This window comes from Schistocerca nitens, unplaced genomic scaffold (assembly GCF_023898315.1).
Source record: "Schistocerca nitens isolate TAMUIC-IGC-003100 unplaced genomic scaffold, iqSchNite1.1 HiC_scaffold_380, whole genome shotgun sequence".
NCBI classification, from domain to species: domain Eukaryota; kingdom Metazoa; phylum Arthropoda; class Insecta; order Orthoptera; family Acrididae; genus Schistocerca; species Schistocerca nitens.
The window spans coordinates 1022829-1167007 of record NW_026045914.1 but is presented as its reverse complement, the minus strand read 5'-3'; the positions used below and the strand labels follow the sequence as shown (position 1 = coordinate 1167007).

The 144179-nt window shown below is 42.4% G+C and overlaps 1 protein-coding gene across 1 annotated transcript; it reads right to left on the bottom strand.

Moving 5' to 3' along the window:
• Positions 1-66389: 66389 nt before the first annotated feature.
• Positions 66390-133584, bottom strand: LOC126230332 (carbonic anhydrase 1-like). Its single transcript, XM_049942390.1, has 8 exons — positions 133522-133584; positions 120765-120791; positions 107351-107383; positions 93751-93921; positions 92826-92964; positions 85622-85727; positions 76643-76873; positions 66390-68190 (listed from the first exon to the last, which is right to left on the bottom strand). Exons 1-8 carry the CDS (start codon positions 133574-133576, stop codon positions 67942-67944), a joined length of 1011 nt encoding a protein of 336 aa, XP_049798347.1. The 5' UTR covers positions 133577-133584; the 3' UTR covers positions 66390-67941.
• Positions 133585-144179: the final 10595 nt, after the last annotated feature.

Here is a 144179-nt window from a genome sequence, read left to right as displayed (position 1 = left end):
CTAACCTCTTCATTTCAGAGGAGCACTTGCACCCTAAATCCTCAGTTATTTTCTGGGTGGTTTCCACTCTCTGCTTTGCCCTACAGTTTTTTCCCTCTACAGTTCCCTCCAGTACCTTGGAGGTTATTGCCTGATGCCTTAACAGAGATATTGTCGTTCAGTTCGTTCTTCTTGTCCATTTTCCATGTCTTCCTTTCTTCGCCCATTCTGTGGAGCACATCCTGATACGTTATCATATCAGCCCACCAGAGTTTCAACATTGTGCTATAACTCCACATCTCAAACGCTTCGATTGTCTTCTGTTCCTGTTTTCCACAGCCCATGTTTCACTACCACAGAATCCTGTGCTCCAAGCGTACATTCTCAGAAATTACTTCCTCATATTACGGCCTATTTTGACAGCAGTAGACTTCTCTTTGAATACCTTTCTTCCCTGTAGTAGTCCGCATTTAATGCCCGCTTTTCTCGTCCGCCATTGATTATGTTACTTCTAAGGTGGAAGAATTCCTTATCTTCGTTTACTTAGTGACCACCAACATTGACGTTAAGTTCTTCGCTGTTCTCATTTATGCTAGTTCTCAGTACTTTCGTCGTTTTCCGGTATACTCTCAGTCAATATTCTTCATTCCATTCAACAGATCCTATAATTCTTCTTCTCTTTCACAGAGGATAGCAACTTCTTCAGCGAATCATATCACAGATATTCTTTCACCCTGAATTGTCCTATCATTCTGGAAACTTTCTTTTTTCCTTCTTTTATGTGCAGAGTGAACAGTAGTACCGAATGACTACATCCATTATACCCTTTTTGATAGAGAATTCCGTTCTTGGTCTTCCAGTCTTACTATTCCCCCTTGGTTCCTGTACATTTTATGGGCTTTAACACCCGCTTTTGCCTGTAACTTAGTCCTTCCCAGAATTTCTAACATCTTGCACCATTTCACAATGTCGAACGCTTTTTCTAGATAGGCAATACTATGCGCGTGTCTCTGATTTTTGTTCAGTCTTGCTTCCATTATCAAGCGCAAAGTCAGGACAGTATCTCTAGCGCCTTTAATTTTCCTAAAGGCAAACTGATGATCATCTAACACATCCAAAGTTTCCTTTCCATCGTTCTGTGTATTATTCCTATCAGCAGATTGGATGCATGAGATGTTAAGTTGATAGTTCTCTCACCTATCTGTCCTTGCTAACTTCGGAATTAAGTGGATGATATTTTTACGAAAGTGTGATGGTATGTCGCCAGTCTCATAGACTCTACACACCAACTTGAATAGTCATTTGGCTGTCGTTCCCCAAATGATTTCAGAAATTCAGGTGGAATGTTATCTCTCCTTTCTCCTTTATTTGATCGCAAATTTTCCAGAATTCTTTTACATTCTACCTCTCATACAGAATCCTCTAAATCTTCCTCACCGACTCCAGATCATCAGACAAGGTCTCCCTCATATTGCGGCCTTTAGTGTATTGTTTCCACATATAGGTTTTTTTTTTCCCCTGCATTTAACGATGGAGTTGGCATTGCACTCTTAATGTTGCCACACCTGTTTCTAACATTGTCGAAGGTTGTGTTGTATTTTCTGCGGGCGATCATTTCTTTTACGTTCTTTTACGATATCTTCACATTTTTCCACAGCCATTTCGCCTTGGCTTGTTCTTCCTTCTTTTATCTATTGGTTGAAATGTTTCTTCTGTTACCCAGTGTTTCTTCGGAGTTACATTCCTTGCACCTGTGTCTGACGGTCCGACATAGGTGACTGCCCATTTTGGAGATGTCCATTCCTCGTGAACTGAACTGCCTACCGCAATATTAGTCTCACTATTAATCTTCATCATTACTAAATTATGATGAGTCTGTATCTGTCTTGAGTACACATTACTAACCAATATCTTACTTCGGAATTTCTACCTGACAATTATGTAATCCTGAGAGGCACCCACTTGCCTTTCTCATACTGTGGCATCAAGCAGTCAGGCCTGCAAGATGAGTGGTTTGCCAAGCGAGTGGATTCTTCCTTAATTTATCGAGTGACATGAATTCTCGTATCTTACTATTTAGTTACAAATTATCCTCCTGTATGAATACTACGCAACGGAAACGCATATCTGACTATCAGTGAATTACAGAACTCTGACTGTACACTACGCATTGGCAATACCACATTTTCTTTTTGTCTTTTATTTAACGGCTTTTATTAACACGTGGCCACCGCACTGAATGTGAATGGCGCACACATTATAAATTCGGGGCATCATGACAACATGCAATTCAATGGAAAAATCCACCAATCTTTTTCTTTTCACTATATTATTTATTCCAAAACACACAAATTCTATAACCTACACAATATCACGTGAGAAATTCCGCCCAGTGGGCCTGGCTTTACATTAGTGAATCTCTATATTATGGTCTCGTAATTTATTTACCGCAACAGTGCACTTTCTGGATAGGATGGTGGATCTTTCATTATACCTCACACTTCGACTCTCACAATCATCATCACGAAACTTTCCTCCGGATCGAGCGATACAGAAGGAACAAGCATAACCCACAAATCTTTTGAAACTACCTTGCTACTCCCCCATGCAAACCACACGTACCCAAATTACATGACATACACCACACAACAATATGAAATACAAAACACTAAATAGTCACAACATTATCACTTTCAGCTTTCCCACTTCAATCAATATTTATCCCAGTTTCACACGTCACTGCCCCACTTTGTAATTCTACTTTCCTACTGTGAACTCTGGAGATAAATGCACGTCTTCCTGTGCAATGCAAGCCAAGTGGCGTTGCTGGATAGACAGCCGACTCACCTTGGTTCTCTCTCAGAGTTTAAATCTAGCGTCACACGGAATCCTATTACGTAAAGTAGTATTAAGCACGCACGCGAGTCCTCAACTGATACCATGGACGAGTACTTCTCTTTATCCTTTGTCTCATACACAGATTGAGACTCACTCAGTACTCACCACGTGGAAGTACTCGTCTCTAATTTCAAGTCCTGCACACGTAATTTCTTAAATATTTCAGCTTATGATACACACGCTATTTCTTAAATATTTCAACTTATTGTACACACGCTAGTAATTCAGCTTAACTTAAGCACACGGAAGTATCTCAACTTATAGCTACACGTGGTTTCATTGTGACCGTTGGTCACTTCCGAAGATTACTACAATCCCCTTAATATTACCTCCCTGACATTTAATTCTCCTCACAAAAGTTCCTGAGTAAGAGAAATTATTAATTCAAACTACTCTTAAATATTCCACCTCCATACCATGCCTCCACTCTTTGATCTTTACGGAGCACAACAAAAACAGGTCTTAACAACAGAAGATCCAGCGGCAGAGTGCTGAAACATGGCCGTGTTCCGGTTCTCTCGCACCTCTGTCGAAGTGGGAGAAGCACCTTGCTACCCTATTGGTCAGCCACATTTCAGACGCTCAAAGCTCTGGTAACTTCCATCTCTTTGGTCTCACCCAAGGATCGACTCAAAGATGATCATATATTCCCATTCACCATCTGTGGTTAGCAGACGACCATACATTCATTCATTTCACAGATCTCACCAAACTGGATGTAGGGATTTATTTTGAGGGAGTGCACATGTGATCAATTAAATAAATAAATTGTCATTCTTTCCCACACTGGTATCCGGCTTCGCTGTATTAATTGAAATTGAGTTACTTTACAAAAAAAATGTGTTTTTTTGACAAAAATAATGAAATATTTCGTACCTATTTTCAATGTTGGGTGGTACTGTACCCTTTCAATCCAACCGTAGTCTTCTGTGTCTCCTGGTCTTTTCCAAGTATATCTTCTTTTCTTGTGTATTCGTTATTACCACATCAAATTTATTGCAGAATTCATTTAGGCTTGTTCCTCTGTCGTTCCTGCTGGTAAGCCCATATACTTCCATAAACTTCCCTTCTGTTCCTTCCCCTACAACCGCGTTCCGTTCCAATTCCCCATGAATATTAGATTTTCATCTTCCTTTATGTACTGAATCAGAATCCTCATATACTTTCTCTGTATCCTCTGTATCCTCATATATTTTCTCTGGGTGTTCATATTCTGCTTGTGACGTCGGCTCGTATACCTAAACATTGTTGTCGATGTTGGTTTGCTCTCCATTGCGATGAAAACAATCATATCACTGAACTGTTCACCTATTCAAAACGAATCCTAACCCCTTTATATCATTTTTGCTACTGTTGATATTAAATCTAGAATCGTCTAACCAGAAATCCTTGTCTTCTTTCCATTGCACTTCACTGACCGCTCACTATATTTAAAGTGATCCTTAGCATTTCCCTGTTCCGTTTTCTAGTTTTTCTGTTGTATTTAGTCTTTTGACTTTCCACGCCCAGACTCATAGCACGTTACCCTTTCTTTTACTATTCAGTCTTTTTTCTCAGTTCACCTTCCCGTTTGGCTGTCCCCTCTCGGAGCTCCGGACGGGCGACTAGTCGGGAATCTTTTGCCAATGGATAGATCGTGACAGTTTCAATTACAGGCCTGTGGATCTATATGATGTGTTTTCAGTGCAGTCGATTTCATTGCCTTTTGCATCCTCATGCTGTTGATCATTGCTGATTCTTTCTCCTGTTTGCGGCAGTTTCCCACCCTTAAGGGCAAGAAAGTTCCCTGAGTCTCTGTCCCGTACTCCAGCCTCTTTGACAATCTCGTTGGCAGATCGAGGGTGGCCTCTTATGCCGTAAGTTTTCGGTCGCCATTGCTGATGATTTTTATTCAAAATTTGCTGTATTCGATCGCGGTAACCATGACGTTTGGATTAGTAATTAAAGGCGCTAAGGGCAAAGAACAGATTTCATATTCTTTTTCAGTAGCCTCTCGAGAGTTAATTTATGAATAGCCTTCGTAGACAGTAGGATGACCATAGGTTTACAAAGTCAGCATCAGTGTTTTAGTCGCTAATCGTTTTGGAGAATAGTAGCAATCTTCTGCTGCCATGACCACATTGAAGCTGTGATGTGTACTAAGTCTGCAGGGGACTGCCCCATACCAACAGATCTATTCGATTCCAGTAAAGTACTTTCTTAGTTCGTATACCAAAAATTCGCTTGAGAGTAGGAGCTCAGTTAATGAGAAAAAAATGGCACGGTAGTATCCTTGCAATGCGAGGGTAGTTCCGAAAATTTTTTTAAGAAAACTGTATCAAAACAAACGTAGCAATTCATCAAAATAACCAGGAGGAGACCTTAGCCCCTGGTGACCTCAAATTGACGACCAAATGTTGTTACTTTACCAAATTGACAGGTGTTGCATTATTGTACTCTCCACAATCTGGAGTAACGTACACATACAAATTTACAACAATCCAAATGACAAATACAACATTACATCATACAAATAAAAAAAATAATGTTGAGATAAAATTTGCTTAGTTACTGGGATCTCCGTTATTTTTAGGAGTAATCCAAACTTCAATAATTCTAAAAGAAATGAAAAATACTAATTGTAGTCATGAAATTTTAAATACCTCACCGTCCAAACACAGAACAAGTAATCTGACATTCATAAATTGCGGGGTAAAAACCTTTACACAGCAAAGTCTAAATACAAAACAAAATCAACACAAGAAAAAAATTTCGTGCACTAGTTACACGTAGAATGTCAAGCTCCATACCATTACTCTAAAATATACCTCAAACCTACAGAGAAATAAAACTGAGAAGGAAAACAATGAAATATACCACAAGTTACATACTGGTTACGTAATATAGTTCGTCTAAGACATCATGTCATACCTCATTAACTATCATCACCTAAGCAATTGCCACAACTACTCGACAGTGAGTTTAACCTTATCCTTATCCATCAGTACAAATACCTGCTGCTGAGCTAGTCAGTCCATCAACTTTGATCAATACACGCAATAAATAGTTAGCAATAAGTGCTTGAATCTACCAGTAGCTCTCTTATCTTACTCTACTGTTCATTTCTCTGTCGTCACACATATAGACGACAAGAACTTGCATTTCGACTAGCCTTTGTTACACTTTAATGTGAAATGTCACCACTGTGATAATAAAAATAAGTGGCTTCAGTCAAAACACCAACAAGATTATTACTATGCACGACATCAAAAAGCATCAGTTAATTCCGATATTTGTTGTGCAATGCAAACCCTTGTCCCCTGTGACAACCTTACTGATCAATGCTACAAGAGCCGCTACGTTAGTATTATGCCACTGGCTAATAATTAAAGCATCATTGTACCAAATATTCTAATAAACATGTTACGTGAACTTGATAACCCAGAACAAACAAAAAACAAACACTAACTATTTTAAACACAAATGTTAATGAAATACAATTACACTTGCTGTCCCTTCAGGAATGAAACATATAAAAAAAACATTTACACAATTACAAATACATTATTCCCTATCTTGCGAGTCACACGGAAACATTTCATTCTGTGATTTTCTTGGGGTCAAAAAGTTGCTGATAGTTTTCCTAGAACCACTGTCTTGGTGTCAAAGCTCTCCCATGGTTACCCGGACGAAAGTCTTTGAGTCACTCAAATCGGCATTGTGAACACGCACTGAACAGTAAACTGTATCTCACATTAAACACAAATGTCATAGTCACTCTCAGAGTACCATCCACACGAATCTGTTCGTCCAAAAAATGGCCCTACAACTACTATTACCCACGGTTCTGTCCTTTCAGTTCATGGTGTAATTAAAAGTCGTAAGTTCCAACAAACAGCACTTATTCCCGCGCCAATTCAAGAAATGTCTCCTACTACAGATGCAAATGTCAATGTTCCACTCTAGTTCCTTACGTTCATACAATAATTAGTCACCAAACGACAACTGTCCTCTTTAAGAATACCAAGCGTCCCACATGCAATTCACAAAGCACACTTAACAAGTCACTGCCAAAAGTTTATGGATCCCACCATTCAGTGGTCAAGACAAAACAAAACAATCGTCCTGTCTGCTAAGGACAACATCTTTTCCACCACTCACAACGTGGAAACACCAGTCCCTCACTTTCCACCTTATGGAGACATACGAGCAGTCATCTTGTTTCACGGCTCCACAGTCCAGTACTAGTTAATAGTTGCTGGTAACAAATGCCCGCTGGGCTCTGCCGCGCCTCGTCCATTCTGCAGTAGCGCCGCTGCGCGCGCCGTTGAGCAGAAGAAACCACCCGCTGTTGCCTCCACGGGATACTTTCCCCAGTCGTAAGGGTGGCAGAACTCATGAATGGCCAGTGGTACGTGCGTGTCGCCCCAGGCCGTTGACCTGCTGTAGCGGGCGCGTGGAGTGTACCTCGACCGGCAGTGGAGTGGGGAGTGCCGCGGCTCTGTCGCCTGTCGCCATGGCGACGTCAGCTCGGCCCGTTAGCGTTATGGGCGTTACGACACCCAATTAGCCAGACCTTCCGTGCATCTCGCAACATTACAGACAAAAGGATATTCTTACATTATTTAAATACTCATTGATTACATGTGTGACCTATTAGATACATTGGTAATAAAAGAATCTTTGTTCTAAAAAACATAAAATTATACACCCTAGTTTTCTACCCATACAACATCAACACTTATCCGTTTTCTATACACAGCCCACACTTGTGCTATTCATTGTACCTGTCGTCCCTCATCCAAAACATGAAGTATAAAAAAAAAAAAACAAAAGGAATAATAAACAATCTATACAGCTCATAATTACAATATCAAATAGTAGGCTACTCTATCATCCTGTCACAGTGAAAATATTAGAAACTGTTGATTCTAAAACTACAATCTACAATGAACTTTTGTGCTTGTGACAGACTGAAATTAATACCCCTTTAAAGTGTTCTAACAAAAAAATAAGAAATAATCTACACAGCTCTCAATTACCTACCACATGTTATTAAATAGTAAACTACTTTAACATCGTAACACAATAAACATTTTAGAAACTCGTGACTCTAAATCTACAACATACAATGCACCTTTGTGCTCGTGAAAGACTAAAATTAGTATATCTTTACACATTTTACATTTTACTATATATAACAACATTTCTAGGGCATGTATGAACCATCCACATGATGTCAGATCCTGACCTGCCATCGAGGTTCATCCAAATCAAACAATACACAATAATGTTTTAGTTACAGATCGTTAGCATCCCCTTTACAGGAGTGCGCGCATTGACCACACTACTCTCCGACTCTCACTCACCAGACATCACATTTTCCCTCTCATTAAATCCATTGATACTCTAACAGAATAGGTCTAGAAGTCTGCTAACCTTAACACCACCACACTCACGACAACATACCATACCTTTGCTCCCTTATACTCAACCACATAACACATGAAGCTGTTTCGGAGATAACATTCCAGTCTCCGAATTCGTCCTTTCACTCTGGCACCTCTCTCCATCGGCTTACTTCTGCATTCACTTTACTGATCAATGCTCCTGCTAAATATCAACTTAGAATTGCGACATTTCATCTAAGAACAAAAACACACAAATTATTCAACTTGCAAAATAACAGTGCACATTTTTGGTACCGTTTTGATTAGTTATACTGGTACCAGGCTTCAACAACAACAAAAATATTATTTTTGCCAAATCGCATATTTTATGGTAAGAATTAGATTTACACTTATATTACATCTTACGTCAGTATTCCACAACGTTTACCATCTGGGTCTCATACTCCCTTTATGTCCTTTCACATCGTGCAGTTGTCCTCATCTCTTCATTCGTATTTCGGCTCTCCGTCCGTCCATTACTCCATCATTTCCTGGTCTTCCTTCGCCATTGGCATCAATCTCTATTGCAGCATACACAGGCCTCTCTGTAACATACGTCTAAGACATCTCCACATTATTCAATTCTACCCACCTTTATTTACCACTGTTTCATCACGTCGAATCTCTCTTTATTAATCACACTGCTTCACGTCGCTTCTTTCCTTACCTATCACCTTTATCCACTACTATTTATCACGTCGCTTCTCTATCTACCATCTTTATTCACTCATAAATCATCACGTCGTTTCTGCTTGATCCTTATTCATACGACAAAAAATACGTACATACACCACTCTGTCGACTCCTGTTCATGACTCATTCGACCAGTCTATTCCGTCACACTTCCTGACATCCCGCCTGAAAATTCTTATGTTCGATTTGCCCCTGCACAACGTTACACACCACAAATAAATACTCTGACTATCTACCATAAATTTCCTACCTTAGATCTATCCTTAACTTTTCCATAATTTGATGTTAGAAATGTGATGAAGCCCACGAGACTGTTTTCCCTTGATCGTCTCAATCAGTACAGCATTTTCATGGACAATCCGCCTCACTCTGAATGGTCCACTATACACAGTAAAAAATTTGCTAGTTAGGAATCTGTGCTTCTTCGATAATCGATGAGTTTTTATTAGAACCTTGTCTCCTACTGCCAATTCGATCTTACGGATCTTTCCTTTCTGCTTCTCCTGCCTATCCTTAGCTGCTTTCTTAATACGCTCTATCGCAACCTTGACAATTTCTGTGTGCCTCTGCTTTCCTGATCGCGGAAAATCTACCAGCTCCCTGACTCGGTCTGGTGGTGGTTCATTCTTTAGTACCGTAATTGGTGATAAACCAGTTGCTCCATGTGGTAGCTCATTGAGGATGTCCTGAAAATCTTTGAGAAAAATACTCCAACTTCTATGTTGCCTATGGCAATATATCTTACACAATTTTCCCAGTTCTTTTACCACTCTTTCACTGGGGTTACTTGCAGCATGGTATCGGGATATGAACACCGGTTTTATCCTTCTTCTCTTCTGTGTGGTTAGCCATTGTCTGGATCTATATTGCGGTCCATTGTCAGCTATGAACTTTTCTACAGTTCCTACTTCTCGCAAAAAGTTTTTTTAACGGTCGCTGCTGCTACTGTCCTTCCCGTCGCCCGTTTCAGTGCGGTAAAAGTCACATACTTTGACACCAATTCCACTGCTACTAAAACATATCTATATCCCTGCACTGACTTAGGTAGCGGGCCAAACAAATCTGTTGCTCCGAATTCCCTCAATCTACCTGGCACTATCGGAAAAAGCGGTGCTTTGCATGAGATAGTTAACGATTTTGCCTTCTGGCACAATTTGCAACTACCAAGCACGTTCTTGATCCTCCTCTCCATACTAATGAAATAAACGGATTCCCTTAACTTCTTACAGCATTTCCTTGCCCCGTAATGCCCGTAACTTAGGTGCGTGTACCAGATCAACTTGTTGACTATTTCATTTGGTATACACAACACCCAGTCTTGTGTGTTCGGATTTCTACGGTAGAAAAGAACCCCGTTCTGAATTGTATAAAAGCGCGCTATATTGGCATCTAAGTTCGCTCTAACTCTGTCCTTCACCATTCTCCATGACGCGTCTTTATCCTGCTCTTTCGCGATATTTGTGAGTACCGCCCCTATGTACTTCTCGAACGGCACGCCCTGCATATACAATATATCATATCTGTTCTCGTTTATCTCCTCATCAAAGCATTGACCATGACCTACTGGGTTCCTTGACAACGCATCTGCCACTATATTCTGTGGCCCAGGAATATACATGACCGAAAACTGAAACTCCTGTAAATAGAGTGCCCACCTAGCGAGTCGTCTATGGTTAAGTTTGGCCGACATCAGAAACTGTAGTGACTTGTGGTCAGTATAGATTTTAGTATGCCTCCCATACAAATAGTATCTAAACTTACTAAAACCCCATACCACTGCCAAAGCTTCAAGCTCAGTTACCGTGTAATTTCTCTCAGCTTTGCTAAGCACTCGGCTCGCAAATGCAATAGGTTGTTGTATTACTTCTCCTCCTTGCTCTTGCTCTTGGAACAATGTTACCCCAAGTCCACTACGGGAACTGTCCGTGGCCATACAAAACTCTTTCCCTAGGCCTGGATGCCCGAGAAGAGGAGCCGATAGCAGTGCCTTCTTTAACGCCTCATACTCTTCCTGCGCGACAGGGTCCCAATTGCATACCGTTTTCTTTCCAGTCAGCTGACATAGTCTGGGTGTCGCTGCACCCCCAACCTCCTGTAAAAATTGATTAATCCTAAATAACCCCGTAGCTGACGTTTTGTTCTTGGCACCGGAAAATCTCTGATTGCTTCGAGTTTGTCTGGATTTGGTCTTATTCCCTCTGGTGTCACAATGTGACCTAGAAACTCGATTTCTTTTCGTCCAAATTCCGAATTTCCCTAATTCACGGTCACCCCATGTCTCTCCAGTGCACCGAGCAATATGCCTAACGTTCTATTGTGGTCTTCCCAGTTTCTTTCGGCTATCAGGACATCATCCACGTACTGTGTTACCTTGTCTTTTATTTCATTAGGAATGACAGTATTTAGCGCTCTGATAAATGCCGCGGATGATACATTTAACCCAAATGGTAGTTTCCGGAACTGATACGATTTCCCGTAGCACAAGAAAGCAGTGTATTTTCTACACCCCCTGTCTAACTCCACCTGCCAGAAACTCATTCTCAAATCAACTGAGCTGAGAACTCTGATCCCGTGGAACTTTTGTAGCAATTCGTCAAGTGTCAGCGGCCGATCTGTCTCTGGCTCTATTATCTTATTAATCCTTCTTGCGTCCAAAACTAATCTAATTGACCCATCCTTTTTTTTCAACACAAACTAAAGGACTGTTGTACGGACTGGATGCTTGTTCGATAATCCCTTGTTGTAGCATGCTTTCGATCTCAGCTTCCACTCTTTCTTTGTACACAACAGGTATCGGGTACACTTGGGCCCTAAACTGTTTATGTGGCTTGACCTTGAATCTATACACAAAATTTCTTATTGTACCCGCAGCATGTTTAAATACCTTTCTATTCTCGTATAAAATTTTCTGCAATTCCCCGTAGACCGTGGTCCCTCGTAAATGCCAGATTTTCTCCCTGATCTCCTCCTCCAAACATTTATGAATTTCCTTCTTCTCTTGTTCGAACCCCGTATTCTGTGCCTGTTTACCGGACTTTACCGCCAGACATAATGCTAAGTGTGCGTTATCTTTACCATGTAAGCAATCGTCGAATCCTAATGTAATTTCCTCCGAATCTCGTTTCAACTCCATCGAACCATTTCTCATGTTAACGACTGCTTTATATTGGTTCAAAAAATTAACGCGTAATATCCCTTCAACAGTTAGAGATGACACAATCATGAACACTGTACTAAACCTCTTCGCCTGGCACACGAAGTCTACCTGCGCTTGTAACTTCACCTCAATTCCCTTTCCTGTAATTGCCCCTCTCACTGTTGTCCTTTGCAATGGCAACGTTGGCCATGGTTTTGTAAGACTACAACACTTGAACACATCTTCCCTCAAAACACTCATTACACTGCCTGTGTCGATGACACAAGTTACGATTATATTATTTATTTCTACGCTAATTATTGGGTTGACTTCACTCCCCACATCTCCTACCTCCTCTAACAGATTCTCCCTTAGTTTTCCGTAATCGATATACCTAATATTTACATCATTAATAGTCCTGGTTTGTACCCGTCTATTAAGTAGTCACCTTCTTGTCCCTCCGTCATTGTGACAATGATTGTCCTGTCGTGAACCCAATAATTGCCTATCCTCTCATCGCCCATCATTTTCATTTTCCCTTCTTCTTCCATCTCTGTCCCATCTTCTATTTTCCCGGTTTGCTGGTCGATATCCCCATGAATTCTGCCCCCTATTTCCTCGCCATCTTCCATTTCCGTCATTCCTCTGATTCCATGCTCTCCTGTCATTCTGATAGTTTCTACCGTTCCTATCCTCAACTCTGTCTGACCTAAGAGTCATGTCGCCGTTCACAATGTTGCTCTCGTTACCCAGTTCCTGTAAGAAGTGCTGAAATGACGCAGAATCGTTCAAGCCTCTGCCTGCTATCACTATATCTCTGCGCAATCTCACTGGCAACTTCGTTATACAGATCCTAATGAGCTCCCCAGTTTCGTATGGCACATCCAAATACCTGTTTCGTCTCAGCATTTCCTGATAGCACGACACTGGATCTCTTATACCTCCTTCGTTACAATTTGGCATCATCCATATGCTTTGCTTAACGTGGTCCTGCTTACTTTTCGACCAGAATTCATTTAAGAATTTGTCACAAAACATCTTGTAGCTACTACAGTCTTTAATAACTTCCTGCATTTTCGCTCTAGCCTCGTCCCTCAAATGGTTACACACAAACTTCATTTTTAGGAGCGGTCCCCACGATGAAGGTAATGAATCTTGAAATTGAGACAGCCACAGGCATGGATGTTGGTAATTATCAGGATCCAGAAAACAAGTGTACGTTTGTACCGACACAAAGTGTCTCCTACATTCTTCTTCCGCATTTATGTTTTCCGACCTTGGGCTATATCCAGTTGGGTTTGCCACCTGTTTTATCCGACACCACCGTTCTTCTAACTCTCTGAGTTCGTCATCCTCTTTCTGCCTATTTTCGTCTTTTGAATTTATCTCAGTCTCCCTCCGCAGTCTACCTGGTGGTGTTTCACCTTCGCTTCTGCACGCTAATTGCAACTGTGCTAGTTCTTCCCTATGTTTCCTATTTGTTTCTAATTGTGCCTCTTTAAACTGTAATAGTGATTGTATCTCCTCCTGGTCGGCATAAACCTCTCGCTGCGTACTGTCAGAGCCTGTTTCGCCTCTTATACTGATCTTTTCTACATCTGCGCTTATAATATTCATTCTGACCACTACCTCCGCAACTTCATCCCTGTGTTTATTTAGCGCCATTTCCTGCCGTGTGACTTGAGCTTCCACGCTGTCTAATGCCCCTTGTTTATCTGCAAGTAAGTCCTCCACTATCTCTTTGATTCGCTCATCCGGCCACACGCCCCTATGTTCTGTAATATCGCTCTCTATTGCACTTATTCGTACCTCCAAATTATTGGCTTTTTCTTTCACAGCATCACATTCTTGCTGCACCGCATCCAGATTCTTCTCCCCCTCATCTAACCGATTATTAACTGCGGACAGACGCTCATCGATAACTGTGTGTGCTTCCTCATTGCCTCTTTATTTCCCCTATCCATTGCTTCCAATCTCTCCTTAGTCTCCCTATCTCTCTCCTTAGCCTCCCTATCTCTCTCCTTAGCCTCCCTATCTCTCTCCTTATTCTCCCTATCTCTCTCCTTATTATCTCTATTGATTGCTTCTAATCTTTCGTTATTTGCTTCCAATCTTTCGTCCATCCTCTGTAAAAACTGCAGTATCACATCGTTATTTGCTACTGTCGACGCGCTCACCTCGTGCGCCTGAGAAACCGTAGCTTCGCTAAGGGTAGCTTCACTTTCACGGAATACCTGACCTAGTCCCGAGCCCGCGTCGTCGGGAAAAGCCCGCGTTTGTGGACAAAGCCCGCCGCATAAAGGATCCCCTTGCAGCGGCCCACCGAACAATTCAACCCCTCTCGAGTGTTTGTCTTTCTCGCTCGTTAACCCATGGTCAACAGCTACTTCCTGCTGCACTGCTACGTTCGCCCTAGAATCACTATTCTCCATGGTGACTACAGTTTTCGACTGCGACCTAGTTACTACGGACATTACGCAAAAAAAATTATAACGATCTTCCAGCCTTGGACGATATAGCAACTAATTACATCAAAAAAAAAAATAAAAGATCCTCACCAATCCAGAAAGAATTTGCAAACAAAAAAAATTTTACATCTAAGCGCTATCACAATATATTCCATCAAAATAAAAAAAAATTAACAGCAAACCCTAACAACAAAATATCCTAACAAAAATATCCTGGTAACAAAATTATCGCGGCAAAAAAAAACGGTATCCTGGCAAAATATATCCTGGAAAAGGAATCCTGGCAACAAAATATCCTGGCAAAATATATCCTGGCAGGGTCGAAATTATGAGAGGCACCCACTTGCCTTTCTCATACTGTGGCATCAAGCAGTCAGGCCTGCAAGATGAGTGGTTTGCCAAGCGAGTGGATTCTTCCTTAATTTATCGAGTGACATGAATTCTCGTATCTTACTATTTAGTTACAAATTATCCTCCTGTATGAATACTACGCAACGGAAACGCATATCTGACTATCAGTGAATTACAGAACTCTGACTGTACACTACGCATTGGCAATACCACATTTTCTTTTTGTCTTTTATTTAACGGCTTTTATTAACACGTGGCCACCGCACTGAATGTGAATGACGCACACATTATAAATTTGGGGCATCATGACAACATGCAATTCAATGGAAAAATCCACCAATCTTTTTCTTTTCACTATATTATTTATTCCAAAACACACAAATTCTATAACCTACACAATATCACGTGAGAAATTCCGCCCAGTGGGCCTGGCTTTACATTAGTGAATCTCTATATTATGGTCTCGTAATTTATTTACCGCAACAGTGCACTTTCTGGATAGGATGGTGGATCTTTCATTATACCTCACACTTCGACTCTCACAATCATCATCACGAAACTTTCCTCCGGATCGAGCGATACAGAAGGAACAAGCATAACCCACAAATCTTTTGAAACTACCTTGCTACTCCCCCATGCAAACCACACATACCCAAATTACATGACATACACCACACAACAATATGAAATACAAAACACTAAATAGTCACAACATTATCACTTTCAGCTTTCCCACTTCAATCAATATTTATCCCAGTTTCACACGTCACTGCCCCACTTTGTAATTCTACTTTCCTACTGTGAACTCTGGAGATAAATGCACGTCTTCCTGTGCAATGCAAGCCAAGTGGCGTTGCTGGATAGACGGCCGACTCACCTTGGTTCTCTCTCAGAGTTTAAATCTAGCGTCACACGGAATCCTATTACGTAAAGTAGTATTAAGCACACACGCGAGTCCTCAACTGATACCATGGACGAGTACTTCTCTTTATCCTTTGTCTCATACACAGATTGAGACTCACTCAGTACTCACCACGTGGAAGTACTCGTCTCTAATTTCAAGTCCTGCACACGTAATTTCTTAAATATTTCAGCTTATGATACACACACTATTTCTTAAATATTTCAACTTATTGTACACACGCTAGTAATTCAGCTTAACTTAAGCACACGGAAGTATCTCAACTTATAGCTACACGTGGTTTCATTGTGACCGTTGGTCACTTCCGAAGATTACTACAATCCCCTTAATATTACCTCCCTGACATTTAATTCTCCTCACAAAAGTTCCTGAGAAAGAGAAATTATTAATTCAAACTACTCTTAAATATTCCACCTCCATACCATGCCTCCACTCTTTGATCTTTACGGAGCACAACAAAAACAGGTCTTAACAACAGAAGATCCAGCGGCAGAGTGCTGAAACATGGCCGTGTTCCGGTTCTCTCGCACCTCTGTCGAAGTGGGAGAAGCACCTTGCTACCCTATTGGTCAGCCACATTTCAGACGCTCAAAGCTCTGGTAACTTCCATCTCTTTGGTCTCACCCAAGGATCGACTCAAAGATGATCATATATTCCCATTCACCATCTGTGGTTAGCAGACGACCATACATTCATTCATTTCACAGATCTCACCAAACTGGATGTAGGGATTTATTTTGAGGGAGTGCACATGTGATCAATTAAATAAATAAATTGTCATTCTTTCCCACACTGGTATCCGGCTTCGCTGTATTAATTGAAATTGAGTTACTTTCCAAAAAAATGTGTTTTTTTGATAAAAATAATGAAATATTTCGTACCTATTTTCAATGTTGGGCGGTACTGTACCCTTTCAATCCAACCGTAGTCTTCTGTGTCTCCTGGTCTTTTCTAAGTATATCTTCTTTTCTTGTGTATTCGTTATTACCACATCAAATTTATTGCAGAATTCATTTAGGCTTGTTCCTCTGTCGTTCCTGCTGGTAAGCCCATATACTTCCATAAACTTCCCTTCTGTTCCTTCCCCTACAACCGCGTTCCGTTCCAATTCCCCATGAATATTAGATTTTCATCTTCCTTTATGTACTGAATCAGAATCCTCATATACTTTCTCTGTATCCTCTGTATCCTCATATATTTTCTCTGGGTGTTCATATTCTGCTTGTGACGTCGGCTCGTATACCTAAACATTGTTGTCGATGTTGGTTTGCTCTCCATTGCGATGAAAACAATCATATCACTGAACTGTTCACCTATTCAAAACGAATCCTAACCCCTTTATACCATTTTTGCTACTGTTGATATTAAATCTAGAATCGTCTAACCAGAAATCCTTGTCTTCTTTCCATTGCACTTCACTGACCGCTCACTATATTTAAAGTGATCCTTAGCATTTCGCTGTTCCGTTTTCTAGTTTTTCTGTTGTATTTAGTCTTTTGACTTTCCACGCCCAGACTCATAGCACGTTACCCTTTCTTTTACTATTCAGTCTTTTTTCTCAGTTCACCTTCCCGTTTGGCTGTCCCCTCTCGGAGCTCCGGACGGGCGACTAGTCGGGAATCTTTTGCCAATGGATAGATCGTGACAGTTTCAATTACAGGCCTGTGGATCTATATGATGTGTTTTCAGTGCAGTCGATTTCATTGCCTTTTGCATCCTCATGCTGTTGATCATTGCTGATTCTTTCTCCTGTTTGCGGCAGTTTCCCACCCTTAAGGGCAAGAAAGTTCCCTGAGTCTCTGTCCCGTACTCCAGCCTCTTTGACAATCTCGTTGGCAGATCGAGGGTGGCCTCTTATGCCGTAAGTTTTCGGTCGCCATTGCTGATGATTTTTATTCAAAATTTGCTGTATTCGATCGCGGTAACCATGACGTTTGGATTAGTAATTAAAGGCGCTAAGGGCAAAGAACAGATTTCATATTCTTTTTCAGTAGCCTCTCGAGAGTTAATTTATGAATAGCCTTCGTAGACAGTAGGATGACCATAGGTTTACAAAGTCAGCATCAGTGTTTTAGTCGCTAATCGTTTTGGAGAATAGTAGCAATCTTCTGCTGCCATGACCACATTGAAGCTGTGATGTGTACTAAGTCTGCAGGGGACTGCCCCATACCAACAGATCTATTCGATTCCAGTAAAGTACTTTCTTAGTTCGTATACCAAAAATTCGCTTGAGAGTAGGAGCTCAGTAAATGAGAAAAAAATGGCACGGTAGTATCCTTGCAATGCGAGGGTAGTTCCGAAAATTTTTTTAAGAAAACTGTATCAAAACAAACGTAGCAATTCATCAAAATAACCAGGAGGAGACCTTAGCCCCTGGTGACCTCAAATTGACGACCAAATGTTGTTACTTTACCAAATTGACAGGTGTTGCATTATTGTACTCTCCACAATCTGCAGTAACGTACACATACAAATTTACAACAATCCAAATGACAAATACAACATTACATCATACAAATAAAAAAAATAATGTTGAGATAAAATTTGCTTAGTTACTGGGATCTCCGTTATTTTTAGGAGTAATCCAAATTTCAATAATTCTAAAAGAAATGAAAAATACTAATTGTACTCATGAAATTTTAAATACCTCACCGTCCAAACACAGAAAAAGTAATCTGACATTCATAAATTGCGGGGTAAAAACCTTTACACAGCAAAGTCTAAATACAAAACAAAATCAACACAAGAAAAAAATTTCGTACACTAGTTACACGTAGAATGTCAAGCTCCATACCATTACTCTAAAATATACCTCAAACCTACAGAGAAATAAAACTGAGAAGGAAAACAATGAAATATACCACAAGTTACATACTGGTTACGTAATATAGTTCGTCTAAGACATCATGTCATACCTCATTAACTATCATCACCTAAGCAATTGCCACAACTACTCGACAGTGAGTTTAACCTTATCCTTATCCATCAGTACAAATACCTGCTGCTGAGCTAGTCAGTCCATCAACTTTGATCAATACACGCAATAAATAGTTAGCAATAAGTGCTTGAATCTACCAGTAGCTCTCTTATCTTACTCTACTGTTCATTTCTCTGTCGTCACACATATAGACGACAAGAACTTGCATTTCGACTAGCCTTTGTTACACTTTAATGTGAAATGTCACCACTGTGATAATAAAAATAAGTGGCTTCAGTCAAAACACCAACAACATTATTACTATGCACGACATCAAAAAGCATCAGTTAATTCCGATATTTGTTGTGCAATGCAAACCCTTGTCCCCTGTGACAACCTTACTGATCAATGCTACAAGAGCCGCTACGTTAGTATTATGCCACTGGCTAATAATTAAAGCATCATTGTACCAAATATTCTAATAAACATGTTACGTGAACTTGATAACCCAGAACAAACAAAAAACAAACACTAACTATTTTAAACACAAATGTTAATGAAATACAATTACACTTGCTGTCCCTTCAGGAATGAAACATATAAAAAAAACATTTACACAATTACAAATACATTATTCCCTATCTTGCGAGTCACACGGAAGCATTTCATTCTGTGATTTTCTTGGGGTCAAAAAGTTGCTGATAGTTTTCCTAGAACCACTGTCTTGGTGTCAAAGCTCTCCCATGGTTACCCGGACGAAAGTCTTTGAGTCACTCAAATCGGCATTGTGAACACGCACTGAACAGTAAACTGTATCTCACATTAAACACAAATGTCATAGTCACTCTCAGAGTACCATCCACACGAATCTGTTCGTCCAAAAAATGGCCCTACAACTACTATTACCCACGGTTCTGTCCTTTCAGTTCATGGTGTAATTAAAAGTCGTAAGTTCCAACAAACAGCACTTATTCCCGCGCCAATTCAAGAAATGTCTCCTACTACAGATGCAAATGTCAATGTTCCACTCTAGTTCCTTGCGTTCATACAATAATTAGTCACCAAACGACAACTGTCCTCTTTAAGAATACCAAGCGTCCCACATGCAATTCACAAAGCACACTTAACAAGTCACTGCCAAAAGTTTATGGATCCCACCATTCAGTGGTCAAGACAAAACAAAACAATCGTCCTGTCTGCTAAGGACAACATCTTTTCCACCACTCACAACGTGGAAACACCAGTCCCTCACTTTCCACCTTATGGAGACATACGAGCAGTCATCTTGTTTCACGGCTCCACAGTCCAGTACTAGTTAATAGTTGCTGGTAACAAATGCCCGCTGGGCTCTGCCGCGCCTCGTCCATTCTGCAGTAGCGCCGCTGCGCGCGCCGTTGAGCAGAAGAAACCACCCGCTGTTGCCTCCACGGGATACTTTCCCCAGTCGTAAGGGTGGCAGAACTCATGAATGGCCAGTGGTACGTGCGTGTCGCCCCAGGCCGTTGACCTGCTGTAGCGGGCGCGTGGAGTGTACCTCGACCGGCAGTGGAGTGGGGAGTGCCGCGGCTCTGTCGCCTGTCGCCATGGCGACGTCAGCTCGGCCCGTTAGCGTTATGGGCGTTACGACACCCAATTAGCCAGACCTTCCGTGCATCTCGCAACATTACAGACAAAAGGATATTCTTACATTATTTAAATACTCATTGATTACATGTGTGACCTATTAGATACATTGGTAATAAAAGAATCTTTGTTCTAAAAAACATAAAATTATACACCCTAGTTTTCTACCCATACAACATCAACACTTATCCCTTTTCTATACACAGCCCACACTTGTGCTATTCATTGTACCTGTCGTCCCTCATCCAAAACATGAAGTATAAAAAAAAAACAAAAGGAATAATAAACAATCTATACAGCTCATAATTACAATATCAAATAGTAGGCTACTCTATCATCCTGTCACAGTGAAAATATTAGAAACTGTTGATTCTAAAACTACAATCTACAATGAACTTTTGTGCTTGTGACAGACTGAAATTAATACCCCTTTAAAGTGTTCTAACAAAAAAATAAGAAATAATCTACACAGCTCTCAATTACCTACCACATGTTATTAAATAGTAAACTACTTTAACATCGTAACACAATAAACATTTTAGAAACTCGTGACTCTAAATCTACAACATACAATGCACCTTTGTGCTCGTGAAAGACTAAAATTAGTATATCTTTACACATTTTACATTTTACTATATATAACAACATTTCTAGGGCATGTATGAACCATCCACATGATGTCAGATCCTGACCTGCCATCGAGGTTCATCCAAATCAAACAATACACAATAATGTTTTAGTTACAGATCGTTAGCATCCCCTTTACAGGAGTGCGCGCATTGACCACACTACTCTCCGACTCTCACTCACCAGACATCACATTTTCCCTCTCATTAAATCCATTGATACTCTAACAGAATAGGTCTAGAAGTCTGCTAACCTTAACACCACCACACTCACGACAACATACCATACCTTTGCTCCCTTATACTCAACCACATAACACATGAAGCTGTTTCGGAGATAACATTCCAGTCTCCGAATTCGTCCTTTCACTCTGGCACCTCTCTCCATCGGCTTACTTCTGCATTCACTTTACTGATCAATGCTCCTGCTAAATATCAACTTAGAATTGCGACATTTCATCTAAGAACAAAAACACACAAATTATTCAACTTGCAAAATAACAGTGCACATTTTTGGTACCGTTTTGATTAGTTATACTGGTACCAGGCTTCAACAACAACAAAAATATTATTTTTGCCAAATCGCATATTTTATGGTAAGAATTAGATTTACACTTATATTACATCTTACGTCAGTATTCCACAACGTTCACCATCTGGGTCTCATACTCCCTTTATGTCCTTTCACATCGTGCAGTTGTCCTCATCTCTTCATTCGTATTTCGGCTCTCCGTCCGTCCATTACTCCATCATTTCCTGGTCTTCCTTCGCCATTGGCATCAATCTCTATTGCAGCATACACAGGCCTCTCTGTAACATACGTCTAAGACATCTCCACATTATTCAATTCTACCCACCTTTATTTACCACTGTTTCATCACGTCGAATCTCTCTTTATTAATCACACTGCTTCACGTCGCTTCTTTCCTTACCTATCACCTTTATCCACTACTATTTATCACGTCGCTTCTCTATCTACCATCTTTATTCACTCATAAATCATCACGTCGTTTCTGCTTGATCCTTATTCATACGACAAAAAATACGTACATACACCACTCTGTCGACTCCTGTTCATGACTCATTCGACCAGTCTATTCCGTCACACTTCCTGACATCCCGCCTGAAAATTCTTATGTTCGATTTGCCCCTGCACAACGTTACACACCACAAATAAATACTCTGACTATCTACCATAAATTTCCTACCTTAGATCTATCCTTAACTTTTCCATAATTTGATGTTAGAAATGTGATGAAGCCCACGAGACTGTTTTCCCTTGATCGTCTCAATCAGTACAGCATTTTCATGGACAATCCGCCTCACTCTGAATGGTCCACTATACACAGTAAAAAATTTGCTAGTTAGGAATCTGTGCTTCTTCGATAATCGATGAGTTTTTATTAGAACCTTGTCTCCTACTGCCAATTCGATCTTACGGATCTTTCCTTTCTGCTTCTCCTGCCTATCCTTAGCTGCTTTCTTAATACGCTCTATCGCAACCTTGACAATTTCTGTGTGCCTCTGCTTTCCTGATCGCGGAAAATCTACCAGCTCCCTGACTCGGTCTGGTGGTGGTTCATTCTTTAGTACCGTAATTGGTGATAAACCAGTTGCTCCATGTGGTAGCTCATTGAGGATGTCCTGAAAATCTTTGAGAAAAATACTCCAACTTCTATGTTGCCTATGGCAATAGATCTTACACAATTTTCCCAGTTCTTTTACCACTCTATCACTGGGGTTACTTGCAGCATGGTATCGGGATATGAACACCGGTTTTATCCTTCTTCTCTTCTGTGTGGTTAGCCATTGTCTGGATCTATATTGCGGTCCATTGTCAGCTATGAACTTTACTACAGTTCCTACTTCTCGCAAAAAGTTTTTTTAACGGTCGCTGCTGCTACTGTCCTTCCCGTCGCCCGTTTCAGTGCGGTAAAAGTCACATACTTTGACACCAATTCCACTGCTACTAAAACATATCTATATCCCTGCACTGACTTAGGTAGCGGGCCAAACAAATCTGTTGCTCCGAATTCCCTCAATCTACCTGGCACTATCGGAAAAAGCGGTGCTTTGCATGAGATAGTTAACGATTTTGCCTTCTGGCACAATTTGCAACTACCAAGCACGTTCTTGATCCTCCTCTCCATACTAATGAAATAAACGGATTCCCTTAACTTCTTACAGCATTTCCTTGCCCCGTAATGCCCGTAACTTAGGTGCGTGTACCAGATCAACTTGTTGACTATTTCATTTGGTATACACAACACCCAGTCTTGTGTGTTCGGATTTCTACGGTAGAAAAGAACCCCGTTCTGAATTGTATAAAAGCGCGCTATATTGGCATCTAAGTTCGCTCTAACTCTGTCCTTCACCATTCTCCATGACGCGTCTTTATCCTGCTCTTTCGCGATATTTGTGAGTACCGCCCCTATGTACTTCTCGAACGGCACGCCCTGCATATACAATATATCATATCTGTTCTCGTTTATCTCCTCATCAAAGCATTGACCATGACCTACTGGGTTCCTTGACAACGCATCTGCCACTATATTCTGTGGCCCAGGAATATACATGACCGAAAACTGAAACTCCTGTAAATAGAGTGCCCACCTAGCGAGTCGTCTATGGTTAAGTTTGGCCGACATCAGAAACTGTAGTGACTTGTGGTCAGTATAGATTTTAGTATGCCTCCCATACAAATAGTATCTAAACTTACTAAAACCCCATACTATTGCCAAAGCTTCAAGCTCAGTTACCGTGTAATTTCTCTCAGCTTTGCTAAGCACTCGGCTCGCAAATGCAATAGGTTGTTGTATTACTTCTCCTCCTTGCTCTTGCTCTTGGAACAATGTTACCCCAAGTCCACTACGGGAACTGTCCGTGGCCATACAAAACTCTTTCCCTAGGCCTGGATACCCGAGAAGAGGAGCCGATAGCAGTGCCTTCTTTAACGCCTCATACTCTTCCTGCGCGACAGGGTCCCAATTGCATACCGTTTTCTTTCCAGTCAGCTGACATAGTCTGGGTGTCGCTGCACCCCCAATCTTAATGAACCTCCTGTAAAAATTGATTAATCCTAAATAACCCCGTAGCTGACGTTTTGTTCTTGGCACCGGAAAATCTCTGATTGCTTCGAGTTTGTCTGGATTTGGTCTTATTCCCTCTGGTGTCACAATGTGACCTAGAAACTCGATTTCTTTTCGTCCAAATTCTGAATTTCCCTAATTCACGGTCACCCCATGTCTCTCCAGTGCACCGAGCAATATGCCTAACGTTCTATTGTGGTCTTCCCAGTTTCTTTCGGCTATCAGGACATCATCCACGTACTGTGTTACCTTGTCTTTTATTTCATTAGGAATGACAGTATTTAGCGCTCTGATAAATGCCGCGGATGATACATTTAACCCAAATGGTAGTTTCCGGAACTGATACGATTTCCCGTAGCACAAGAAAGCAGTGTATTTTCTACACCCCCTGTCTAACTCCACCTGCCAGAAACTCATTCTCAAATCAACTGAGCTGAGAACTCTGATCCCGTGGAACTTTTGTAGCAATTCGTCAAGTGTCAGCGGCCGATCTGTCTCTGGCTCTATTATCTTATTAATCCTTCTTGCGTCCAAAACTAATCTAATTGACCCATCCTTTTTTTTCAACACAAACTAAAGGACTGTTGTACGGACTGGATGCTTGTTCGATAATCCCTTGTTGTAGCATGCTTTCGATCTCAGCTTCCACTCTTTCTTTGTACACAACAGGTATCGGGTACACTTGGGCCCTAAACTGTTTATGTGACTTGACCATGAATCTATACACAAAATTTCTTATTGTACACGCAGCATGTTTAAATACCTTTCTATTCTCGTATAAAATTTTCTGCAATTCCCCGTAGACCGTGGTCCCTCGTAAATGCCAGATTTTCTCCCTGATCTCCTCCTCCAAACATTTATGAATTTCCTTCTTCTCTTGTTCGAACCCCGTATTCTGTGCCTGTTTACCGGACTTTACCGCCAGACATAATGCTAAGTGTGCGTTATCTTTACCATGTAAGCAATCGTCGAATCCTAATGTAATTTCCTCCGAATCTCGTTTCAACTCCATCGAACCATTTCTCATGTTAACGACTGCTTTATATTGGTTCGAAAAATTAACGCGTAATATCCCTTCAACAGTTAGAGATGACACAATCATGAACACTGTACTAACCTCTTCGCCTGGCACACGAAGTCTACCTGCGCTTGTAACTTCACCTCAATTCCCTTTCCTGTAATTGCCCCTCTCACTGTTGTCCTTTGCAATGGCAACGTTGGGCCATGGTTTTGTAAGACTACAACACTTGAACACATCTTCCCTCAAAACACTCATTACACTGCCTGTGTCGATGACACAAGTTACGATTATATTATTTATTTCTACGCTAATTATTGGGTTGACTTCACTCCCCACATCTCCTACCTCCTCTAACAGATTCTCCCTTAGTTTTCCGTAATCGATAACCTAATATTTACATCATTATAGTCCTGGTTTTGTACCCGTCTATTAAGTAGTCACCTTCTTGTCCCTCCGTCATTGTGACAATGATTGTCCTGTCGTGAACCCAATAATTGCCTATCCTCTCATCGCCCATCATTTTCATTTTCCCTCTTCTTCCATCTCTGTCCCATCTTCTATTTTCCCGGTTTGCTGGTCGATATCCCCATGAATTCTGCCCCCTATTTCCTCGCCATCTTCCATTTCCGTCATTCCTCTGATTCCATGCTCTCCTGTCAATTCTGATAGTTTCATACCGTTCCTATCCTCAACTCTGTCTGACCTAAGAGTCATGTCGCCGTTCACAATGTTGCCTCTCGTTACCCAGTTCCTGTAAGAAGTGCTGAAATGACGCAGAAATCGTTCAAGCCTCTGCCTGCTATCACTATATCTCTGCGCAATCTCACTGGCAACTTCGTTATACAGATCCTAATGAGCTCCCCAGTTTTCGTATGGCACATCCAAATACCTTTTTCGTCTCAGCATTTCCTGATAGCACGACACTGGATCTCTTATACCACCTTTACAATTTGGCATCATCCATATGCTTTGCTTAACGTGGTCCTGCTTACTTTTCGACCAGAATTCATTTAAGAATTTGTCACAAAACATCTTGTAGCTACTACAGTCTTTAATAACTTCCTGCATTTTCGCTCTAGCCTCGTCCCTCAAATGGTTACACACAAACTTCATTTTTAGGAGCGGTCCCCACGATGAAGGTAATGAATCTTGAAATTGAGACAGCCACAGGCATGGATGTTGGTAATTATCAGGATCCAGAAGACAAGTGTACGTTTGTACCGACACAAAGTGTCTCCTACATTCTTCTTCCGCATTTATGTTTTCCGACCTTGGGCTATATCCAGTTGGGTTTGCCACCTGTTTTATCCGACACCACCGTTCTTCTAACTCTCTGAGTTCGTCATCCTCTTTCTGCCTATTTTCGTCTTTTGAATTTATCTCACTCTCCCTCCGCAGTCTACCTGGTGGTGTTTCACCTTCGCTTCTGCACGCTAATTGCAACTGTGCTAGTTCTTCCCTATGTTTCCTATTTGTTTCTAATTGTGCCTCTTTAAACTGTAATAGTGATTGTATCTCCTCCTGGTCGGCATAAACCTCTCGCTGCGTACTGTCAGAGCCTGTTTCGCCTCTTATACTGATCTTTTCTACATCTGCGCTTATAATATTCATTCTGACCACTACCTCCGCAACTTCATCCCTGTGTTTATTTAGCGCCATTTCCTGCCGTGTGACTTGAGCTTCCACGCTGTCTAATGCCCCTTGTTTATCTGCAAGTAAGTCCTCCACTATCTCTTTGATTCGCTCATCCGGCCACACGCCCCTATGTTCTGTAATATCGCTCTCTATTGCACTTATTCGTACCTCCAAATTATTGGCTTTTTCTTTCACAGCATCACATTCTTGCTGCACCGCATCCAGATTCTTCTCCCCCTCATCTAACCGATTATTAACTGCGGACAGACGCTCATCGATAACTGTGTGTGCTTCCTCATTGCCTCTTTATTTCCCCTATCCATTGCTTCCAATCTCTCCTTAGTCTCCCTATCTCTCTCCTTAGCCTCCCTATCTCTCTCCTTAGCCTCCCTATCTCTCTCCTTATTCTCCCTATCTCTCTCCTTATTATCTCTATTGATTGCTTCTAATCTTTCGTTATTTGCTTCCAATCTTTCGTCCATCCTCTGTAAAAACTGCAGTATCACATCGTTATTTGCTACTGTCGACGCGCTCACCTCGTGCGCCTGAGAAACCGTAGCTTCGCTAAGGGTAGCTTCACTTTCACGGAATACCTGACCTAGTCCCGAGCCCGCGTCGTCGGGAAAAGCCCGCGTTTGTGGACAAAGCCCGCCGCATAAAGGATCCCCTTGCAGCGGCCCACCGAACAATTCAACCCCTCTCGAGTGTTTGTCTTTCTCGCTCGTTAACCCATGGTCAACAGCTACTTCCTGCTGCACTGCTACGTTCGCCCTAGAATCACTATTCTCCATGGTGACTACAGTTTTCGACTGCGACCTAGTTACTACGGACATTACGCAAAAAAAATTATAACGATCTTCCAGCCTTGGACGATATAGCAACTAATTGCATCAAAAAAAAAATAAAAGATCCTCACCAATCCAGAAAGAATTTGCAAACAAAAAAAATTTTACATCTAAGCGCTATCACAATATACTCCATCAAAATAAAAAAAAATAAACAGCAAACCCTAACAACAAAATATCCTAACAAAAATATCCTGGTAACAAAATTATCGCGGCAAAAAAAACGGTATCCTGGCAAAATATATCCTGGAAAAGGAATCCTGGCAACAAAATATCCTGGCAAAATATATCCTGGCAGGGTCGAAATTATGAGAGGCACCCACTTGCCTTTCTCATACTGTGGCATCAAGCAGTCAGGCCTGCAAGATGAGTGGTTTGCCAAGCGAGTGGATTCTTCCTTAATTTATCGAGTGACATGAATTCTCGTATCTTACTATTTAGTTACAAATTATCCTCCTGTATGAATACTACGCAACGGAAACGCATATCTGACTATCAGTGAATTACAGAACTCTGACTGTACACTACGCATTGGCAATACCACATTTTCTTTTTGTCTTTTATTTAACGGCTTTTATTAACATGTGGCCACCGCACTGAATGTGAATGGCGCACACATTATAAATTTGGGGCATCATGACAACATGCAATTCAATGGAAAAATCCACCAATCTTTTTCTTTTCACTATATTATTTATTCCAAAACACACAAATTCTATAACCTACACAATATCACGTGAGAAATTCCGCCCAGTGGGCCTGGCTTTACATTAGTGAATCTCTATATTATGGTCTCGTAATTTATTTACCGCAACAGTGCACTTTCTGGATAGGATGGTGGATCTTTCATTATACCTCACACTTCGACTCTCACAATCATCATCACGAAACTTTCCTCCGGATCGAGCGATACAGAAGGAACAAGCATAACCCACAAATCTTTTGAAACTACCTTGCTACTCCCCCATGCAAACCACACATACCCAAATTACATGACATACACCACACAACAATATGAAATACAAAACACTAAATAGTCACAACATTATCACTTTCAGCTTTCCCACTTCAATCAATATTTATCCCAGTTTCACACGTCACTGCCCCACTTTGTAATTCTACTTTCCTACTGTGAACTCTGGAGATAAATGCACGTCTTCCTGTGCAATGCAAGCCAAGTGGCGTTGCTGGATAGACGGCCGACTCACCTTGGTTCTCTCTCAGAGTTTAAATCTAGCGTCACACGGAATCCTATTACGTAAAGTAGTATTAAGCACACACGCGAGTCCTCAACTGATACCATGGACGAGTACTTCTCTTTATCCTTTGTCTCATACACAGATTGAGACTCACTCAGTACTCACCACGTGGAAGTACTCGTCTCTAATTTCAAGTCCTGCACACGTAATTTCTTAAATATTTCAGCTTATGATACACACACTATTTCTTAAATATTTCAACTTATTGTACACACGCTAGTAATTCAGCTTAACTTAAGCACACGGAAGTATCTCAACTTATAGCTACACGTGGTTTCATTGTGACCGTTGGTCACTTCCGAAGATTACTACAATCCCCTTAATATTACCTCCCTGACATTTAATTCTCCTCACAAAAGTTCCTGAGAAAGAGAAATTATTAATTCAAATTACTCTTAAATATTCCACCTCCATACCATGCCTCCACTCTTTCATCTTTACGGAGCACAACAAAAACAGGTCTTAACAACAGAAGATCCAGCGGCAGAGTGCTGAAACATGGCCGTGTTCCGGTTCTCTCGCACCTCTGTCGAAGTGGGAGAAGCACCTTGCTACCCTATTGGTCAGCCACATTTCAGACGCTCAAAGCTCTGGTAACTTCCATCTCTTTGGTCTCACCCAAGGATCGACTCAAAGATGATCATATATTCCCATTCACCATCTGTGGTTAGCAGACGACCATACATTCATTCATTTCACAGATCTCACCAAACTGGATGTAGGGATTTATTTTGAGGGAGTGCACATGTGATCAATTAAATAAATAAATTGTCATTCTTTCCCACACTGGTATCCGGCTTCGCTGTATTAATTGAAATTGAGTTACTTTACAAAAAAAATGTGTTTTTTTGACAAAAATAATGAAATATTTCGTACCTATTTTCAATGTTGGGCGGTACTGTACCCTTTCAATCCAACCGTAGTCTTCTGTGTCTCCTGGTCTTTTCTAAGTATATCTTCTTTTCTTGTGTATTCGTTATTACCACATCAAATTTATTGCAGAATTCATTTAGGCTTGTTCCTCTGTCGTTCCTGCTGGTAAGCCCATATACTTCCATAAACTTCCCTTCTGTTCCTTCCCCTACAACCGCGTTCCGTTCCAATTCCCCATGAATATTAGATTTTCATCTTCCTTTATGTACTGAATCAGAATCCTCATATACTTTCTCTGTATCCTCTGTATCCTCATATATTTTCTCTGGGTGTTCATATTCTGCTTGTGACGTCGGCTCGTATACCTAAACATTGTTGTCGATGTTGGTTTGCTCTCCATTGCGATGAAAACAATCATATCACTGAACTGTTCACCTATTCAAAACGAATCCTAACCCCTTTATACCATTTTTGCTACTGTTGATATTAAATCTAGAATCGTCTAACCAGAAATCCTTGTCTTCTTTCCATTGCACTTCACTGACCGCTCACTATATTTAAAGTGATCCTTAGCATTTCCCTGTTCCGTTTTCTAGTTTTTCTGTTGTATTTAGTCTTTTGACTTTCCACGCCCAGACTCATAGCACGTTACCCTTTCTTTTACTATTCAGTCTTTTTTCTCAGTTCACCTTCCCGTTTGGCTGTCCCCTCTCGGAGCTCCGGACGGGCGACTAGTCGGGAATCTTTTGCCAATGGATAGATCGTGACAGTTTCAATTACAGGCCTGTGGATCTATATGATGTGTTTTCAGTGCAGTCGATTTCATTGCCTTTTGCATCCTCATGCTGTTGATCATTGCTGATTCTTTCTCCTGTTTGCGGCAGTTTCCCACCCTTAAGGGCAAGAAAGTTCCCTGAGTCTCTGTCCCGTACTCCAGCCTCTTTGACAATCTCGTTGGCAGATCGAGGGTGGCCTCTTATGCCGTAAGTTTTCGGTCGCCATTGCTGATGATTTTTATTCAAAATTTGCTGTATTCGATCGCGGTAACCATGACGTTTGGATTAGTAATTAAAGGCGCTAAGGGCAAAGAACAGATTTCATATTCTTTTTCAGCAGCCTCTCGAGAGTTAATTTATGAATAGCTTTCGTAGACAGTAGGATGACCATAGGTTTACAAAGTCAGCATCAGTGTTTTAGTCGCTAATCGTTTTGGAGAATAGTAGCAATCTTCTGCTGCCATGACCACATTGAAGCTGTGATGTGTACTTAGTCTGCAGGGGACTGCCCCATACCAACAGATCTATTCGATTCCAGTAAAGTACTTCCTTAGTTCGTATACCAAAAATTCGCTTGAGAGTAGGAGCTCAGTTAATGAGTGGGAAATCTCTGGGGAGTCGATAGAGAACTTACAAAGTAGCAACAATTTCCGAATATACATAAGGTCAAATTTTTTCCTTTGTTTACATGTTTGCTTCGTTCCTGTCTTTTTGTCTTCAAGTTTCCAGCTTGATTCTACATGTAATCTTTTCGTCAAATAAATGATAATGAATTGAAACCCTCAGCTGTCGACAGGTGTTGTTGATGTACCTCGATGGGAACAGCCGAAAACGTGTGCCCCGGGATCTCCTGCTTGCGTGGCAGATGCTCTATCCATCTGAGCCACCGAGGACACAGATAAATAGCGCGCCTGCAGGGACTTATCCCTTGCACGCTTCCCGTGAGACCCACATTCCCAACTGTCCACAATCTACATACGTAATGATCCTAATAGATATTTGCCCATCCACTCATTACTAGCGCCCACTAAAGTGATGATTCCCGTAAGAGTTCGGGTAACGTGTGCACATTCGCACAGACGAAGGTCAATGGTCGGGTAGACTTTCAACTATATATGAAGATAGTAACTGTGCACAGTAACCTGTGCACAGGTTGCCCGAACTCTTACGGGAATCGTCGCCTTAGTGGGCGCGAGTAATGAGTGGATGGGCAAATACACTCCTGGAAATGGAAAAAAGAACACATTGACACCGGTGTGTCAGACCCACCATACTTTCTCCGGACACTGCGAGAGGGCTGTACAAGCAGTGATCACACGCACGTCACAGCGGACACACCAGGAACCGCGGTGTTGGCCGTCGAATGGCGCTAGCTGCGCAGCATTTGTGCACCGCCGCCGTCAGTGTCAGCCAGTTTGCCGTGGCATACGGAGCTCCATCGCAGTCTTTAACACTGGTAGCATGCCGCGACAGCGTGGACGTGAACCGTATGTGCAGTTGACGGACTTTGAGCGAGGGCGTATAGTGGGCATGCGGGAGGCCGGGTGGACGTACCGCCGAATTGCTCAACACGTGGGGCGTGAGGTCTCCACAGTACATCGATGTTGTCGCCAGTGGTCGGCGGAAGGTGCACTTGCCCGTCGACCTGGGACCGGACCGCAGCGACCCACGGATGCACGCCAAGACCGTAGGATCCTACGCAGTGCCGTAGGGGACCGCACCGCCACTTCCCAGCAAATTAGGGACACTGTTGCTCCTGGGGTATCGGTGAGGACCATTCGCAACCGTCTCCATGAAGCTGGGCTAGGGTCCCGCACACCGTTAGGCCGTCTTCCGCTCACGCCCCAACATCGTGCAGCCCGCCTGCAGTGGTGTCGCGACAGGCGTGAATGGAGGGACGAATGGCGACGTGTCGTCTTCAGCGATGAGAGTCGCTTCTGCCTTGGTGCCAATGATGGTCGTATGAGTGTTTGGCGCCGTGCAGGTGAGCGCCACAAACTGGACTGCATACGACCGAGGCACACAGGGCCAACACCCGGCATCATGGTGTGGGGAGCGATCTCCTACACTGGCCGTACACCACTGGTGATCGTCGAGGGGACACTGAATAGTGCACGGTACATCCAAACCGTCATCGAACCCATCGTTCTACCATTCCTAGACCGGCAAGGGAACTTGCTGTTCCAACAGGACAATGCACGTCCGCATGTATCCCGTGCCACCCAACGTGCTCTAGAAGGTGTAAGTCAACTACCCTGGCCAGCAAGATCTCCGGATCTGTCCCCCATTGAGCATGTTTGGGACTGGATGAAGCGTCGTCTCAAGCGGTCTGCACGTCCAGCACGAACGCTGGTCCAACTGAGGCGCCAGATGGAAATGGCATGGCAAGCCGTTCCACAGGACTACATCCAGCATCTCTACGATCGTCTCCATGGGAGAATAGCAGCCTGCATTGCTGCGAAAGGTGGATATACACTGTAGTAGTGCCGACATTGTGCATGCTCTGTTGCCTGTGTCTATGTGCCTGTGGTTCTGTCAGTGTGATCATGTGATGTATCTGACCCCAGAAATGTGTCAATAAAGTTTCCCCTTCCTGGGACAATGAATTCACGGTGTTCTTATTTCAATTTCCAGGAGTGTATATGTTAAGACTATTACGTATTTAGATTGTGGACAGTTGGGAATGTGGGTCTCATGGGAAGCGTGCAAGGGATAAGTCCCTGCAGTCCCGCTATTCATCTGTGTCTTCGGTGGCCTAGATGGAAGAACTCGGCGAAGTCCATCCTCCACAGTAGTAATTCCGTTGGCACAAGGTTTGTTCCGTGCTGTCGCCTAAGGGTGCAAAGCTTTTTCGTGTTTCTTTCTGTCCTCTTATCCGGTTATGGTTCGCAGCATTCACTGTGTCGTTTTTGCTTCACACCGGCCTATGATTCACAGTGTATCACTTGTTATGGTCTTTATTTAGCTTCCTGATCAAATAATCCTCCTATGGCTGCTCACATTATACCGTTTTTAATCCTGCAGACGGCCCTCTTGAGCTCCATGCCATCGTTTTGTTATACTTTTACATCTCATTTTCTATATGCTACAGGCCTACACTATCACCTCCCTTAATATCAATAGGATCACGTCAGAGTTAAAACTTGCTTTATTAAAACAAATTTTGTTTGACTCTGGTACGGATATTGCCCTCTTACAAGAGGTCGCAACATGGCAAATTAACATTCCCGGCTATGTTGCAATAATCAGTTTCGCTCCCGAATTGAGTGCTGGCACAGCGATTTTAGTCAGGGAAGGAATACCTCTAACCGATGTCAAAAAGTTAGACTCTGGACGGGGGATAGGTGTGAATATGATGGGCGTCAGTGTAATCAATCTGTATGCACCATCTGGAAGTGCATGGCGCACTGACAGATCAAAGTTTTTTAAGGAGGATATCGTTTACTTATTGCGGAGAGACTCTCCGAACTTGATCATTGCAGGCGATTTTAATTATTACACCATAAAGATCAATCCCCCAATTTTAATTACTCCCATGAATTAAACTTTCTTGTCTCCCAAATGAAATTGAGCGACGCGTGGGAAGTTAAGTATCCCACGCTTGTGAAATACATGCACATTTCACATAATTCCAGCAGCAGGATTGATAGAATCTATATGTCGAGTCACATAGTGAGGAAATTGCTACAAGTGGAAATAACTCCAGTCAGCTTTTCTGACCACTGTAGTGTGAGTGCCTGCATAAACTTAGACCGGCAACCAACTCACTGGTTTAGGAATCAGTGGAGCATGAATGTCGGCTTTTTAACAGACGACGAGCTCGAGGCCGAATTAACGACAGCTTGGGAATTTTGCTTGCGCTCTGTACACAACTTTTCGAGTGTTTTGGAGTGGTGGACCCGCAAGGCGAAGCCCAAATTGCGAAAAGTAATTATATATTACAGTATCGAGAGATCTCGGGCAGTTCACCGTAAAATGGAATTTTACTACATGGTTTTACGGGACTTGTATGATCAGGCGATTGTCCGACATCAAGAAAATTAAAGCGACATTATTAAGCTTAAAGAGAAAACAACTGGAGGGTCTTAAAATGAAGTCAAAAGCCAGATCTGTCAGCGAGTACGAAACGGCTGCTTTATATCATCTGATTAAACACCGCAAGAACCGACGACGGATGTTCATGGACGAACTTCGATTAGAAAACGGTACTGTCCTCACTGTGCAAAACGAGATAATCAGAGAAATCCACAGGTATTACAGTGCCCTGTATGTCTCTGAGCACTATGGGACTCAACTGCTGTGGTCATAAGTCCCCTAGAACTTAGAACTACTTAAACCTAACTAACCTAAGGACATCACACAACACCCAGCCATCACGAGGCAGAGAAAATCCCTGACCCCGCCGGGAATCGAACCCGGGAACCCGGGCGTGGGAAGCGAGAACGCTACCGCACGAGCACGAGATGCGAGTGCCCTGTATGAGGCAGAAGCAACGCAAGAGGACAATTCGGATGAGTTATTTGCGTTTACAACTTCCAAAATTACGGGCGACGACAACGACAGCTTATTTTCGGCTTTTAGTCCAGATGACGTCTTTGAAATAATTCGCGGCTCCCCTAAAAGGAAGTCGCCGGGCCCTGATGGCCTTCCGGTCGAATTCTATCAACGATATTTGAGTATCATAGGTGATAAGGACACAAGCCGTTAACGACGTCCTGCGGGGAAAGTTTGTACCACCAGAAATTAAAGAATGTAAAATCGTGTTGATTCCTAAAAATAAGGGATGTAAAAAGATTAACAACTTCGGGCAGGTATTTCTTCTTAGTTCTGATTATAAGATTATTGCGAGAGCTTTAAACAAACGAATGATGCCGTTGACCGCAAAAATAATTGGGCAATAGCAAACTCGTGCTTATAGGCGATCAATATTTCAGACTACAGCACAATATAGAGATATCGTCGCTCTGTCGTTTGCCAGCACCATTAATTTCGGCCTCCTTTTTGTCGATTTTTATAAATCATTTGACCGTGTCAGACATAAATACCTCTTCGAAACGATGCGGAGGATGGGCTTCCGGCAGGACTCCATCGCTGTCGTGCGCAATATGATCACTGGTCTGGCCGCCACGATCTCCGTCAACTGCCAGCTCACAAGACCAATTACCATCACAAGGGGTGTCCTCCAACGAAGCCTCCTTTCCATGTTGCTCTTTGTCATCTCACTAAAACCATTGCTGCGGCTAGTACAAGAGCACATGACGGGTATAACGATCGCCGGGAAGAAAACTGCAGTTGGTGCATATGCTGATGATGTCGGCATTGTCGTGAGGAACAGGGAAGACGTGATTCAACTGGAGGCAGACCTCAGAAGCTATTGTTCCGCTTCTGGCGCAAAAATGAATGAAACTAAAAGCAAATTTCTACATATAAGGGGACTTGACGATGTCGGCCTAGAATGGGCTAACCATGTTACGGAACACAAATCTCTTGGGACGATACTGACGGTCCCCCCACAAAGAATGATAACGGCAAATTGGCGGGATGTCTCACTCAAAGTCAAGGGTGCTTTAATAGATAACGTCCATCGCAGCATGGACCAATTTCAGAGGGTTAAATTTATAAATACATGTATCCTGTCGAGAGCATGTTATGTGGCACAGGTCTTTCCACTCCCCACCATCATAGCCAAACAGATGATGAGCAAGTTGACCAATTTTCTGTGGCGGGGGGAAATATTTCGAGGTGACATGAAGACTGTGACCCTCGACCCTCTGCATGGCGGTATGGGACTAACCGATCTGAAAGCCAAGGCAACGGTTTTGTACACACCTGCCTGCCACGCTCGTCGCACGGCCATTGCAGTGGTTTCAGTACTTATATATAATAAAAAATAAATAAAAAAGAGCAATAATAGGGAAAAAGAAAGAAAAAATTTAAAAAAAAAGAAAAAAGTTGTCAAGGTGGTAGACGACGATGCTCTATTTGTACAAAAAAAGGTGGCTGAGTGGTTAAGGCATAAAAATAAAAAAAAGCTGTCTAAGGCACCAGATTTAAGATCTGGTTCCCGTAAGGGAGCGTGGGTTCGAAAAAAAAGAGAAAAAAATAGAAAAAAAGGGATAGAGCGTCTGTCATGTAAGCAGGAGATCCCGGGTTCGAGTCCGGGTCCGGGCACATATTTAAAAAAAATAGAAAAATAAATAAAAGGTAGAGCACTTGCCCGCGAAAGGCAAAGGTCCCGAGTTCGAGTCATAAAATAAAAGAAAAAGGATGGATAGAGTGTCTGCCATGTGAGCAGGAGATACCGGTTTCAAGTCCCGGTCGGGGCACACATTTTCGTCTGTTCCCATCGAGGTTTATCAACAACACCTGTCGGCAGCTGAAGGTTTCAGTTAATTATCATTTATTCTAGAGAAGCTGCACGGTCATCAATGGTATCTGTTCTTTCGGGAACAGTTACTATCTTCATATATTTTTGTCAAATGTTGTTTTCTGACGACTAAATGTAACACTAAAACGTCTGTCATCAGCTCTAACACATGCCGCAACGCCGCATCACGGGTTGTCTTACTCGCTTCCACGTTCCAAATGTCTGCTGTATCCTCTAAAATCCTTCTTGAGCACAATACCGAAGAATGTCTTGATTACACTATGTCCTTTAAATGTCATCAAAAATATAAATCTAAGAGATCGAGCAGGCTAATATGTTCCTGCCACACGACCTATCCATTTCTTTGGAAAACGCTGGTTTAAAACTCTTCTTGCTTTCAGAGCAATATAATGTGATGCCTCATCGTGCGTGAACCATATGTTCTGAGGCAACTGTAGTTGAACGCCTTTCAGCACATCATTTAAATGTTCCATTAAACATTCACTGTATAATGCTACAGTCAGTATTCCATGGAAATAGAAAGATACGATTAATTTATCTCCAGTTATACCAGTCCATAAGTTAATGTTCAACTGTTGTTGGGATCTTGTTCCCAAAACTGCAAAAGGATTCTCCTCCGACCATACATGAGTGTCACGAAAATTCTGCACTCCATTCCTGGTAAACTTCGCTTTGTCAGCGAATAGTATGGTAGACAGAAAATGTTGATCTAGGGCACACGTCCCCAATAACCAAACTCAAAAAGCTTTTCTCGACTGAAAAATCAGTTTCAGCGAGGCCTTGCACTATGTGAAGACAGTATGGACAGGGGACATGCTCTGGTAACACTTTCCACACTTTTACGAGTCTCATATTCTCAGTTTCTGCTATTTCTCTGGTGCTGCATCCATTATCGTTCTCAAAATGACGAGGTACTCGATTTTGTGCATCAGATTTTCTAATACTGTTTGGTCTTCCATAAGGAAATGGCCTTTTTCCGCAAGAGCTTGTCTCACAAGACGTTCATATGTTCTTTTAAAGCTGTTATTGTTCGGTAAATGTCTTTTACGAAATCTTTCGGCAAACAACCATCTGACTTCAGATGCAATGCAGTTGCAAATAAAAACGTCAGGTGTATGTCCATCATATACTGATTAGAATATGCGCCTACTTTAACTAGAAAAAGTGCAGTACACACTAGTCCAATAAGAATACGGCTGAGCTGGCGTCACACATGTGAGTAGAAGTCGGATACAAGATGTCGCTCTCTAGCTGAGGTCGCTAACAAGGGAACCTCCCCATCGCACCCCCCTCAGATTTAGTTATAAGTTGGCACAGTGGATAGGCCTTGAAAAACTGAACACAGATCAATCGAGAAAACAGGAAGAAGTTGTGTGGAACTGTGAAAAAATAAGCAAAATATACAAACTGAGTAGTCCATGGGCGACATACGCAATATCATGGATACCGTCAGCTCACGAGAGCCGTGGTCCCGTGGTAGCGTGAGCAGCTGCAGAAGGAGAGGTCCATGGTTCAAGTCTTCCCTCGAGTGAAAATTTTACTTTTTTTATTTTTGCATAGTTATTATCTGTCCGTTCGTTCATTGACGTCTCTGTTCACTGTAATAAGTTTAGTGTCTGTGTTTTGCGACCGCATCGCAAAATCGTGCGATTAGTAGACGAAAGGACGTGCCTCTCCAATGGGAACCGAAAACATTTGATCGCAAGGTCATAGGTCAATCGATTCCTCCACAGGAAAACACATCTGATATATTCTATACGACACTGGTGACGGCATGTGCGTCACATGACAGGAATATGTTGTCGACCCACCTAACTTGTACACTTGGCGAATGGGTAAAAATATTCTTCTACCTTGCCCGATTTAGGTTTTCTTGTGAATGTGAAAAACACTCCCAAAAAAGTGATGAAAACATAAGAGTTTGTCACATAAACTGAAAATAAAAAATTAAACTTTTCACTCGATGGAAGATTTGAACCAAGGACCTTTCGTTCCGCAGCTGCTCACGTTACCACGAGACCACGGCGCTCCTGCGTTACCACTCTCCTTGATGTTACCTATCTTCCCATGAACTACTCAGTCTGTATATTTTGCTTATTTTTTCACAGTTCCACACAACTTCTCCCTGTTTTCTCAATTGATGTGTATTCAGTTTTTCAAGGCCTATCCACTGTGCCAACTTATAACTAAATCTGAGGGGGGTGCGATGGGGAGGTTCCCTTGTAAGGCATACTTCTTCGGTGGTGCCCTCTCGGAAACAGCGGGTTCTATTCATGGTGGGTGCAGAATATTATGTACACACTAAACACTAGTCCAATAATTGTATAGTAAGCTTCTACTAATCATTATGTTTTCAATACTAAAAGTATTTTTTTACTTACTAGTACCTTGTGTCTTACACAACCATAACAAATGATGACACTTCCCAAAACAAACATTTAAAAAGGAAAAATACCTTTAGAACCAAGACGGAAATTTGAAACGTAGGACACATGCAAAGAAAAAAAAGTTTCGTAGACTAGGAAAATGAAAGAAATTATCATATGTATGTGGGGAGGGGGAGCTTTTTTGTCTTTTTAACACCGTGTATGTTCTGCCCACCAGTATATCACTTTCGTCAAGGTCGTAATTTTGTCATTCGCTACATTTACTTCTCTGCCTGTGTCAACACTCTTGCATCACTCCCACAGCTGCTGAAGTGTTATCACATTCAAAGTTTTTGTCTCACAGTCATAAGTATCGTATGACAGACTAGCTGTAAAGCTTATGTCAATACATTATACACTGAAGAGCGAAAGAAACTGGTACGTCTGCCTAATATCATGTGGGGCCCCCGCGAGCACGCAGAAGTGCCACAACACGACGTGGCATGGACTCGACTAATGACTGAAGGAGTGCCAGAGGGAACTGATACCACGAACCCTGCAGGAATCCATAAATCCGTAAGAGTACGAGGGGGTGGAGATCTCTTCTGAACAGCACGTTGGAAGGCATCTCAGATATGATCAATAATGTTCATTCCTGGGAAGGTTGATGGCCTGGAGCCTGGAACCTGGAGCCACTCTGTTGCAATTTTGGATTTGTGGGGTGTCGTATTGTCATGCTGGAATTGCCCAAATCGCAGTGCACAATGGGCATGAATGGATGCGGGCGATCATCAGACAGGATGCTTAAGTACGTGTAAACTGCCAGAGTCGTATCTAGACCTATCAGGGGTCCCATATCACTGCAACTACACACGCCCTACACATTACAGAGCCTCCTCCAGATTAAACAGTCCCCTGCTGACACGCAGGATCCAAGGATTCATAAGGTTGTCTCCCTATCCATACACGTCCATTCGCCTGATACAGTTTGAAACGAGACTCGTCCGACCACACAACATATTTCCAGTCATCTACGGTCGAATATCGCTGTCGACGGGTCCAAGTGAGGCGTAAAGCTTTGTGTCGTGCAGTCATCAAAGGTACACGAGTGGGCCTTCGGCTCCGAAAGCCCATATCGATGATGTTTCGTTGAATGCGCCAGACTCTTGTTGTCTTATATAGGCGTTGCCGACCGTAGCGCTGTATTCTGCCTGTTTACGTATATCAGTATTTGAATACGGATGCCTATACCAGTTTCTTTGCCGCTTCATTGTATATACTAATTTAATTATTGATAAAGGTATTCTGATCATCGCAAAATTATCAGATACGCGGGGAAAAATATCCAGTGAAAAGAAGTCATGACCAAAAATCGAATACAGGCGACTAGTTTAGTAGTCTAAGGCCTTCGCCACTCGATCGCCAACCTCACTCTGCTAAGCTGTGCTATTGATGTAGAGCGACGGGTTCCCCATATACAATAGGAAAACAGAAAAACGTTAATAACCCGAAAACTATTAATTTTGAATCCCAATTAGCAAAAAAATGTGTTTTTAGATGATCTTTCGAATTGTATGAGCCGCGTGGCAAGATCGATACCAGGTAACCGGCGAACTTGAGCACCATCTTATTACCTGGGGGAGCTAGCGCTCTCTGCCAGAGAACAGGTGCAGGTGACAGTCGGTCCGAGGCTTTGGCTGAAGTCTTGAGAAGACGGCGCAAGAGGTGGCGACTACAGGGTGACAATTATTAAAGTATACGGAAAAAAACGATAATTAGCTGCAAAATACGGCGTGCACTCACTTCATTGAACATGTAAACGTCAGACATTCGGATTGAGGTTATGACGTGCTCGATATGCCTGCCATCATTGGCGAATATGTGGCACAGACGAATAGCGAAATGCTTCATGAGCCACTGAAGTGTCGGAAAATCGACGCTGTCGATGACCTCCTGAGTGGCTATTTTCAGCTCAACAATGGTTTCGGGGTTACTGCTGTACCCCTTGTCTTCAATATAGCCCTACAAAAAGGAGACGCATATGTTCAGATCCGGAGAATATGGCGGAAAATCGAGGCCTTTGCCAGTGGCCTCTGGGTACCCCAGAGCCAGAATGCGGTCCCCAAAGTGCTCCTTCAGGACATCAAACACACTCCTGCTTTGGTCGAACTTACTGAAATCAAGGTCACTTTGGATGATGGGGATGAAATTGTGCTCCAAAACCTTCACATACTGTTCAGTGATCACCGTGCCATCAAGGAATACCACACCGATTATTCGGTGACTGGGCGTTGTACACTACACAGTACCCACTGTGAAATGTGGACTCACAGTCCCCCAAATGCGTCAGTTTTTCTTCTTGACGAACCCATCCAAATGAAACTGGGGCTCGCCACTAAACCAAACCAAACATGCGCATACCAATCCCCATCACGCACCGCGGCCAACCATGCAATTTGAACGCCCTTACCCAAACCTGTCCACGAGTTATGATGATTTTATTTCATATAGTTCAATAACTGTCACCCTTTATTTGTTTCGGGTCAGCGTGGCTAGCTTTGCCAGTGTGTGCATGTTCCAGCAGCGGGCCCCATGTTTTGGCGCTGACTGTCTAGAGCTCTTCGGCAGTTACTGCAGCGTCCCAGCCATTACTAGTGTGTTACGGCCAAACCGTTTGATGAGTAGTTCGACAGGACGTTTGCCAGATTTGGTTTCCATGTGTGGTAGAAAACAAAGCTTGGGATTTGCCGCTACCTGTTGTAATGGTGAGTGTTCTTTGACACTCTTTCTGGCCGATGGCTCTTGTTTGTGCCGTTCCAGTTTAGTGATTATTGACTACTTGATGCGAACTCTCAGCCTGTTTCTGAACTTTCGTCACGTGTGCTCAACACTATGTAGGCAAACTAATGGACCTATTAAACACTAGCACCTGCTGTGTAAGAGCACAAGAGCACGCAAACACCCTAATTTTCGACACCTTGCGGATTTACTGGATATTTTTCTTTGAACGCTGTTAGACGTAACATAGATGCTGCAGTCTGAAAGATACGGCACTTAAATCTACCGCGCTACTGCTCCTCTAGACTCCATGGAACTTGGCAACAGGGTAGCGAGCACTGCTTCAGTTGTGCACGTTTTAAGGAGCTTTTGAGCATGCACAACTCTCGTGACGTAATTGCCTTATGGGCCAGATGCATAAGATTTGATAAACAACGCGCACGGTTCACCATGTGCACCGCTAGCCCTTACCTCTGAACTAGAAGTTTACGTCAGTGCCACCAGGTGGCAGCACACTGTGGCTGACTCTTATCCCAGTTCGCTCGGTATGAATGCTGCTAGATGCTGGCACGCTTGTCAGATATGCTAATTTACTCTCTAAATACTGTAGTAAAATTATATCGGACGTCAGTGTATGTTAAAAAGGTGTACTGACAGTAAACCTATGTGGTACGTTTCTGAATGAGTTATTGTATATTAACTTAAGAATTTTTTTGTACGGTAATAAACAGCGCGTGGCAGTCGCGTGGTCTTGGGCGCCTTGGCACGGTTCGCCCGGAGGTTCGAGTCCTCCCTTGGGCACTGGCCTGTGTGTTGTCCTTAGCGTAAGTTAGTTTAAGTTAGATTAAGTAGTGTGTACTCCTAGGGACTGATGACTTAAGCAGTTTTGTCTCATAGCAACTTACCACCCCTATAATACAGTAATAATTTTGAGGCGGCGAGAATATAAGTGCCTAAAGCACATCGCCGTCGAGTGCGAGATTGTACCATTTATTCATGCTTCTGAAATCTGTTGATGTTATGGTGAGTCACGTTATCTGTGCGGTAGGCCCACTCTGCATTTATGAAAATTCACGAAAAACTGTATCACTGGACTCGTTGATATTCACTTAAATGTGGGATTAACAGCGGTGTGCTTTAGGTCCTTATGGATCTCAGTGCCTGATTTGTATTCTAGTCAAGTGACCACCTTGGTAGACAATTCAATCATTTACACAAACGGAACTTTGTGTTTGGAGTCGATTGTTTACATTGCTGGTATCGGCTTTCGTGTGCGGTGTAAACACGAACTATGTTGAAGTAGTCTTAAATGCTAACAGAAAAGCTATGTAGCTCAGTCGGTAGAGCACTTGCCTGCGAAAGGCAAAGGTCCCGAGTTCCAGTCTCGGCCAGGCACGCAGCTGTGCTCTGCCGGGAAGTTTCATATCAGCGCACATTCCGCTGCCGAGCGAATATCTCATTCTGGGAACAGAAAAGTTAACCGCAAAGTAACTAGGGCTTCCGAGAACAGATTCTTTGATTGATAGTTTGTGACGAAATCAAATAAGCGTAGCTACAAGCGAACATTTAAGAAGGAAGTGTATAGTAAGCACAAGTTGTTGCGTGGATGCAGCGTAAGAATATCTGATTTTCAGCCCCTAAGTAAATACATGAACTAACACGTCTCTTAGGAATCTTGGACATTTGTCCGAAAACATGGAAAGCGCACGAAAACTACCACTTACACAAAAATGAGAAATGGTGAGTTCCGAAAGCTTACGCGTGATTTCGTTATTGCCCAAACTTGTACATACTTATGTACAAAGCAACAGAATTCCACAAAAACAATACTTTCTTTTGTTAGACAAGTTGTGCATCTTATTATTATTCTTTACTTTCTCAGACGTTAAGTCTGGTTAAGAATGGAAAGTGACGCGGACCTTGATCAAGCGTCACTTCCTTTTAACTGTATGGTATGTGTTATATTGCATTTAGGAACTTTCGGGTAATTGAACATGTATCAATAATTACGGATTTCTGTAGTTGTATATATAAGTTTGGATGTAGCTGTATTGCATTGATGTACTGGTGGATATTGTGTGGTATGACTCCTGTAGTTGATAGTATAATTGGTATGATGTCAACTTTATCCTGATGCCACATGTCCTTGACTTCCTCAGCCAGTTGGATGTATTTTTCAATTTTTTCTCCTGTTTTCTTTTGTATATTTGTTGTATTGGGTATAGATATTTCGATTAGTTGTGTTAATTTCTTCTTTTTATTGGTGAGTATGATGTCAGGTTTGTTATGTGGTGTTGTTTTATCTGTTATAATGGTTCTGTTCCAGTATAATTTGTATTCATCATTCTCCAGTACATTTTGTGGTGCATACTTGTATGTAGGAACTTGTTGTTTTAAAAGTTTATGTTGTAAGGCAAGCTGTTGATGTATTATTTTTGCGACATTGTCATGTCTTCTGGGGTATTCTATATTTGCTAGTATTGTACATCCGCTTGTGATGTGATCTACTGTTTCTATTTGTTGTTTACAAAGTCTGCATTTATCTGTTGTGGTATTGGGATCTTTAATAATATGCTTGCTGTAATACCTGGTGTTTATTGTTTGATCCTGTATTGCAATCATGAATCCTTCTGTCTCACTGTATATATTGCCTTTTCTTAGCCATGTGTTGGATGCGTCTTGATCTATGTGTGGCTGTGTTAGATGATACGGGTGCTTGCCATGAAGTGTTTTCTTTTTCCAATTTACTTTCTTCGTATCTGTTGATGTTATGTGATCTAAAGGGTTGTAGAAGTGGTTATGAAATTGCAGTGGTGTAGCCAATGTATTTATATGAGTGATTGCCTTGTGTATTTTGCTAGTTTCTGCTCGTTCTACAAAGAATTTTCATAAAGTGTCCACCTGTCCATAATGTAGGTTTTTTATGTCGATAAATCCCCTTCCTCCTTCCTTTCTGCTTAATGTGAATCTTTCTGTTGCTGAATGTATGTGATGTGTTCTATATTTGTGGCATTGTGATCGTGTAAGTGTATTTAGTGCTTCTAGGTCTGTGTTACTCCATTTCACTACTCCAAATGAGTTGGTCAATATTGGTATGGCATAAGTATTTATAGATTTGTCTTGTTTCTTGCTGTCAATTCTGTTTTCAGTATTTTTGTTAGTCTTTGTCTATATTTTTCTTTTAGTTCTTCTTTAATATTTGTATTATCTATTCCTATTTTTGTCTGTATTCTAGATATTTATAGGCATCTGTTTTTTCCATCGCTTCTATGCAGTCGCTGTGGTTATCCAATATGTAATCTTCTTGTTTAGTGTGTTTTCCCTTGACTATTCTATTTTTCTTACATTTGTCTGTTCCAAAAGCCATACTTATATCATTGCTGAATACTTCTGTTATCTTTAGTAATTGGTTGAGTTGTTGATTTGTTGCTGCCAGTAGTTTTAGATCATCCATGTATAGCAAATGTGTGATTTTGTGTGGGTATGTTCCAGTAATATTGTATCCATAATTTGTATTATTTAGCATGTTGGATAGTGGGTTCAGAGCAAGGCAGAACCAGAAAGGACTTAATGAGTCTCCTTGGTATATTCCACGCTTAATCTGTATTGGCTGTGATGTGATATTATTTGAATTTGTTTGGATATTAAGTGTGGTTTTCCAGTTTTTCATAACTATGTTTAGGAACTGTATCAATTTAGGATCTACTTTGTATATTTCCAATATCTGTAGTAACCATGAGTGGGGTACACTATCAAAAGCTTTTTGGTAATCAATGTATGCGTAGTGTAGTGACCTTTGTTTAGTTTTAGCATGATATGTCACCTCTGTATCTATTATCAGTTGCTCTTTACATCCTCGTGCCCCTTTGCAGCAGCCTTTTTGTTCTTCATTTATAATTTTGTTCTGTGTTGTATGTGTCATTAATTTCTGTGTAATGACTGAAGTTAATATTTTGTAGATTGTTGGTAGGCATGTTATGGGGCGATACTTAGCTGGGTTTGTTGTGTCAGCTTGATCTTTAGGTTTCAGATAAGTTATTCCATATGTAAGTGTATCAGGGAAAGTGTATGGGTCTGCAATGTAACTGTTAAATAATTTAGTTAGATGTGAATGTGTTGAGGTGAACTTCTTTAGCCAGAAATTTGCTATTTTATCATTTCCAGGGGCTTTCCAATTGTGCGTAGAATTAATTGCTCGGGTGACTTCATGTTGCAAAATTATCACTTCAGGCATTTGTGGTATCATCTTGTATGAGTCTGTTTCTGCTTGTATCCAACGTGCATGCCTGTTATGTTGTACCGGGTTTGACCATATGTTGCTCCAGAAGTGTTCCATGTCTGTTATGTTTGGTGGATTGTCTATTTTTATGTGTGTGTTATCTATTGTCTGGTAAAATTTCTTTTGGTTTGTCTTGAAAGTTTGGTTTTGTTTCCTTCTATTTTCACTTTTTTTGAATCTTCTAAGTCGTTTGGCCAATGCTTGTAACTTCTGCTTCTTTTCATCTAATTGCTCTATTGCTTCTTGTTGTGAGATTTTACCTAACCTTTTTCTTTTTTTGTCTGATATTTCATTTCTTATAAATTGTGTTAGCTGTCTGATGTCTTTTCTCAGTTTTTCTATTCTGATCTGTAGCCTGTGTTGCCGTGCTGGTTTTGTGGGATTCTTCTGTGTGTTGGTTGGTTCTGATCTCTGCCTAGTGTGTATATTTAGTGTAGTGAGTGCTCCTGCATAAACCAGTAGTTGTAACTCTTCCATTGTTGTATTTTCATTTATTTTGTTGTGTATGATTGTGTTGATAGTTGTTATTGTTGTTTCGACTTGTGGGTTATTTGGTGGTCTATGCAAGAATGGTCTAATGTCTGTATTTGTGTCTTTGTATTCTATATATGTCAGCTGAAACTTCTCTTCTATATCTAACATGTGTGTCACTTCGTGTTCTATTTGTGCTTGTTCTGGTGGCTGTCTTAAGATGTCGTTTTCCTCTGATTGTTTAATTGATGTGTGTTGTTCTTTGTTTGTTTGCTCTGGGATGTTTGAGTCCATTACTGTATTTTCTTCTTCTTCTTCTTCCTCTTCTAATTGCACATTATTTTGTTGTAGTATTTGTTGTACTTGTTGTTTGATGTTTTCTAATTCTGACTGGGGTATCCTGTTATTTTTTATTATTACACGAATCTGATCAGCTAGACGTTGTTCTGTTAAAAATTTTAATTCTGGGTATCTGGTAATAAATGTTGTGTATACTTGTGATCTGTATCCAGTTGTGTTGGTTCCTAGGTTTGATGCTTGGTAATAACAGAACATGAGGTGTCGATTAACTTCATCTGACTATCTCATCCTCTGTCTTTGTTTTCCTTCTAGGGTGGTTGCAGGAAGCATATCCTGCAAAACACCTCTATTTGGATTTAAATCATTTTCCAGTTGGCTAGCAGTGTCATTACCATTGTGGGCGGGCATAGGGTTCAAGCGTCGTACCCGACCATGACGGCGCTTGTCCGAGGCTTCTTTAGTTCTGTCCTGAACCAAGTAATCACAGTAAAAGGGGGGTTAGCCCTATTAGTGGTTTGTTCTTTTCGTCGCCTTTTACGACTGGCAGAACATACCGGAGGCCTATTATTTTATTCTATTATTATTATTATTAATGTTGTTATTATTATTGGCAGTGGCTGTAGTTGTAAATTTGTTGATAAACATAACTGTTATACAGCAGATGCTATTAATTTCACATTCTCAGATTTAAATGAATTTAAAAATTTGTGAACACACAGAATGTATATTCAAGAGTCGCTACTGCTATTAAGGCTAATTCCTCTTAATCTAAAAACGCGAATGCCTCAGAGAGATCATTTTAGATTAAGTCTTGTTAGTGTTATTGGTGTTTAATTCCTTTTAAAGGGTCTTGCGACGTGTATGTGTTGTTTTATACTTCCACTGCTCAGCTTTCGTTAGTAAAGAAGGGAGCTCCCCTTCTTAGTAGTAACAAATGTTGTATGGAAGCATTAGTAATTTCTCGTCAAGCTTGAGTTAATAGTTGCCTGAGTAATCCTTCGGACATACTGAAGTGCTTGTTACTTGTTAGCGTGCTTAACTTAAATTTTCTAGCCGAGCGTTTATTCAAAATGGCTCTGAGCACTATGGGACTCAACATCTGTGGTCATAGGTCCCCTAGAACTTAGAACTACTTAAACATAACTAACCTAAGGACATCACACACATCCATGCCCGAGGCAGGATTCGATCCTGCGACCGTAGCAGTCGCGCGGTTCCTGACTGAGCGCCTAGAACCGCTAGACCACCGCGGCCGGCGAGCGTTTATTCGTAACTAGGGTAACCCGTATTGGTGCGTTGCTCCCCCTGAAAAGATACACTGCATTTTTTGACACACTTGATCAACTTTAATATGAAGTGTTTTGATATAAATGCTTGTGTTGTGATGTTGTTAGGTTTCTCGTGTAAGCTCCTGCTCTAGCCTGAATTACAATATCTTTTGAGATGGGCCAATGAACTGTTGTTCTTTCCCCTGATTTATTTAAGAGAGGTTTTTTGTATGTTGTAGTTGAGCTGGTGTTAACTTCACCACTTGTCACCGGGAGTCCGGTGGAAGACGGGTTTGCACCCTGATCTCACACCTGGCCGTTTCCTCATAATTTATTGAGTCTGGTCTCTGAAACCTTGAGTAAATTCTATGTATATCGTGCTTTAATTAAATTTTGTAGTCGAGCGTTTATTCACGACTGAGGCAACCGGTAGCCGGTGCGTTGCACTCTGGAAAGATACATTATACATATTACTGTTTTATGTATATATTACTGCTTTCATATAGCACGAATTCAGATAGGGTACTTTAATTACCCGTCTGCCCTACACGATGATGATGACTGCTGTAGCTGAGGTCTCAAACTGGGGCAGAGCTCTTGCGTACTTAGCACTTCATTTCTTTCACCGATAGCTGAATGGTCAGCGTGGAGGCGCCCGGGTTCGATTCCCGGCTGGGTCGGGGACTTTTTCCTCTCAGCGACTGGGTGTTGTGTTGTCTTCATCATCATTTCATCCCCATCCGGCGCGCAGGTCGCCCAATGTGGCGTCGAATGTAGTAACACCTGCACCAAGGCGGCCGGACCTGCCCCATAAGGAGCCTCCCGGCCAATGACGTCAAACGCTAATTTCCACCGTGGCGCTGCTATACGGAGAAGCACACACGCTCTTCAGAAGCGCCTCCTGTACGTTGTTGCGGATTGCAGGCATCCATCGCTAATGTCTGTGGTACAGATGTGTGATGCTTACTTAGGTGTGGCACCGCAGTATTTAGACGATACCACAAAAATGCCTTAGGGGAGGGTGAGGAGTACTCACAAGGCGCCAATGAAACCACCCTTCTCCTTGGAGCGTTAATCCCCACACAACTCGCGGTCGGAAACACGAGAGTTCCCAGTGCTGTGAGGTACAGGACGATGTTTCTTGACAACCTTCCACACTGCTGACACCACCGGAGTCAAGCCTACTCTAAGGAGATCGTGGGGCAGCAAACCCAATAAATGTGATCTCATCCCTTTGAAGCGCAGTGTGATCCATAATTTTTTCTCCTGTGTAAAGGGTGGAACCACTAGGTACTGTTCAAAACAATTCGACGAAAGCTGAACGTGATCAAAGCAGGAAGGGTGCTTTTGCTTTTTCAGCCCTCCTGTTCTGTGCCCTCTTCTGGCATGATCACAGAGGGGTGTGAATAATGGCTCTAAGCACTGTGGGACGTAACATCAGAGGTCATCAGTCCCCTAGACTTAGAACTACTTAAACCTAACTAACCTAAGGACATCACACACATCCATACCCGAGGCAGGATTCGAACCTGCGACCGTAGCAGCAGCGCGGTTCCGGACTGAAGCGCCTAGAACCGCACGAGCACAGCATCCGGTTGGGGTACGACATTGACAAATGCGTGCATAAAAGGGCAAATGGTCCCTCTAAGACCATCCAGTTCTGCAGCACCGTCGGTGCCCACCTTTGTTGACTGTCTAAAAACGTACAGGTACGGACTAGAGTTCTAGGCACATTCAAGCAGCCGACGCTGCAGCTCTTGCGCCTGCTAGTAGGCCATCCTGATTCGGAAGGGTATCGAAGGGGTTGCCTGCGTGCGCGCACGTAATACTTCGTCACAGAGTGTCTCTATTCAGGCAGATTTTTTGAAGCGCTCAGTAAATGCGAGTGTGCCGACCTGAGTGGCCTTGGAAGGACCATTTGCCGTTTTATTCACGCATGTGTGAACGCTGCACCGCTCCAGGACCACGCCACAGTAAGGCATAAAACGGGAGAGCTGGAAAAGCGTAAGCACCATTTGCAGCTTCCAGTCACGTTCAGTAGGGTTAGGGGCCCACGAAGTCCTTAGAGTAGGTCTGAATCGTCCGAGGGTGTCACCAGTGACGAGGGTTGTGAAGAATGCCTTCCTGTTGCTCATCGCACTGCGAAATGTCGTTTCCAACCGGGATTTGTGTGGGAATCAACGTTGCAATGAAAGGATTGACTTCACTGAGGCCGTTTTTGTTACCACCTAAGGCTTTTTCGTGGTCATTCTGAGCGGTTTGTGCCTAAAAAATTTTCCTTGGCTACCCAAAATTCATAAAATAGATTTATCTTTGAGACCAATAGTTAGTACCATCAATTCTCCCACGTACGAAACAGCGTTTACAACGATATATTCGTAAAACATAAATAAAAGACTCGCGTCATTTTATTGAGAAACTTGAAGGACTAATTCTAGCTCCTGAAGATATTCTTGTAAGTTTTGACATAGTGTCCTTATTCAGTGAGGTTCCAGTTAATGAAGTTATGATTTCCATAACGGATATTTTTCCAGCAGATCTGACTGCTCATTTTAGACATTGCCTTACATCGAGTCAGATCCAGTGGGACGATGAATTTTATGAGCAACTTGACGGTGTAGCAGTGGGTAACACATTAGGTCCTGAGATCGCTGATTTCTATGTTGAGAAATTCGAACAATGGCTTTAGACAAAGTAAATTAGAAACCATCTCGCTGGTATCGGTTTGTAGATGACACATTTGTGGTTTGGTCCCATGGTAGAAAGGCTTTGGACGAATTCTTTGATCACCTAAATAAATTAATACGTAAATCCATTTCACCATGGGAATGGAAAATGATAATAAAATATCTTTATTGCCTTTTTTTTTAGTTATGAGACGATCCGAAGGAAGTTTGGAACATAAATAACATATACCGACAGATATTTGAATAAAAACTCCAATCACAACAATCACAATCCACAACAAAAGAGAGGTGTCATTAAAAGTCTTGTCGATAGAGTCGAGCGGAGATGCACATCGTAACACCTGGACACTGAAATAAAACATTTGAAGCAAGCCTTCGAGAAACATGGCTACTCAGAGATAGAAGTAAAGACAATTTTACGACCAAGGAACAGGAGACCGAAGGACGAGGATGAACCACAACGGCGGAAAAATTCAGTTTCAAAAATGGTTCAAATGGCTCTGAGCACTATGGGACTTAACATCTATGGTCATCAGTCCCCTAGGACTTAGAACTACTTAAACCTAACTAACCTAAGGACATCACACAACACCCAGCCATCACGAGGCAGAGAAAATCCCTGACCCCGCCGGGAATCGAACCCGGGAACCCGGGCGTGGGAAGCGAGAACGCTACCGCACGACCACGAGATGCAATTCAGTTTCTCTCCCTTTTATTAAAAAAAGTATCGGATCAGATCGGTAGGATTTTACAGAAACATTATATCAGACCGGTCCTTAGACCAAGAAAGAAAGTAAGTCCAGTACTCCGATCTGTGAAGGATAAACGCCCTCCTCTGTCGACATGTGGTGTATACAAAATTCCGTGTACGCGTGGTAAAATTTATATTGGAACTACCAAGAAGAGCGTAAATACACGGCTAAAAGAGCACAAAAGTCTTTGCCGACTAGGAAAAATAGAGAAATCACCTGGAGCTCTGGATGCTCTTCAGTCAGGAAACCACGAAGTGAAGTTTTGTGAAACAGAAATTTTATCTACAACGTCAAATTATTATCCACTACTATGTAGAGAAGCCATTGAAATTTGTAAGCATCAGGATAATTTTATTAGAAAAAGAGGAGACAATGACAGTGATATATGAACAGTAGCTCTGCAGAATCGCTAGACAATTTTATTTTTGACAAGACGACAATCGGTAGTTGAGTTTTATCTTTGACAAGAATTATCTCAGCTTATCACGTGTTACTTCGACCACGCCACTTTCCTACAGTATATATGTCGCTCTCGGACGTCCGACCAGTCAGTCGGCAAGACTCAGCGGAGGAGCGCCTCTGAAGATGTCCAGCGCCGTCCCGGACGAAACGTCAGGAACGGAAGAGTTTCTTGGATCACGACCTCACATCCCGCAAGGTTTACCAGTCATCCGGTTATGAAAGCCTTCATGCTATGATACGAGGTTAATCCCAAAAGTAAGGTCTATTTTTTTTTAAGTGTTTATGTCTACAATGGTTTACATCAGTTTACAGCTTCAACATTTAGCTATTTTTCGACATAATCACCATTTCTGTCGATGCATTTTTGTAGACGCTCTGGCGGTTTTTGTATTTACATGTCATACTAGCTCGCCGCCATGGTGTTCAGAAATTTATGAGCCTCTTCTTTCACCTCGTCGTCGGAGCTGAACCGCTTTCCGGCCAAATGTTTTTTTTAACTTAGGGAACAGGTGATAGTCACTGGGCACCAAGTCAGGACTATATGGTGGGTGGGTGCTTATGTTCCACTGAAACTGCTGCAGGAGAGCAACGGTTTGCCGAGCGATGTGTGGGCTAGCGTTGTCATGGAGAATGTGTACGCCTTTGCTCAACGTTCCTTTTCTCTGGTTCTGAATTGCCCGTTTGAGTTTCTTCAGAGTCTCACAGTACCTGTCAGCGTTAATTGTGGTCCCAGTGGGCATACAGTCGACCAACAATACCCCTTTCGATCCCAAAAAACGGTTGTCATGACTTTACCGGCAGACTGTTTTTCTTTTTTTTTTTTTTTAATTTCCGCGGCTTTGGCTAAGAAGGATGCCGCCTCTGGCGTGATTATTGCTTGGTCTCAGGTGTAAAGTGGAATGCCCAGGTTTCGTCACCCGTGACAATTGAGTCCAGGAAGTTGTCCTGTTCGACTGCAAGGCGGTGAAGAAATGCGCGGGAAGCATCAACTCGTTGCCGCATTGGTCCTCAGTCAGCATGCGTGTCACCCATCTTGCGCACACCTTCCGGTAGTTCAATGTTTCCGTTAAAATTCTTTGAGCGGTGCTTCGGGAAACCTCAGGAACCAACGTGCAGAGATCATCCAGGGTGATCCACCGATCTTCACACATGCTTTGCTCAACCTTCACACTGTCTCCTCAGAAATTGACGGTCTCCCGCTTCTTTGTTCGTCGTAAATTTCGGTCCGACCAGCTGCAAACTCTCTGCACCACTTACGAACATTTTTGATATCCGTGCACGACTCACCGTATACTTCCGTCAATTGGCGATGGATGTCAATCGGCGCAGTGCCCTTTGCGTTCAAAAACCGATTAACTGCTCGTAATTCGCATTTGGCAGTAACATCCAACGTGAGCTCCATTCTCAACGGCTGCCAAGCCAAGACTGAGAGCCTCAGCGCGGCGTGCGCATGTTTACACATAGCACGTGATGCGCTCTTCATAACAGTGTGACCAACTGCCACACAAATAGAGTTCTGTACTTATAAAAAATAGGAGACTTTACTTTTGTGATTACCCTCGTACCAAGAAGAAATCCGTATGGTTTCAACGCTGGGCTTCTCTGTTCTGAGCTCCAAAACACAGGCACCAAAAGAACTTCTGACCTTTGTCCTTAGTTCAGTGCGTGTCGACACCCCTGTTGTTTGAAGCGTCGCTGAACTCGAGGGCGACGTGGAAAGGCGCCACGCAGTTCCACCGTAAGAGAGATAGGTTGTAGGCACGTTTGAGCCATATTTGCAAATTCTGTATAGTAATGGGAAACAATAATGGCGTTTCGAAAAGAATGATCCTTTAATTGTGTTGTTCAGTGCAGCTAAAGTCTGCGTCTGCTAAACCAGAGTTAGAGCCGTCAGCGACGAGCACTTCAAGTGAAAGTGAGCTGTGTGTTTCGATTGCAAGTTCTTGGGTTTCATTCTTTGTTACTGGCGTTGGGGTTTTACGCAGTTCGACCGCCACGTGTGCACAAAGGGAAGACGCCAGATGTAGATCGCTTATTAATGATTGGGACAAATAGTTCCATGCAGCATGAACCACAATCCAAATAATATTTTTAAGCTATCGCGGCAGATTAAACTTAGAAAATTTGGTTGGATAGCTATGACTTAAGTCGCTTCGTGTGACTAAATCACGATAGAGGAAATTTTATCCCTTTATGTCACTATGTTGCGTTGTTTGTTAATATTATTCTTGCGTAAGTTCCCAGCTTTTGCGACATTACTTTTTCCATCGCTTGCTCTGGTGTTTCCTTACGGTTATATTTAACCCTGGTTTCTCCAAATGAGAGTCTATATTGATTATACTGTTAATCTGACGTTAGGTCATGTATTCCAGTCAAAGTAATAGATTCACAGTTTTAATCAGAGTTGTCAATCAAATGTCTCTCCTCGCTATGTGTACCACACATCCTCTAAATGTTCCCCCTAAAGCAGCAGCTGAACCGTATGACCAGGGTTTAACAACGACGCTATTTAATATTAGGGTCTTGATAGAGTCTGAAAAGTTTCCAGACTGTCGACATTGCACGCCTGTTGTCTATGAGTGACACTTGAATTACACTTATTACCTGGTTCCTAATTTCGATAAGCCAGGACAAGTAACAAAAGTGCGTGATATACAGCCGCTTGCGTTACTACACACTCATACTAACAGGCAGTCCCCCCAGGTTACTTGCATTATGTAGAGCGACATCAGTTAAGTCTGATTTTCATATATCATGCTGTATTACAGAGCGGCAACCTTGCCCTCTGAGGTTCCTGACAAGTTTTTAACAGAAGACTCTGGGAGGAGTAGTGACCTTGAGGTTTACCTAAATATCTTCGCCACGACACACATCAAATGCGTGAGACAGCAAGTAATTAATAAAACGTAAGTAGGATTTCCCATTTTAAATTAATGTACTAAATTTATGACTAGAATCATTTCCTAGATCGATTGTGACGGAACATGCGTCAGTTCACTTCATCCTTATTTTCCATGAATGAGCAAATCATGGTTTATAAGTGTTGTAAGAAGGTAGCTGCGAAGAAACCATGGGTAACAGAAGAAATACTTCAGTTGATTGATGAAAGGAGGAAGTACAAACATGTTCCGGGAAAATCAGGAATACAGAAATACAAGTCGCTGAGGAATGAAATAAATAGGAAGTGCAGGGAAGCTAAGACGAAATGGCCGCAGGAAAAATGTGAAGACAGGAAAAAGATATGATTGTCGGAAGGACAGACTCAGCATACAGGAAAGTCAAAACAACCTTTGGTGACATTAAAAGGAACGGTGGTAACATTAAAAGTGCAACGGGAATTCCACTGCTAAATGCAGAGGAGAGAGCAGATAGGTGGAAAGAATACATTGAAAGCCTCTATGAGGGTGAAGAGTTGTCTGATGTGATAGAAGAAGAAACAGGAGTCGATTTAGAAGAGATAGGGGATCCAGTATTAGAATCGGAATTTAAAAGAGCTTTGGAGGACTTACGGTCAAATAAGGCAGAAGGGATAGATAACATTCCATCAGAATTTCTAAAATCATTGGGGGAAATGGCAACAAAACGACTATTCACGTTGGTGTGTAGAATATATGAGTCTGGCGACATACCATCTGACTTTCGGAAAAGCATCATCCACACAATTCCGAAGACGGCAAGAGCTGACAAGTGCGAGAATTATCGCACAATCAGCTTAACAGCTCATGCATCGAAGCTGCTTACAAGAATAATATACAGAAGAATGGAAAAGAAAATTGAGAATGCGCTAGGTGACGATCAGTTTGGCTTTCGGAAAAGTAAAGGGACGAGAGAGGCAATTCTGACGTTACGGCTAATAATCGAAGCAAGGCTAAAGAAAAATCAAGACACGTTCATAGGATTTGTCGACCTGGAAAAGGCGTTCGACAATGTAAAATGGTGTAAGCTGTTCGAGATTCTGAAAAAAGTAGGGGTAAGCTATAGGGAGAGACGGGTCATATACAATATGTACAACAACCAAGGGGGAATAATAAGAGTGGACGATCAAGAACGAAGTGCTCGTATTAAGAAGGGTGTAAGACAAGGCTGTAGCCTTTCGCCCCTACTCTTCAATCTGTACATCGAGGAAGCAATGATGGAAATAAAAGAAAGGTTCAGGAGTGGAATTAAAATACAAGGTGAAAGGATATCAATGATGCGATTCGCTGATGACATTGCTATCCTGAGTGAAAGTGAAGAAGAATTAAATGATCTGCTGAATGGTTCAAAATGGTTCAAATGACTCTGAGCACTATGGGACTTAACATCTCTGGTTATCAGTCCCCTAGAACTTAGAACTACTTAAACCTAACTAACCTAAGGACATCACACACATCCATGCCCGAGGCAGGATTCGAACCTGCGACCGTAGCGGTCACGCGGTTCCAGACTGAAGCGCCTAGAACCGCACGGCCACACCGGCCGGCTCTGCCGAATGGAATGAACAGTCTAATGAGTACACAGTATGGTCTGAGAGTAAATCGGAGAAAGACGAAGGTATTGAGAAGTAGTAGAAATGAGAACAGCGAGAAACTTAACATCAGGATTGATGGTCACGAAGTCAATGAAGTTAAGGAATTCTGCTACATAGGCAGTAAAATAACCAATGACGGACGGAGCAAGGAGGACATCAAAAGCAGACTCGCTATGGCAAAAAAGGCATTTCTGGCCAAGAGAAGTCTACTAATATCAAATACCGGCCTTAATTTGAGGAAGAAATTTCTGAGGATGTACGTCTGGAGTACAGCATTGTATGGTAGTGAAACATGGACGGTGGGAAAACCGGAACAGAAGAGAATCGAAGCATTTGAGATGTGGTGCTATAAACGAATGTTGAAAATTAGGTGGACTGATAAGGTAAGGAATGAGGAGTTTCTACGCAGAATCGGAGAGGAAAGGAATATGTGGAAAACACTGATAACGAGAAGGGACAAGATCATAGGACATCTGCTAAGACATGAGGGAATGACTTCCATGGTACTAGAGGGAGTTGTAGAGGGCAAAAACTGTAGAGGAAGACAGAGATTGGAATACGTCAAGCAAATAACTGAGGACGTAGGTTGCAAGTGCTACTCTGAGATGAAGAGGTTAGCACAGGAAAGGAATTCGTAGCGGGCCACATCAAACCAGTCAGTAGACTGATGACAAAAAAAAAAAAAAGTGTTGTTAGTTAAAGCATCATTTTATTTTTTGTTTTGCCCTGTCTGGTATGAATTCTTAATATTTCCACTGAAATTGTTAGCATTTTTTGTAGCTTGATCTATATGAATATTTCAGTCGGTCATTTTTTTATTCATGTATTCATTACCAGTAGACATACAATTTCTCATCGTGCTATAACTAATCTCACATTAAGAGTAAAATAGCAGTCGTAATTCAGAAGTTAGGCTTTCCATACACTGAGGATACTATTTAAACGTATCTCACAATCAATAAAAAATTTTTTATAGCCAATTAGTGTGCCTAAGACGGTACTAGATAGAGAGAATTTATTGTATCGTAATCAAGTTTTTCACTGAGCAGCATTATAATTTTACCTGAATTTGGAAACAAAATAGCCGTTTAAAATAGCAAGCCAATGTCGTGCATCTACATCTTGATTCACACACTTCAGATTTTTCAGCATTTCTCTCACTCTCTCTGAGGGGTCTAGCTTTCGTGGTACCCTTCCGAGCTGTTACACCCGGGTATTTGTATGAGTTAAATAATTCTAGCTGTGACTCATTCATATTGTACTTATAAAATTGTACGTTTCTGCGTTTCATCAAGTTCACATTTCTGACCATTTAAACGAAGTTGACAAAGATTGACAATCTTTGAGCCACTTTGATATCTTATCGTGATTTGACAGAATATTCGCAACAACTTTTTTACATTTACTTCATAACCCAGGGGGTTCACATAAGACGTAACATTTTTTACATATCGTGAACGGTTCAAGGTATCAAAACGATCTTTTCAGCAAATAATAGTAAGCAGAAAGGCTCGTAACTCGGATATACGCTTAATATCAGTCTAGGTACTGAAGCAAAGGGGCAAATGTTACATTGTTATTTAACCATCGTAAATTTTGCTAGTCCAGATTTTATTCAAAGAAGTCATAATCTATAGTTTATTCACTTGTTAACTACTATTGTAAGGTTCAGAACCGTTCGACAAGATTCGAACGTGTTCCGAAACAGCAAATGATGTACACACTTTTTCAGCCCTTCGCTTCTTCCTGTGGCCTGATCACAGGAGCATGCGAAATTGAGACAGGAGTGAACCGAACGATATCCTCGGTACTAGTGGCGAACCTTTGTTCAACACTTGAAAAATGTTCCAGTGATAGCTCTTCACTGATTTCTATTCGCCATTCAATCATGGTTGGCATCTCTTTCGATTCTTAGATTTCACATGCTGCTAGCAGATGTTAGATCAGTGACGTAGCTTCTCACAACTCAGCGGTGTCGAAATGGTTGCCTGTCACACCGGGGCGTCGGAGTCTACGATTGACTACCTCTGTACAGGTACATTTCTAAAGTGCCCAACAAAAGTTCATTGGTGGCACCGAAGATGTCGAATTGGGATGTCTTTTACAGACCATTTGCCGTTTTATTCACGCATGTTTCGAGGTCTCAAACCTCCATGATGACGCCGCAGGACTGCGCAAAACAGGAGGGCTGAAAAAGCTTAAACACTACTTGCTGCTTCAGATCACATTTAAATTTCGTCGAGTGGTTTTCAGCAGTACCTTGCGGTACTAACCTGTACACCAGAGTGAAAACAGTGGTGGCTCCACACTTCGTAGGGGTGCGATCACATTCAATTGGACTGCAAGCCCACGATGTTCTTAGAGAAGGATTAAATGGCCTTGGAGGAGGGTTCAGAAGTGTGAAAGGCTGTCAAGAACGTCATTATACTACTCATCGCCCTTCGAACTGTCGTTTTCGACCATGAAATGTTTGAATATCAGCGCCCCAAGGGGGCGGATGACTTCATTGATGCCTTCTATCTCGGCCCACGAGGGCTTTTCGTGTCCATACCGAGCGACGGTTGCGTCTGGAATGTTTTCCTCAACCACCCATAGGAAAACCGCGTGATTTCAAAGCTGGGCGCCGTGTTTCTAAGCGTAGCACAGGTGTCAAAAGTAGGGGTTACAGGTGGATAAGAAAGGATGTGACAATCTTCCCATCGTGTGATACATTCATGGTGGCGTTGCGTAGAATTTTGATGAAATTTCATGCCAATGTGACATCATTAACCCACCTTACTCCTCACATGAACATTTCAGCTCTGGCTCTTTTTTCGCGTGCGTCAACACCTGGCAGGGCGCTGCACCTTCGCACCGTTACAGGAGAAGGTTGTAGGCAACTTTTAGCCATATTTCAAATTCCTTTGCGGCGATGGGAGACAATTTCGTGGCTTCGAAAAGTGAAACTTAAGTTGTGTTGTATGTATGACGTATGTAATGAGGCCAAGAAAAAATAAGGTTTTTATTGGTATCGTAGGCCTAATTTCTTGCTGCATAAATGACGGAGCTCGGAGTGAGAGCTCCACTTGGCTGCGGCAATAGTCTATTCAAATCACTTTGTCTTTCAATTTCAGCTCATTTCTTGGATGATAAAGTGAAAAGTTTTATCGCCAATATTAAGGAGCATTACATAGCTGTACTTGCGTTTCGCGAGTTTCCGAAATCCGTTACAAACATATGACAGTTCTCATATGCACAAAACAACGATGATTGGAGCATGGATCAAAAAACATAAGGGAGATATGTTGAAGTGACTTCGCCACAGGTCGTTCAGAGCCTCACAGAACTTCCTTGCCATTAAGTTCGTTTCAAAATCTGACAACATTCAACGAGCTGAAACAAACGCCACTTTGTTTGAGGCAACTCGTCAGAAAAGTTTATCCAAAATTGAAACACTGTAAAGGCAGAGCAGAACGACGTCATAAAAGCTGTTAGCTGCATCGGTGACGTCTTTCGCTCAAACGAGTACTTTTTGAGTGAAGAGTTTTGCTCGTTTATTACTGGTATCGAAGGCTAGGCGGCCCCTTTCGGTAGAAGTCCAGTTTTCTGTTTTTTTGTATGTCCACATGTAATACAAATGACTCACAAAACGGCATTACGGCATTACAGATTTAAAAAGAACTTTTGGTTTCCTGAAGAACATTACTCTTCAACTACATTCAGTCTTTATTTCATTAGTATACATTTGAGAAGAACAAGATGCAATTTCATTAAATAAAAAAGCGCTGTCTTCAGCCAGATAAGAAATATTATGTAGTTTCATCTGATACCCCCCCCCCCCCTCTCTTCCACTGAATGTGTGGTCACCCACGGCTAGTGCTTTTCATGTAAGCTCTTTCTCTCGTGACACAACTGTCACTCTACACAATTCTTTATGCTAATATATATTGATGACTTTGTTAATTTGACCCTGATGTAGTGTTCCAAGTTGCAGCGAAACAGTCTTATTAAAGTAATGTACGTAGGTTTTTCAACAGAAAAGAAGAAAATGGTTAGATATTACAGCAGTGGAAATGTAATCACTGTATGAATACATGACTGCTTTCATTTGTACATAAATAATACATTCCGTACTGCATCTAAAGTGATTGCTATTATCCTTTAGAAGCTCAATTTCTTACTCTGAAGTATTTGAACCTAAACAATATACATCATACCACCACATAAATACTAGTGCTCTAATTTAACTGGGTGTTAGATATTTTGAGGCAACAACGTCAGCCGGCCGCTGTGGCCTAGCGGTTCTAGGCGCTTTAGCCCGGAACCGCGCTGCTGCTACGGTCACAGGTTCGAATCCTGCCTCGGGCATGGCTGTGTGTGATGTCCTTGGGTTAGTTAGGTTTAAGTATTTCTAAGTGTAGCGGCCTGATGACCTCAGATATTGAGTCCCATAGCGCTTGGAGCCATTTGAACCATTTCTGAGCAATGTCAGTCAGCCTTTGACTGGGTGCTTTAGAAAGTGCACGCCATTTCCTTTGGGTGATGTATCGTAGCTAACCGATTTGAGGCTTCCGTCCTACATATGTGACGTGACAGGCAGTGTTATTGTACATATAGCTGCAAACCACCACTGGACTAGGCGCTTAGCAGTAACAACTCTGGCTGATTATCATCACTTACGGTGATGACCAAAGCACTGAGTGAAATTCGCAAAAGTGTGTCTCCCATAATGCAAGCAAGTGTCCTACAGTGTGACCATCATCAAGTTTCCTGTCTGCACCGTCATTCTGAAACGCTCACCCTTGATGTGTCCCTACGTTTTGTATACCGTCTCAAACTCTTCGTCCCTCCTATAGAATTATTTGTTAGCAACTGATTTCTCTCTTCTGTGCCACTCTCTGTTTACGCACTGAAGACCATACACCTGACAAAAAGCATTTCCTGTGTAAACATTCCACAGTTATACGTAGTTTGGCAAAGTTTCTCCTAGAACCTATAAACTCAGTTTTCTGTTGGGTAGTAATAATTATTTCACTTCAGTCAGATGTGTGGCTCGTATATCGCACTCGATCAACGCTGAAAAGCCGACCAAACAAGCGATATCTCTGTACTGTAACTTTAGAAATAGTCCTGTACCCTTGCCTTGGGTACCTCTGTTCGACCAGATAAATTTTTCCACTGTGTGCACCTTACCCTGTATAGGCAGATAAAAATATTATTAATATATTTCGTACAGCTTATAATAAGTAACTGTAAAAATGTGACGTACAGCTCCACAAAACTTTCAACGAAAACAGTTACAATATGCTGGCAATACAATTGATTCTGGTGTGACAGCCATTTGTAACTCTAGCGTGTCATGATAAAAGCGTACAGGCTGACACTTATTGAACTATATGAAATGAAATCGTCATAACTTCTGAACCGTTTGCGTCAGTACGTTCAAACTGCTCTGTCGGCCGCGGTGCTTAATGAGAATTGGTATGCGCATCCGCATTAGCGACAAAGCCCACTTTCATTCGGCTGGATTGGTGGTGTGTGTGAAATATTAATGGACCACACTGCTGAGGTTATCGGTCCCTAGACTTACACACTGCTGAAATTAACGTAAACTAGCTTACGCTAAGAACGACACAAACACCCGTGCCCGAGGGAGGACTCGAACCTCCGACGGGAGGGACTGCGCAGTCCGTGACATGGCGCTTTAAACCATGCGGCCATTCCGCGTGGCCGGATGGGTTGGTAGCAAAATTGGCTCATTAGGAGGACTGAGAATCCGAATTTCGCTATCGAGAAGTCTGTTAAAACTCAACGGATGACAGTGTGGTGTGTAATGTCACGAGATAATCAGAGCGATATCCCTTGATGGCACACTGACTACCGAACATTACGTGAAGGTTTTGGAAGATGTTTTTATCTCCATTATCTAAAGGGACCGTGATCTCTACCAGATATGGTTCATGAAAGACGGAGCTCGATCCCATAGAAGTAGGAGAGTGCTTGATGTCCGGAGGAGTACTTTCGGGACTGCATTCCGGCTCTGGGGTACTCAGAGGCCACTGGAATGGGCCTCGACTGGCCGCCCTATTCTGCGGATCTGAACACATGCGATTCCTTTTTGTGGGGCTGTATTAAAGGCAGGATGTACAGCAATAGCCGCAAAACCATTGCTGAGCTGAAAACAGCCATTGAGGAAGTCATCGACAGCATAGATGTTCCGACACTTCAGTGGGTCACGCAGTACTTCACTATTCGTCTGCGCCACATCATCGCCAATGATTGCAGGCATATCGAACACGCCATAACCTAAATCCGAATGTCTGTAGTGACGTTCACACCTTGAATAAAGTGTGTGCACGCCGTAGTTTGCAGCTAATTTACATTTCTTTCATACAGTTCAATAATTGTCACCCTGTATGTCTACGCTAACATTAAGAACAATGTGGATTAGCATATACACTCAGAAATACAGTTAAAGGACAACCCTTTTGATACCTCGAAATTATTTCCCAATTCGACGTATAAGTCTCAAAGGTGCCTACAACCCTCCTCTGTAATGCTCCGAAAGCGTGGTATTATGGGACGTCATCCAAGATCTCGACACGTGCAAGGTGTAAGGAGAGTTCACGATATCACATTGTACAAAAATTTCGCCACAATTCTGTCCAAAGATTCCACGATGGAGATCAGAAGCGCCACACTCAGCGCTGAAATGATGCGGTTCTCTCGCGCCTGGTCGAGGAAGGCGTTTCAGATGCACAGCCTCTCAGAATCGACAAGAAAATGCCTCAGGGGATGACGCGAAGGGCGTCTATGAAACCACCCCTCCCCTTGAGGAGCTGATTCGCACACATTTTGTGACCTAAAACGGCAGTTCGAAGTGCGATAAGCAACAGGACAACGTTCTTGACAATATTTGACGCTGTAGACACCCCGTGGACGCTTCAACTCTTCTCTGAGGACATCGTGGGCTAGAAACCCAACTGAACATGATCGCACCCCTCCGGAGCGCAGTGGTTGGTTGGTTGGTTTGGGGAAGGAGACCAGACAGCGAGGTCATCGGTCTCATCGGATTAGGGAAGGACGGGGAAGGAAGTCGGCCGTGCCCTTTGAAAGGAACCATCGGAGCGCAGTGTGACAACAACTTTTGCTCTCGTGTACAGTGAGGAACCACAAGAGACCGTTTAAAACCTTTCGACGAAACCTGAACGGAGTCCGAAGCAGTCAAGCGTGCTAATGATTAGGTCTGAATATTTTCCGCGGCCATATATAAGAAATCAGCATGATTTCAACGCTGGGCGTCGGTATTCTAACCTCAATCGCAGAGACGTCAAAGAAGGGGTAAAATATGGATAACAGGGACTGCGACGACCTTCCCATAGTGTGCTACGTCTACGATGGCGTTGGGCAGAATTGTGGTGAATCTGGTGCCAATATGACAGCATTAACACACCTCACACGAACTTCTGTCCTCTGAATTCCTTTTCGGACGTGTCGACACCTTGCGATCTGAAGCACCAGCGAGCCCGAGGATGGCGCCAGAGGAAGGTTGTAGGCACCTTCAAGCTAATTTTCAAACTTATTCACAATGGGATGTAATTAGGTGATTTCGAAAAAATGATAATTTAATTCTGTTGCACAGTGTGGGTTGATCGATGAAATATGTTACTTTTACTACAGTTCTTCATATTTGTATTTCTGTACTGTGTTGTTTGTTAGCAATGTGATGCTAATCCACCTGACAGAGATACAAAGAGAAATGCCTCCCCCTCGAAACACCTTCTCCACAGTTGGCAAACTGTACATCACTTAAATTTATCAATGAATATTTTTTGACAGGAACAGTTTTTAGAATATGTGTGTATCTTAGAACTGATCACTGTTTTCTGAATGTCTCTCATCTGAAACAGCATTAATGGCTTAGTGAAGTGTGAAGAGATAAAAGTATACAGTAACTTCCATAAATAATTGTACCATTTAGAAGTCTTAGTTACATTTAATTATAGGTTAGCACATCAGATGGGCAAGCTGTTTCAAAATTTAGTTAATTTCTACGCTAACTGTACCGCAAAGTGCAAAGAATAACCTTGCAGCATTACGGTAATACCACAAACGATTAACCCAAAAGTTAGAATCTTTGGAATAGCCTGTCATCAGTTCCCATATGATAGCCATTCCTGTCTGGTTCAGTAGACGATTCATGTGTTAACTAGTTAATAGTAAAAAAAATATGTAAAAAAGTTAAAATTTAAAGAATAGTTATTTGATTGTAAGTCGTGAGAGCACTCAAAATCATGCAGAAATACACTCAAGAGCCAAAGAAATTGGTATAGGTGTGCGTATTCAATAAACAGGCGAAAAACGGTGCTGCGACAACGCCTATCTTAGACAACAAGTGTCTAGCGCTGTTGTTAGATCGGTTACCGCTTCTACAATGGCAGGTTGAGTGAGTTTGAATGTGGTGTACCGTGAATATCAGGAATCCAGTAAAACATCAAATCCCCGACATCGCTCCGGCCGCAAAAAGATTCTGCAAGAACGGCACAAACCGTGACTGAAGAGAACCTTTCAACGTGACAGAAGTGCAACCCTTCCGAAAATTGCTCCAGATTTCAATACTGGGCCATCAACAAGTGTCATGGTGAGAACCATTCAACGAAACATCATCGATATGGGCTTTCAGAGCCGAAGGCTCACTCGTGTACCTTGATGACTGCACGACACAAAGCTTTACGCCTAGCCTTGGCCCGTTAACACTGATATTGGTCTGTTGGTGACTGGAAACATGTTGTCTGGTCGGACGAGTCTCGTTTCAAGTTGTATGGAGCGGATGGACGTGTATGGGTATGGAGACAACCTCATGAATTCATGGACCCTGCTTGTCAGCAGAAGACTGTTTAAGCTGGTGGAGGTTCTGTTAATGGTGTGGGGCGTGTGCAGTTGGAGTGATATGGGACCCCTGATAGGATTCTGACAGTTGACACGTACGTAAGCAACTTGTCTGATCACCTGCATCCATTCATGTCCATTCGAACGGGCTTGGGCAATTCCAGCAGGACAATGCGACACCCCACACGTCGAGAATTGCTACAGAGTGGCTCCACGAACATTCTTTTGAGTTTAAACACTTTCGCTTTCGACCAAACTCCCCAGACTTGAACATTATTGAGCATATCTAGGATGCCTTGTAATGTGCTGTTCAAGAGAGATCTCCAGCCGCTGCACTCTTACGGATTTATGGACAGCCCTGCAGGATTCGTGGTGTCTGTTCCCTACAGCACTACTTCAGACGTCCTTATAGTCCATGTCATGTCGTGTTGCGGCACTTATGCATGCTTGCGGGGACCCTACACGATATTAAGCAGGTGTACCAGTTTCTTTGGCTCTTCAATGAATAAACTTCGTTACTGTTGTTCTTAGCACATTTATGAGGCTCACAAATCTGTATCTTTTAGCTTGCTTCCGACATTTATATCCTTGTAATTTTGTGTTGTCGATAAATTATTTGTCAAAAATTTTCCAGTGAGTCTCACATGTAAAGTAGTGATGATAGTTGAGAAAGCCTCAAAGAAGGAAAAGGGTTGAGGTAAGTTTTGTGAAAAATAGCAGTTTTTGAATGCGAAAGTTCTTTATTGTACACGTGCAGATATACGAAGAGAGTGTGGTACGGAAGTCATAAAAAAGTTTCACCAAATATTCTGTGGAAATTACAAAAATGAGCATTCTAATACATTGCCACAGGCAGCTGCAATGAATGTGACGTTTCACAAAGCTCCAAAATAATTAAGCATCCATATTTGGTCCTTCTGCAGCAGGTCTTTATGAGTGAACCAATGACAAATATTTTTGTTTTGGCAGCGGTAACTGTATTCTAGTTTAGCGTAAAAAAGGAGGATATCTAGTTACGTGATAACAGCTGCTGTTAGCGCTGTGGAATCTGGTCGATAGAAAAATATAAAATTAATTGCCTTGTGTGCTCCTCAGATTTATACAATCTATATTTCCGAATGTCTTAAGGCACCTTTACACTATACGAAACTGCTCGCGAAATAAACGTGAGAGGCTATTTCGCGAGACATCAAGCTGGTAATGGTTGGATTACTGTTGCTGTTGCTCGTTATGATGGTAATCAAGTCAAGAATGTTACTGGTTTGGAAGCATTTAATGCAAGAGATGTTATATCATTCCGTACTTTTCATGTTGGAGAAGTGTATAATAGGGACTTGGGTATTTCCTACTTCATATCTAACCAGGCTTTTTCGCTCAGAACAAGGAATCATCGTAAAATTAGTGAACAGGAGAGTGTGTGTTTGTGGATTAAAGGTGCAGGAAGATGTGCTAAAGTACAAGTTACTGGTGATGTAATACATCGTTTTCATTTACGGAGGTCGAAACGATATGCGAAACAGGCACACAAACGGTAAAATGTCCATTTGGGCGACACAGCCATTTCCACGTGGTCTTTTGTAATCCCAGAAGCTGCAACCCCATGCGCCCTCACAGATTCAGCAATTGTTTTACTTATTTATTTTTCAGTTTTAGATTTCAGTGTTGGTACAGTGCAAATGGAATAGATGCTTAAACGCCCCAAACGCAGACAACAAAAGAAGTAACACTGGATGTTGAAGAATCATCGTTCCATTCCCGCATCGTCCCTTCTTGCCTGATTGTGTTCTGCTCTTTCTTTGCTGTCCAACATATGCGAGTCGGTTTTATGAACTCGGAGGATTTCCCCGAGGTGGCTGTCTCGGGGGCAACAAGTAATGGCGTTGGTACTATGCGAAACGAGAGAAGCAAGGTATTCTGATACGGACCCATCGACCGAATGGGGTTTGTATGGCCGAGAAGTAGGCTCTCGTAGCACAGTGGGGAAGACTTTAATGCTGCACGAAATTTGCCTCTCTAAACTGTTCGCGAGGCTGTTTCGCTGAATGAAAACGTTCCTTTACGTATTTCGTACTTTGTTTTCTTAGAGTTAATTGTTTTCAGTAGATTCGATTTTGTACTTGTAGTGTATTATTTGGTGGAACTTTATTTAAGTTTACCTGTAGATGCAAGATATTATTCTTAGTGTAGGGATTGGCGTCTAGTGAGTACGGTCGTGCTGGTAATGCTGAGGATCCCGGAGCAGCTGTGTGCAGCAGGCACCGAAGGCGGGCGACTAGTGCTGTCGGCGACGGGCTGCGCCGTGATGCTTGGAGGCGCCGTGCTTGCTATCGCGACCAGCCTTTGTTGCCTGGTGACGAGTGCCGGCGCGACGCCGCGATGACTTGCTGCACGTCTCGCACTCTCCGAGGCACTTGGAACTTTTGTTGCTCCGGATCACCTTGCGGCCGTTGAGCGGCTGCGTGGTGCGGAAGTTGTTCACCAAGGGGCCGTTTGTCGACTGGAGAGTCCGGAACATCTCCAACTGTGGACACGTAAGACAACGGTTCTCACTACATTTACTATTAAGCACGAAGTGCCCGAATTACACTGCTGGTCCTTGAATTTGGAACACCAGGGAGATACAAAACGAAATTTCACGTATTGTGCGTCTGGTTCGAAGAATGCATGATGTAACCAAGTTTGCACACCCTTGGTTCACTGGACCCAGAGACAGCTTTAACTTTCAACTGCTGTACGAAAGACATAAAACTGAGCCCCCACTCAGGTATGCTCTCATCCAACATTCAGTAACACGAGACACTATTAGAAATTAGTTTTAATATTTCTAAGTGGTACTTTTACACTCATGTGACAGAAGTCACGGGATAGCGATATGCACATATACAGATGACGGTAGAGTCACGTACACAAGGTATAAAAGAGCAATGCACTAGCGGATCAGTCAATTGTCACGAGTGGTTCTAGGCGCTTCAGTCCGGAACCGCGGGACTGCTACGGTCACAGGTTCGAATCCTGCCTCGGGCATGGATGTGTGTGATGTCCTTAGGTTAGTTAGGTTTAAGTAGTTCTAAGTTCTAGGGGACTGATGACCTCAGATGTTGAGTCCCATAGTGCTCAGAGCCATTTGAACCATTTTTTAAACTAAGGAAACTTGGCACCACGCGCTCCGATTGTCCATGGGATCACCCTATTGCCGTTTGCCGGTTGAGGGGCAGCGAGATTGTTGTCGGTTCCCACATACAAACGTCCCTCGCTCTGTCACTGCCGCCACGTGATACGCACACGTGTCGAATAAGTCTTGCTGTTAGTCCCCGCCTCAAGCCAGAGGCATTCACACATAAGTTTCGTTTCGGAGCACAAATACGTCACCTGTGATTTACTCATACAGTAAGCATGGCGGAACAGTATATTCGTTTGAAGAACAACGAGATATGGTTTTTGTTTATGGACCAGCCGACGGTAATGCGCATGAAGCTCGACGGTTGTATGAGGAACGGTACCCAGTAAGACGCCACCCACACCCGTAAACGTTTACAGCAATTCACCGGCGACTTGGCGAAAAAGGCTCGTTAGCGGGATGTCATGGTGATGCTGGAAGACCTCGAACACGACGGCATGCTACATTTGAAGAGACCTCGAGCACTACGAGGAAGCACCTACGACAAGTATTCAAGAGCTCATTGGTTAGTCTGGGAGGTTTTCAAGGACGACGGGCAACATCTACTCAATTTCCACCCTGCCCGAGGCCTAAATCTTGTGGTGGACTATCAACACAGGCTAAGGTTTTGCCGGTGGTTTCTGCTACGTGTTGCGCGAGATCCGACTTCCGCGCCATTGTGATGTTTACCGACAAGTGCACCTTCCATCGAGATGGCCTTCACAACACTCGAAACGTTCATTACTCGGCAAGATGAAAACATCACGTCACATACGTTCACGGACACCAGGAACGATTTTCGTTTAACATCTGGGCAGGCGTTGTGCGTGACCGTCTGATTGGAGCGGTCCGTCTACCTCCTCGACTTATCGGGGCAAATTACCTTCACTTTTTGCAAGAAACTCTACCTGGCCTGCTGGAAGATGTTCCCCTGGACATATGGCTACGCTTGCGGTTGCAGCATGATGGTGCTCCCGCACGTAACAGTCGTGTTGTGCGCAGATATTAACTGAACTCTTAAACGGCCGGCTAGTTGGCAGAGGTGCTCGTAGGATGATCACGCACCTCACGCCACCAGACTTCTTCCTGTGGCGATTCTTCAAGGTTCTAGTCCACCCACCCGGACGTGAACCACCAAGGAACGAAGAGGAATTAATGGATCGCATCCAACATGTGTCAATCACATCAGTTCAATGCCAGGAATCTCTGAAAGAGTTCGGCAAAACACCGTTTGACGTTACCAAGCTTGTGTCGCGGCAGAGGGTCGCCAGTTCGAGCACCTGCTTTAAGTAAACATTATTCTAGCTTCACAAAACGCCCTTTTCAGGGCGGACAAAATTTGTAAAAGAGGAGTTGACGGGTTTGTTCCCGGCACGTCTTATCATGGAACTACAATGGATGTGTCGGGACCCGGGCAGATTCGCTCCCAGGCCCCTAGAGTGGAAGGCTGGAGCGCTACCATTGAGCGTGCGGTCCTCCTTGGATACATCGTGATCTCCGGCAGGCAGAGCATTTGCGGCCATGCGTTGTCCAGAGCATCGGGAAACAGGACAATCCCGCGGCTAATCAGGGCGCTTGATGCCAAGTTTCCGTAGTTTAAAAATTATGCGTTGTAGACCTAATTTTGATTCCTACTGGCATCCGCTACCCAGGGTTAAAGTTTCACGACACAATGTTTCTCCACCCTGTAGAGACAGAATGGCTATATTTATGCTGGGGACTTGTTGAGTCCTTAGCACGTCGAGATGCGGCCTGGGCTGTGCCAAAGGAGATCTGACACTACATTAGCAGGTACGCCATGACCTTTGTCACCTCAGTGTATTTTGTGAGCTCACATATAACACACTTTTACATAACCTGTGTCCGATGGACCCACTGGTTCACGTTGTGGTGTCGTTAAATCAGATTGGGCTGTAATCAATTACATTTCGTTGGAATTCAGAGAATATTTTATTGGAGCACATACTCATTTTTGTGACTGCAGAAAAAACATTGTTATAACTTGCAGCTTAATTAACTGTCAGACAGCTTACTACTCTGTTGTGTAAGAGAGCAAAATATTGAGCTAGGTAGTTTCCAGTGTGTGAAGCAGTATAGAAATGTTGTACGTGATTGACATTCGATACTCACTCATTTGAAACACGAAACAATAACATCAACAGCAGTTATATTCCTGCAGTCCATAGGAGAAGAGGCATTATTTATTCATATTATTCTTATTCAGATAGAATGACTGAATCTACATCTAAAAAACCAAGCAGGACAGAAGACAGCATATGTTTTTGAAGCCCAAATCTTAAATCAGTTGTTACTCGGTGGAGAGCTAAGGATGACGATTTCCTTCCAGATGTAAGTACTGCTTCGGATGAGATCCGTGAAGTTCTTTGTAAGGCAGCGGCATGCAACTCTTTAGATGAAGAGCAAAATAGTGGTGGTGGTGGAGGTGATGGAGATGGGGATGAACATAATAGTGCCTTTAGACAAATAATCGGTGAAACTACCAACATACTTGTTGTTCCAAACGGAGTAAAAGCCCTCTAGTGCAACATAAAATGTCTGCACGCAATCTAGTGAAATTTATACCCGGACCAGCGAAGGGTATAATCGCTCACACACTCACACGCTCAAAGATATTTAGGACCCTTTAGTAACTGTGGATGAAATTGTGAACTGCACAAACTTAGAGGCAAGAATAGTGTGTGTACCAAAATGATAAACTGGTATGACTTAACTAGAGAAGAAGTGTAATCCTTCTGGGGAATTTTGTGTCGTAGTTGAGAAGGTAAGGGAACTTTTTTGAGAAAGTTTTGCAATTCGTCATATAGGGTTACCATGTCCATGAGTCGGTTAGAGGCAATAAGAGGATTCATTAGTTTTCGTAGGTACAAGAGATGCTAAGTTACAAACCGATAAGCTTGCTGCTGTATTGTATGAATGGGAATTATTTATGGGACAGTGCAGGAATGAAATGAGACTCAAAATTAATTTTACAGTCGGAAGACAACTAGTTCCATTTACGAGCTGTTGTGGATTTGTACAATATAATATGTCAAATGAGCGTGGAAAGTTGTACCATTGATGGGACTGTATATGAAGGAGGACAACCAGACGAGTCACCTCTGCAAAATTTAGGCCTTACCACAGTGAAGAACCTTCGAAGCAATATTACTGGTGCAGCCGGAAATGTTACTATAGATAATTATTTTATAGGCGTACCATTGGCAGAACAACTCTTGAGTAGGATCCTAGCTCTTATGATGACATTGAGGATGAATAAAAGAAAAATTCCAAAAGAGATGACGCTAAATAGTCTAAGATAAAGTCTATTTCCATTCACAACAACAGATATTCAAGTGCACAGAGGATAATAGGGTACGAGCGTAACTAGATGCATATGTAACATTATCTGTCAGATTACCAGAGATGTAAATTTGTTCCAATAGACTGTTGTTCTGTGACATTTTCAGATTAAATATGACAACTGTGTTCCTCGCATGCCACTCTTAAAACCTTCTTCTCCCTGGCCCCTCTTCCCTCTTCTTTCCCCTCCCCTCCCCCCACCATTCATCTGGAGCTGTCAGCAATATATATATAGTTGGAACACGAAATTTCGTGCATTGGAAGAGCAGGTGTACGGATTGGGCAGTGTCTTGAAGGGAGGATATAAGATGAACATCAACAAAAGCAAAACGAGGATAATGGAATGTAGTCGAATTAAACGGGGTGATGCTGAGAGAATTAGATTAGGAAATGAGTTTTGCTATTTGGGAAGCAAAATAACTAATGATGGTCGAAGTAGTGAGGTTGTAAAAAGTAGATGGCAATGGCAAGAAAGGCGTTCCTGACCAAGAGAGGTTTGTTAACATCGACTATAGATTTAAGTGTGACAGTAAGAGAATAGAAGCTTTTGAGATGTGGTGCTGCAGAAGAATACTGAAGACTAAATGGGTAAATCATCCCCTTATGAACAATTATACAAGACTGTGCTTAAACTGGTACAAAATATTTTTAGCGCAACGCAATCTGACTTTCAAAAATCCCTACAAAAGAATGGCCCTGACTAACATTAACCCATACGTTTCACAAATCACTTAAAAAAATCTTGGTTACTCGAGCTACTGCAATAAAGCGAGCGCCACTACTGCCAGCTAAATAAAAGATTCAAACTACTGAAGGCACTAACTACTGATAGGCATAGTTAGCAAATGAAAGATTTTAATAGAGAACAAACAATGTATTTACCTTAATAGTCATAATATATATAGCAGTTCATGACAAATTTCAAAACTCCGCCATTTCTCACCCCACATCCACCACTGCTGGCAGCTCACCTCCAACTGCGCAACGCTACGCGCTGTTCACAGCCAGCTGCCTAACACTACAATGGCGAGTATTACAACAATGCAAAGCAGCCACAGACTGCACACAGCACAGCCAGTGATTTTTCATACAGAGGTGGCGTTACCAATAAAAAAACCTAAACAGTCTACTTACACATGTAACTAAAGAGGAGGGGATAAAATTTTCTCGGGCTTCCAGCCGCGTCCAGTGGTTTAAAATACACGAGCTCTCGGCCAATTTCTCCGCGGCCATTGTCAATGGTGAGGAGAATTCCGCTGGAAGCCCGAGAAATTTTATCAGTAAATATCGCCACGAAACAATGCATTCGTATGATGAGGAGGTACTGAACAAAATTGGGGAGAAGAGAAATTTGTGGTACAGCCTGAGTAGAAGAAGGCATCGATTGGTAGTACACATTCTGAGGCATCAAGGGTCACCAGTTTAGTACTGACGGAAGCGTGGGAAATGAAAATCGTAGAGGGAGACCAGGAGATGAATACAGTAAGCAGATTCAGAAGGACGCAGGTTGCAGTAATTACTCGAAGACGCCTGCACAGGATATAGTAGCATGGAGAGCTGCATCACGCCAGCCTTTGGACTCAAGACCACAACAACAACAATGCATTGGAGCTTCAAAAAAGGCATACAGCTATTGATAAATGACTTTATCACTCATATAGCTCACTTGACACGTTTCGGATTTATTTCCATCATCACATATCCTAGTGCACAGAGGGTCACAGGATACAAGAATTACTACATGTAATTGCAATAAAAGGTGGCACAGTGCTCATGTCGGTCATGTTAAGTTCCATATAGAGACCACCAAAGCCTGTCGTATCCTGCGACATTCTGTGTAATTGGATATCTGATGATGGAAATAAATTCGAATAGCGTCAAGTGATCAATTTGAGTAACAAAGTCATATTTCACCGATTGTATGACTTTTTTGAAGAGACCTATTCGGCCTCAATACAGTACTACACCATAATATAAAAAATGGTGTTTTATGGGCCAGGATCTCCTTATCCACCTTCTTCTGAGCTGGGGACAGCGACCAGTCCCACATGACACATTTCCGAGACCATCCCGGAACTATCTGAAGCGTGCATGTCTCCCTCCACTGTCCCCGCGATGGAAGGTTGCATGACACTTTTGATGTAAACAACATCAACGATTGTCGCTTTCACGGCGTTTGGTGTGAGCGGGGCTGAACGTTGTTATTTCTCCTTGCTAGAGTGGTGATTACCTGTTTGAATACTGTTGACAAGCCTGGAAACTGCTGGGTTATGAGGTAGCAAAAGTGGAAGTTAGCAACCTTGTATCTACAGCGGGCCTGATGCAACACTGTTTCTGGAAAACTCGATTTCAACAACATGGGCCCATCGCTTAAATGAAGGCTCCACCATGAAATTTCAGTTTTTTTTCAAAGCAATTTTAATGGCTATTTCACTTATTTGGAGTGTTTACTATTACATCCCAAAATTGCTTGGATTTATTGGAATTGCATGTACGTCTAAGAAATATTTGAAATATGAACTGCGCGAAAGTTCCATGCCACAGTGGCAGCTACCAAAGTGGCCAAGACAGTACCTGTCTATCAGAGACTTGCGTCTGATGCACTACTGGCAAGATGCACTCCTGGCAAGACACAAAATCGAAATGCAAGTTTGTACAGTGTCATCTTGGGTCTTAAAACTGTTTCTCAGTTCAATATGCACTTTATCACTTCCCAGAAGAAGATCTCATCTAAAGATCGACTGAACAAGCAGTCCTCAATATGCTGCATGTAGAAGAAAGGATACGAGAAAAAGTCTACCTTGGTCTTGGAATTACAACAAGAAGAAGCCTTACGTGAGCAGGAAGGGAAAACGTGTGGTGCTGGTGAATTGTAATGGGTATGAAGTGTCTTGAAATCAGGGTATAAGATGAACATCAACAAAAGCAAAACGAGGATAATGGAATGAAGTCGAATTAAGTCGGGTGATGCTGAGGGAATTAGATTACGAAATCAGACAAAGTAGTAAAGGAGTTTTGCTATTTGGAGAGCAAAATAACTGATGGTGGTCGAAGTAGAGAGGATATAAAATGTAGACTGGCAATTGCAAGGAAATCGTTTCTGAAGAAGAAAAATTTTTTAACATCGAGCATAATTTAAATGTCAGGAAGTCGTTTCTGAAAGTATTTGTATGGAGTGTAGCCTTGTATGGAAGTGAAACGTGGGCGATAAATAGTTTAGACAAGAAGAGAATAGAAGCTTTCGAAATGTGGTGCTACAGAAGAATGCTGAAGATTAGATGGGAGATCACATAACTAATGAGGAGGTATTGAATAGAATTGGGGAGAAGAGGAGCTTGTGGCACAACTTGACTAGAAGAAGGGATCGGTTGGTAGCACGTGTTCCGAGACATCGAGGGATCACCAATTAGTATTGGAGGACAGCGTGGAGGGTAAAAATCCTAGAGGGAGACAAAGAGATGAATACACTATGCAGATTCAGAAGGATGTAGGTTGCAGTAGGTACTGGGAGATGAAGAAGCTTGCACAGGATAGAGTAGCATGGAGAGCTGCATCAAACCAGTTTCAGGACTGAAGACCACAACAACAACAACAACATGTGTCTTCTACTAGCATTCATGTTTTCGGAAAATTTAGAATCCATTGTCCCATAAGTTTGCTTTCCTACATTCAGTGCCAACATTTTAAACATAAATATTAACCAATCTCAACGATATTTTTGTAGGAAGTGGTCTTGAGGTATTTGTATGCTTCTATGCATTAGTATTAGCGACAGTATAGTTTGCCAGTTTCATTATCACATTTACGGACTGATAATTAAAGAAAATTTAAGTTTGTAATTTAGGAAAAATGCTGAATTTTTTCTCGTAAGATGAATGCATAGAAGTGCTGAACAATGTGTGGTGAATGTACCTAAAGAAACTAAAATGTACAAATTGAAGACTGAATACAAAAATTTGACTGTCAAACAAACCATTGAAAGTCACATTAAAAATTGGGAACTAAAAAAACCAATGAAGCCTGGACTTCTAACCTTGGGAACTGCTACATTATATGATATACACGATTTTAAACAGCGGTTCAAATTGGCAAAGTTGAAGGAAAGTTAAATTATTGGGTAGAGTCTCTCCTTAAGACGTCTCCTGGTTTTGTGCGTGCCGAGCCAGAGGTGTAGTTTTTGGGATGGAGTCGCAATCGGAAGGACCCTCAAAACGAGCGTTCAGATCTCTGTGGTCTGTTCATCCGTATCAATTGGCGCTTCTCGCTTCGCTGGTTACTGGCACAATGAGACCAGCGACTGCAGAAGCAGATCACATCTCAACTACCGTGTTATGTCGCTCGTTCCCGCGTGTAATAATGTCCAGTGTACGGCGAAATCTGATAGCGGAGCAGCAACAAAAACCAAACAGGTCTCATTTGAATCAGTAATGCTAGAGCGCTGAATGACCAGTGTTACCTGCGATTCGGAGACGCCATTCAGAGGGGGAAAGACGAACCACATGACGGTCTCTGTGCAGGGCGGAGTGGTGAAGCTGCCGTTGTAATAGTAGTAGTCGTCGACGGGGTAGCCGGAGAAGATCTCGTCGTAGGTGAGATCCTCTTCCGGCTCTGTGGTCTCTCCAGCATTCACAACTTGGGGCAGGGCTCGCACGATCGGAGCCAGCGACGGGTTGTCTTCATCTTGTAGCTGCAACAACGTAGCACACAATGCAATATGTACAGGGAATACTGATTTTCCTGTTCTTGCTCGTGTAACAACGTGATACATAAGTTACGTACACAAATCTCTGGAGATACTGATTTTCGTCTTCCTGTCCCTGTAACAAAATGGCGCAAGAATAAAGCACAATATTCTTCATTAATGCGGTCATGGTGTCCGTAATTGCTGTGTTACTACTTTAGGTATTTCGAATCCGTCTTTGCAGTTACTAAAAATGCGTATACGTTCTATGAAAAAGAGGAAAAGGACCGTACCACGAAGGAATTATCCGAATGGGATCAAATTCGTTGAATGTGTTGTAGTTGTAAAGACAAAAAAATTATTACAGCTTCAGAAAAATTCGACGATTTATTCAAGAGAAAGAGCTCCACGAATTGATCAAGTCGATAACGCTTTAGGCCACCTCGGACTCATATGAAAGTAATTATTCGGCTTGGGATTGCTTGACTGAGTGGATGGATTTCCTCCTGAGGGATACCGAACCAAATTCAGTTCAATTGGCGTGTTAGATCGTCAAAACCCCGAGATGGCTAGACGTCCCTACCCATAACGCTACAGACGTTCTGAACTGGGGAGAGATACGGCGACTTTGTTTGCCAAAGTTTGGAAGCACAAACACAAGCAGTAGAACGCTCCTGATGTTCAGGGAGGGGTGGGGTGGTGGGCGGTGGTTGGGGAGGAACGGGGGGGGGGCGGGGGGGAGTGTTATCTTGCTGAAATGTAAGCCCAGGGTAGCTTGCCATGAATGGCAACAAAACGAGGCACAGAATATTTTGTCGACGAACCTCTGTGCTGTAAGGGTGCCACTGATGACAAACAGAGGGGTCCTGCTGTGAAAAGAAGAGGCACCCCAGACCAACCTTCCTGGTTGTCGGACCATATGGCGGGTGACAATCACAATGGTATCCTACGGCAGTCCAGGGCGTCTCCAGACTTGTAATCTCATTGACCGGAGCATAAGTGTCTTCGGTCGTGAGTCTCACTCCGAATTGAGCACCGCTGACCAGCGAAGCCGTATCTTGTACGACCTGGACAGCGGCGGGATAACAATGTGACGTCACCCACCATCCGGCCCGACCACCAGAGGTAATGGTCTGGGGTCCCATTCCATGTCTGGTTGTAAGCCGCGGCACCCTTACATCACAGCGGTAATTCGACTATCTCACACAGCCCGTTTTATTGCCCTTCACGGCAAGACACCCTGGTCTTACATTTCATCAATGCGGCACCCGCCCGCACACGGCGAGTATTTCTGCTACTTGTCTTTATGCTTACCGAACTGTACGTTGGCCAAAAAGGTAGCCGGATCTCCTTCCAATTGAGAAGGTTAGGAGTATTAGGGGGTGGGCCCTCCAATCAGCTCAGGATTTTTACAATCCAACTAGCAAACTGTGCAGAATTTGGCCCAATATTTCTCTGGGGGACATCGAGCAAATCCGTCAATCAGTGCCAAGCGGAATAATTGCTCGCGACCAGAAGTTGGCCAACACGTTATTGACTTGCTCAGTTTGTTAAGCTCTTTCTCTTAAATAAATCATCCTATTTTGTCTGTATTTTATCTAGCCAAAAGCTGTTTCTAAATGTACGGAAAGTTGCGTGTTATATTTATATATTTGCCAGCTTTCATAAGTCAGTTTATTTCGTATCGATTATCTGCTAGCAACCTTTACTTAAGCCGCCAGCACACCATAGCGGAGAAACGAGGAAACTCTTCCCGAATTGAAGACTGCCATTTGCAGGGACGAATATGAATACTGGGGTATTATTTAAAGGGTATGAGAGAAAACGAAAGGAAAAGCACTAAACAAAATGAAAGGCTGTTTACTTAACAATCCCCGCTGAGTCTGTCTTAAATGAATGAAATTTGCCAGTTTTCTGTATTATATCTCCATCGAAAGACGGGAAGCAGTTAATATATACTGAAGAATGTAGGGCTCATTCTTACAAGTAGGGGCGAAAATGCATCAAATTACCGATTCAGGATTGTTGCGTGAAACTTCTGAAGTCTCAGACAGTGAGACTATTGTATCATTCATTAAGTTTTGCAGTTTCGGTTCTTGTTTCATATTTCGTGGCACTCACAACACGTCTGTCGTTTGAGATTATTTTTCAGTCTTTAATTCATTTTTGTATGTCATAATTTTATCTACCTTCCTTTCCACAATTTTATCGTATTTTCCTTCGAATTATTAGTACCTCAGTGATTGCAATCTCCAACATGACTTGAGCTAGCGACTTCATTTTCACACTTTTTCCTAACAGTAGGCTCCCAGAGTCGTTATGGACGTCGAGTGCAGGAAGCATCGCCCTGCAAATGGCGCCTTCAATATGGTAGAGCTACACTAGCGCCAGTGCGTCGTGTAGTTACTTTTAGTACGTCTGTGCTTTGGGCCCTTAACTCTGAGCCCACTGATCAACTACTGCTCCACTAATATATCTGCTGTCTAAGCCAAGAGGGTATGAAGGCGGACAGACGGTGGGCATGCTTCGCAAGTTTCTAAGGAGAACAAAGCTATCGCTACTTTCTATTCTGTTCGTACCTGCAGGAGAGAACAACTTTATGACGTTATGGTGTGAAATCGTGTGCTACTGAAACTGGTTGCATTTATACGTGCTGAGGAAGAGAGAGAGAGAGAGAGAGACAGAGCTACATGTACGTGCAAGCAGCAATGGTTTGTATGTGTCAGATATTTTATTGAAATAAATCTCCACTAACGTAACTATTCTGGATAAAAGGTAACACTTTTGCTTAACCGAATGCGGGACGAGCCAATTCGGTTTCTGAAGATTTGTCCAGCTCAATTGCTGAATTTGCGGCAGAGTGCCTCTCGCGAATGCGATTCAGTGCGACATTCCCATTCTGTTCCTGAACTGCAAGTATTTCGCGATCGGGTTTAGTAAGTCGTGTTTTCATTCCCCAAACAGATTCTGCTTCTTACATTATTTTCAAATGTATGTTGCACAACTGTTCTTCTTTTGGCTGTGGCAGCAGGCAATACGTGTGTCATCTAAAATTAACCAGTGCGGTCTGTGTAAAACGTCTGTATTTCTGAGGCACAATAACAACTGCAAGGTTAATAAAATGTTATACCTTTATTCCAAATTCATACCATTCATAAATTCACTTAAATTAAATAATAGTTCCGTAGTGTAATAGATGTGTACAACGATAAGGCCTTGCAAAAATGCATTATCTGAAAGTAACTAAACTGAATACTTGTTACCTTTTTCTTTTTTTTCTTTTTTCGGGATAAATTTGTCAGTCATCAGTTGCTGAAAATTACAGTCAAGAATAAAACTATGAATATTTGTAGTAACTAACACTCAGAGGTAAGCCGCTCTTTGCATTAATGAGTGACTTTCAGAACACGGAAGGTAAGTTCTCCTCGAGATCTTCGAGAACGCAGCTGCTCCACGACCTGATTAAGTGTTTAGTGACACTATGGTGTGGTGTGGCTCACCACGACTTAGTATAACTATACACTGAAGCGCCAAAGAAACTGGTATAGCCATCCGCATTCAAATACAAAGGTATGCAGCCCGCAGCTCGTGGTCGTGCGGTAGCGTTCTCGCTTCCCACGCCCGGGTTGCCGGGTTCGATTCCCGGCGGGGTCAGGGATTTTCTCTGCCTAGTGATGGCTGGGTGTTGTGTGATGTCCTTAGGTTAGTTAGGTTTAAGTAGTTGATGTTAAGTCCCATAGTGCTCAGAACCATTTGAACCATTTGAACCAAAGGTACGCAAATAGGCAGAATACGGCGCTGCGGTCGGCAACGCCTGTATAAGACAAGTGTCTGGCACACTTGTTAGATCGGTTACTGCTGCTACAATGGCGGGTTATCAAAATTTAAATGAATTTTAAAGTGGTGTTATAGTAGCCCCGCGAGCGATGGGACACAGCAACTACGAGGTAGCGATAAGTGGGGATTTTCCCGTACGATCATTTCACGAGTGTACCGTGAGTATCAGGAATCAGCTAAAACATCAGATCTCCGACATCGCTGCGGCTGGAAAAAGACCCTGCAAGAATGGAACCAATGACGACTGAAGAGAATCGTTCAACGTGACAGAAGTGCAAACCTTCCGCAAACTGCTGCAGATTTCAGTGCTGGAACATCAACAAGTCTCAGCGTGCTAACATTCAATGAAACATCATTGATATGGGCGTCCGGAGCAGAAGGCCGACTCATGTACACTTGATGACAGCCCGACACAAAGCTTTACGCCTCGCCTGGACCCGTCAACGCCGACATTGGACTGTTGGTGACTGGAAATATGTTGCCTGGTTGGACGCTTCGTTTCAAATTATAGCGAGCGGATGGGTGTGTTCAGGTATGGAGACAACCTCATGAATCCATGGACTCTGCATGTCAGCAGGGGATTGTTGAAGCTGGTGGAGGCTCCGTAATGATGTGGGGCGTGTGCAGTTGGAATGATATGGGACTCTAGATAAGACTCTGACAGGTGACACGTACATAAGCATCCTGTCCTATCACCTGCATCCATTCATGTCCATTGTGCATTCCGACGAACTTGGCAATTCCATCAGGATTATGCGACACGCCACACGTCCAGAATTGCTACAGAGTGGCTCTAGGAACCCTCTTTTAAGTTTAAACACTACCACTGGCCACCAATCACACCAGACATGGAAATTATTGAGGATATCTGTGATGTTTCTTTAAAGTAATTACCGCCATTAGACTGCTGTTTATTTACAGTGTTACATTTACACTTACACAATCATGATTTCGGCTTCAAAGTGCCATTATCAAGTGTTTTCTGAAAGCAGGTTAGACAATAACAGTGAAATACATAACAAGTGATATAACCTATAACAATCCATATTTGTAATGCTGATGCATATCCCTACTTTTATATTACGTTAAATTTAAATGTGCTGTTTAACATAAAATCTTTTTATACCTTTATTTGCTTAAATGCTTTTATGTACATGACCTGTTTCATATACCTGTATTATTTGCACGTATTCCTAAGTAATGTTCCAACACATATAACAGGATTTCAATGCCTGATGATACGTACATCATAAATATCGCTTCAAACTTCATTGGTTAATTAAAGAGTGAGTAGAATAAGTAATTGCTCTGTATTGTATTAATTCTGAATTGAGGCAAAATTACACAACTTAGAATTGGCTATGTGTTAATTTCACGTATAAATCTGTATATTTACCTACTAAAATATACTTTAAACAACGTCAATGACTAGCTGGACTTCTATATTTATGATGCAGTGAATATCATCGAGAGATTTGTTACTGTTTATGTTTATGAGCAGGCAACTTCATCGTTTACTAAGATAAACAGGTACCGCAAAGATGTAACAACTACCAAAGAAAATAAATTGCTCCTAACCTTTCCTATCCTACCGGACACTGACTCCAAAGACTAAGAAAGGTTGCGTGCTTGTAACAGGAATTTTTTTGACCAAGACAATTTGACACATAGCCAACTGTCATTCAGTAAAGATAGTGCACACAGTAATGGAACCAAGCAGTAGGCTATGCCAGAAATATCGTCTCTTAGACAATGTTTCTAATAGCGTATTTTAATACGACAGTATGCCATCCCAGGTAATTTATAATACTTGTAAGGAAGCATTACAAATATGCATTGTTTTACGGCTATATCACGTGTTATTTACCTTACTGTTATTGTCTAACTTGCTTTCAGAAAACATTTGATAATGGCACTTTGAAGCCGAAATCATGATTGTGTAAGTGTAAATGTAGCATTGTAAATAAACAACAGTCTAATGGTGGTACTGACTTGGCAGAATTACACTACGACTGTCGCCCCGCATTGTGAAAATATTATTAAATATCTGTGATGCCTTGCAACGTGCTGTTCAGAAGAGATCTGCGCCCCCGCGCACTCTTACGCACTGTAGGATTCATGATGTCTGTTGCCTCCAGTACTACGTCAGACATTATTCCAGTCCATGTTACTTCGTGTTGCATGGCCTCCTAGTGCTCGCTGGGGACCTACACGATATTAGGCAGGTGTACCAATTTCTTTGGCTCTTCAGTGTATATGACTTGATCTGAATCTACGTGACATTTGGCTCTGGGGACATGTAAACGGCCGGCTGGTGTGGCCGAGCGGTTCTAGGCGTTTCAGTCTGGAACCGCGCAATCGCTACGGTCGCCGGTTCAAATCCTGCCTCGGGCATGGATGTATGTGCTGTCCTTAGATTAGTTAGGTTAAAGAAGTTCTAAGTTCTAGGGTACTGATGACCTCAAATGTTAAGTCCCATAGTGCTCAGAGCCATTTGAACATGTAAACGAACGCTTTTACCAGCGACACTTTCGGTGTCTACGTTATCTATAGGTCAGTATGTAGGAACACGTTGCTTATATTCCACCTAAACTGCTGCAAGCAACTGTTGATCAGTTTCACAGATGCACAATCTCGTCAACGTCTCCGGTGCTCATAATGAACAATCTCTGTAAGCAGCCGTTCATAACAGAATCAACATTATGCCTTTCTCATTTATTCTGCGCACGCCCAGTTCCTAATCCATTACGTGTGGAAACATCCTTTCTTGCATTCACAACGCTAGATATGCACTCGTTGGCCAAAATTGGAACTAATATTTTGCTGTGTAAATCAGTGTCGTATCAACGCATTAGAACATCTACCAAGATTCGCTGTAATTAAAGCTCATACTGGATCTCAGTGAGTAGTTGCACTTTATTTATAACCACCAGGTACTAATTAAAAAGGTGAGAATTACTGAACTATATGACATAAAATCGTCATAACTTCTGAACGGTTTCCGTTTGGACGCCCAAACTGCAAGGTTGGCCATTTGGGGTAATGGGAATTAGTATGCGCATGCGCATGCGCCTTGTTGATGTCAGCAATTTTCATTTGGATGGGTTCGCAAATAAGCAGAATTGGCGCATTTGGGGGTTTGAGAATACCAATTTCGCTATCGGGAAGTCTCTGCACTCTCAACGTGTAACTGTGTGGTGTGCAGTATCCAGTCACGTGATAATCAGTGTTGTGGGTTGGCAGGAGAGCCAACACCGGGTACTAGAGGAAACCGAAAGGCACGCGTTTTAGCCCACGCAGGCTGGCGTGAGGTCTGGAACAGGACAAGGAAATTATACTTTAGAAAAACGGACGTAGCTGGTGGAATACTTAACTTTAATCCATAAATGGTGAACGTCGCTCTTGACGGTACATTATTCATAATCTCAATAGTAACTGGTAGTGGCGCCATGCTAGGTCGTAGCAAATGACGTAGCTGAAGGCTATGCTAACTATCGTCTCGGCAAATGAGAGCGTATTTTGTCAGTGAACCATCGCTAGCAAAGTCGGTTGTACAACTGGGGCGAGTGCTAGGAAGTCTCTCTAGACCTGCCGTGTGGCAGCGCTCGGTCTGCAATCACTGATAGTGGCGACACGCGGGTCCGACGTATACTAACGGACTGCGGCCGATTTAAAGGCTACCACCTAGCAAGTGTGGTGTCTGGCGGCGACACCACAATCAGTGCGTTATTCCTTGATGGCACGGTGGCCACCGAACGGTACGTGAAAGGTTTTGTAAGATGATTTCATCCCCATTGTCCAAAGTGACCCTGATTTCGACAATATGTGGTTCATGCAAGACGGAGCGCGATCCCATTGAAGCAGGAGAGTGTTTGATGTCATGGAGGAGCACTTTGGGGACCGCATTCTGGCTCTGGGATATAAGAGGCCACTGGAATGGGCCTCGATTGGCCGGCATATTCTCCGGATCTGAACACACGCGACTCCTTTTTCTGTACTGTTTTAAAGGCAAGGTGTACAGAAATAACCCCAAAACCATTACTGAGATGAAAACAGCCATTCGGGAGGTCATCGACAGCATCGATGTTCCAGCATTTCAGCAGAATTTCGCTAACCCATCTGCGCTACATCATCGCCAATGATGGCAAACATATCGAACACGTTATAACCTAAATCCAAATATCCGTAGCGACGTTTAGGTGTTGAATAATTTGTGTGCATGCCATAGTTTGTAACTAATTTTAGGTTTTTGTTTTCATATACTTCAATAAATGTCACCCTGTTGTGGGCCTTCCTAATTTTCAAAAGAGAAATCTTGTATCGGACGTAATAACTGCTGGGTGTTGCAGTATAAACTGCAACAGGATAAAACAAGTGCTTTAAATTTGTGTTTCCCATTTTAACACATCTCTTAGGATAAATCGTAGGGTTATAACTGCCTCATGCCGTACTACATTTCTTCAGAACCCAAACTGATCTTCTGGCATATGTTACATTCTTCCGTAGTTAATTCGTCTTAGTATTTTGCAACCATAATTTGTTAATCTGATAATCTGCTGAGAATTACAGTTGTCAGCATCTGCCTACTTTAGTACTGGGAATTTTACATTCTTCTTGGTGACTGTGGATATTTTACTGGTCTCATGGGAATTAATTTTCATGCCAGGAGGGACAGCTATGTTATAGTTGGTTCTCCAAATGATCTTAACAATTCTAAGGGATTGTTATCAATTCTCTGTGGGTTGTTTCGATTTAGATCTTTCAGTGATCTGTCAAATTCCTCTCGCTGTATCAAATCGTCCACCCTTTCCATAACTTGGCATGAAGTTTCTCTCCTTCTGTGTATCCCTTCCACTTTTCAGTCTCCCATTCCGACTGAGTACTGCTTGGAATGTGAACTGTTGAAGCCATACTCACAGGGTACAGCTGGGAAATCCTCAAGACCCCGCCTGGGTACTTGGACGCTTCCTCGTAGCTTGAGTATTTCTCGGAGTACAGTGCCCACTGACTTTCCAATGGGTACCTGAAACAGTTAGAAATTACAGATCAGCTGTATCTGCGTTCACTGTCACACTCAAACACAAAAAGTTAAAAATTATGGAACAGGTGGACGTGGATCTATGCACAGCTTCAGGGTTACACACACACACACACACACACAAACAATCGCACACTACTGACAGTATATACGTAGCACAAAAACGTCTAACAAAATTTCGTCCAATGAATATTTTTCGTAGAAAAGATACTTGTGTACATCAAAGAAAGGCAATTTGCCAACGCTGTAATTACATGTACACAATACTGTGAAATTGTGCTCCACACTAGATGTGGTGCGTTGAATTTTGCGTTGGAATGCTGGAGTTTTAAAGTTTGATTTCACATCTAGTTGCATTTTTCTTTTAATTTCGTAACCTTGGCTGGGAGTGACAAGGTGTCTGTCTTCTTAGGTGTTATACACCAGTTGCAGCAGTTCTTGCGCAAAACGTGTGATTATTTGAGAACAACAGTGACATGACAGAACAATCGTTGCATTATTCCGTTTTTAGAAACGGCTGTTAAATGTTACACATTATAATTAGCAGAAACTTACTTACTACCGTAATGTGCAGCTGTGGTATTATGATGGACTCCTGACACAGAATGTCTCATTAAACAAACAACTGACGACCTGAGATGTTAGTAACTCATAGCAAAACTGATTGTGTGAGTTCGCAAAAACATAAGTGAAGAAGTTTCATATTTATTTTCCAGACACTGGATTGTCTTTTCACTAGATGTCAATGCATCCTAAAACATTATAGTACTGCATTGAAAAAAAAGAAAAGAAAACTATACCTACTGGTGTATTACCACAGAGAAGAAAATTTCGTGTATTAACTATACGGCCAATGCCATAATTTCACAAACCTGATTTTGCTATCTCGAACCTTTTAGGAGATACAGTAGACGTTATGAATATCCCATTCTCATTGTATCATTAACGCACACAAGTGCACTACATAAAATCATTTTTATTGACTTTAGAGATGCATGTAGATCTCCTCCCTACTTTAAAGAAAAATTTCATAAGCAGCAACGTACAATCTAATGTCCACCAAGCACAGAATCTTAGAGACCCCTATTTTTCACTGAAAACTTCTAGCATTTTGCGCATTGTGTTGGTTAAATGCGAAATATAACAATAACTATGACCAATATGCACTGAGCATTACTCTGACATGTAAAGGTACATGTAACGAAAATATATTTTTTTATTGTGTAGTTTCTGTAAAATCGTTTGAGGCCTCGTGCCTCGATTTTGACAGAGCAACGTGCCGTCGACCGCTGACGTGACGTCGACTCTCACAAATAATTTCTCGCGCCTTCCAGTTTCCACGCAGGCACTGCCACTGTGCTGTGCCAGTAGATAAAAAGGGAATCTTGTTGGCGGAGGCTCAAGCCGCCTGTCGCTGGCTTCTGTTCCGCAGATAAGTTTTTTTCTTCGTGTGCACACCCTGAGCGAACAAGCTTCCAATACGCATGTTCTGTAATGAGACGGGGACGTCCAACATGTTGACACCTAATCTTGGTTTAACGTCCTTCAGTCATACTCCATAAATGTGCTCAGTAACACTGGGTAACAGTCGACAGTTTCGATCCATGTGCTGGGCCACAATCATCTGCCCTTTATCACCCTGATCTAACGATAAACGTGATTCGTTGAGTCAGATGACACGTCTCCATTGATCCACCATCCAGTCCCGATGACCCTGCCCATTGCAGTCGTAACTGACGATATCCTTGTCTCAAAGGAAACATGCAGATATTGTCTGCTACGGAACCCCACGTTCTATAATATGTGCTGAGCGATGTGCTCCGAAATATTTGTGCCTCCTATATCCACGGTATTAGATAAGGAGTGCATGTCCAACATCTTGACGTCCACTAGTGACTTCATCTTCCTTCACAGCGTTGCTGCCTCTCGATCACGGGGTCCCGGGTTCCATTTCCGCCCGGAATGGGGATTGTCTCCGCCCATGGACTCCGTGTTTGTGTTGTCCTCATCAACTTCGTGTTTGTGTTGTCCTCATCATTTCATCACCATTAATGAAAGCGGCGGGACTGGACTGAGTAAAGATTGGGAATTTGTACAGGCGCTGATAACCGCGCAGTTGAGCGCCCCACCAACCAATCATCATCATCTTTCTTCAGATACTTTCCATAGATGCTCACAACAACAGCACGCCAACAGCCGATCACCTCCACTCCTTCCGACATGTTCGTTCCCAGGCGCTGAGCCGTTATAGTGTCGCCTGTGTCAAAGTCGCTGATGTCAGTGCATATCCCCACTTACAGACTGTATCGCCGCTAGAATGATTTCCGATACGTCTCTGGTTCACTTCTATATTTTTCTTTCTCCATCACTTGCCTGCTGTGCTAAGAGTCAAAAAAAGATTCAAATGGCTCTGAGCACTATGGGACTTAACATCTGTGGTCATCAGTCCCCTAGAACTTAGAACTACTTAAACCTAACTGACCTAAGGACATCACACACATCCATGCCCGAGGCAGGATTCGAACCTGCGAACGTAGCAGTCGCGCGGTTCCGGACTGAGCGCCTAGAACCGCGAGACCACCGCGGCCGGATGCTAAGAGTCAGGTTTCAATCTCGTGGTAGCTAGTGTTCGTATTGTTTATGCTTATCAGTGCATTGTACAATTCTTCTTGGGAAACTACACATTGCATCCCATTTCGTTAGGACTGTGTAACTGCTCTTTTAATTGAGAACGAATAATGTCAGGTTTATTCCCATATAGGGGAGAGGTGATCGATAATATCGGTAATAATTAATAGCACTGAAAAAGTTTTTGATTAAACTATCGATATATAATCTCACACCAGAATAACGTCCGCAGCAAAGTAGATCATCAGGGAAATCAAAGAGAGTTCAGCCTGGATACTTTTGTTTCTAAATTCTACTACATAAACCATGCTCGGGTATTGTTAATTCTCTAGTTTTCTGCGCTCTGAGTAAGTCTAGGTAGCTGCGGCGTGCGATATAGCTGGTATTTCCGTGTGATATTACACGGAAGGGATCAGGGAACTTCTGTTAAACTGCAAGAAACGTGACTATAGTTAATTTATACGAGACAGACGTATGATGAAACTTATATTGAGGTCTACAAAGATCTTTGCGGTAAGGTCAAGGAATAAGAATATCCGAGGAATTGTGTGCGCGAGAGAAAGCAGTGCTCTGTATTAAACACAATTACATAGTGGGACATAATTGGATCTGTGGACTATATGAAGGGACGCTAAATTGAATATAAGAACGGAATTGGACACTTAGCTTTGTGAAGGTAAAAGCGTACGAAGTTTGAATAACTAAATCGAAGTATAGTAATGGACCACAGTCCTTGCTATAACATCTTTGAGTGACGAACGATGAAAATCACGGACACTTTAGTTGCCGTAATTGCTGAGAGTAATTGTAGGATCAACTCTCCTTTTCTCAATATACAAAACGCATTCATTCATGATCATTTACTTTTTATTAAATGTTGTTAATAAAAAAATTAAAGTGATTTCCACATTAGCGTACGTATTAGTCAACGATAATCAAAGGCAAGCTGCAAACTATATCTCTCGATGACGGAAGGTTAGATTATGAAACATTACGAAGTGTAAATTTTTACTTACAAGCTATTTAACATTTCATTTCCATTCGGACAGAAACAGTGCGGATAAGTAGTAACGTCGGAAATAGGAAGCTTAAATAATAACTAACATCCAAAGACGTTATTAATTATCTTGTCTTCGGTAACGCAGCAACTGCGCAGAAAGTCAACATTAATTATTATTATGAAAACACGAAGTTTAGTCGCCGTTACAGTGAAGACGTTTGTGGCTGCTCCATCTCAAATTCGGGCACATACTGTGGTGTCACCGTCAGACACCACACTTGCTAGGTGGTAGCGTTTAAATCGGCCGCGGTCCGGTAGTATACGTCGGACCCGTGTGTCGCCCATGTCAGTGATTGCAGACCGAGCGCCGCCACACGGCAGGTCTAGAGAGACTTCCTAGCACTCGCCCCAGTTGTACAGCCGACTTTGCTAGCGATGGTTCACTGACAAATTACGCTCTCATTAGCCGAGACGATAGTTAGCATAGCCTTCAGCTACGTCATTTGCTACGACCTAGCAAGGCGCCATTATCATTTGCTATTTATCTGGAGATGCATGTACTGTCAGACCGATGTTCACCAGTTATGGATTAAAGTTAAGTGTTCCACAAGCTACGTACTTATTTTACTAGTCTCAACTCCTTTAACTGTTCCAGTCCTCACGCCAGCCTGCGTGAGTTTAAACGCGTGCATTTTTCGGCCTCCTCTAGCAACACGGTGTTGGCTCTTCTGCCAACACTACATATACAGTAGATAACAACATCAATATCTAACGTTATAGAAGTCGACGACAGCAGATCGGCGAAGGGCGGCTACAAGTGCTTGTGTGAAATTCCAAAATACAATACTATTTCGTGGCGTGCTGTCGCGTCAATTTCCTTGAGCTTTCAACAACAGCCGTGTAGGACGTCAAAGAATATAGCAATATGTATCGACTCTTCTCGGAAAATGACTGTGGAGCAGAGAGGTAACAAGTATTTTAAGTGCTCTATCGTCTGCAGACGAGAATTCATCGAATTCGACCCAAAAATCGAGAGGCAGTTTCCAGGTCGCTACTCCATGACAACGTCCCAGCCCCTACACCGAAGACTGTGAGCGAATTTTTGGCCAGTAAATCGATAGCAGTCTTGCATCATCACAGTCCTGGATCGCCGTATTGGTCAGTTTTGACCCCAGATGACCTCTGGTTGATCCCGAGTTGAAGTTGGCAATTAAAGGACACAATTGCGACGCAACTCAGGACATTCAAGACAATTTTACTGCGGTACTAAATGCTATTTCGATAAAGGACTACAACGTCTGTTTGAAAATGCTTTTAAAATGTTTGTAGCTGTGTGCTGATTCAGGGGGAGACTTTCGAATAATTACAGTGATTTTGTGAACATTATTCATGATTTTTATTTTTCCTAGCCATAGTCCTAACGAAACTGGGACACTATGTAAGTAACGTATGTTTGATTTGTCAATTATACACATTAAAACAGGTTGCAGTATTTGCAAGCAATAAAAATAAATAAATTAGATGTATGCAGTTTCAGAAATGTAGGTAATGTACGCAATAATTGTTTTTATCTGTACAAAACTGATACCTCTTTAGGCCCCACGTTAATTAATGGTTGCTATAATTCAGTGTTTTAAGACCTTACTCTGAAGTGTTTGAACCGAAACAGTTGACAATAATATAATCATTCTATTAATATCTCTCCCACGATCATTCCCTACGCCGTTAGGTGTTACTTTGTGTGAAGCAGGCCCACTACTCTGAAATATTAGTGCCTTTGATTACTAGACAGTCTGTGGCCAATGTGCTTCACGCCGCATCCATCAGCCAGCCAGCAGTGACCGCTTGAATCGACCAGTGTTTCAGCAGTCGCTCTGCATCTCGATCCCCAGTCCTTGCGCTCCCGACCAGAGCCTTGGGCCATTTTGCAGCAGACACTTATCTGTCTCGGATGGGGCTTAGCAGAAGCGTGTTCAGCAGAAAGGCTTGACGTTCTGCGAAACTCGTTCCGGGTTTGACTGGCCAACCAGATTCTTCTTCCTCCAATGGAATTATCTGATAGCAAGTACTAATTTTAGATTGACAGTATGTAACCTGCTATGGCCTGTGTCCTATCATGTCACAAAACTTCATCTACATCTACATCTACATTTATACTCCGCAAGCCACCCAACGGTGTGTGGCGGAGGGCACTTTACGTGCCACTGTCATTACCTCCCTTTTCTGTTCCAGTCGCGTATGGTTCGCGGAAGAACTACTGTCTGAAAGACTCCGTGCGTGCTCGAATCTCTCTAATTTTCATTCGTGATCTCCTCGGAAGGTATAAGTAGGGGGAAGCAATATATTCGATACCTCATCCAGAAACACACCCTCTCGAAACCTGGCGAGCAAGCTACATCGCGATGCAGAGCGCCTCTCGTACAGAGTCTGCCACTTGAGTTTGCTAAACATCTCCGTAACGCTATCACGGTTACCAAATAACCCTCTGACGAAACGCGCCGCTCTCCTTTGGATCTTCTCTATCTCCTCCGTCAACCCGATCTGGTACGGATCCCACACTGATGAGCAATACTCAAGTATAGGTCGAACGAGTGTTTTGTAAGCCACCTCCTTTGTTGATGGACTACATTTTCTAAGAACTCTCCCAATGGATCTCAACCGGTACCCGCCTTACCAACAATTAATTTTATATGATCATTTCACTTCAAATCGTTCCGCACGCATACTCCCAGATATTTTACAGAAGTAACTGATACCAGTGTTTGTTCCGTTATCATATAATCATACAATAAAGGATCTTTCTTTCTATGTATCCGCAATACATTTGTCTATGTTAAGGGTCAGTTGCCACTCCCTGCACCAAGTGCCTATCCGCTGCAGATCTTCCTGCATTTCGCTACAATTTTCTAATGCTGCAACTTCTCTGTATACTACAGCATCATCCGCGAAAGCCGCATGGAACTTCCGACACTATCTACTAGGTCATTTATATATATTGTGAAAAGCAATGGTTCCATAACACTCCCCTGTAGACGTCTCTCCATTGATAACAACATGCTGTGTTCTGTTTGCTAAAAACTCTTCAATCCAGCCACACAGCTGGTCTGATATTCCGTAGGCTCTTACTTTGTTTATCAGGCGACAGTGCGGAACTGTATCGAACGCCTTCCGGAAGACAAGGAAAATAGCATCTACCTGGGAGCCTTGTAGTCCTAGAAGGACTTTTAGTCCTTAGATTGGGTACGCTAATGCAGGTTGTCTCCATGACCTGCAGACAAAAGCAGAGGTCCAACTACATAGGCGCTCGGGGTGGCTAGCTTGCTGCGTCAGCTACTGTCGAGATGTGCCCCTCCTGCCTTTTGGTAAGCCCACGTATCGTGGACACACCAGAACCAACTCCAGTGGCTCTCGACTATTAGCTACAACAGCAGAAGAGACTATGGTCAAAGGCTCACTTCACACCGTCGAAGCTGTGGTCGCTGCCCTTGGAGTCGTCTGATCCCCAGCAGAACTGCAAGTTGTGCAGGAAGTAGCGAGAGTATAGGGGACCTCCCTCGAGGTACAGGTAATCGGCGTCCAACAGCTGCAGCGTCACTGTGGACAAGAGGCAGGGTGTAGGCGGGTCTGTGTGTACTGGGTTTAACGAATGAAAATGAGTTTGTAAATTAAGAACTACTTGAAACATCCTGGCAGATTAAAACTGTGTGCCGGAGCGAGACTCGAACTCGGGACCTTTGCCTTTCGCGGGCAAGTGCTCTTCCAACTGAGCTACCCAAGCACGACTCACGGCCCGTCCTCACAGCTTTACTTCCGCCAGTACCTCGTCTCCTACCTTCCAAACTTCACAGAAGCTCTCCTGCGAACCTTGCAGAACTAGCACTCCTGGAAGAAAGGATCTTGAGGAGACAAGGCTTAGCCACAGCCTGGGGGATGTTTCTTGAATGAAATTTTCACTCTGCAGCGGAGTGTGCGCTGATAGTTTGGAAGGTAGGAGTCGAGGTACTGGCGGAATTAAAGTTGTGAGGACGGGGCGTGAGTCGTGTGCTTGGGTAGCTCAGTTGGAAGAGCACTTGCCCGCGAAAGGCAAAGGTCCCGAGTTCGAGTCTCGCTCCGGCACACAGTTTTAATCTTCCAGGAAGTTTCATATCAGCGCACACTCCGCTGTAGAGTGAAAATTTCATTCTAACAACTACCTGCTACCATCAACGAAATATTTTATTTAAAAGCATATAAATCTTGCCAAATTTCACTAACATCACAGTAACGCTGTATTTTTAGTTTCTGCGGTGTGTTATTCGCAAAGGAAAATTTACAGTATCATTCTCGCAATATGCATTGTCCAATGTTCAACGTCTGGGGAAAATTCCCCGCTCTATTCACCTGTGTAGTTGTCGTTGCTGAGGTTGAAGTGGAACGGAATGCTGCGGTCTTGGTAGAAGGACCCGTTGACGTTGGACAGGTCTTCCGTAATGGCGTTGTTGGGCTCGACGTCTATGGGGCTCTGATTGTCGCCGTTACACGCTGGCGAGCACTCTCCCCACTCTTTTTCTTCTGTGGACACAGACATAAATAGCTAAAGACAACGCAGGTTCGAGAAAACACTCCCCGTGTTACGATCCTCTTGTCCTGTGACTCCACAAGAGGGGGAGCTTCTTATATGCGTGTATGTTCAAAACTGAAAGTCAGTTGGTTAAATTGGTTTCTTAGATCATACATTATCAATTAATCAGTGCTAACATTCACTTAAGAATTATACAGGTAATGTGTTGAACCCTGGAACATTTTTTAACTTGTACGCAGCCCTGTCATATAACTTCAGTATATTTTCTTGTTCCATTTTTGAAACATAGCATTCACATTTTGCACTTAACACTCTTTTTGTGAAATTACAAAAATTACTTCGAAAAGTTATGTTTTTCCATTTGTGAATAAATGTTGCAAGGCAGAACACAATCATGTAGGCTACCTAGGAACAAATATTTTACTGAAATTTAAAAGTGTTGCAATTCAGTAAATCTTGTCAATACTGTACTGAAAAGTCTAACTGTTGAATTATTATTCTGCTACGCACGTGTAAACTCTAAATGGAATCAAATTAGGTACAAGTGTTATCGAAACCTAGTGACAGATTAAACAGATTTTGATATAGATGCTACTAGAAACTAACACAAATTTCCGATTTCAGAACGTGCAAAGTTCTTGCCACATTGAAGAAACTCAGTTCAGTTGCAAATAGCACATGCTCCATGACAGAACACCCCCTACCGTTACAAGACACGAAATATAACTTAACCACCCCCAAGTCATATAACTAAACTCAAAAGTAAGGATGATTCACAGAGATATGCAAATATTTTAATATTTTATTCTACAAGTAAAACTAAAGAAAAAAGTTCATGTAAACAAAGGTCCACAAATAGTTACGGAGGTATGGCTAATAAAAGATTTTGCCTGAAATTTAACAACTTCGCCAATATGAAGCCATCGCAAAACTGTAAATGGTTAAAGTAAAGCACGATTTCTATTTGTTTAATTGTTATTGATCTGGTGAATCTAATAAAACAGGTCCTAGCTGTGTATCTGCAGTAGTTCTCCACAACATCCAGAGAAGCAAAGATTATTGTACAAGTTAATTTGTTTACTTTCCATTAAGAATGTAGAAACTATACGTCATTGTTGGCAACTGTCAGTGACTTTTTTCAGTCGTTTCAGTCATCAGTAAATAAAATATATTTGTGTAACCGTCGATTAGTATTTAACAAGTTTCACATCTCCAAGCCAAGGGCAGGACCTCCCACATGTAAATGATGCACTTTTTGTTTATGTTAAGGACACAGATTATTGTACTTCAGTGTACGCCATACCTTAGATCGTGAAATGCGTAATCATTGAGAGATTCGTCGTGTACTGGTACCCAGGCTATGTTGAACAGCATCCACAATATCCTCATTATCGTCTTCACGTATCGAGCGCTCGTACTGATTATGAACGCTAGGGAGAGAACCTGTCTCGCGTAACATTTGAAATACTGCGCTAATGGTTCGTGCATTCGGACTCCCAAGTTGGATAACGTACGCGATTTTCGTTAACTGCAGCCGTAGCTTTACCATCACATTTTCCATAAATAAACACCATATCGTCGTATTCCTCTGTCGTAAATTTGAAAGGCATCCATATTTCATAAATAACCTACAAACTGCAACAGTTACTATGTAGTTTCACTGAAATACACTGTTGTTACGGAAAACTAACTCGTTTCAAGGTTGGGAAACGACTGAAACAACACAGTAATGGTTGCCAACAGTGACATAAACGTTTCTAAATTCTTAATGGAAAGTAAACAAATTTACTTGTATAATAATCTTCGCTTCTCTGGATGTTCCGGAAAACTACTGCAGATACACATCTGGGACCTGTTTTATTAGATTCACAGACCACTAACAACAAAATAAATGAAAATCGTGCTTTACTTTAACCAAGTACAACTTTGCGATGGCTTCATATTAGCAAAGTTGCTAAATTTCAGGCAAAATCTTTTTTAGCAGTAACTCCGTAACTAAACATTTGCAGACCTAAGTTTATATGAACTTTTTCTTCAGTTTTACTTGTAGAATAACATATTAAAATATTTGCATATCTTCGTGAACCACCCTGTGTATAGCAGTTAACCCACCATAAATTTCTGCATCTGAAGAATTAACCATACCTCCCAAATAGGTGTAACACACGACCCAGCACATAAATGTGTTGAAGGCAAAATATCTACAAATGCTGTTCAGAATATTACCTCATATCTCACAACAACAAAAACTGTAGAAAATAGCAGAAACTTCCTATCGCGGTCTCAAGTGCGCATTCTTTCATGTGCTGTAACCGGTCAATGGGTTTGAAAGATCGACTAGGAAATATCATGTATTCCTAGGTACACTAACCTCGATGTAGTTATTTCACTCAGATGGAAATATATAGTAAAAGTGTGAAGTAAATCATTACAGTTACGTAGTTAGTCAAAATATAACTTTAAAATGCCTAGCGCACATCTCCTGTTCCTATTCCTACTGCAGTGCAGCTTGATTATCTGTATTTCGTTTCATATCAGTATTAGTAAAATGCTAAACTTGTTTTAGTTTCAAGTCGCCTATCTAACGGTTTACAGAGACAAAAAAAGTTGATGTTCAGTATTTCATATCGTTATTTACTTACTACACAGTAACAAATCAAAGCTCACATGGGTCACTGTAACTGGCAAATAAGTGAAAGATAGCGTAATAGACAACAGAATTCCTTTTAGAGGGGCAACACAAAATGCAGGATTTCACGACAGAAAAAGATCTGCAAAGGGAAAAAAGTAGACCTGTGAATAAAAGGAACGATAATCCTGAAGGATGAAGGAAAACTGGGAGCAACGACAATTAAACACCAAGATGCAAAACAAAACTTGATTTATCGTACCCTCCAAAACGGTTATTCGAATAAATAAATAAATATTAACTGAATTAAAAAATTTAAAATGCGGTCATAATTCATTAAGTTATAAACGTATGCTTAAGAATTAACACAGTAAGTACTAAAGTTAGAAAGTGTGTATATATCTTGAGACATTGCAACTCAAGGCGCGCAAATCATCCACACTATGTTTACCCCTTATTCAAGAATAAGCGCATTTAGCGAATTCAACAAACATCACACAGCATTTCACAGCTTTTCTCGCTGACACGCACCACGAAAAAAAGAGGAAAAAAAAGTTTATCTGTTACTACATTTTGGCTATTCATGCAGTAAATCTTCACCATCAGGCATGACGTTTAAGCTTCTTTTTAGTAAGTAAGGTTCTAGTATCACTCCTTAAAACATTATTACGAAAGGTGTTTTGGAATATTTCCATTTTGAATTACGTCTACGTTGTCCTGACGTATATACAACATCTAATGTGACTGCATCTGGTTCTTGTTCTATTCCACACGAAGTTCTAAAATATCGATTTCTCGAGGATTTTGTGCTGTTTTATACCGCGTGGCGTAATATTATGGTACAATATTGTAGAGACTTATATTTTGACAGTTCACACCATAGATGTTTTTTAGTTTTTCCCAACACTAATCCTTATCGCAACACTTTTGCAAACATTATCCACATATACCACTGAATTTATCTGCTAAACACCACTTCACAACTGGAAAAATGAAGCACCGAGAACGGGAAGAGGAAACGAAATGAAACTTCGCGGATTTCCAAGGTATGTGATGTTATTTCAGAGATTACATTATCGAGTCAGACTTATATACAACCTTACAATATGAACCACATTTGCCAGTATGACACTGCACCGCAATGTCGCTTGGATACATGCTCTGATTTGTTTGGGAAGGGTGTCACGAATATGTTGTATCTTTTCCTGGGGCAAGCAGGCTCACAGCTGTTGTAACTCATCCTTGATGGCCTGAGTTATTGGTATTGGGACTGAGCTGGCGCCCGATTTGGTGCCACACGTGGTCTAACATAGACAGATCTTGCTGGCCACCGGAGTACCCCAGCTTCACACAGACGCTTCAGAGAGATATACGTCACATGTAGACAAGCATTGCCTTGTTGAAAAATGGTATCATGGTACTGTCGCATGAGAAGTAACACATAAGAACACAGGCGTCTGTGATGTCCTCAGAGTCATACCCGATTGCTCACCACCGTACAAAGCCATAAGTAGCACCGCGGTGCCTCTTCAAATTCAAATGGCTGTAAGCACTATAGGAATTAACATCTGAGGTCATCAGTCCACTAGACTTAGAACTACTTAAATCTAACTAACCTAAGGACATCACACACATCCATGCCCGAGTCAGGATTCGAACCTGCGACCGTAGCAGCAGTGCGATTCCTGACTAAAGCGCCTACAATCGCTCGGTCAGAGGCCGGCACTCTGTGTCTCTCCAAACCAGTGGAAGAATGGGACATGTCCAAACATCACCGGCACAATGGCCGGCGACAGTCATCCATGATAGTGCAGAACCGCGATTCGTTGCGAAAGACAATGCGGCGCCATTCTCATACACATGAGACGTTGCTAGTCTGCAACGAATGCTCCACGATAACACAGTATGTTGCTAGGAATACATTACTTGTTCCCAAAGCACAGGCGCAGATGTGAAGGGATCAGGATGTGCTTGTCGAATAATACGGTGACCCTTCCTTGTCATGCTCAGACATGGTCGACTGGTACTGTAACCACGAGTATGCCTTCCTGACAGTCCCATGCAGCCGAACACTGGGCCGCTGTCACGTTTGTGTGACCCTTATTGTACGTGTCCACCAATGATTCAAATGCAGACAAAAAATGTGGCCCCGAAGAAACTCTGTCAGGTGTTATTTTCAGCCATAATGACTATGTTTGTGAATCGTGACTGTGTGGGGTAATTATTTATTTCAAGCCTTTCACACTATTTTCGTAACACATAACTGATGCAAATTTATGTGCATCCTATAAAGGCTGTGATGTACATAGTCAACCATAAAGAAGAAAACCAGCAGAAGACATCACCGATTTCGATTTCTAGCCATACACTGCCCCCCTCCTTCCTCCAAAACGCCACACCAGCAGCTACAGTAAAAGACAATGGACAAAATGTTCTAGATTAATCTAGTTTAAGACTGTTTATTTTTAAGTAACGTCTCTCTATGTATGTATAAACACCTGAAGATGAACAGAACATGTTCGAAACGCGTTGAATTATGTTAAATTAAGCATAAAATAAAAACTGACTGGTAGCAGAAACTTGAAATGAATATTTCTGTCAGGTGTGGTTAACCCTGTCTCACGTGAGTGTGCAGCATCTCTGTGGCCTTCACAGTAAACACCCAACCTCTAACACTGTTCACACCCCTTGTGTTCTCTGCTAGGCCTGCTGTCAACATTAATGCATGCTGATGGCTGTTCTGTCAGAGAGAATTGAAATTGTAGTTGCGCTGACGTAAACTGTCGCCAGTGCAGCGGTCAGCAAATAGGTTGCAAGAAGATCGATAATAGGCGCTGAATCAAGTGCGAATATCAGGAGAACGGCCAAAGACAGACCCGCAAGCAATGCGCCGCCAACGACCTCTGACTGCCAGGACTTAGATCACCGCCGCACACTGGAGGGCCACATCAGTCACAGACAGTCAGCCCAGTGTCAGAGAGGCAGTCTCAGTCAACGCAGTTAGTAGTTCAGTTACTATTCTAGTGGCATCTGTCAGTTCACATCACTGGCTATGTGAGTGTAGTGTTTATAGCAGGACTCGTACTTCACCAACAGTGATGCTAATGTGGACTATTATGGAATAACTTGTACCACAACACATGGACTAGCTTAAAGATAAGTAGCTTTCTGTTCTGGTTAGTAAAGAACCGTGTTAACACCTGTGAGCAGCTTGCATTGTAAAAAGGGGATACCAGCCACCAAACAACATCCTCTCCTTGCTTTGCATGATACAAGATTCGACAGTGGCAACGATGTGACACAAAACTAGTCATGTACACACCCGCCTAATGTGTGTACATTGTTGTGGCAGCAGACACAGTTGAGACTTTGCAGCCTGTGGTGAGATGTGTAAGAAAGCTGCCTGCGAAATCCTATGCCATGTGCCAAAATACTGCTGGCACAGCACCCTGCAACGAAGGGAGTCTGCCTCAGCAGGCCGGGTTTCCACATGCTGTAGCACAACTCTATGCTTCAGTGGTGATTTATGTCACTTGCGGCAGAGCAACTATAAATATTGACCGCTCAGCCGTTAGCAGTACTTGTGTTCGTACTACGACTGGTCCCACGTCTTTCGACTGTGATACAGTAGCGGACTCCACACCAGTTGACTCTCCCATGTGGTCCAAGTAGTTTAGACCACCTAGCAGTGTCATTAGCCTCGTAGCTAGCCTACAAGCCACCGCTAGCCCTGATGATTTGGGTCCTGATACGGTGCTGCCAAAGGAAGGTCCCTTCTAAGTGTTTTCTTTCGCCACTCTAGGACACTCCAACGGGTCTTAACTTTAGCACTGGGTACCAGCACTCAAGGGCTGCTGTTCACGGCCACTGTGAAGTGAGCCTGCTGGCCTTCATTCTGAAGTATTACCCATAAAACAAGTTGAAACATCGTACAGGACAATTATAATTTCTTATCATTGAGACACATTTGTTAGCTCTAAACTCTTGATCTACTTTAAAATCGGACACCATTAACTCGTTCTGACCATATTTTCGTCTGTGTTCCTTTTTAGTAGTTTTCCTCTAATCGTTTTTCCCTGCTTACCATAGCCTACATTAATTTCGTAAAACCATTCGCTCCAATTGTCCAGAATATTCTTCAAACTAATCGCGAAAAATTGTGGCCCAGTGACGTGTCGCATCCGTAATACTTCCATCGTTTGGCTGAAAATGGTCTCGCAGTAGCCGAACATAACCATTTCTACTAAGTGATCGGTCCAGCTGGACCAGAGGACGAAATCAATTCCTTGTAAAGACAGCCGACACCGCTGTGGAACCCCCACCATCTTGCTCAGTGCCTTGTTGACAACTTGCGTCCATGACTTCGTGGGGTCTGCGCCATACTCGAATCCTACTATCAGCTCTTAACCACTGAAACCGGGATTCACGTGATCAAGCCACAGTTTTACAGTCGTATGGGGTCCAACCGATGTGGTCACAAACCCAGGAGAGGCGCTGCAGGCGGTGTCTTGCTGTTAACAAACGGACTCGCTTCGGTCGTCTGATCTGCCATACCCCTTTACACCAAAATTCACCCCACTGTCCTAACCTATATGCTTGTCGTACGTCCCACATTGATTTCCGTGGTTACTTCAAGCAGAGTTGCTTGTCTGTAAGCACTGACAACACTTCACAAACGCTGCTGCTCTCGATCGTTAAGTGAAGGCCATCGCCCGCTGCGAAGATCAGGAAACAAGATCACTGTTTAACGTCTCGTCAACAACGAGGTTATTTGAGACGGAGCACAAGCTCGGATTCTGGAAGGATGGAGAAGGAAAGCGGCATTTGTCTTAAGCGATTTAGAGAAATCGCGGAAAACCTAAATCAGGATGGCCGGACGCCCGTGGTGAGAGGCAATGCCTAAAATAAGGTATTCTCGGAATGCTCTTGACACTTGGGAGATTGGAATATTGAATCTCCTAACGATTCCCGAAAAGGAATGTTCCATGCCTCAAGCTCTAACCATTATTCCGCGTTCAAAGTCATTTAATTTCCGTCGTACGCCTACAATCATGTCGGAAAACTTTTCATATGAATCACCTTATTACAGCTGACAACTCCACATGCGCACTGTAGTTTTATACTTCGTATGTGCGCCATCTGCATACATGCACACCGCTATCCCATATCTTGTCACCTCAGTACACATTGTAATGTTTGGCATTAGCGAAGTGTAAATTATCTTCACAATTTACAGAATCGAAATATGAATCGCCGGCACGGATCCACGCTTCGAGATGATGCCGTCTATGCCCTTGCTATCATCGAGTCACGTTCCACCGTTGGTCATCTTGAATCGCAACCATCGCTCTCGTCCTTTACTTCTAGTAGTGTTTGAAAAACAAAACACTCTTCTAGTTTGACGTCTCGTCAACATGTGAAACCTTATGGTCAAATGTAGTGAACTACTTTCCTTTGATCTTTGTTCAAAAACCTTAAACCTTTGGTGCACAACTTATTTCATCGGCCGGCGAGTGTTTACAAAACCGTTCACATTTTCTTCTACTGCGATGTATCCTGCTGCTGTCGTCTTGAAAAATAGGGGTATCAGTAACATACACATCATGCAGATGTTGGCCGGCCGGTGTGGCCGTGCGGTTCTAGGCGCTTCAGTCTGGAACAGCGCGACCGCTACGGTCGCAGGTTCGAATCCTGCCTAGGGTATGGCTGTGTGTGATGTCCTTAGGTTAGTTAGGTTTAAGCAGTTCTAAGTTCTAGGGGACTGATGACCTCAGATGTTAAGTCCCATAGTGCTCAGAGCCATTTGAACCATTTGAACCACAACTTATTTCATTTTTCAGATCGTATTTGGGCACATCCCAGCGTTGTAACTTGCTCCTCACCTATTGCTCCATCATCAACCTTGATTAATAATTGTAATTATTCGTTGTTTGATTCCCACCCGTAAGTACAGGCCAGTACTATGCATATGAGGCGATTCAGAAGCGAACTGTGATTCCTTTGGTATCTGTTGATACAGGACTTGGTAGAAAAATTTGGTGTACTTAAGTTTCCCAGTGGCGGCTCCCGAACTGACTGCTTCATACACTGAAGAGCCAAAGAAACTGGTCCACCTTCCTAATATCGTGTAGGGCCCCAGCGATCACACAGAAGTGCCGCAACACGACCTGGCATGGACTCGATTAATGTCTGAAGTAGTGCCGGAGGGATCTGACACCATGAATCCTGCAGGGCTGTCCATAAATCCGTAAGAGTACGAGGGAGGGGGGAATCTCTTCGGAGCAGTACGTTGCGTAGCATCCTATATATACTCAATAATGAGATGTTTGGGGAGTTTTGTGACCAGCAGATGTATTTAGAAGTGTGTTCCTGGAGCCACTCTATAGCAATTCTGGACGTGCGGGATGACGTATTGTCCTGCTGGAATTGCCCAAGTCCGTCGGAATGCACAATGGACATGAGTGGATGCAGGTGATCAAACAGGATTGTTACGTACGTGTCACTTATCAAGACGTTTCAGGGGTCCCATATCACTCCAACTGCGCGCGCCTCGCACCATTACAGAAACTCCACCAGCTTCAACAGTCCCCTGCTGACAAGCAGTGTCCATGGATTCATGAGGTTTTCTCCATACCCATACACGTCCATCCACTCGATACAATTTGAAACGAGACTCGTCCGTTCAGGCAACACGTTTCCAGTCATCAACAGTCGAATGTCGGTGTTGACGGTGAAACGTCCCCTTTGAAAAATTTTACAATTGTAAAGAAAATTATGTATGCAGTTCCTGTGAAGGGAAATGTCTTTTTGTGCTCCCTCATTTTTTTTGGAAATATATCACAAAACTATTATTTACTGGATCTGTAGACAGAAAATATTTATATTAGTACATCTATAAAATCTTATTTTAACCAATGCTGCAGTGCAGCTAGAAACTAGATATTAAACAAAATAGGAATCGTATTTTTTTTTTTCGAATGTCGGTGTTGACGGGCCCAGGCGAGGTGTAAAGTTTTGTGTCGTGCAGTCATCAAGAGTTTACGAGTGGGCTTTCAGCTCCGAAAGCGCATATCGCTGATGTTTTGTTGAATGGTTCGCACGCTGACATTTGTTGATGGCCCTGCATTGAACTCTACAGCCATTTGCGGAAGTGTTGCGCTTCTTTCTCGTTGAACGACTCTCCACGGTACACTCGTGAAAGGGTCGTATGGGAAAATATCCACTTCATCGCTACCTCGGAGATGCTGTGTCCCATCGCTCGTGCGCCGACTATAACACCACGCTAAAACTCACTTAAATCTTGATAACCCGCCTTTGTAGCAGCAGTAACCGATTTAACAGATGCGTCATACACTTGTCTTATATAGGCGTTGCTGACCGAAGCGCCGTATTGTGCCTGTTTACATATCTCTGTATTGGAATAAGAGTGCCTATACCAGTCTCTTTGGCGCTTCAGTGTATAATGACCTTCATCAGACTGAACTGAAAAGGGAAAGAATTTGACTTCCCTAAATATGACTTCCGTATATATGTATTTTTGAAGGGCGCTCATATTGAGGGACACACATAAATCCAGGACATTTACTGAAGTTGTTCCTGGAAGCGCTTCACGGTTATCTAAAGTAAATGATGCGAACGTTACTAATTTTTGACCGAGTTCGTCACATTCCTGACACAAGTGAAATTTTCTCGAAAGGTGTCTTCTGCATTTCGTTATATCGTAATCTAAACAAAGAAGTAATATCTTTCAGCCAGCAACAGCAGACACAAGTCTTATTTGTAAGGGACATCGCCTCGACAGCCAGTTCTGAAAGAAGAGGCTGTATATTGTGCGCTCTGCTACATGTTATTCAGAGATTTTAGTTCCTTCTGGGACATATCTTACGTCACAGGAGTCATTTTTGAACAGTTACCTTGCGTAGCATGTTCTGATTGGACGGTTATTATGGCCTTCCTGTTTACCGAAGGCATTTGTCCTTGAGCACGTTGTGAGCGCTATAGGGATATGTGTGATATTAACGGCATTTAAATGCACAGCGTACTTAGCAAACGGACCCACCCCCCCCCCTTTTTTTTAAACAAATGGTATCTCCATGGGGTAGTTTTAAGTATAGAGATCTTGCAGCGTAGTTTGTAACCTATCATGCTATGTGCAGATTTAGCTGATAAGTCCATAGTGGTTAGTGCTTTGCGTTAATACTTATTCATTTTAAGATTGCCATTTAAATGTTAAGTTGCTTTGCCTTTGTTAGATGTGAGTAGAGGAACTGAATGCTATTGAAAATTTCCCAGTACACCATATGTGGCATTTGCCAGAAATTGTTAATATTTGTTGATGTGGAGGCAACAGTGGAAATGTCTGTAAGGTACCCATTATTTGTAGATAAAAACGCATTTTACTTTATCTCCGGATTTGCTATTTCATATACGTATGTGAAGTGAATGTGTCAGCGGCGCTGCAGTACGTACTGAGTAAGGAGAGAGCGGTAGGGTCCCACGCTGGTTAGCAGAGGCGGTTGGCTATCTGCAGCTTTCAGAGCCAGTGGGATGAGGTACCGATGCAGAAATCGCTCGTGAAGTCAGCAAAGAGAATTACGTAAGGAAAGTACATTTCCTCTCAAGAAATTGTTATTAACAAATAAGTGCTAGCAAAAGTTGCCTTTTACCACTCAGACATTAGGAGTGTACGGGTCATAACTACTATCTTTTAGTAATTTTAGAAGCCCAGGAAATGTTTCCTAATAAATGGATGAGTAACTTTGTTATAACCGCTGATGCACGATCTTATATCGATTGTATGCTCAGTTTACAGACGGCAGTCGCCGAAAGGACGCATTTCGATCTAGTAATTCGGTAGACCAGGCTCTCGTGCCATCGGTAGTTAGCTTGTAATTAGTGTGAACAACTTCATTTTACGGTGTTTCTCAAATAAACGCACCATAATGACATGTCACATAAAATTATTTGCAAAAAAAAAAAGGTTTTCCGTTTTCCCGCTACATTACGTAAAATATAGACATCCGACAGCGCTGCTACGGATGTGCAGGTATACATAAATCTATGAGATCAGAATCACATAACAGGTAGGAAGAATTCCTCTCCGGCGAATCACTAAGTCAGTTCAAGTACGGACTGGATTGTGCGACTGCTACGATCGCAGGTTCGAATCCTGCCTCGGGCATGGATGTGTGTGATGTCCTTAGGTTAGTTAGGTTTAAGTAGTTCTAAGTTCTAGGGGACTGATGACCAGAGATGTTAAGTCCCATAGTGCTCAGAGCCATTTGAACCATTTGAACGGACTGGATTAAGTATCTCAAAAAGACAGTGTTTTCATCACTGTGTTGACTGTTTCATTCTTTTATATGTTGGCTGAGATTCTTGGTTACCATTTTGTATTTTGATGTTAACAGAGCAAAAATTCATCAACCAAAATCGTCTTCGTGTCATTTGTGTATCTGAAAACAAATGTCTAATGAAAAGTGCAATTGACCAGTAATTTAGCTCGACCCACCACGACATTCCTCCTTTTTAAGTTTTGGATATGTTGATATTGTATTTTGTTCTCCAGCAACAAGGAATGAAGTGATAGGTGGGGCTGAGTTCGGAAATGGCCTAATGAAAAAGCCGAAATCGGCAGTGAACTCAATGCTCTGTAGCAGCTAGAGCGATTTTCGGATTCAGCACACAGTCCGAAACAGCAGAAACTAGTAATTATGTAAACGGTCAGCATGTTGCCATATTTTCCCCCGTGAAAGTGCACCACATATTTAAAACTGACTCGTCCCACAGCGTAGCGATAGACCGCGGTTACGATCCGTGGACCACGTAAACAACTAAAGTAACCTTAGCCAATGCACATACTCGCTCGAGCCTTGTTCTGCCACCTGACGTTTTACAAACTGACTCATTCCAGCGAGCTAAGTCGCCCTACACTTCTTCCACCATTCCGTGGAACTAACGTGCGTGAAAAGGAGGATGTAGAGCAAACTGGACAATACCACATCAATGGATGGACCCTACAACGAAGTTTTAACAGTGAAGAAGTTACAGTGATGTCGACCCAGTCGTCACTGAACACAGGTGACCTGCAACTGCGCCATCAGCTCGAATCCAAAGGCGACTACCTCACTGGTCTGGATGTAATTAGCAGTCATCGCTGACTTACCGTAGGTTGTCTCGTTCATCAAACAATTTATTTATAAATAATGTAATGCTTCCGAGACATTTTGTTGCAAATGGATGGTCGCAGAAATTTATAGACAAGAGATATTCTCTCCCCCACAATATTAACGTGGACGAGCTGTTCGAAAGCAAAATACAGTTTAAAATACAGTACTGTGGTGGCATGCAAGGTGACCACTAACTCCATCGTCAAAATGTCGGAGGTTGAACAGGGATGTTTTCTGAGTATTTTGGTACTAGATTCCATGGTGAGTGATGGCTGGTTACAGTAATAGCATTTAGTTTCATCACTTACACTCATTTATCTTTTTCTCCGTTTTGCACTGAAAATATTTACACGACAGTGCAGATATTGAGCTGTCCGGTGTCCGTTGTTCGGAAATAAACTTGTATTCACTTATGGTACAACAGCAGTGCCCAGTTTACCCTTCACCTTCGAGCTTCTTTTCAGAAACCATAACTTCTATCTGTGACATTCTGTCAGTGGAGTTCGCTCTCACCCTATACAGTGTACCGAAAGCTGTACACGTAAAGTTAACGTGACCAAGACATGCATGCACACCGCTTCGTGATTTCTTTTTAAGTTAAAAACCAGTTTTGGTACTTACGCTCTTCCCCGAACCCGAAACTTGAACAGGATCCTGAAAGAGAAAGAACAGTTTGATTGAAATGTAAGTATATTTAAGGCACTATAAAGTGTTCTAAACTTAGAGAGGTAGCGCGTGTTGAACATGTCCGTCACAGTTTCCATTCCTTACATTATGTGAGATACATGTTCACCTTGAACACATATGCTTTATACTGTTGTCATGTTTACGGGTGAGCAAAACAAGAAATAGGCGTATGTCTCTCTCCATACAGACGTTTCTAGACTACCGAGCATCTATCGTCATGCCCTTAGAAGAAGCGCCATGTCCATAGCTGGCTGGCTACAGTAGAAAGAGGCGTCTCTGGACTTCAAGTATATTCAAGATTTGGTTTTTCTTTATTGCCATTTCGTTCCATTTTTAGCAGCTTCCCTCGAGCAATAAGCATTTATTACAGAAGAACAAGTTGAAACGGACCATTAAAAGCCGAGCAAAATGCAGACTTACTAAAGAAGGTGTGTTCTTTATGTGGTAAAGTTGATTTAGATTGTGATGTCCATGACTCCTATCAGATTTTGATGATGATAGTGTTGAGGCTCGATGATCAGTTCCAGTTTTGATGACTGCTGGTAAGAGGATCGGGTGGAGGGAAATACAATTAGGATGTTATTAAGGCGCGGTTTAGGGATGTGAACTGGAGGAAGGTGTTTGCTAGGGGGGTATTGTAAGGGTTGGAGTAAAGAGTAAAGAACTGCCCATGCTGCGCAGGGTGGGATGGAAATATGCTAAGTCTACGATATATCCTTGAGAAAATGATTTGGCAGTGGTTTTGGAATTTAGATGGAATGCAGTGTGGCATCCACTGTGACTCGTTGAATGATATTGGCAGTATTCAAGTAGAGGAATAGATAACTTCCATAATAGAAGAAAGAACATGGTACTGTCTGAGGATTATCAATTAAGTTTTGTTGCGAGGTGGCTTTCTCCCGCATTGAAATGAGTGGGTGGGGTAGGGTGGGTTTCAGATGTCAAATAATAGTCGGCATTGCGGGTTGGGATGCAGTGTGGTCTTCTTGGGTGGTTATTACACTCGTGGGTATATAGTCATCGTAGATCAGACGTTTATAGCAGCTGCATTCGACAATTCGGGGTGGGATGATTCTGGACAGCATGTACATTGATAAATGACGGCAGATTACTTGATCAGATGATAAATGATTTTGATTCACACAAGGTGTGGATGAGGCACGTGGGTAAGGTATGTAAAGCTTTGCATATCTTACGCCCCATTCTAGCTCCTCCTCTGTGCTCAACCCCTTTGACCAAGACATTTGTTTCGTTTTTTGTTTGTGTTTCATTCCCTGGCCAAATGATTAGAAAAGTTTATTTAAAATCCAGTCATTCATAGAGCTCAGAGTTTTTGAGTCACAGGTTGCAGTAGGTACTGGGAGATGAAGAAGCTTGCACAGGATAGAGTAGCATGGAGAGCTGCATCAAACCAGTCTCAGGACTGAAGACCACAACAACATCCTATAGGAGTGGAAGGAGGCTTTTCTTTCTTCTTATATGCGTGTCGTTCTTTCTTTTCTTTCTTTCTTTCTTCTGCTACCGCCTTTATCCCACATAGTGCGCAGAGTCGGTAGGGTTAAGTACGGAATTGGCATGGTTAATTTTAATGGGTGGCCGGATGCCCTTCCTGCCGCCACCCCATACCCCCCAGGACGGAAGCAGTGTACCCTAGCTGTCTGCGTCTAGTGTAAATCGTGAAATAGTGTGAATGAGTTTCAGATGTCTGCGAGTCGTGTAACTGAGGCGGGACGTGGGGACCAGTTCGGTATTCGCCTAGTAGGATGTGGAAAACCGCCTAAAAACCACATCCACGCTGGCCGGCACACCGGCCGTCGTCGTTAATCCGCCGGGCGGATTCGATCCGGGGCCGGCGCGTCTCCCCGCGTCCAGGAAGCAGCGCGTGAAAAGTCCCCTTAGAAAAATTATACATGACTGTGCTTAAACTGACACACAATATTTTTTAGCGCAATCTGACGCAATCTGACTTTCAAAAATCCCTACAAAAGAATGGCCCTGACTAACATTAACCTATACCTTTCATGAATCACTTACCTGACAAAAATCTTCACTACTCGAACTACTGCAATACAGCGAGCGCCACTAATGCCAGCTAAATGAAAGATTCAAACTACTGAAGGCACTAACTACTGATAGCCATAGTTAGCAAATGAAAGATTTTGATAGAGAACAAACAATGTATTTACCTTAATAGTGTTCAAAACTCAATATATATATACCAGTCCATGATATCCAATATTACAAATTTACTCTTTCTGATGGACACACGTCCAGATCGTCCGCTCTCAAAATTCCGCCATCTCTCTCCCCACATCCACCACTGCTGGCGGCTCACCTCCAACTGCGCAACGCTACGCGCTGTTAACATCCAGCTGCCCAACACTACAATAGTCAACAACAATGCAAACCAGCCACAGACTGCACACAGCACAGCCAGTTCATACAGAGCGCTACGTGGCTTTACCAATAAAGACACCTGAACAGCCTACTTACACACGTTAGCGCTCTCGGCTATCCTGGCGGGTATATGCGTGTCATTCTCTGTCCCTAAATATCAAGTCATGATTCACTGTAGAGTCAGAGTCTGCGTATCCAAATACCAGGCGAATTGAGCTAGCCGGACAAAAAATTAATCACAGCTAGAGAAATCATTACAAGTAATTACAAGTATCAGCTGATACCGTGTAAGCCCGCCCCTGGAACTGGTAACCGTCCGGATAAGGTTAACAAATGGGACCAAAAGGTTGTGCAGGTGTGTTGTATCCAGGTTAAGCCATTCGCAGTTGCGCCAAATTACGATACTGATGTCGACGTTATACCAGCTGTTCCAACATGTCCCACAAATTTTCTATCGGGTCCCAATCAGGTGATTTTGGAGATCAATCGAGATGCAATAGGGTCGGCGAGTGTCCACAAAACCGTTAAATTTTTTTCCCACGCGGATGAATCCTGCTGCTATAGTTTCGAAAAATAGGGGTATCAGTAACTGAAAGGCGACACCTGATCATTCATAATGCTGGTTCTTGTTAGTGGTCAGCTCAGAGCGAACCGAATTCATGGTAAGAAATGCACATCCAAAACATGATTGACCCATCTGCTGCTTGAACCTGACCTTCCACAGACTGAGGATGAAATGCTCCACTTGGCTTTCCGTGCACTCGACGACGTGCGTCTACATCTACATGATTACTCTGCAATTCACACTTAAGTACCTGGCAGATGGTTCATCGAACAATTTTCATACTACTTCTCTACCATTCCACACTCCAATGGTGCGTGGGAGAAAGGAACACCTAAATCTTTCCGTTCGAACTCTGATTTCTCTTATTTTATTATGATGATCATTTCTCCCTACGTAGGTGGGTGTCAACAAAATATTTTCGCATTCGGAAGAGAAAGTTGTTGTTTGAAATTTAGTAAATAGATCTCGCCGCAAAGAAAACCGCCTTTGTTTCAGTGACTGCCACCCCAACTCGCGTATCATATCAGTGACACTCTCACCCCTACTGCGCGATAGCATGAAACGAACTGCCCTCCTTTATACGTTTTTGATGTCCTCCGTAAATCCTACCTGGTAAGGATCCCACACCGGCCGGGATGGCCGAGCGGTTCTAGGCGATACAGTCTGGAACTGCGCGACCGCTACGGTCGCAGGTTCGAATCCTGCCTCGGGAATGGATGTGTGTGATGTCCTTAGGTTAGGTTTAAGTAGTTCTAAGTTATAGGGGACGGATGACCTCAGAAGTTAAGTCCCATAGTACTCGGAGCCATTTGAACCATTTGTTTAATGGTTTTAGAAAATATGTTCCTTCTATTTGCTAAAATTAGCGTGGAGGAGATGGATCGTTCCGGCTCCCCATAAGTGATATGAGTTGTTTCGCAACACCTAAGATATCTACTATTTGAGTACAGGCAAAAATTTGACTCGTCAGATCACATACATTCCTCCAGTCACCTACTGTACACGTTATATGTCTAGCCCACTGCAGACGCGCAGCCTTATGTGCCTTTGTGAGAAATAGCCTCTTAAGACTCTGACTCTAAATGTTCGCTGCATACAGCTCACATCGCAATGTTCTCTCGCTAACTGGCGGGGATGGTCCTTCATACAAAGCCTGCAGCTGTTCCTGTCGGGTTTGGAAGCGATTTTTATTCAACAGCCGTGAAATCCTTCCGCGGTCTCACTAATGTTCTTTTCCCGACCACAGTTCTGACGTCTGTTTCCTGGTCACCATCGCTTGTAGACAAGCTGAACACTCCGCCGCGAAACGCCAAGAAATTCAGTAACTTCACACGTCCAATGACCATGGGCAAGGCCTTACATTAGCAATATTTATGTAGAGTGTACAGTTGAAACGTAAATGTCTTACTGATCGTTACTTCCTTATGCTCACACAGGGGCAGTGTGCGCACAATTGAGTATGCTGCCAGATAGCTACACCGTCCGTAAATGTTTAACGATTCATCTGTGTGTGAGCACTGGGGTGACTAATTTTTTTCTCCTATGATCTTATTAGTGAAGCAGAAGGAATCTCATTTGCCTACAAAGCAATGTAAACCTCCTGAAAACATTGAACAGTATTGAAAGATGGGAACTACTTTTAATTCAGTTTCATATGAATCTTCTGACTGGTTTGATGCGGTCCGCCAAGCATTCCTCTCCTGCGCCAACCTCTTCATCTCAGAGTAGCACTTGCACCCTACGTCTCCCATTATTTGCTGAATGTATTCCAATCTCTATCTTCCTCTGCAGTTTTTACCATGGAAGTTATCCGCTGATGCCTTAACAGACGTTCCTTCTCCTTGTAACCTTGTAAGTGTTTTCCTTTTTCTCGTCGATTCTGCGGAGAACCAGGTCATCCCTTACCTTATCGGTCCACCCAGTTGTCAACATTCGTCTGTTGCACCACATCTCAAAGGCTTCGATTCTGTTCTAGTTTTCCCACAGTCCGTGTCTCACTACTACACAATGCTGCGCTACAAGCGTACAATCTCAGAGATTTCGTCCTCAAGTTAAGAACGTATGTTTGATACTAGCACACTACTCTTTTCTAGGAATGTCCTTTTGACCAGTGCTGGTCTGCTTTTTTATGTCCTCCACACTCCGTCTGTCGAAGGTTATTTTCCTGCCTAGGTAGTAGAATTCCGTAACTTCAGCTACTTCGGGGTCCCAATCCTCAAGTTAAGTTTCTCGCTGTTCTCATCTCTGCTACTCCTTATTACTTTCGCCTTTCTTCAGTTTACTCTCAATCCATATTTCGTACTCATTGGACTGCTCATTACATACAACACATACTGCAGTTCCTCTCCACTTTCACTGAGGATAGCAATGCCATCAGCGAATGTTATCATTGTCCTTTCACCCTTAATTTTAATCCCACTCTTGAAGCTTTCTTTTGTTTCCCTCATTGCTTCTTCTATACATGCAGGGTGAGTCACTAACTACTGCCACCAAGAAAAACTCCGAAAGTATGACAGGAGCTGGAAAGTTTGTGGGACAAAAGTTGCATGGAACAACGGGGACCATAATATGATATTGGATTTTTGTTGCTAGGTAGGGTCGCTTCAGAGATATGAAGGTCAACTTTGTGTTTTTTAAATGGGATGTTATAGCTTGGTACTTATTTCCTGATAGCGGCTATCGAGACGAATCCAGTGATTTGTAACAGGAAGGTATTTGAAGTCCACCGAAGGTCACACAGGTGGCATGAAGGTCCATTTACAGAAGGTGTTTCGAAGTGATGATCATTGGTATCAATGTAGTGCTGCAATCTCCTTATCATGGATTGAATGGTATTCCTTATCACAACTCTCACATATCTTCAGGTGTAGTTGGAACATTTTTATAAACAATGTCTTTTACGAATTCCCACAAGAAAAAATCCAGAGGCGTCAAGTCAGGCGAACGAGCCGACCACGACACATCTCCTCCGCGTCCAATTCAACGACTTGGATATTGTCCCTCAATCTCATTTCTAGCCATCAGCGAAATATGTGCCGGACATCTATCGTGTTAATACCACCTTCTGTACCTTGTTCCTAAAGGTATTTCTTCCAATAAGAGACATAATGTTTCTTGCAGGAATGTGGTGTACTTCCTACCATTAAGATTTCCTTCGACGAAATAGGAGACTATAAATTTGTTCTCCAGAATCCCACATCATACATTCAACGACCAGTGTCTCTGGTGTGCAACTTGCCGCAACCAACATGGATTTTCAGTTGCCCAGTAATGCACGTTATGCAAATTAACATTTTCATGGTTCGAGAAAATAGCCTCGTCAGTAAATAAAATCAAATTAATAAATGTGTCATCACTCTGAATCTGAAGTTGACCCCATCGGCAGAATTCAATGCGACGCATACAATCCGTACCAATTAATTCTTGGTGGAGACTGATATGGTAAGGATGATATTTATGGCGATGCAGAACACGAACAAAACTTCTCTGGCTCATGCCAGATTCCCTTGCGACTTGACGCGAACTAACACAAGGATCTCGAAACACAGCGGCAAGAGTACCAATTTCCGTTTCCCCGTTAGTAATTCTCTTTACTGGATATGTTTCCGATGCGTTAAAGATCCAGTTGTTTTCAATTTATCATGTTGTTGTTGTTGTTGTGGTCTTCAGACCTGAGACTGGTTTGATGCAGCTTTCCATGCTACTCTATACTGTGCAAACTTCTTCATCTCCGAGTACTTACTGCAACCTACATCCTTCTAAATCTGCATAGTGTATTCATCTCTTGGTCTCCCTCTACGATTTTTACCCTCCACGCTACCCTCCAATGCTAAATTTGTGATCCCTTGATGCCTCAGAACATGTCCTACCACCCGGTCCCTGCTTCTTGTCAAGTTGTGCCACAAACTCATCTTCTCCCCAATTGTATTCAATACCTCCTCATTAGTTATGTGATCTACCCATCTAATCTTCAGCATTCTTCTGTAGCACCACATTTCGAAAGGTTCTATTCTCTTCTTGTCCAAACTAGTTATCGTCCATGTTTCACTTCCATACATGGCTACACTCCATACAAATACTTTCAGAAATGACTTCCTGACACTTAAATCTATACTCGATGTTAACAAATTTCTATTCTTCAGAAACGCTTTCCTTGCCATTGCCAGTCTACATTTTATATCCTCTCTACTTCGACCATCATCTGTTATTTTGCTTCCCAAATAGCAAAACTCCTTTACTACTTTAAATGTCTCATTTGCTAATCTAATTCCCTCAGCATCACCCGACTTAATTCGACTACATTCCAATATCCTCGTTTTGCTTTTGTTGATGTTCATCTTATATCCTCCTTTCAAGACACTGTCCATTCCGTTCAACTGCTCTTCCAAGTCCTTTGCTGTCTCTGACAGAATTACAATGTCATCGGCGAAACCTCAAAGTTTTTATTTCTTCTCCACGGATTTTAATAGCTACTCCCAATTTTTCTTTTGTTTCCTTTTCTGCTTGCTCAATATACAGATTGAATAACATCAGGGAGAGGCTGCAACCCTGTCTCACTCCCTTTGCAACCGCTGCTTCCATTTCATGCCCCTCGACTCTTATAACTGCCATCTGGTTTCTGTACAAATTGTAAATAGCATTTCGCTCCCTGTATTTTACCACTGCCACCTTTAGAATTTGAAAGAGAGTATTCCAGTCAACATTGTCAAAAGCTTTCTCTAAGACTACAAATGATAGAAACGTAGGTTTGCGTTTCCTTAATCTAGCTTCTAAGATAGGTCGTAGGGTCAGTATTGCCTCACGTGTTCCAACATTTCTACTGAAACCAAACTGATCTTCCCCGAGGTAGGCTTCTACCAGTTTTTCCATTAGTTTGTAACGAATTCGTGGTAGTATTTTGCAGCTGTGACTTATTAAACTGATTGTTCGGTAATTTTCACATCTGTCAACACCTGATTTCTTTGGGATTGGAATTATTGTATTCTTCTTGAAGTCTGAGTGTGTTTCGCCTGTCTCATACATCTTGCTCACCAGATGGTAGAGGTTTGTCAGGACTGGCTCTCCCAAGGCAGTCAGCAGTTCCAGTGGAATCTTGTCTACTCCCGGGGCCTTGTTTCGACTCAGGTCTTTCAGTGTTCTGTCAAACTCTTCACGCAGTATCGTATCTCCCATTTCATCTTCATCTACATTCTCTTCCATTTCCATAATGTTGTCCTCAAGTACATACCCCTTGTATAGACCCCCTATATACTCCTTCCACCTTTCTGCTTTCCCTTCTTTGCTTAGAACTGGGTTTCCATCTGAGCTCTTGATATTCATACAAGTGGCTCTCTTTTCTCCAAAGTTCTCATTAATTTTCCTGTAGGCAGTATCTATCTTACCCCTAGTGAGATAAGCCTTACATCCTTACATTTGTCCTCTAGCCATCCCTGCTTAGCCGTTTTGCACTTCCTGTCGATCTCATTTTTGAGACGTTTGTATTCCTTTTTGCCTACTTCATTTAATGCGTTTTTGTATTTTCTCCTTTCATCAATTAAATTCAATATTTCTTCTGTTACCCAAGGATTTCTACTAGTCCCCGTTTTTTTATCTACTTGATCCTCTGCTGCCTTCACTACTTCATCCCTCAGAGCTACCCATTCTTCTTCTACTGTATTTCTTTCCCCCCATTCCTGTCAAATGTTCCCTTATGTTCTCCCTGAAACTCAGTACAACCTCTGGTTTAGTCAGTTTATCCAGATCCCATATCTTTAAATTCCCACCTTTTTGCAGTTTCTTCAGTTTTAATCTACAGTTCATAACCACTAGATTGTGGTCAGAGTCCACATCTGGCCCTGGAAATGTCTTACAATTTAAAACCTGTTTCCTAAATCTCTGTCTTACCATTATATAATCTATCTGATACCTTCTAGTATCTCCAGGATTCTTCCATGTATACAACCTTCTTTTATGATTCTTGAACCAAGTGTTAGATATGATTAAGTTATGCTCTGTGCAAAATTCTACCAGACGGCTTCCTCTTTCATTTCTTACCCCCAATCCATATTCACCCATGATTATTAAATTTTCGTCTCCCTTCACTACCTGAATAATTTCTTTTATCTCATCATACATTTCATCAATTTCTTCATCATCTGCAGAGCTAGTTGGCATATAAACTTGTACTACTGTAGTAGGCACGGGCTTCGTGTCTATCTTGGTCACAATAATGTGTTCACTATGCTGTCTGTAGTAGCTTACCCGCACTCCTATTTTTTCATTCATTATTAAACCTACTCCTGCAGTACCCCTATTTGATTTTTTGTTTATAACCCTGTATTCACCTGACCAAAAGTCTTGTTCCTCCTGCCACCGAACTTCACTAATTCCCACTATATGTAACTTTAACCTATCCATTTCCCTTTTTAAATTTTCTAACTTACCTGCCCGATTAAGGGATCTGACCTTCCATGCTCCCATCCATAGAACGCCAATTTTCTTTCTCCTGATAACGACGTCCTCTTGAGTAGTCCCTGCCCGGAGATCCGTATGGGGGATTATTTTACCTCCGGAATATTTTACCCAAGAGGACGCCATCATCATTTAACCATACAGTAAAGTTGCATGCCGTTGGGAAAAATTATGGCTGTAGTTTCATCTTGCTTTCAGCCGTTCGCAGTGCCAGCACAGCAAGGCCGTTTTGGTTAGTGTTACAAGGCCAGATCAGTTAATCATCCAGACTGTTGCCCCTGCAACTACTGAAATGGCTGCTGCCCCTCTTCAGGAACCACACGTTTGTCTGGCCTCTCAACATATACCCCTCCGTTGTGGTTGCACCTACGGTACGGCCATCTGTATCTCTGAGGCCCGCAAGCCTCCCCACCAATGGCAAGGTCCATAGTTCATGTGGGGCAATTTATCATATACACATTTAAATGTACGTCGTGTAGGGTGAGTACGTTGAGGATATCTTACAGTGTATAAGTCTCTAGCCCTCAGTGAATTTCGTTGGCATTCTGTTTTACTTTTCATTTTCTCCAATCTGCAGAGCGGACTGTTTGAGCTAAGAGCCAGCTTAAGGGTCTCGATTCTTATCATTCAAACACCAGGCGAGCTACCAGTAGGAAAGAGGGATTCCTAGTTGAGAATACATGTGAGTGCTTCAGTTCTTCCGATATTACCTGACGAAGGAAAACCTTGGTCAGAATTGGGGGATTTGGATTATTCTATTTCATTCCTGCGACAATGTCAATCATTATAGCCAACAAAAATTAAGGTTTCATGAATAAATTTTGTGTATATATCTATTTATGTGCTTATCTTTTACATTGTATGTGTTTATTTGATCAGATATGTTGGAATTACTGCATTATATTTGCTCATATGAAACTAAATATCTGAGTATCAAAATTGCGGAATGTACCAATACTTCCTTTTTGTGATTTATATTACACCATGAATCAATACCGAGCTAAATGTTGTAAGCGTATTGACGAGTAAGTATCGTAGTGACAATGCGTTGCTGGACACAATAGGCAGGCGAGACCAAAGGTCTAGGATGAGTAATGGTAGCCCCATCGGTCGACTAAATGTATATTTGTCACTTGTCCGTTGGTGAAAAGATAATGGCGTTGCAGAAAGATTTTGATACAATCAGCGTGGGATTGGGAAACTGATGAATAATATACTGATCGTAAGAAAGGAGAACTTTCCTAGCGTGGCATGTGTAAGTATTACCCGTGCATTTAAATGAAGAACTTTGCATAAGATCTCTGGATGACAAGGCGTGCACAATAAGACAGTAGGATATCGGCTGAGAACACTAACTTACGTAGAGGCTTCATTAAAATATTTTGGATCAGGTCCCGTATAAAAAATAATCTGGTGGTCCCACTTAATAACTATCCAAAGGAAGTTCACAATAGGCTGAAACTGCTAATCGGCCTCACGTGGGCTTACATCATTCCACCATTTTCCACAAATATAAAAGTCACATTAAACTCTTTCCTCTCCTAGATCGATAAATCCTTAGCCCTCCTAATCCTGATTACGAAATCCCTGTTGTCTCTTCAATGATTTCGAAGCCTGGGTTCCTCCCACTCTACTTATTACCCCAATGGACCTCTACCAGGATCTGCCTTTCCTACCCAAAACTACAACTATCCTATTAACAACAGTCTCCTCTCCTTACATCAAGGTGTCATTATCACCACAGGCCAGAACTTCTCACTTAAAACTTCCACCTACTGCACACTGACTTCCCTCCACATCACTTCAATCCGCACGAAGTACACACTTTGTCTAATCAGTATTGTTACTTATCCCTCCACTCCTTAAGTGTACCGAGGTGACGGGCATTCACAAATATCCTTCGCCTGCTCGACAGACGCAACAGCTACACCTCACCAACAGTCGCGACATCGTCATCTGTATTTCTTGTACATCTATCATCAGTACAAACCGACTTTTATTATTTGTAATACTTAAATTGTAGACCAGCAATATTGCTGCTACGAGTCCCCTATCCCGCCCCCCACCCTCCCCCGGTTACTTTCCGTTCGTTACGTCAAAGGAAACGAAATATGGTAGAAAGGAAAAACGTTATATCTATTTATATGTCAGCTGGTTCTTAGACAGTTTTAGCAACAATTCGGTGAAAGTATTTAAGTGTACTTTAATCTACAAAGCAAGTACATTGCCACATTTTTAATATAGTCCAATACAGGGAAAATTTGCGTTTGTGTGTTGGTGGGAGGGGGAGTGTTACTCATTCTTTTTACCTGTAGTGGCAGTTTGGAAAATGAGAGTAGGGGTAGGTGGGAAACTGTGGGAAACTGATATGTATTAACTTGTGTGTGTCTTTGTGTTGGAAGATAAAAAAGACAATGCAGATTAGTCTACATACGTAAGCATGTCTTATTTTGTGTAACAATACAGCGCAATTTTCAGTAGACTTGCCAATTACTCGTGTGAAATAATTCATCCTGATAAATGTGAGTTGTTTTTGGGCCATGGCTTGCTAAATTAGAAAACTCTTGCTAGTTGCCACCTATTCCTTCGTAGCGATCAGCGTCGTCAGTGATCAAAGAACTGGCGACGGCGTGCTGCTCTCTGTGACAAACGTCATCGTATGGAATCGACGTGAGTGCCCATTGGAATTTTGCGACGCGTGGCTGACTCACTGATATGTACACACCACCTGATCTGTGTCCAATGAGTGGACATTAACAAGCGGTGCGCCCACCCTTAGACATAAGGCGGCTAGAGCTCTACTGGAGACCCTATCAATGAGGTGTCTGAATTCCAGTGTATTAGTCCCCAAGAGCCGAAACCAGAGAATGTAGTGATGTTGGACCTGGGGTCTGGAGCGAAGTCGTCGTTCTAACTCATCCTAAGGGTGTTTCTTTGGGTTCAGATCTATACCCTGAGCTGGCCAGTCCCTTTCAGGGCTGTTATTGTCCACAAAACATTGGCTCACAAATGGCGCTTTATGCCTGGGTGCATTGTCAATCCGATACAATCAGTCATTGTGTCGCAACTGTTCCTCTACTGTACACACTACATAGTGCTTCCGCATTTGATGTTCCCTTAAGCGCTTTAAGGGAACCACACCGTGACCACGAAAAATACCCCCATACCGTAACACCAACTTCTCCACAATTGACTGCTGAGACTACACATGATGGCAGATAACGTTCTCCAGTATTCTTCAAACCCAAATCTTGCCATCGGATTGTCACAGGGTGTAGCCTCGTTCCCAGTCATTCGCTGTCCACCCCTTAGCTATGACTATGGAAATGTGCAGCTGACGAGGAGCTCTTCGATCATTGTCCCCGATTACTTTTAACTCCCTACACACAGTCATTGTGCAAGCTGGACTGATGGTATCACTGCAGAATTTACGAGTGATTCTATCTGCCGATTTCATGCAACTGTTTACAACCACTCTCCGCAGTGCTCGACGGTCCCTGACCATCAATACATTAGGTACGCCTGGCCTTAACTTAGCAGTGGTCTTACCTTATCGTTTCCATTTCACAGTCACATCATCAACAGTCGACTTGTGGACCTACGGAAGGGTTGAAATATCCCTGATAGATTTATTTCTCAGGTGACACTGACTGACTAGTTCGCATTCGAGCACTGAGCTCTCGTGAACGACCGTGTCTACCGACAAGACAATGGCGAGCCCGTGTCTCGTGGCATCTTGTGGTCGTTGCCGTACTAAATAGGGGCGTTTGCATATTTTTGGTCAGACTGTGTACGTGCAGCTCCACCACCTACATTGGCTGTTCAACTGTTAAATTAAGATGCAGTTTCACACGCTCCCCCCTCCCCCCCATTCCTCGCCCCCTTAAAGTATTTACCATTGTATTGAAGAATGTAGAAATGTAGAATGATACTCACCATCGTCAGAGTCAGACGCGCTGGTACCTGAAACAGAAACGTCAATGTTAATAGACAGATTTCCAAATGGCTGTTTGCTACAGACATAAACAGCAAGAAAGAGCCACCTCAGGAAAAATGAAACTGGATCTTTAAAGCTCACTCACCTCTTTGAAAACAAAAGTGTAATCGTACGTCACGGACTGAACCCTTGTGAAAGTGAATTATTATAACTGTATGATTAAGCTGTTTTAATTTACTTAAAACAATCCTGTCACAAATCCACAGTTCTAGTACAAATTATTCCTCTTTCTGAATGTTGTTAGGCATTTAATACGCAAATTATTAGATATTCAAAAAACCCTTTGACAATACAACAAATCAGGATGATCAAAGTTGTAACTTAGTTCTACTGTTTATGCAACTACAAATATGTTAGTTTATTCTTATACGGGGAGATTCTCTGTTCATGTTACAGACTTTCAGGTCATCATCATCATATTGGACAGTTTCCAACCTCTGGCCGGGTCTGTATGGAACATTGGCCTCTCCATCGTCTTCTGTCTTGCCACCATCTCTCACTCTTCACCTCGGTCCAGTCTTCTCCTTGCTTCTGGACGCATTCCTCTACTCCTTTCAGCCATCTGACTCTCGGACTTCCTCTTGTTTCATCTCGTGTACCCTTCTGGGTATATTCTTCTCATCTGTTCTCTTAACGTGTTCATACCATCTCAGCCTTGATTTCTCTTTCCTGTAATGTTTCCACCTTCATTAACTCTCTGATCCTCTCATTTCTTAACCTGTCTATCTTTGTCACTCCAGTACTGTTTATCAAGAATTTTATCTCACTAGCTTGTACTTTGCTTTTCTCTGTTCCTTTCATAAACCAGGTTTCTGATGCATATGTGAGAATCGGGACATAGTATGACCGGTATATAACCTTTTTACTGATTTAGGGTACATCCTTACTCCATCTCAGGCTTCTGACAATCTTCCGAAATGCGTCTGCTTTTCTACCCCGCTCGTTTATTTCTCTGTCGTTTTCTGCTTTAAGGCTTTCAGGTATAATGGAAAAATTAAGGGACTCAGGTCCAAAAACGACCGAGTCGAAAGTTGTAAGTGAATGTCATTCTAATTCCTACAACAGTGCCTTACATGTAACGGCACTATTTTTGCTAAGATTGTAGGGTACGCAGCTCTCAGAACTGGTAGTGTGGACCTAAACTAGAAAAAGAAGTCCAGTAAATAAGTGCTCTAAAATGGGTGCCTCAAGAGCTGTTGGCACTTGTTCAGTACGAGAGGTGTGTTTCGCAGTAGCGGAGATGATCAAATGGTCGTAGCTCTTAACTTATACATTTTAGAGCCCATGTCTAGACACTTTTTCTTGTTTCGTCTATCGTGATAGACAAGATAAGATTAAACTCCTAAGGACTGATGTGATACCAGAAAAAGGGTACCATGTAAAACACTACTTTCGAATGTGTGGAGTAGTTTCAACCAAATGTGGTTGACATGAGAGCGTACTGTCTAAAAAAATACTTTAGGCTTAACACACCCCTAACAGCCTTATTTGCAGTGGCGCGGGAAGGAAGAGCTGACAGCTCGCATCGTAATTTCAACCAAACTTTCTACGTCGGCCATGGAACAAAGTATTAGTGAATCCTTAAAACAGCAGACTGTCGTTTTGGAACGCTTTAGCTGGAGTAGAATAGCTACGTCGAGATCAATTCACACTTCATCACTGATGTAATAAAATGGAACAACTGCAGCCGTCCTTTGGATGTTATTTGATTAAGATGATGTATTTGTTAGTGAATGCAGGTCCATTTCGACTAGTATCCTAGCGGACTTTGCAAAGTGTACAGCTTGCAATGAGCACCTGGAGTCAGGTACCTCCCACAAGACGACTGCTGACAGCGGCACATAAAGACTCTGCAATTCTTCAGTGGGTCAGACATCTCAGAAACTAGGCAGCGGTTGACGAAGGGGGTAGTGTCGTCCGATGAGTGAAGCTTCCGCCGCTTTCCGAATTAGTCATAGCGTCCAGTGCACCTACGAGCTAACGAGGCTTTTAACCAGCAATGTTTGGAGGGAGTAATCCAGGCCACAGTTGATTGTTTGACGTTTTGTGGTGTTTTTCGTGCCGTGACTTGTGCAGCACTCGTTCAGATTACGAGGGAGCGCCCTAAAGAAACCGAACAAATTTTTTGGTGGGTAGGGCTTGTTTAATACTGCGTTTTGTCGCTAGGAGCACATAGAGGGAACATTCCAAAGTGAGTAAGCCGAATGCCGTCGCTGTAGAATCTCAGGACTAGTTTCGACATAGTGACAACTCTTTTGTGTCATTGTCGCGTTTGCAATGGCTGATTTTCGTGAACACAGTACTGTGGTGAAATTCTGCTTTTTGCTCGCAAACCGTGGAATAGAAACTCTTCAAATGTTAAAAACGGTATGCAAGGACGATGCTATGGGAAAAACTCATGTGTTTGAGTGGTTTTCCGTTTTCAATAATGGTGAAATTTTAGTTGATAAGAAACATCATTCTCGTCGTTTTCTACTGCCCAATCACATGAAAATGTTGAAAACATTTGGGCAGTTATCAACAAAGATCGAAGACGAACCACTGAAGAAATTGCGGAGCTGTCTGGAGTGGCTTGGAGTTCACTGCAGTGAATTGTGAAAGATTTGGGAATGAAAAGGATGGGTTCCCATGGAAGCTTGCTGTGCCTTGAAAGAAGAGTCCAGAAATAACCCAAATTCAAAAATAAACAAAGCAACAATCAAGCCAGTGAAGAACTTCGCCTCGCCTCAAGAAAGTCCTGTCTGTACGACGATTCTTGACCAAAAATTGTACGGCTCCTGTTGCTCGTTGCCCCTCCCCCTCCCCCCAACCCCCAACCACAGCCTCACGCACACAGCCTTGCCCAGTGCGACTCTTTTTTGTTTTCTAGAGTGAATACGGACACAAAAGGAAAGCGTTTTGATGTCGTTGCTGAGGTGAAGATAAAAACTATGGGGGCACTGTCAAGCATCACAAAAGATGAATGTAAACAATGTTTTGAAAAATAAAAGATTAGACAAAGGTATTAATTAACTAGAGAATACTTTGAAGAGGACTGAAGGTTTGTGCTTAAAATGTGAATAAATAAGTTCAAAACAATGAGTTCGGTTTCTTTTGGGTAACCCTCGTACTTCACCATGAACCACGATGTTTATTTCAGCATTCCAGATGACGACTGGTTGTCCATTCTTCTACATCTAAATGATGTGTATTCTGTGGACATTCCCATCTTCCAAGATAACAGCAGGCCTGTTCAGAGGGCTGCACGCATTCACCCTGGTTTGAAGTTCCCCATTGCACGGCGACTGGCCCGTTGGATTGCTAGATCTAGATGTCTAGATGTCTAGAACTATTTGGAGCAGTCGGTGAAAAGCAGCAACCAGCATTGCTGCATTTGGTAGCTCTACTTGGTCTAACCATAAATGAGTGGTTTCTGCTGCCATTGGAATACCTGAGGAATCTTGTGAACTATCTTTCTCGCCGAATTCAGGTCCTCATCAAGTCTAGAGGTGGTTTCCTGCGACAGTAGCGTGATATCTACAGAGACAACAAAGATGTTTTTGGTGTGCTGGCATGACTTACTGTATGGAAAAAAGTACCGTTTTTTGGGTGAAACCCCATCACCCTTAGGGATTGACTGTGCGTATGAAGCGTAAAAATAATCGAAACGAAGGGTATTAGGGTTGAATACTTCATATTTTTGGTCGCCAATCCAATTGCTGACAGTTCTGATATTTAAGCTATAGTGTGGGAATTGAGTTAGGGTCTGCTGACTTATTACATGCGAAAAAATTACTGTCGATTTAGGACAATCACAGCACTCGTAGGGATGGGGGCGTAGGCAGGAGAAAGGAGTGAGAGACATGTAAGAGAGAGATGGGATATATCTGAAGAGTGGTGGTGGAAAACTTTCGGGATATATCTGAAGAGTGTAGGTGGAAAACTTTCTAGGTGCCAAATTTCGCCTTCGTCAGGAGAATAAAAAAAAGGGTTGTAGCCTATCCCCAATGTTATTCAATGTGTATATTGAGCAAGCAGTGAAGGAAACAAAAGAAAAATTCGGAGTAGGTATTAAAATCCATGGAGAAGAAATAAAAACTTTGAGGTTCGCCGATGACCTTGTAATTTGGTCAGAGACAGCAAAGGACTTGGAAGAGCAGTTGAACGGAATGGATAGTGTCTTGAAGGGAGGATATAAGATGAACATCAACAAAAGCAAAACGAGGATAATGGAATGTAGTCGAATTAAGTCGGGTGATGCTGAGGGAATTAGATTAGGAAATGACACACTTAAAGTAGTAAAGGAGTTTTGCTATTTGGGGAGCAAAATAACTGATGATGGTCGAAATAGAGAAGATGTAAAATGTAGACTGGCAATGGCAAGGAAAGCGTTTCTGAGGAAGAGAAATTTGTTAACATCGAGTATAGATTTAAGTGTGAGGAAGTCATTTCTGAAAGTATTTGTATGGAGTGTAACCGTGTATGGAAGTGAAACATGGACGATAACTAGTTTGGACAAGAAGAGAATAGAAGCTTTCGAAATGTGATGCTGCAGAAGAATGCTGAAGATTAGATGGGTAGATCATATAACTAATGGGGAAGTATTGAATAGGATTGGGGAGAAGAGGAGTTTGTGGCACAACTTGACTAGGAGAAGGGATCGGTTGGTAGGACATGTTCTGAGGCATCAAGGGATCATCAATTTAGTATAGGAGGGCAACGTGGAGGATAAAAATCGTAGAGGGAAACCAAGAGACGAATACTCTTTGCGGATTCAGAAGGATGTAGGTTGCAGTAGGTACTGGGAGATGAAGAAGCTTGCACAGGATAGAGTAGCATGGAGAGCTGCATCAAACCAGTCTCAGGACTGAAGACCACAACAACAACAACCTCTTCTTGCGCACAATTTATTTGTCTCGAAAAACTTCGGATAAGTACCAGTAGAACACGTCCACCGAGGGTTCCGTACAAATTTCACTATGTGTATAGACAGTTCATCCATCCTGGGAATCGAGAATTCATATGATTATTGCCTGTTATTGTTACTGGTATCACATCGATCCCGGGAATTCCATGACTTTAAGGAATAGCATAAAATATCTGTTTTCGTGTAATATAATTTCAAATTAACAGTTTTCGGATTTTTTCCTTTATTTGTAGAGAGACGCTTGATTCTCGCCAAATTTCATTTTTCTGGCTCTACAGGAATTGCCCTATACGTTTTGATAAGTGAACTTGAGAGTATCAAAATGTGTGCCACACGTGGTCGTATATTTGACATAAATGGCCGTATTGTATGACTGCGTTGACGTAGAAGCTTCAATTTTTTAACAGCTGACGGAGCGCAGACCTTTGTATGCGACTTACGTTTCAATTTGATACGTTTACCCGTTCCTGAGGAAAAGTGTTTTGAATAGTTGGACAGGCAGGTAGCTAGACAGAGAGGGACAAAGAAGTGATGCTGCAAGGATTCCTTTTTCGCCGAATGATGTACAGAATCCTAAAAATTGAGAAAGTATTATAATTCCACAGAATTATGGTGAACGTCTCATGGCTGCAACAGGTAATGATACGAATTAGAAAATAAATAATTTATCACTAACGTTCTGCGTGCAATACCAGGAAACTGACAGGTTCTAAGTGTTGGTAAGGGAATTTTTGTTCTTCGCGACATTGATACGGAGACGTCACTTTTATTTGTGATGATACAAATACAGCAATAAGGCAGAGATATTTTAAGTAGAAGAACAGTAATCTACAGAAACCGTTTCTCCTATCTGTCACTTTTTTTGTACAACAGGATAATAAAATTACTCCATGAAAAAGTCCATCAGTATTGACTTGCTGCATCTAAGATAGCTTCATTCTTGGTGTCAGATGTCGAGAAGTTTCTTGTGAAACGCCCAGTGCAGGTGAGGCAGAATTGGCAGCATCGTGTACAGGTCTTTCTATTTTACAACTGATAAAAATATCTGGTTGACATAGATCCGCTACGATTTTTCCTCTTTTGAATGCGTTATCATTTATCGATTATTATGTTTCAGAGTAAGGACTTTTAATAGCTGTTTGGGATGCTTGATTGTGAGAGACTTTGATCATACTGCATTTTCAGATCTTACACGGCTACAATTAAGTCAGTTGTATGGATTGGTAAAGCATTTGGAACTCGTGAGGGAAGCACTGCTTAGCACAAAGACCATGCACCTTCTAAAAATGAATGTTTCAAATATTTTCGTCATTTTCTGACACTTGGAACAAGTGAAGGGAGATGCAACAGAGTTCCGAAAACAAAATAACACTGAAGGCGCGTTTCTGAAAGAAAATCGCACTTGGAACGATTTCCAGCTTCACTCTTGATATGAAACACAGCAATACTAGCCGATTAGATGTTGATTTATAGTAAAAAATATTCCAACTACTGATGAAATCACGGGTGCATCCATAGCAATGCAGTGTATTCGTAATTCTCATCTTGTATTTATTATGGATAACATTTGACTCAGACATTAATTGCTCTCCTATAATCTACGTCGTCTCCAGGACGTGATACTCATTTAGAGAGTGGTCTGTAGCTCAAGAAGAGCCACCTGGAGACGAAACCAGCAGCGCCTTCGAAACATTGAAGTGCAAGAATTTTGAAGAACGGCATTGCCGAACAGTTTAGACACTTTCATACTCTAAGATGACACCATGCTGAGTTATGTCCTTCATTTATGGTACTACACACGTCGACCGTCAAACTGAGAAGCACGTGTCACTAAATGTGGCTTCGTTCCTTGAACGTGCCCATGTATATCTAACTTCCTCGTCGTTTTAACAAGGGCATAATACTACGTTTTCGGCAGATAAACAGCACGTAGTGCACCGTTTCTGACACGCTCAACTGTTAAGTGGAGGCTAACTTTCAGCTATCTAACTAACGTAAAAAATGTCCCCGAGGAGTCGTATGGCATTGTGGGCTGCGTATCTCGAGGAGCTGTCAGTATTTTGTACTCGTACCTTAGCGCATAGAAGTTCCTTTCCGTGCGGTGTGAGAGCTATGTCTTAGATATGTAAATATTGTGTGTAGATGACTATAATAGGTCTATGTATAGTGTGATTAGCCGACAAACCTCACATTGCTCCGTTATTCAATTTTCCATCTTTCTATTAGAAATGAAAACAAAAATGAGCTGTGTTGTAGTGTAAAATAGGAAAAAATTTCATATTTACGTATTCGTGGAAACCCCTTTGAAATAATGAAACAATCGTACAGAGAAATATGAATAATGTACAAATATATATAATTACAGTATTCCAGGCACTTTGTGAACACCGGGTGCAGATGCTTCGTGTGGCTACAACGCGATTTTGTAAACGTCTCTAAGGCCTATTCATACCTCTGTAGGTGGCTATTGTTTTCGCCTACGCCCGTCTCCGCTGCGCAGTAGAAAGCTGTGAAAAGTTCTGCCGGGATTCAGAGATGTCTAGTTGATTCGACTTTAGGAGTGTCTTAGCACTAAAAATAAATGTATTAAAATTTAATTCACATAACGCGACATTTTTTCGCACATTTCAGTGTTTGTGATGTAATACACTATGGGCCCAAAAGTATCCGGGTTTTGCATATTAGGTGCATTGTGCTGCCACCTATTGCCAGGTACTCCATATCAGCGACCTCAGTAGTCATTAGACATCGTGAGAGAACAGAATGGGACTCTCTGCGGAACTCGTGTGTTCAAGTGGCTGAGTGTCACTTCTGTCATACGAGATTTCCACACTCCTAAATATTCCTAGATCCACTGTTTCCGATGTGAGAGTGAAGTGGAAGCGTGAAGGGACACTTACAGCACAATAGCGTACAGGCCGACCTCGTCTGTTGACTGACACAGACCGCCGTCAGTTGAAGAGGGTCGTAATGTATGATAGGCAGACATCTATCCAGACCATCACACAGGAATTCCAAACTGCATCGGGATCCTCTGCAAGGGCTATGACAGTTAGGCAGGAGATGAGAAAACTTGGATTTCATTATCGAGCGACTGCTCATAAGCCACAAATCACGCCAGTAAATGTCAAACTATGCCTCGCTTGATGTAAAGGGCGTAAACACTGGACGATTGAACAGTGGAGGGACAAATCAAGGTACACAATGTAGCGATCCGATGGCAGTGTGTGGGTATGGCGAACGCTCCGTGAACGTCATCTGGCAGCGTGTGTAACGTCAACAGTAAAATTCGGAGGCAGTGGTGTTATGGTGTGGTCGTATTTTTCATGTAGGGGGCTTGCACCACTTGTTGTTTTGCGTGGCACTATCACAGCACAGGTATAGATCGATGTTTTAAGCACCTTCTTGTTTCCCACTGTTCAAGAGAAATTCGGGGATGCCGACTGGATCGTTCAACGCGATCGAGCACCTATTCATAATGCACGACCTGTGGAGGAGTAGTTACACGACGGTAACATCCCTCTAATGGACTGGCCTGCACAGAGTTCTCATCCTATAGACACCTTTGGGATGTTTTGGAACGCCGAGATCGTGCCTCGCCTCACCGACCGACACCGATACCTCTCCTCAGTGCAGCACTCCGTGAAGAATGGGCTGCCATTCCCCAAGAAACTTTCCAGCACGTGATTGAACGTATCCCTGCGAGAGTGGCTAAGGGTGGGACAACACCCTACTGAATTCCAGCATTACCGATTCAGCGTGCCACGAACTTGTAAGTCATTTTCAGCCAGGTGTCCGGATACTTTTGATCACATAGTGTATGTCTTGAAGTATATTCCGTATGCTGATATATTTATGGAGGTACATTAAGCGGCATATGTCGACACCGTCTGTGAAATATGTTGCGAATAGATTCAGCAGCAAAGAAGCAGTTAGTTTAAATGTAATGCATGTTGTGGCACTTTTTCATACATCTCAGTGTGTGTGGTGTCTTAGCTTCTGATCTCTCATGCTATGGCATAATATTGTAGGAACATTCAGTGGTATTTGTGGATAGTGTCTGCAAAATGCGTTGGCATGGAGTTAACAGCAAAGAAGTGATAAATTTAAATCTCATGGAAAATGTAGCAGTTTCACGCATCTCATTGTTTACAACATCATATCCCCTGAAGTATGATACACAGGGGGTGTTTACATCGAGAGCGATTGTCACCTGACAGTAAGGGATATGTGTACCATGTTTGGTTGAAATCGATCCAGTGGTTTAGGAGTAGATGTTGAACACGCACGCAAGCAAACACACACACACACGCACACACACACGCTCATGTGGCTGAATAAACTCTCGAGGTTACAGCTACGTCAACTGGTTATAGACCCACATGCTTTCAGCCAGGCGTTTATTGGCCTCTGTCAAATGATGACTGACTGCAGCGTGTTTTTTTCTTTTGTATACGTTTCATTCTATGGGTGTCCTCAGGGCAGACCACATTAACGAAGCACTGTCCTTGTGGGTGAAGTCGTTTGCGTGTTTGCAACTGAAAGTTAAACTGGTGGTAGCATTGCTACTGGATGGGTCACCAATGCTGGACGGGTCTTCTCTGAGCAGCCAAATAACGTTTGTTCTGTATTTTCTTATCCAAGTCCTCTACTATAATAATCCTTTCCTACCCACAGGAACCAATGGGTGAGTATAGCAACTCCGAAGCTTCTGAACCAGTCCTTTCATTATTTTATTTTTGTTTACTTTCCCTGCCATAGTAATCAGGACAGAAGGGTTTCTCATTTTCCAGGTTGGGAGTTGCGGAAAGACTGGTATCATATCCATATAAAACTCTACATTACTCATTAACTTCAGAATAGAAGCCAGGCGAAGTTTGTGATGACGTCAAAGGTAAGGAAGAAGGATAAACAATTTGGAATCAAAGATTAGTTGAAAAGAGGAATTTGTGACGCAAGAGGTACAAAAAACAGAGTTGAAGAATTGGATAGGCACCCGTCTACAAAAAAAAAAAAAAAATTATGTTCGTGTAATTACGGAGACATAAACTGAAGTGCAAGGAACTAAAGCAGTTGATAAAGAAGCACAGCAAGCAAGAGGAGGAGGAGGATATTAGTGTTTTAACGTCCCGTCGACAACGAGGTCATTAGAGACGGAGCGCAAGCTCGGGTGAGGGAAGGATGGGGAAGGAAATCGGCCGTGCCCTTTCAAAGGAACCATCCCGGCATTTGCCTGAAGCGATTTAGGGAAATCACGGAAAACCTAAATCAGGACGGCCGGAGACGGGATTGAACCGTCGTCCTCCCGAATGCGAGTCCAGTGTGCTAACCACTGCGCCACCTCGCTCGGTACAGCAAGCAAGAGCTGATACTTTCACAGAACGATCACACGGGGAAAATCAGGAAAATTAGATTTCATGGGAAGACATAGGGACGCAACACGAAAACGGGGGCGTAATAGAGTCACCATAGGTACCCTTCAACATACATTGCGAGGCAGCTTGTGGTGTTTAGATAGAGACGTAGATTAACTAAAGATATAGAACGCCAAAAGTGTCGTTGTAAGGAGCGCAACGAACTTCTAAACTACTTCCAGAAGTAAGTAGAGCTCCCATGTGTGAATAACCATAGAGCATAAACGATTTTCTGTGCTGGGCTCTGAGTGATATTAGTGGAGAAGTTACGTGACACCAGCGGGCCTGCAAGCACTCAGCTCGCCTCAGATTCCTCTGAAAATTTACTGAGAAGACTGAAAAACCTAGCACTGTAAGGCACACCGTCAACCACATGTCCTAGTTCTCACAGACATAAAACTTTACTAGATTTAACAAAAACACAAAAGATTTCTCTGTAATCATTTCACTAGTCCAAGAAGAGTGATAGTAGCAGTAGAAGCACCCTCTGCCATCTACCCTGAGGTAGTTATGGGAGTACATTTACTGGGATTGTTCCTGCATGAAAAGCAAGTAGAATGCTTTCCTTGGTAAACTGTGCCAAAAAGCCTCTCTTATCGACGGACGTAGCTAATTAACTGGAGGGACAAGGAAAACGGTTTACTATCTCCTTCACGACCTTACTATGTTGAGGACGGATAATAAGGCAAAAGAAGGAAGTAAGATTACCGCTATATCCCAAGGACGTTATCCAAATGTGTCAGACAGAGCGAGGTGGCGCAGTGGTTGGTACGCTTGACTCGCATTCGGGAGGACGACGGTTCAAACCCACGTTCGGCCATCCTGATTTAGGATTTCCGCAGTTTCCCGAAATCGTTTCAGGCAAACGCCGGGATGGTTCCTTTGAAAGGGCACGGCCGATTTCCTTCCCCATCAATTCCTAATCTGAACCTCTGACCTGTCTCTAATGATCTCGTTGTCGACGGTACACTACTTCCACTTTTGCTACCACGTGTGATATTACATTTTCCTAGGAATTCTTGGCTGCACTGCGATGCTGGAGTCGGCAGTTAGTTTGCTTAAATCACGTCCGAAAACAACTCACGCTCTCTCTCTCTCTCTGCTCACAGGAAGTGCTTGTTAGACGTGTTTTTGGCGAAGGATTTATGTTACCGCGTACTCCATACCTGTCTCTTTTTAAAATTTTGGTTTACACTGTCCGTTGTTATTGAATTTGTGTCGACCGGGTTTTTGTTTGATGTTGCTGGAAACAGTCGCTACTGCGACGTCCACAATGGTCGGAGCCCAAGTCCTGAGCAACGAGTTTTTGAACCGCTTCCCTTCTGAATATCAGTCCAGTGTCTTACTTCGCTGCATTATATTACAACCTACCAGTGACATGTTTACCAGCCCTGCAGTTATTTCCTGTAAGCTGTGCTACAAACTGTAATGCGTATTTACTCACGAACAAACAGTTTCGATCAAGAGACCATCTTCAAGTCACGGATGAACATTACATCAGGTTTCTTGGCATCTATCAACAACTCTTATCGGTTCCAGGATCTCCCACCTGTACATGAATCCACCATCTTATACATGGCTCATGGATTAATGTTTAAGATAACTGCTGCATTTACAAGTGACTATCAACAATAATTATGTTTATGACGACAAGCAACCATTTCTCAATCTGATTTTACATTCACCCGTGGCCTGAAGATGGTCCCTTGGCCGAAAATTTCTACTTATCTATTATCCTACTGCTATTAAAAGAGTTTTCTGTGTTAATGTGCACGAAAAATAAATGCAGAGTAGACAAAAATGTCGGGTGTATTTTTAAGAAACTACTGTCGTAAACGCGCTTGTTACTGAAATACGAGATCAAATTCCCAGCTAACTTCTTTTAAACTTTCTTTATAATACTTTCCTCTGACGATTTCGCTGTGAGCACTTGCTAAAAAATTATTGTCTCGAAAACATTGTTATTTACCACTAATTATTTATATTCGCGACATAGTTTTCTGGTTATTAGTTAGTAACAGTGCTAGATAATAGGCTAAATAAATAATTAACGAAACAAGTAGAAAATAAGCGTCTATTTTAATTGCTGTAATGCCTTTCTACGAATCACCATCAATTAGTCCTATTGTCTTTATTTCTGTGCTGTTATCAGGCATTATACGTACTTCGAAACGCGTTGCAGAAATGAAATTGACGAAAAGAACCAACAGATAGTGAATAGTTACTGTCACTATAAACGTATTTATAAATACAAACAAAACTAAATAGAAACTGAGTTGTCGAGAGTGGATGGCAGTAAGTCTATTGTTGAGTTGTAGCGGTCTATACAGCAAAAATTTTCAGGAAATATTGAGAAAGAAATATGTATTTACGTACCTGACCAGGCGCAGTATAACACAGCAAATACGATTACACTTGTTACGCACTTCATCCTGCAGTTCTCCTGTTCGGAAAGCGCAGCTAAAGCGCTATATATACTGCTAACTTCCCCTCTGCCCCTCCTGCCTCCCCCCTTCGGTACAGACAGCCAATACGAAGCAGATAGGAAACCAGTCCGACACTTAGCAAAAGCTGTCTTCAAAGATATGGCGCTATCTCTTCGTTTTTAGTGGCAACTAACACACTGCACTAAATTTCTATTAAGCAGTGGGAAATTTGCTTGTATGGTGTGAGTATTGGTGAGTATGTTTCTTGTAATAGTTTGATTCAATCTTTGAAACTGATATAATTTTAATGGTTTGATAGTAGCTATCCTAAAAGACCAGCGCCAGGGGGTCCGTGTGCAAGGGGAAGCTACGGCCACACCTGATTCTCAGGTAAACAGGGTCGGAACTGCAACATACTTACAAGCCGCCCCTCCCCTACAACCTATCATGTGAGCACTCTTGGTCAGAACTACGTATTTCGTTTGGTAAAGGCGTACATCGTAATATGAAAAAGCGGCCCAAGAATTTACAACTCCCTTTTCATGCAGTAGCTTGCCTAAGTTGCGGCCAGAGATTCAGTTCGTGAGATAGGTAACCTTTCTACCCTCATTACCGATTTCTCCTGTACTGACCTTCTCCTCCTCCATGGCCAATTCTTGTCTTGGCCAGTATGGCCATGGCCTGAGATCGTGATGGCCTGCACCCATCGTGGTCTAAGCCTGGCACGCATAACCTTCTCATGGCGTGTGCTTGTCATGGCATGTTCTTGTCATGCACATCCTGTACTTTTCATGGTCTTTTCCAATCATGGCTTTGTTTCGAGTCATCATTATTCTGTTTCGAGTCATCATTATTCTGACTGGTTTGATGGAGTGTGCAACGATTTCCTGTCCTGTGCCAGCCTCTTCATCTCATAGTAGCACTTGCAACATATGTCCTCAATTATTTGCTGGATGTATCCCAATCTCTGTCTTCCTCTACAGTTTTTATCCTCTACAGCTCCCTGTAGTTTGTGAAAGTTATTCACTGATGTCTTAACAGATGTCATACCATCCTCTTCTTCTTGTCAGTATTTTCCATATATACCTTTCCTCACCGATTATCCGGAGAATCTCCTTACTCTTCACTTTATTAGTCCACCTAATTTTCAACATTCGTCAGTAACACCACATCTCAATGCCAGTGTCTGTCATGGCCTGTGACTGTCGCGTCCTACGCTAGTCACGCATGGCCTGTGTTTGTTATAGCCTGTGCTGGGAATGGTCTCTGATTTCCATGACCGACACCCATGATGGCCTGCGCCTCTCATAGCCTGAATCTTTCATGACATATGCATACTGTACTCTGTGCCCATCACAGCATGCACGACTACTGCATCCTACATGACCTGAATCTGTAATGGTCTCTGCCAGTAATGACCAGTGCTTCTTATGGTTTGTGCTATCCGTGGGAAGTGTTAGTCATGGATCATGATTTTCATGACTTGGACCGACAATGGCCTGTACCTTTCATGCATAGCCTGCACTTGCTATGTCCTGCGCTTGTCATAGTCTGTACTTATCATTAACTGTCCTTGTCACGGGCTGTCATGCACCGTATTTGCTTGTTAAGCGTGAAATGCGGTTCTTATGGTCCGCGCCAGTCATGGCCTGCACTTGTCACCACAATTACTTGTCATGGCCGTGCCTGTCATGCAATGCTTGTAATTGTCGTGGCCTGTGCTAGTAAATGTGAAACCTCTCCTTAGAAAAATTTATGAATTACTGTGCGTATAAACATCTTACGTTATTTGATTTTCAAACAGCTGAGCAGAACTGAACTACTCAGACGTTTCTCTATTTACTTATTCTGATCAACACTAAACTGACACACAATATTTTTAGCGCGACGCAATCTGACTTTCAATAATCCCTACAAAAGAATGGCCCTGACTAACAATAACCTATACCTTTCATGAATCACTTACCTCACAAAAATCTTTGTTACTCGAACTACTGCAATTCAGCGGGCACCAATACTGCCAGCTAAATAAAAGATTCTAACTACTGTAGGCACTAACTACTGATAGGCATAGTTAGCAAATGAAAGATTTTGAAAGAGAACAAACAATGTATTTACTTTAATAATATTCAAAAGTCATATATATATATATATATATATATATATATATATATATATATATATATATATAATCAGTTCATGACACCAGTTTTACAAATTTACTCTTTCTGGTGGACACACGTCCAGATCGTCCGCTCTCAAAATTCTGCCATCTCTCTCCCCGCATCCACCACTGCTGGCAGCTCACCTCCAACTGCGCAACGCTACGCGCTGTTCACATCCTGCTGCCCAACACTGCTATAGCGAATATTCCAACAATGCCAGCCAGCCACAGACTGCACGCAGCCAGTGATTTTCATACAGAGCGTTACGTGACGTTACCAACATAAAAACCTAAACAGACTACTTACAAATGATCCATGTTTGTCATAGCCTGTACTTTTAAGGACCAATTCACGTCATGTACACCTCAAACGATGTATATGTTATGGTCTGTGCCCATGACAGCCAGAATGCTTCATGACTTCCCTGCTATCCGTCATCCACCATGACAGCCTGCGTCTGTAATGACTTGGATCCTTCATGACATGTGCCAGTCATAACCTGTGATAGTCATGGCATGTACTTGTCATGGTCTGTGTTTCCCATGCATGACGTGTACATTCCACAGGCTGTGCTCATCATGTACCTGAGTTACGTGTCCATTTGGATTTCGCACGGTGGGACAGATATTAGAGGATCTATTATTCCGATGGCGGGACAGAGATTTGAACCTCTGTTATGTTTTTACGATCTGATGACGTTCCACACATGTTATGTCACTGAAATCCTCTGCGAAGGCTCGCAGAAGAAATGAGTAGTTCTATTAAAGAGGGTTGGTCTCATATTCCAGTAGCACAAACGTTAAAAATTACGTCTCTACATAAGAAAATTTGTGACACTGTCCGCTACACCTTAGCGAAAACCGCAACTCGATATATTTAGTAGTTCGTCATATATCTAGGGTGCCCTGCCTCAGCTGCCTCGCCTTGTACACAACAATTTCATTAGTAGTTTTCAAAATCTTCCTATTTCTCCGCTTTCTAAAGTTAGTGTTATTGATTTTAATACTAAGTTCAAACCCAGAACCAACGATTATAGTGGCTGTGCCCACCGCACACCGGCTACTTCCAATGTACAGCAAAGCCGCTACTCTAGCGACCTTCAGTTGTCTCCATTCGCCCCAACGATACAGCACTCCATCCTGGCAACCAACTACGTACCACACTCACTGCTGAATGTTGTGCACATTACGTTACTACCCTCTTACAGAGTATAAACCTATTTGTACGCCTCCATAATCTCCAAAAAAATACATTGGCCACCTGTTCCGAGTAAATGGTACTGTCGTCTACTACAAGATTCACTAATTTTTTTTCCGTGTAAGTTGCTTTGTATAGCCTAACTTCATTCTAACCCTCTACGGCAGACCCTATCCATATGCCCCCAGCCATCTCACAAGAGCGGCAAGATTGTTCCCCTTTATACCGAGCCTCAAAATGCTACCTCAACTAGTTGTCTTATCCAGTTTGCGCCCGTAAAGTCATGACTATATGCAAATATCACTGTCGTATCGTGTGTCACTGTATAAAACCGCCCTGGATTTCTAATTTTTCAATATGTCCCTCAAGATCGTCTCTGTTTGACCATCTGCAGAGAAACACAATCAAGCTACAATCAAATCACCACTGTCATCTGAGTATCACATACATTTCTTCATCTTTTGATGTGTTTCCAACTATTTTATTTTAAACGTATGTTTATTGTTAAGATCAGACGCATTAGTGTTGCCATATCTTCCCGCATGATGAAATTCAATTACAGTAACGACATGAACAATGATAAACCACTTTTTTTAAAAATAGTCAATTACTCTCACGTCAATTTACTTCAGGCAAGCTCATTATGACTGCACACCAGCAGTGAGGACATGAATTTGAATACTACCATTTATGAACATTGTGGATTTTATCTTGTACCCGATTCCCGATTGGGTTTTACTGTGAAGAATGAGATGATAAAAGTCCTTCCGTCAAGATGGATCCTTGCATTAACGTTCATGAGATTGTAGAGGTAGAAGGTGACGGATAAGAACAGGAACATAACATTCTGAATGAAGTTTTTCAATATGCGGGTACCGAGTTTTACGTAGCTCCAGTTTAAAGCTCACCAGCACGGACAACTGAAATTCTGTTTGGGTGGATGATGAGATATTTCAGTACATTTACATTGGCATCAAAATCTAGTTTTCTGTAAACTGATTACCAAATACCGTTATTGTACTTGCTCATATAGAAACTCCAAGATCGTCTTCAACGTAGGTCTGAGCGTCTCGCGACTGATGCCGGCGCATCTTCAGCGACGGTGACACTTCGTCGTTATTGAGCGATGGCGAAATAAATCTTCGGCACAACGCAACGAGTCGGTAATAAAGCTTAGAAGTTATCTATTTCACAATTTAGCTAACGTTGAATTGTCAGAGGTTGGGATACATACGTTTGCGTGACGAATCAGAGCTTTCTGGCATAGAATCTTGGACTTTGGGCTATTTTCTTGCTTTGCTTGGGATCGAGTAATCACTCATACCGACAATCAAGGGAGCGCTTGTGTCTTACTTTCGTGTTCGATGTAACAAAAATCCTTTTTCTTATTCATTGGCAGTTTGATCTTACCTCCTAGTACTTCAATGTAATATTGTTAACATTCTTTAGATGTTTATGTTGTGTTCTTCCGCATGGTCCACTTTTTTTATAACGCGTATTTCCTTAAGCTTTTGTTAAGTTGATAGCGTTTTGAAACATTGAAACTCTAATATCCTGGATATCATCATCACAATCTACTTCCAAGGATTAGATGTCGTAGTCACCTGTTCCGGTCTTTATCATCCATCCACACGGTCTACCTAGTTCTCCATTTATAGTCGGCCGATAATTCATTACTATTTTTGGCAATCTATTTCCTATCATTCTCTCAACACGATCCTTCAGTTTCATTCTACTCTATTGCATCTTGTCATTAACCGAAGAGATTTTTAAATCTGATCTGATCACTTTATTCCTTATTTTATCCGTTTTATTATATACCCTTACATATATTATGAAATTCATATCTGCTGCCTGTATACGTTATTTTTCTCTTTCTGTTTCTGTGATTCGGAACCATGCAAAAGAGTAAGGCCGGCCATAACTAAGAAATTTCACTTGTGTCTCCTATCTTGTTCTTCTCCCATAATTTCTTCCAATTGTTACGCCGATAGCTTGATATTTATTATCCTTCTTCTGAACGTCTTTGTCGTAGTTGAAACTAATATATCATTCTAGATAAATGAAGTGGGACACTTGTTTTAAAATTTTCTCATTTATTATTATTTTCGATCTGATCAGCTTGTTTCCTTTGAAAGCCATTATCACTGTCTTTTTTGGAGATATAGTCAAGTTGTAATATATCGTGTGTTGCCTCAATCTACGTACAAATCTTTGTAAATTATCTTTTCTTTCCTGTATCATCAGCATATACACAGTATTTAATGGTACAGTAGTTCCTATTTTAATTCCTTTCCACTTCATAACTAGGTCATCGATATGATATTAAATAATGCGTGTTATAGACTGCACACTTGTCAGACACGTTGATTTATTAAAACATCATCTGACATTTTCGAACGTGAAGAACTATTTATAGACTCTTTATGGTATTAATAATTAGTTTAGAGAAACCTTTTATTACCAATATGTTCCACAAAAGTGATCTTTTTTACATTACCAACGATTTTCTTATAATCAGTAGATGCTAAATGCGTTTGTAAACCAAATTTCCAACGTTTTTCAATAATCTGTCTTATTATAAATATGTTATCATTACACAAATGTCGCTTTCTGAACCCTGATTGTTCATCTGAGATTATTGCATCAACGATAGTTTGTTGTCCTTGATTCAGAATTTTCACATAAATTTTATGTCTTGCATTTAGTAAATTTATTCCTTTACAAATTTCTATACTTTCGTATAGACTTTTTTGAATGTAGAAATAACTTTAGTTGTTTTCCATTCTCCAGGTGCGGAACAGTTCTCTCAACAGGTCTTTAAAAAATAAAGGAACCAAAATTCTGAAATGATTCCTCCATATTTCATTCATTCAGAATTAATGCCATCTAGGTCAGTAGCTTTTCCATTTTTTGTAATATCCTGGACATTGAACTTGATTTCTTAGTTGTATTTTGTGCCTCAGCTTAATTGTACACGAGGACTCCGTCGCCATAACATTGTTAACAGGGACTAGATTCTCATCACATTATTTTCTTGTTAGTCGGGGATCTTACAAGCATTTCGCATCCCGGGGTGGCCGAGCGGTTCTAGGCGCTTCAGTCTGGAACCGCGCGACCGCTACGGTCGCAGGTTCGAATCCTGCCTTGGGCATGGATGTGTCTGATGTCCTTAGGTTAGTAAGGTTTAAGTAGTTCTAAGTTCTCGGGGACTGATGACCTTAGAAGTTAAGTCCCATAGTGCTCAGAGCCATTTGAACAAGCATTTCCGCTGCGCGACACTTTTATGGTAACTGGATTCATGTGAGTAGTGTGTTTCATGAGGGTCCAGGCGTGACAACGATTTTGATCGATCTTTGCTTCGAAACCCAGACGGAGCCTCGCAGCTTACAAGCCGGATATTTTTAGAACTTCTGTAAATGCGTTCAGGTGTCCGTTCTAAGCATTTTTGAATCGCCAAGAAGGATACAGCTTAAAAAAGCCTGTTTCTTTGTAACAGGAATGGCTTTAAGCTCTCCGCTTAAATTTACCAGGTCCTAAGTAACTTGGAGACGTCCTTCGGTTGTCAGACACTTTTCAAACTGGTCACCTAAACGGGACACTCCATCCACAGCGAAGCATAACAATTGCAAACCGCACCAGACTTGGGTAGAGCTTCTGCCAATCCTCTTCCACTTAGTGTGTAACTTGCCTTGTTCCACATCACTGAAAGCCCTCTTCCATGATGAGTTCATGAGCATGCAATGTGAACGAACGAATAAATGAAAGAATGAGTGAAATCGAAATAGCTCTTTAGCCTGAAAATCTGGCTAAATTATTAACTTTTAAGCCTACCCTTCCTGTTAGTATAAAAGGTTCTCGAACACAGTGACTGATGACAACACACGCTTTAATGTTACTATGTAAGCGTGAATGGGAATGGTCTTTATTCCATTTCTAGCCATTATGGATCTCCAAAAGATTTCACGAACAATAATCTTTCTCCAGTTGTCACTTCTCACTTGTTTCCGGTACATGCGTGATTTAGGTGGATGCAAAACAACAGTTTTACACACCTTAATTCTGCTGCATAAGATTTTAAAATGTCACTAGAACCGACGGCTTCAGAGGTTCGATCTTAGTTGGCCCCAAGTTGTGTCACATACAGGGTGTTACAAAAAGGTACGGCAAAACTTTCAGGAAACATTCCTCACACACAAAGAAAGAAAATATGTTATGTGGACATGCGTCCGGAAACGCTTACTTTCCATTTTAGAGCTCATTTTATTACTTCTCTTCAAATCACATTAATCATGGCATGGAAACACACAGCACCAGAACGTACCAGCGTGACTTCAAACACTTTGTTACAGGAAATGTTCAAAATGTCCTCCGTTAGCGAGGATACATGCATCCACCCTCCGTCGCATGGAATCCCTGATGCGCTGATGCAGCCCTGGAGAATGGCGTATTGTATCACAGCCGTCCACAATACGAGCACAAAGAGTCTCTACATTTGGTACCGGGGTGCGTAGACAAGAGCTTTCAAATGCCCCCATAAATGAAAGTCAAGAGGGTGGAGGTCAGGAGAGCGTGGAGGCCACGGAATTGGTCCGCCTCTACCAATCCATCGGTAACCGAATCTGTTGTTGAGAAGCGTGCGAACACTTCGACTGAAATGTGCAGGAGCTCCATCGCGCATGAACCACATGTTGTGTCGTACTTGTAAAGGCACATGTTCTAGCAGCACAGGTAGAGTATCCCGTATGAAATCATGATAACGTGCTGCATTGAGCGTAGGTGGACGAAACTATAATGAGCTCTAACATGGAAATTAAGCGTTTCCGGACACATGTCCACGTAACATCTTTTCTTTATTTGTGTGTGAGGAATGTTTCCTGATAGTTTGACCCTACCTTTTTGTAACACCCTGTATAAACATGGAGATTATTTGATTGGGGACGAAGAGGATCTACTGTCACAGCATATAGACAAAACCGCAGTCCAAAAAGTGGGTTGTGCAAACTGACTATCCTGGTTAAGAAACTTATTCACGTCGTTCTGCATCAATGCTCTCGAACTGAGTCTAGAAACTACTAGGAGGCGGGCGAATAATCGACCCTGACAACAGACCATTGCTTTACAGACGCAGGGGCTCACCGTCGACCGCCGTGCCTTTGCCCTAATAACAGCAACAGTTGTCTACAATAGGTTTTGTCTGGCAAGCGCAGATTACATATGTGAGGCTTGGTATATACAAGGTGTCCCAGCACCAACGGTCAGTACTCAGGTATATGGCAGGAACGACAATTCGAATCAAGGAAAGTAAAGTAAACACTGACTCTAAAATGCATACCTTAAAAGCTATGAGCACTTGCTCATTAGATGAGGTTTGTTTCACAGTAGCAAAGATGAACAAGTGCTCTTAGCTCTTAACGTATAGCTCTTGGAGTTGATGTTTGCTTCGAATGATCATTCCTGTCATTGAATAATGGGAAAGCTCAGTCTAGTAAGGAGTTTGATACAAAGAACTGTTTACACCCATTTTGGAATATGTCACAGACGTTTGTGACCCATACGAAGTGGGACTAACAGGGAGAATATAACGCATACAACAAAGGGCAGCACGAAATATACCGCGAAATCTTACTTGCAAAACTAGAGAACCAGTGTTAAATGGGGTGACTAGCTACATACTACAGCCTTCTACACTACTGGCCATTAAAATTGCTACACCAAGAAGAAATGCAGATGACAAACGGGTATTCATTGGACAAATATATTATACTAGAACTCACATGTGATTACATTTGCACGCAATTTGGGTGCATTGATCCTGAGAAATCAGTACCCAGAACAACCACCTCTGGCCGTAGTAACGGCCTTGATACGCCTGGCCATTGAGTCAAACAGAGATTTGATGGCGTGTACAGGTACAGCTGCCCATGCAGCTTCAACACGATACCACAGTTCATGAAGACCAGTGACTGGCGTATTGTGACGAGCCAGTTGCTCGGCCACCATTGAGCAGACGTTTTCAATTGGTGAGAGATGTGGAGAATGTGCTGGCCAGGGCAGCAGTCGAACGTTTTCTGTATCCAGAAAGGCCCGTACAGGACCTGGAACATGCGGTCGTGCATTATCCTACTGAAATGTAGGGTTTTGCAGGGATGGAATGAAGGGTAGAGCCACGGGTCGTAAGACATCTGAAATGTAACGTCCACTGTTCAAAGTGCCGCCAATGAGAACAAGAGGTGACAGAGACGTGTAACCATTGGCACCCCATACCATCACCCCGGGTGATACGCCAGTATGGCAATGACGAATACACGCTTCCAATGTGCGTTCACCGCGATGTCGCCAAACACGGATGTGACCATCACGATGCTGTAAACAGAACATGGATTGCTCGAACAGTCCACGGTTGTACTGCCGGTCCATTGTGTCCGTTGGCCACTATGGAGCGACAATACACCCGTGGACTGTTCGGGCAAGATATACGCTGGGAGAAGTTGAAGAATTACATCATAACCTGGATTCATCCGAAAATACGACGTTTTGCCATTCGTGCGCCCAGGTTCGTCGTTGAGTACACCATCGCAGGCGCTCCTGTCTGTGATGCAGCCATGGTCTCCGAGCTGATAGTCCATGCTGCTGCAAACGTCGAGGAACTGTTCGTGCAGTTGGTTGTTGTCTTGCAAACGTCTCCATATGTTGACTCAGGAATCGAGATGTGGCTGCACGATCCGTTACAGCCATGCGGATAAGATGCTTGGCATCTCGACTGCTAGTGATACGAGGCCGTTGGGATCCAGCACGGTATTACCCTCCTGAACCCACCGATTCCATATTCTGTTTACAGTCATTGGATCTCGACCAACGCGAGCAGCAATGTCGCGATACTATAAACCGCAATCGCGATAGGCTACAATCCGACCTCTACCAAAGTCGGAAACGTGATGGTACGCTTTTCTCCTCCTTACACGAGGCATCACAACAAAATTTCACCAGGCAACGCCGGTCAACTGCTGTTTGTGTATGAGAAATCGGGTGGAAACATTCCTCATGTCAGCACGTTGTAGGTGCCGCCACCGGCGCCAACCTTGTGTGAATGCTTGGAAAAGCTAATCATTTGCATATCACAGCATCTTCTTCCTGTCGGTAAATTTCGCGTCTGTACCACATCATCTTCGTGGTGTAGCTATTTTAATGGCCAGCAGTGCACATATAGCTCCAGATAGAACTGCGAAGCATAGGTTGAAAATAC

What these genes read in the sequence shown, in the direction of transcription:
- LOC126230332 (XM_049942390.1), bottom strand. Translation starts at nt 133,576, where the DNA reads ATGAAGTGCGTAACAAGTGTAATCGTATTTGCTGTGTTATACTGCGCC. An exon ending in GTTATACTGCGCCTGGTCAG is followed by an intron (nt 120,792 to 133,521) that starts GTACGTAAATAC and finishes TTTCTGTTTCAG; the next exon opens with GTACCAGCGCGTCTGACTCT. An exon ending in CGCGTCTGACTCTGACGATG is followed by an intron (nt 107,384 to 120,764) that starts GTGAGTATCATT and finishes TTTCTCTTTCAG; the next exon opens with GATCCTGTTCAAGTTTCGGG.